The sequence below is a fragment of the Mauremys mutica genome, chromosome 22 (assembly GCF_020497125.1).
Source record: "Mauremys mutica isolate MM-2020 ecotype Southern chromosome 22, ASM2049712v1, whole genome shotgun sequence".
Classification (NCBI taxonomy): Eukaryota; Metazoa; Chordata; order Testudines; family Geoemydidae; genus Mauremys; species Mauremys mutica.
The window spans coordinates 1,725,322-1,845,314 of record NC_059093.1 but is presented as its reverse complement, the minus strand read 5'-3'; the positions used below and the strand labels follow the sequence as shown (position 1 = coordinate 1,845,314).

General features: G+C 52.7%; 4 protein-coding genes across 6 annotated transcripts; 2 read left to right on the top strand and 2 right to left on the bottom strand.

Moving 5' to 3' along the window:
• Window positions 1-18,593: 18,593 nt before the first annotated feature.
• TMPRSS13 (transmembrane serine protease 13) lies at window positions 18,594-44,458 on the bottom strand. 2 transcript variants are annotated; one of them, XM_044997214.1, is made up of 14 exons: window positions 44,356-44,458; window positions 43,372-43,456; window positions 34,768-34,945; window positions 33,513-33,623; window positions 31,274-31,396; window positions 30,286-30,415; window positions 26,476-26,568; window positions 25,428-25,471; window positions 24,246-24,405; window positions 23,018-23,190; window positions 21,163-21,261; window positions 20,331-20,473; window positions 19,913-20,065; window positions 18,594-18,987 (listed from the first exon to the last, which is right to left on the bottom strand). In XM_044997214.1, the coding sequence occupies exons 3-14, from the start codon at window positions 34,826-34,828 to the stop codon at window positions 18,973-18,975; spliced, it is 1,305 nt and encodes a 434-aa protein (XP_044853149.1). In that variant the 5' UTR covers window positions 34,829-34,945; window positions 43,372-43,456; window positions 44,356-44,458; the 3' UTR covers window positions 18,594-18,972. The 2 variants fall into 2 exon arrangements, with proteins under 2 accessions (XP_044853149.1, XP_044853148.1); XM_044997213.1 differs by lacking the exons at window positions 34,768-34,945; window positions 43,372-43,456; window positions 44,356-44,458 and having other exon boundaries at window positions 33,513-33,775.
• A 12,436-nt stretch (window positions 44,459-56,894) lies between these two features.
• Window positions 56,895-65,352, top strand: IL10RA (interleukin 10 receptor subunit alpha). Its single transcript, XM_044997342.1, has 7 exons — window positions 56,895-57,051; window positions 59,610-59,730; window positions 59,928-60,103; window positions 60,655-60,824; window positions 61,786-61,936; window positions 63,148-63,272; window positions 63,789-65,352. The coding sequence occupies exons 1-7, from the start codon at window positions 56,988-56,990 to the stop codon at window positions 64,761-64,763; spliced, it is 1,782 nt and encodes a 593-aa protein (XP_044853277.1). The 5' UTR covers window positions 56,895-56,987; the 3' UTR covers window positions 64,764-65,352.
• Window positions 65,353-67,838: 2,486 nt separating this feature from the next.
• On the bottom strand, window positions 67,839-102,565 carry SMIM35 (small integral membrane protein 35). Of its 2 annotated transcripts, none has more exons than XM_044996759.1 (5): window positions 102,207-102,565; window positions 78,787-78,903; window positions 76,530-76,563; window positions 75,641-75,778; window positions 67,839-68,223 (listed from the first exon to the last, which is right to left on the bottom strand). In XM_044996759.1, the coding sequence occupies exons 1-4, from the start codon at window positions 102,304-102,306 to the stop codon at window positions 75,673-75,675; spliced, it is 357 nt and encodes a 118-aa protein (XP_044852694.1). In that variant the 5' UTR covers window positions 102,307-102,565; the 3' UTR covers window positions 67,839-68,223; window positions 75,641-75,672. The 2 variants fall into 2 exon arrangements, with proteins under 2 accessions (XP_044852694.1, XP_044852693.1); XM_044996758.1 differs by lacking the exon at window positions 67,839-68,223 and adding an exon at window positions 72,632-73,896.
• Window positions 97,327-119,309, top strand: TMPRSS4 (transmembrane serine protease 4). The gene is made up of 12 exons (XM_044996757.1): window positions 97,327-97,442; window positions 105,529-105,562; window positions 106,959-107,111; window positions 107,321-107,450; window positions 110,113-110,214; window positions 111,811-111,851; window positions 113,231-113,390; window positions 115,023-115,189; window positions 116,440-116,535; window positions 116,646-116,788; window positions 117,269-117,418; window positions 119,064-119,309. The coding sequence occupies exons 1-12, from the start codon at window positions 97,440-97,442 to the stop codon at window positions 119,073-119,075; spliced, it is 1,191 nt and encodes a 396-aa protein (XP_044852692.1). The 5' UTR covers window positions 97,327-97,439; the 3' UTR covers window positions 119,076-119,309.
• Window positions 119,310-119,993: the final 684 nt, after the last annotated feature.

Sequence of the window (119,993 nt, the reverse complement as noted above, 5' to 3'; positions counted from 1 at the left end):
CCCCAGTTGAGGATTTCGGCAGCACTCCTGGCTTCATTCCAATAAATGGGAGTTTTGCAGTTAATTTCAATGAGGGCAGGGTTTCAGCCCTGGCCTTTGGTAGTTTTCTATTTTAGATTCCAGTAAAGGAAAGTTGAAAGGAAAGAGCCTCCGAATGTGCCCCTTGATGATGACCTGTTCTGTTCATTACCTCTGAAGCACCTGGCATTGGCCACTGTCAGAAGACAGGACAGAGGGCTAGACCGACCTTTGGTCTGATCCATTATGGCCGTTCTTATGTTCACATGGTGGCTCGGAGGCAAAAAGTTGTCAAACAAAGGAAAAGTAGGGGCTGTGGCTCAGATTTTTCCTCTCTGATTTCACGGTCTGTCTGGTAAGCGATTTTGGCCATTGTCCCACCTCACAGATGGTAGCAAGATGCAGAAGGGTGTAACCATCAGCTGATTCTGCAGCTAGCTTCATCTGTTACTAACACCAGTACAGAAGAGAGCAGACCGCTGCCCATGAGAATAGGTCAGCAGAACAAGCAGCCGAGAAATAAGTCACCGAGGGGCACAGGCAGCTGCTGCTGCAGCTGATTCCTTGTCTCTGGCTTCCTAGTTAGCAGAGTGCTAGACAGGCCTCAGAGCCATCAGTTCTACCTACTTTTAGGTTTTCTAACCTTAAAACAAAATGTTTTATTTGGCAACCAAGACTCTAAGGAGAGTCCTGGAGCAGCAGCAGGTGGTAGGTCCAGGCATAGTGCAAGCAGGCATCATATAAACACTCCAATACTCTTCAGACCTGCAGCCCTCTGCTCATCGAGCCCTGGCCCTGCACAAGCGCTTGCCACGCGATCTGCAGCACATCCCAGTTAATGCAGTCCTGGGGCCCCACACATGCTCTTCATAGCTTCCTAGCAGCATGAAGACAGAAGGGATCACTAGATTGTCTAGTCTGGCTGCCTGCATGCCACAGGGCCTTACCTTTCCCCCAGCTCCCCTGTAATGAGCCCAATAACTCATGTTTGGCCAAAGCATTTTCCAGGCTTGACGTTGGGAGATGGAGAATCCACCACTTCCCTTGGGAGTTTGTTCCAGTGGTTAACCACCCTCACTGTTAGAAATGGGGGCCTTGCTTCTAACTTCAATTTGTCTGGCTTCAGCTTCCAGCCATTGGTTCTTGTTCTGCCTTTCTCCGCTAGACTGAAGAGCCCCTTAGGACCTGGTATTCTCTCTCCATAAAGGTCCTCAGACGCTGCAATCAAGTCACTTAATCTTTTTTGATCAGCTAAACAGATGGAGCTTTTAAGGTCTCTTGCTCTCAGGCATTTTCTCCAACCATCAAATCATTTTTTGTGCCTCCTGCCTGCACCATTTCCCATTTTTCAACATACTTTAAAAAATGTGGACATCAGAACTGGATACAGGATTCCAGTATCAGTCTCACTAATACCAGATACAGATGTAAAAGCCTCTCTGCTCCTATTCACTGTCCTTAGAGCCAAGGAACACATTAGCCCTTTTAGCTACAGCTTCACACTGGGAGCAGACTCGGTCCGTCAGCGCCCCTTAATACTTCTGAATGATCATTCCTGGGACATTTTATCCAGCATGGACTCTGCTAACTGTGGCTCACCACGGTCTGGCAAGGCTGTGGCGTGATGAGATCGCTGATGATAAAAGCACCACTGCCTCTCTCTGGCAGCCAGTGAACCAGTTTAACAAAATATAACAATGATCCCAGGTTGTCAGGGATTGGCTCTGGGGCCTGTTCCAATCTCTAATATTTGCACAGTCATTGGTGAAAACAGAGGATATCTGTGGTCATCCTGCCTGTGTGAAATTTGACTCAAACTTTACAGTTCAAATACCACAGTATCTCCTCTGCGCTGTAATGCCAACCTTTTGGGCTTCAAAACCTTTAATGTCTTTGCAAAGCAGCACTTAGACACAACAAAGTCTGCTAGTTTTTCTTTAGCACAAGCAGAGCGAGGAAAGATGAATTCCTTTGAACAGGGGACTGGGAATCAAGAGTTCTAGCTTATATTCCTGGCACCGTGTGACCCAGAGCCACGTCCCTGTTTTGTGAGGTCGTTTCCCCACCTGTAAAGTGGGTATTCTTATAATCGCCAACTTTATAGGGTTGGGAGAGGACGCAAGTCCTGAATTCCGGTCTGTAAAAACATGGAGTTCTTTGAATGAAAGGTGCAAGATAAAAGTGAAGGACTCATTAAGACTAATGAACTGCACTTCTTGGAGGGACACTGGGGTTTGTGTAAGTGATCTGTAGGGAAAGCTAAGTTAGGGAAGCCCTGGTTAGTGAAAATGCACTAGAGAAGTCTAATGCCTGCATAGTGAGCATGCAAGTTCATCAGGACAGGGGCTCTTATTTGGTTTGTACAGCACCTAGCACAACAGGGCCATGCTCTTGGCTGAAACCTCAAGGTGCCATTGTAAATAAAAACAACAGACGTCATACAGAGGTGTCAGAGTTAATTCCTGGCATCTGTCTCCCTCTTGCTTACACACAACCCCACCTGTGAGTGGCACCACTGGAGCACTTCGTGCTAGCCACACCATGAGGTAGTTGGATGGTTTGTCGAAAGGTGCCACATGAGAACCTGACCAGAAATTAGAAGAGACAAAAGAATAGGGAACAGTGCCTAGAGCCACATGGTAGTTTTAAAAATCAATTAAATCTTAAATCAGACCCAACTAATTCATTCTCTGCGTCCTCGCTTATTTAGAGAGTAATGGACAAAGGAACATACTGAATTAAAACTGCTAAATGAGTGAAGCTCTTGTATGCTAACTGAGCATCGCTGCCATAGTCATAATGTAATGAGGTCAAGTTTAACAATTGCCTGGAAAACCACCAAAATCACCCATCCAAAATGAAACTTGCTGCAATCAGAGAAATGTTCTGATGGAACAACACCAGGCAAACCCATCCCAACAAACAGAAGTCTAAAGGGCTACAAAAGGGGAGTTTGGGAAAGACAGCAGGAATTAGTGGTAGCTCAGTCTGTATTGTTGTAACTTATATCCTCTTGGATGGCATTGGCCAAAGGTTTTCCAGTACGGCCGACTATAGGCCTGGCCAGACTGGGCCTGAGACCCGTGTCGTTCAGTGTCCTGTCTCTGGCATGCCCTGAGCCAGGTGCTTTGGAAGAAGGTACAAGGCAGTGTTGGAATACGCTGCCTCTGCGGGAAGTTTCTCCCTAGCGGGTCAGTCCTTCCAGATGAGGGCACGGGCCTCGTCCCTGCACATGGGACAGCAGGGCCGATGAGTAGCGCGGCTCAGAACCCTTCCATAAAATCAAGAAGTTCCAACAAAACAAACCATTTTGCAAAACTGTTTGCGATTTCCCCTCCTCCATTCCCTGACCAGCTGGAGGGGAGCTGGGACCAGCTGAAGTGCAGAAGCAGGCTGAACACTCCTGTTCCACCAGAGCCCTCCAGCGTAATAGCAAGATGGAAGCATTAAGTCACCAGAACAAACTGTTGGGCTGATCAGACCGGAGGTCAGTACCCCAGGGCTAAGGGTTTGCAGTAGTTCATAAAAATTAACCCTTTTGTGGACATCACATGCCCTGCACTGAGCCAGTGAACTTCCAAGTCACTGGGCCAAGGAAAATGAGGAGGAGGGGTTCCTTTTAATTACTGGTGTGTACAGCCCTCTCCTTTCTGCCGCCTCATGCGCTTGAATAAAGTCACCGGTGCTGCATCAGTCATCTCCATGGTAACCAATTACTGTGATTCAGGGTTGCAAGTGCAGAATGGAGATTTACATGTGCACATAAATCAGGAGAGAGCAAAGAGGGAAGTGGAGCAGAGAGAGTGCAAGGAAGGGAGATAATCTAAACTAGAAATTCTGGCAGGATGATTAACTGTACAAATAACTGGAAGGGAAGGATGTTTGTTTTTCCCCTTGGAAGCACAACCATCTCGGAGGAGAAGCAAGAACGATTAGGGGACTGGAAGTGGAAGCTGGATGCTGTTGAGCAATCAGATGGTTGTAATGAGTTGGGTAGCTACTGCACCCTTAATTCATGGGGGAGGGCATCCAGCTTCCTCAATAGTTATCTCCCCTCCAGGAAATTACACCCTTTCATTCTGAGAAACGGTGAGACCAAGACCTGAATGGTGCTAAAGCCAGGGCACCGTCCCTGGAAATGGAGCCAAGAGCAGGATCCATCTGCTTCCCAAAGGATCAGCGACATGACAAGGATTGAAATGACTGGTTCAATAGAAAGTCAATGCAGAGCTGGTTCGAGTCCCTTGAGAAAATGGGTTCCTGGAGAGGGTCATTCAGGTTTTGCATTCTGGGTTTGGGTCTCTTGCTCAGAAGAGTTGCCCTAGGGATTGTGAGAACACATTACCTGTCCCCTGTCACTTAGTAACAAGGACCATGCTGATTTGGCATTACAAATTTCCCTTGCTCTGATGTGGAAACAACACTGAGCTGTAAAATGGGGGGTTGTTTTAAATCTCGGCTGCATCTGAGAACAGCCCTTGGGCTGGGGACTGGCTGGCTCTGGAGAGCAGGATAGGGTAGGAAGCCTTTTGCATTTAGGCCACCAGTTCAAATCCAGTCTGTATCAGGAGTGACGGAAAATGCCACTGGGTGGCCTATGTGAAATGAGGTTGTTGGGTCTCAGTTTTGTTCCCAATCGACAATACTCCCTTGGCATTACGATCAACCTGCTCAGCCATTGTAGCTGAGAGACTAAGACCTGCCTAGGTTCGTCTGTGCGGGTGAGGGATGGGGCATGTTGGCAGGCTTGTGTGCATGGCACTGCTGCTTCCTGCTTTGCCCTGTGCATTAACAAAGGATTTACTTGTCCATAACTGTCCATCCAGCACACACTGAACCCTACAGAGCTTTCTCAGATTCTCATATGGCCCCTATTCGCACCATATCGGAGTACTTCACAGGTATTCAAGTATTCATCTCTAGGAGCTAGTATCCCCAGTTACAGATGGGCAACTGCGGCACTAAGGGACTTGTCCAAGGTCCCAGGGAAGCCTGTGGAGTAGCAAGAACTCGAACCTGGGTCTCCCAAGTCCTAGGCTAGTGATTCATTCATAGATCATAGAATCATAGAATATCAGAGTTGGAAGGGACCTCAGGAGGTATCTAGTCCAACCCCCTGCTCAAAGCAGGACCAAACCCAACTAAATCATCCCAGCCAGGGCTTTGTCAAGCCTGACCTTAAAAACCTCTAAGGAAGGATATTCCACCACCTCCCTAGGTAACCCATTCCAGTTCTTCACCACCCTACTAGTGAAAAAGTTTTTCCTGATGTCCAACCTAAACCTCCCCCTCTGCAACTTGAGACCATTACTCCTTGTTCTGTCATCTTCTACCACTGAGAACAGTCTAGATCCATCCTCTTTGGAACCCCCTTTCAGGTAGTTGAAATCCCCCCTCATTCTTCTCTTCTGCAGGCTAAACAATCTCAGTTCCCTCAGCCTCTCCTCATAAGTCATGTGCTCCAGCCCCCTAATCATTTTTGTTGCCCTCCGCTGGACTCTCTCCAATTTCTCCACATTCTTCTTGTAGTGTGGGGCCCAAAACTGGACACAGTACTCCAAATGAGGCCTCACCCATGCTGAATAGAGGGGAATGATCACATCCCTCGATCTGCTGGAAATGCCCCTACTTATACAACCCAAAATGCCATTAGCCTTCTTGGCAACAAGGGCACACTGTTGACTCATTCAGCTTTTCGTCCACCGTAACCCCTAGGTCCTTTTCTGCAGAAAAAGATTTGTATTCCAAGGCCAGAAGGGAGCATTGTGACCATCTAGGCTGACATTCTGTATCACACAGGCCAGAGACCGGCCCCAGGATCATTCCCAGAGCAGATCTCTTAGAACATTCACTCTTGATTTAGTAATTGTCACCGATGGAGAATCCACCACCACCCTTGGTCAATTGTTCCAAAGGTTAATTAACCTCACTGTTAAGGCATACATTTTTATTTCCAGTCCGAATTTGTCTAGCTTCAACTTCCAGCTACTGGATTGAGTTTTACCTTCCTCTGCTAGACTGAAGAGTCCACTATCAAATTTATGTTCTCCATGTATGTACCACTAGACCAATCAAATCACCCCGTAACCTTCTCTTTATTAAGTGAAATAGATGGAGCTCCTTGAGTCTATCACTATAAGGCTTGTTTTCCAATCCTTTAATTATCCTTGTGGCTCTTCTCTGAACCCTTCCAATTTACCAGTATCCTTCTTGAACAGTGGACACCAGAACTGGACACAGGATTCCAGCAGCAGTTGCACCAGTGCCAAATACAGAGGTAAAGTGTGCTCTGATCACTGAACCATCCTTTTGCTCAATAGTCCTGCACACAGCACTGCTTGGGCCATCTTTGGAACAGCTTTGGCACCACCCCTGAATAGGGCACCTGCCAGCTTTGGAAATTAAAAAGGGAAAACTTGCAGGAAAGCAAGCAATTAAGATAGAAAGCCAGCAAGTATTTTCAGGCACATCCAATGCCTAAAGATGATGAATTCCATTGCGAACCAAGAATATTTCATTGAGAGTTGAGACTATTTATTATTCCAACTGTACATTTACATTGTGTTAGTTGCACAAGTCACATGATAGTGTTTCTGTTCCCTGATTGGATGACCAACACAGCTGGACATTGACAATTAGAATCATATGCACATTTTTGAGGTTGGCAGTTGAGAAGCTTTCAAAATGAATTCTCCATTGTTATGCTTAATTAGCAAGAAAACTCAGGTCTGCCCAAGTGTTCACACAAAGGGAACAAAACTTTTCAACAGTGATAATTAACTATTGGAACGACTTGCCAGAAAAGGGACAAACACATCATCTAAAACGGTGGCTCTCAACCTTTCCAGTCTGATTTGTCTTGTGTACCCCCAAGTTTCACCTCCCTTAAAAACTATTTGCTTACAAAAATCAGACATAAAATACAAAAGTGTCACAGCCCACTAGTACTGAACCGTGGCTGACTCATTTTAACTGTATAATTATAAAATCAACTGAAATATAAATATTGTGCTTACATTTCAGTGTACAGTATATAGAGCAGTATAAACAAGTCATTGTCTGTATGAAATTTTAGTTTGTATGGACTCCGCTAGGGCTTTTTATGTAGCCTGTTGTAAAACTAGGCAAATATTCAGATGAGCTGATGTACCCCCCGGAAGACCTCTACATATCCCCAGGGATACCTCTGGTTGAGAACCACTGATCTAAAACACACACACCAGTTTATTGGGTAAAATTCTCTGGCCTGTGCTATGCAGGAGGGCAGACTAAGATGATCATGGTCCCTTCTGGCCTTAAATCTATGAAAAAGGGTTCAGAGCCACTCAAACTGAAATTTGCTTTTAGATCTGAATGTTTGCAGGAAAAGTTTTCTGGTATTCACTCCTCTCTAGTAAACTGGGGCAAGTTTATGACTAAGGCCACCATTAGGAATTTATTTCACACATGGGACCAAGTATCGCTTTCTTCACAATGCTTTTAGGAACCCATTAGCCTTTTTCTTCCAAGAGGAAATGTTATCAGTCATTTCCACTGCAATATGTGCCTGCTGTGAATCAGCTGTCACATGTGCATGTTTATCTATTTCTCTCTCTCTCCACACATCTATGCCCCCTTCCCTCCAGCACCACTTAAATTATCCTTCTAGCTTCCTGCCTAGGGTTAAAAAGAGCAACAACTTGTAACTCAAACGCTTGAGAACAGGAATGAAGCTGGTCTAGCATCTTCCCCCCTCCTCTGCTGAATGGAATTTTCCTTGGAAACGCCTAAACAGAGCATAAAAGCCAACAAAATTGTCCAGACAGCTTCAAGAGGAAATAATCACTTTTAATCTGGTTCAAAGTTTCAGATTTCAAGGGGAAACGTTACCTTCCCTTCGAGCCTGAGTGGAATGGCTGCTGGATGCAAGTTTCAGGAGAAATAAATTACATTTGTATTAGGGATCTGAAGCCATTTATCTGCTTCAGAGATGATGTTCCTGGGGCCCAGAGGAGCAATAACCTCCTGGAAGATGAAATCCCTCTTAGGTGCATAATTCCGCTGTGCACAGAAATTGTGCTGTTAGCAGGAACATTGTTTCAAGAAGATCAGCTGTTATTAGATTACAATTTTTGGCTTATTCTTTTCAAAGCTATTTGTTTTTCCAACATGTCATCTCCAAGCAATAAAATACAATGGGCCTGCTGCTCTGCTGCACACCAGGGCTTTTATGGGGAAAAGGGAAGAGGTTCAGGAAATAGCATCTGGACAAATGCACGCTCAATCCGTGATTTAATACCCACGGAATCCCTAATCTAATCAGACTAATATAAAATGGAGGTGGCCATAGGGGACCCTACTCAGAACCCATCTATTTTAGCCACTCAGACTGGCCAGAAGAGAGCTTTCCCCTCCCTGCTAAACATTTAGAAAAATCAGTTACAAAATTCAAGTGGTCAGTGCCAGAATGAAACCAAAATGTACCTAAATTCTGTGCACAGCGTATATTCTTTTGTGCGTGTGTCAATATGCTTGCTTGAGCCTGCAAGAGTACAAAGATTGCACGCTTGTGATGCAAAGAGCTATTATTCCAGTTTTAATACAAGGAACATACCAGAAGCAGCCCTTGTCAAGGACACTGGCATAGTCCATGCATGAGCCTGGTATCTTTGCATCATCCACCTACTTTTGCTGTTATGCAATATGTGTATGTTTGTGTTCTTGTGCATGCGTGAAGCCACGTACAAGCTCTCTCATGGAGCTGCAGGTGTGTTCATTCTTCCCTTATGGCAAAGTCCTATGCAATTGTAAAAAAGGCTAATATCATGCAGAGGTCTGTTAATAGGAGTGTTGTACATAAGACACAGAAAATAATTGTCCTGCTCTACTCAGCACTGCTAAGGCCTCTGCTGGAGTCCTGTGGCCAGTTCTGGGCATTCCACTTTAGGAAAGTTGGGGACAAATGGAGGAGCCCAGAGGAGAGCAACAGACATGATAAAAGGTTTAGAAAACCTGACCTATGAGGAAAGGTTTAAAAACTGGGCTTGTTTAGTCTCTTGCTAAGGCGACTGAGCTGGGACCTGGGAACAACCTTCAAATCAGCTAAGGGCTGTTACAAAGAGGAGAGTGATCAGATGTTCTCCATGTCCACTGAAGGCAGGACAAGAAGCAGTGGGCTTAAGCTGCAGCCAGGGAGATTTAGGTTAGAAATTGGGGAAAACTTTCTAACTCTAAGTTAAGCTCTGGAATAGGCTCCAAGGGAGGTTGTGGAACCCCCATCGCTGGAGATTTTTCAGAGCAGGTTGGACAAACTCCTGTCAGGGATGGTCCAGGTTCACCTGGTCCTGCCTCAGTGACGGGGGCTGAACTTGATGCCCACTCGTCCCTTCCAGTCTGACATTTCTAGGATTCTAGATAACTGGGGTTGTTAGAAACGACAGAGTCTTCTGTTTCTATTTTTAAAAGTTCTGTAGAATGTCACAGCTGGGACAGTATCCTCACCTGACTTGTATAGGGTGGTTAAAAGAACCTATAGAAACAGGACTCTTCTATTAGCCTCTATGCCGTGTTCACACAAACCTCCCACGTGTGTGTGCAAGTGCATCCGTACGCACAGGAGGAGCCCAGGCACCCGTATGTGGCTTTCCTTGTCTCCAACATCTCTGGCATGGCCCCCTGGCACCCCAAGCATCACCTCCCCACCTCCCTGTGGGACAGCAGCCATGAGCACTGCATCCCCCAGCAGCCAGCAAGGCTCAGACCATCTCCACATGGAGCACACAGCCTCACCCCTTCATCATGTGCCACCACTGTTGGGCGTGTGCGGAAGTGACGCAAACAGCAAGACTCCAAATGCAAACACTTACATGGCACTTCCCAGCCTTTAGCTACTGGATCTGCGCCATGCCCCTGCAGGGCTGGCAAACACATTGGGACAGATTCTGCTCTCATTTAAACCCCTGAATGGACCCTTGTAATTTCACTGGGCAGTGGAGTTAGGGCAGTACTGAAAACCTGGTGTCTGTTGCATCTGTCAGGCCCAGCAAGCTTTATCACTGACGCACAATATCTTAGTGACTCACAAACACACACCAAATCACTTGCAGATCTGGGATCAACACAGCGACTTTCCCACTTCCTAGCCTCATGCTCATTCTTCCTGGCTGCTGCCTTACATGGCGTCACCTCTCCAGAGAGCTCAGAGATCATACCCTAGCCCCGGGTGTGCTGTCTGCAGAGCCAGCGAACAGGTGCATGGCTGCTATTTTCCTTTGCTTGCCACCCAGTGTCTGTATCCTTCTCTGAGTCTAGCACATTAGAAGAGCAACTAGCCTGACCTATTCCAAACAGAAACTCTACCTTTGTCTAGTGACAGCCATATGTTAATTGTGCCCCTAGGATATATCAACTCCCTAGCTCAGGGATCACCAGCTTTAGTGATGATCAGATATTTCCTCTCTGATGTTTGATAGCCCAGCTCAGAGTTGTCATGCACAAGCCTCCAGAAGATAAATTTGGGGGTCTAATGGGATAAGTGGCTTAATTCACTAGTAATGAATAGTGCCTGGGTTTCACACACAAGGGATGTAACGTGAACCGTGCCGCCTCAGCCCCCCTTTCCAGCCACCCCACAAAATGCAAAGAGTCAGGGGCTGCTAAAAGCAGCTTTAACTCACAGGCACGCCTACACTGTGATTTTAAGACAGGCTTTTCCTGTTCATTGCCCCAGCTCTGGGATGTGAAAAGCATCAGGTCAGACTGAAAATGCTCAAGATTTGGTTTGCTAAGGTCAGTGGCCTGCCCAAATTCTAACCCAGATAATGACGTTCTGGGTCCTTAAATCCCCCCTTCGAGCTTCAACCTGATATTCCTGCTTCACTTTTCAGCCCAGAGCTCTGGTGCAGTATTGTGTGCACATCACCCCCCCCCCCCACACACACACACACACACATCCTGGGGGCTGTAAACCACAAGAGAGCTCCCAGACCCTTCCCCAGTTACCTGGCCTGGGTTTAAAACCAAGATTCCAGGAGCCTCCTGCCACAGCACATACGTGAACCCTGACTCATGCAGGAAAGGGCCTTTGCACAGCCCCCTTTTGAGTGCACCAGAGGCAGCATCTCCTGCTAACACACTCCCTGTAGCACAGGGGCGCTCAGCCTTTCCAGGCGACTGCACTCCTTTCCCGAGTCTGATTGTCTGCCTACCCCCAGCTTTCACTACACTTGAAAAACTCCTTGCTTACAAAATCAGACGTGAGACGACAGAAGTGTCACAGCCCACTAGTACTGAGCAGTGGCTGCCTGTCTCATTTTTGTCTTATAACTATAAAATAAATCAATCATAATATAAACCTTGTACTTACATTTCAGCGCATGGTATCTAGAGCAGTACAAACAAGTCATTGTCTGACATTTCAGTTCGTACTGACTCCACTAGGGCTTTTCCTTTAGCCTGTAATAAAACTAGGCAAACAGTTAGATGAGTTGATGTGCCCCCAGAGCTCCCCAGCATACCCTCTCCCCGAGAGAACCACTGCTCTAAAGGGCTGGAGGGCCCCAGCACAAGCCCCTGATAGTGATCTGGGGTAAATCCCTAACTCACCACAGCTGGACCAGCCCTGCCCCCTCCTGGCTTACAGCTGTGGCCTTCCCCTACTCAGGAGAGAGAGTTAACCCTCTCCCTGCCAACCCCGGCCCACTCCCGCCCCCCCCTCGCTCTGTCTCTGGGGTTGCTAACCCACCTTGTGACCAGTCAGCAAGTGCCAGAATTCCGAGGCCCTGCTCCCCGGAGCTGCGCTCGCTGGCCCTGCGTGCTCAGCGGGGTGAGGTGCTGAGCCGAATCTCCCATGCACAGCTGTGACAAGCCAGTGCAAAATGCTGTTCTGGTCTGGCTGCACTGCACTGCACTGCACCCACTTGGCCCAGGCGTAAGTGAGGACATGAGATGCCAGGCAGGGGAAAAGCAGGCCTGGCCTGTCTGCCCAGTCAGCCACCCCCTTCTGGTGAGGTGCATGAGACGTCTGACAGCCATAGTGCATGAGCTAGCTGAACGGCTGCTATTCCCAGGTGTACCTGCACACGCCTGCTTGGCTGAACAGACAGGCTGCAGGCAGCCCAGATTCCCTATCCCTGCTCCCCAGGGTCTGGCAGGTTTCCTTCTAGCTCCTGTAGCAAACACTGTCCGAGCGTGTCCCCTCTGCCCCCCCCCCATCCCTGTATGTGTCTCGCTGTCCCCACCTCCAGCGTTCCCGCACAGGCCCTCAGCATGGCTTCTGCAACCCGCTCTTCTCAGGACCTCCTGACCCCCCACCCCCTGGAGGCCAATTGAAAATATTGCTGCCAAGATTATTTTAGCCTGAGACTGGGACACTCTTTATGAGCTTCTCCACTGGCTCCCAATTTCCCCCGCGTCGAATGTCACTTCCAGCCTTTGCCTGCACATTATTTACAGTGTAGGGTAACCAGAGAGCAAGTGTGAAAAATCGGGAGAGAGGGTGGGGCGTAATAGGCACCTATGTAAGAAAAAGCCCCAAATATCTGGACTGTCCCTATAAAATCGGGACATCTGGTCACCCTATTTACAGTATGACCCCGTCCCTGCTTCTCCGCTCCGCGGCTTAACGCCACGTCGCCCATAGACATGCCGCCCAGCCCCTCGCCAGATGAATCTGGTGTCTGCAGCCCTGTCCACCTGCGAGCCAGCAAGTGGAGTCCAGCTGTTTCTCTCCCTGCTGCCTTCAGCCTCTTTCCCCAGTTCTCAGGGGTTCTGTCTGACTTAGGGTGAGCCGCCATCCCAATAGTATCGGGACCATCCTGATATTAGGGGGCTTTGTTTTATATACGAATCTTCCCCAATCCCCCTGAAAAAAAATGTTTCACACTTGCTCTCTGGTCACGTTCATCGGACTCCAGTTCTTGGCCTGGTCTGAATGGCCAGTGCGGGCTCTCAAGGGACGGCCTGTCTCTTAGGCTGTGTCGGTGCAGTGCCCAGCACAGCTGGGCCCCGCTCCAGACTGGGACCTCTGGGCAGCACTGCCATACAATGCTAATAATTAATACGCGTGTAGGTGCACCTGTATGTGTGTGTGTCTGCGCACAAGTGCGTGCGCTCCTGTGGGTGGGTGTGAGCCTTTGTGTGTATGCACATACCCACGCCCGTGTGTGTGTGTGTGTGTGTGTGTGTGCCTCTGTGCAAGTACATGTGCATCAGAGAGCTTGGCCTGGGTGTCAGTCCACCCCATGTACGTGTGCCTGCCCCGCAAGGATTCAGGTTTGTGCCACTGTGATTTGTTCTTTAATTAAACCCAAAGGCCGTGGTTCTCTGGCGCATTATAACACTGTGATGGTGAGTCACATTTGGGGCCTGACTGGGTCCCTTTAAGATTTCCGCTGTCACATCCGCACTGAGGGGCTGTGCTAGTAACACAAAGGCAGAGCACCTTCCTGCCTCGAGTGGCAGGGAGCCTGTGTTATGCAACGGGTTATTGATCCAGAGTCACTCTGCTGCAGGAACATGAGATAGCATAGAAACTGCCCCTCTGGCATCATGCTGCCACTAGCACTCCTTTCAGAAGAGGCTTCCACGACACACTGGAGGTTTCTTTAACCCACTGGCAGGGATTCAAAGTCCAGCAGGCTCAATGTTTTCAAAAAGGAAGGTAACACCTGCTTATTTCAGTGCCTGGTCACTGCAGCTGCTAAGCTCCCGAGGGCGAATATGGGGCTGTTGTCAGTACCTGGGGGACTTAGATGCTTGCGCCGCACATGGAGGCAGACTTGATCTGAACTGTCTCCCAAAATTCAAACCCAACCAAAACTTTTGCACACTTTCAGGTAACGTTTCCTACAGTGTTTTTCCAGTTCAAGGGCCTCAGAGGTCCCTCCAGCAGACAGGAATGGGTCTGGATAAGCCTAAATGGCACTAGGAAGTCTCTTACCCGCTACATTTTACAGAGCCCAGAGCTTGAGAGAGCTTACATGAGGTTTAAATAAGCAAAGCGCTTATGCAAAGTGAAACTTCTGAAGTTTGGCCGTCACAAAGTAACCACCATTAGCATTATAGCTTGCAGGGTTGCTGTAGCCATGTTGGTCCCAAGATATGAGAGAGACAAGGTAGGTGAGGTGATAGCTTTTATTGGACCAACTTTTGCTGGTGGACTGTACAAGCTTTCGAGCTCCACAGAGCGCTTCTGCAGATCTGGGGAAGGTGACCAGCGGGTCTGAGTTTAACACAAGCTGGGCAGATTGTTCAGCATAAGGGAGTCACACATGCTGCAGGAGACCCCTTAAGCCAAAGTGGGCAATTAAGAGCTAACAGACTGAAGCGTTACAAAGTGTTGCAATGAGCCATAAAATCCCGTGTCTCTATAAAGTCCGTGTTTTTTTGTGTCTGGCTGACTTCTGACTTTCAGTTCCCAGGCTCACCTTGTGAAAGTGTGGGGCAGGGTTCCTTTGCGGACGAGGACGGGGAGGGCAGATATGAAGAGACCGTGTTGTGAAGAGCGTTTGTCCCCCGGTGATAAGCTGGTTTTGTCTTTTAGCACGGGAGTAGAGCTGGTTGAAAATCAGAATTTCTGGCCCCTAGGACATTCCAATATTTCACCAGTTGTTTTCTTCCCCAATCAGGGCACAAAGCGGAACTATCATTCTGCACTGAATGGAAAGCTCCACACATTTCAATCTGGAAATGTCTGAATGTTTTGTTTTGGCTCAGTTCAGCACTGGATGGTAACTTGCTGCACTACTGCAGTCCCTCAAGGCGCCTATTACCTCTACCATGGCGCCTATTACCTCTACTGGGATAGCTCAGTGGTTTGCGCATTAGCCTGCTAAACTCAGGATTGTGAGTTCAATCCTTGAAGGGGCTAGTTAGGGATCTGGGGCAAAAATCAGTACTTGGTCCTGCTAGTGAACGCAGGGGTCTGGACTCGATGACCTTTCAAGGTCCCTTCCAGTTCTAGGATATAGGTATCTCTCCAATAAAAGAAAGAACATCTCCTATGATGCACTGCAGTCTCATGACTCCCATGAAACAGCGTGGAAACTGCGCACTGAAGAAACATTTTGATAGAAGAAATCTCATGCCTTAGCCAATGGGAAACTGCATTTCAGACCTGGGACGGGGCTCCCCCTGGCACCGATGCACTGAGCTGCTTCCAGAGTGGGCTCAACCCCTGCCCTTTGTACACGGAATAGGTGTCTAATGGCTCAAGCATTTATCTTTCACTTGCGAAAGCAGCCAACAGGCAGACTCCTGACCCGGCCCGAGCCCTGCACGGTGCTGGCTCCACAGGCTGGCAGTGCATCACAAACTCTCCCCAGCTCATTTCAGAAGCAGGCTTCCCACAGCTCTTGTGAAGGACCAAGCAGCAGCAGAGCTGCACATGCGTGGCCGGGGGATTTCCCACACATCCCTGACATGCTGCACCCCTTTTTTAGTTGCTTTAGTGGGTAGGGAGGGTCCTCACTATTGGAGGAAGAGTCATCATGCCCCAGTGAATTACAGCAAATCTCTTACTCTGCTGAGTGGGCTGGGATCCTCCAGGCATCTACAGCTCAAAGACAAGGAGACACTGGCAACTTGGAGGAGAGTGTTTCAGTCCATTACAAAGAAAGCTGTGAGTTCCTGAGTGCTCCAGGTCACCCTTTAATGTTCCCAGCAGTAAGAAGCTGGGCTACAGAAAGCCAATTACTAGCAACCTTTCCGGCTGCAGAGGAAAATTCAAGGCTAAATGCACATTTGCTGCCACTTTCCTAATGGGGCCTAATCACACAGGCAGCTAATACTTCTCAAGGAAGGGGGGTTAATGCTGGTTCCTGAAATGTACAGCTTGGATTAAGTCCTATTTGCACCCAGCATTGGGGATCCCCTCCCCGCACACAGACGCAGACAGAGAAAGAGACCTCCACTCCTTCCCTCCTCTCTGCCATTCAAATTATTTCCCCTGAAAATCTGATCAGAGACATAGGCCCAGGGCTGGTTCATTATTCACCAGGAGACATTCTCGCTGGGCACAGTGAGATGCAGGGGACCTGATTCTCCGCTCACTCACCCCACTGTAAACTGGGAGTAACCCCACTGAAGGCAAAGGGGTGACACCAGTTCCGCAGCAGTGTGAGAGGACCATCAGCCCAGGGAGGCCAGCTACTTGGGAGGGCACAGTGCGTTGGGTCAGAGCGGTACAGGAAAACCACGTAAGAATTCTTCCACTCCCAGGCCTTTGCTAGAGCTAGCGGAGCACAAACGCCTCCATCCCAGAGCACCCGACAGCCCCTGTAAGTGCTGCAGGAGCATCCCAATATCCCAGAGCATGCGGGGGCACCGGCCCAGTGCCTGAACTGGCCAGCCTGCCTCTGGGCTGAAGCGCGAACACTGTGAGCCCAGGTCTGGTTTTACCCTCTCACTCCATTAACAATGGCATGGACACTGGCATGGCTGAGGGGAGCATCAGGCTCCTCCTCTCTCAATGTCCATGAAGCCAAGCAGGCAGGGGGGGTTGGGTCACTCCCCTGCTGGGGGCAGCACACAGGGGTGTGCCAGCAAAGGGGAGCCGGGTGCCACACCCAGCAACCCGCTCTCTGCTCTCTCCCCACACCGCTGCGGCCCGTTTGCGCACTCAGCCTGAGATCGCAGAGGGCTGGGTGGTATACAAACCCTGCAACCTTTTCCATTACGTTTTCCACTCTCCGGATGTTTTGGTTTTAGTGCATGTTTGTGGTTAAGAGCAAGAGGCCAGGATAATACAGACTGCAGTTCCTCCAGTTTTCAGCCCAGCGTGTCCTGCCGGTGACCTCGAGCCTGGCCTGCGCCCCTCCTCCAGAGGACAGCGGGGTCCAGTGAGCAGGGAGGCAGCAGCAGACCGGGGCTCTCAGCTCAGCTCCTCTTTAGGCAGGTCACGCTCCTGCCCTAGCTAATGGTGCTGACCGGGCTCTGAGGTGCTACCTAAGAGCCGGGCATGTCACACTCCAGCCTCGGGAGGTATTTTGCCCTTGTGGCTCAGTGCTGCTGTTCGCCTCTTCTTGCTGGCTGGCTTGATCTAGGAGTGGGTCAGGGTGAGTCAATCCCTCCGCCGCACCAGGAAGTGACACATTTCCGGTCAGACACTAGCCAGGTAAATGCTTTGTCTCCTCCCCCTCGTCTGGCCAGACTGTGAACTCGGCAGGGACGGTCTCCGAGGTCTTGGCTTCACACCGGTGCACCATTTTCATTCGCACTTTAGATATGGACTTAAACTGGTGTAACTTGTGTTTCCAAACAAAGGCCTTGTCCTGTTTCTGTACAGAGCCTAGCACAACCGGCTCCAATCTGGGCACTTGCGGCAGGAACACATCATGGCCATGCTGTCCGGCTGAGGGTTCAGAAATCATGAGTCAGGACCCTAGCCTGCGGGATAGTAAAACGTATCGGGGGGGGGGGGCGTGTTCTGTTCACTTTGTGCTTTCTGAGTGTTTGGGGTCCCATTCGCTGCAAACAGGAGTGTGAGAGCTGGCTCTGGCCCTGGCCAATGACAGGACAGTGGGCTAGACGGGCCATTGGTCTGGCCCGGTCTGGCTGTCCTTAGGAGGACATAGAGGGAAGCTTGGAGCCTGACTCCCGGCAGGTGTAACAGTCAGATAGCCAAGGAACAGAATCCAACACTGATTATTTGTAAAAATCTCATGGTTTCTGGGGCCCGACTCATGCTTTTGGAACACTTAACATTGTTAACGCTGGGTTCTGCCACGTAGCACTCACTCACACGGCTGCTTCTGGCCAGGCAGCTGCTTGGTGTGTTTTTAAGGCAGCTCCCATTATATCTGGAATTTTCTACCTTTCCTCTGCTCCTAAACTTCCCCAGGAGTCACAGATTTCCTCCCCCGAATTCCAGCTGGTGTGTATAATCCTGTCCACCAGGACACACACTGTGTTGTATCTGGCACTGCAGCAGTCCACCTCCACATCAGCAGCGGGGTGCAGGGCAGCGGTGCTGGGACAGACACCAGCTGGATTGCCTGGGCAGGTCATTTTGAAACCATAAAAAAAAAAACCATCAGATATTTCTACATGATACAAAAAAACTCATTAACAAACCGTTCAAATCCCCTCCCCTGACAACTGCGAGAGGCTCTAATGACACAGGCCGTTAGCTGCAGAGGCAGCTGCGTGTGGACGTTGACAGGAGAGCTACACGTTACTGCCCGCAGGAATGGTGAAGGGCAGCCCTGGGGCTAAGGCATTGGGCTGACCTGGTTCTGCCACTGACCCCCAGGGACCTTGGACAAGTCACTGGCCCTCTCTGGGGAGCATTGTCCTTCCTTTCTCCCAGCCTGTGTCCATTTAGACAGGCAGCTCCTCAGGGCAGCCTCTGCCTCTGACCAGGGCTTGGTGCAGCACCTACTCCTAAGCGTGGGCCACTGTAACGCAAGGAGCACAATGCAAAGGGGCTGAACCGTGTGAGTTTCAGCCTTTTCCCTTCCAGTACCATGTCCTGCGGCACTGGCCTGCCCGTCCCCCCCCCCCGGGTTCTGACACGAAGGATTGGAGGAAACAGGCCTGACGTTTCTATGTACAAGACAACAAGAACTGTATAATTTAAAGACAGAAGGGACCCGTCAGTGCAGGACTGTGCCTTATAGGATATTTTCAAGTGCTTCGTCAAGTCCAGTTTTAAATGTCAAGTCATGGGGCTTCGGCCACTTCCCTTGGGAAAATATTTCACCAGCTCACAGTTCTCGCCACCGGGACGTTTCCCCTGATATTCTGCTTATATTTCCCATCTTGGTTGTTGGCAACATGAATTGACTTCGATGTTCTGGAGGCATCATGTTTTCAGGGCTTCAGAGCAGCACCAAGTCATAGTCCTCCGGCCAGTCCGTGCTCGAAGGGCGATCACTGGCATTTTGCCCTGTGGCAGCAGAACTGCGCAGAGGATCTCGCTGCACCTGGAGCTGGTAGCAGGAGAAGCCACAGCCCCACTAGGCGCCCGTCTTGTCCTTAGTCACTCTCACTCTGGGAAGAGAAAGGGTAGCAGAGCGCAGGTTAGACAGGAGACACCAAAGCTTCAAGCAGCACCCATGGGTGTGGGGAGCGACCTGCTCCCGAGTTGTGTTGACTTCCATGTGCCACACAGCCTAGCTCCCACTAGTGTCAGTGGAGTTGTGGTACACCACAACTGTAAGGGCAGCGGCACAGAGGCAGAGTGGTGCCGTAATCCTCTGCATCAGCAGCGGCACAGAGGCAGAGTGGTGCCGTAATCCTCTGCATCGGCAGCGGCACAGAGGCAGAGTGGTGCTGCGGGGAAGGGTCGTTTTGGTCAAAAGGCACCGAGTCAAGCCCCAGTCTTTGGGGACGTGCCAGGGGATCTGTAACACCCACAGTGAGCAGGCCGGGCCCCGGGAAAGGCGGTGCTCAATACGGCTGCCTGGGCCAGCCTGGAACCCACGGCTCTGCGGCGTTATTGCAGCCCAAACCCTGTTTTCCTGCCTAACAGCCTGTCTGCAACAACAGACAATGGGATAAATCCTGCCTTCAGGTAACTCCCCTGAGCTCGACACCATCACTCTGGAGTTCCACGGGTGGGATCAAGAGCAGACTCTGGCCCACTTAGCATTGCAGGGGATGAGGCTTTCACCCATTAACTCCCGATGAGGATCTAGTGTTCACACTTTTCCTCATTTCCCCTCTTGCTGCCTCTATTTCAGCAGGGGCTCCCAAGCCAGGGCACTACCTGGAGGTGAGGCGTGTGCTTTGCCAAGGGACCTGGGGCTGATGGCAATTGCAGCACAAGAGTCAAGCCACCAAGGTCCGTCACATTTGTTTGGGAGCCATCTGGAATTCTCAGCTCTCGCCCAGGGTGACCATGGCATTCGCCTGCACACATGGAGCAGAGGCAGGCGCTTTTCCGCACTGGAGCTCAGTCCTGAGACCAGCTCACCTCCATTTTGCTGTGAATCCAGCTGAGGAGCTCTGTAACTTGAGTGTAAACCCCAGGCTTGTTCTTCTGGCCACAGCCAGTTCCCCAGCTCGTCACTCCGGCCACATACCACCGGCTGTTATCCTCGCAGACCAGGGGGCCGCCGCTGTCGCCCTAGAGCGGGAAGGCAGAGTCAGGAGAACTCGAAGAGAGACCCCACCGTGCACTCGGTTTGCACAGAGGTCTCAGGTCACTGCACAGCCGGTGCACACTCCAGAGGTGCCACCAGGTGCAGTGCCCAGGACACAGCACGTCTCCAGGAGCAGCTCATTCACACGTCTGTTCTAAGACGGGGGTGTCTGTGGATCAACATGGTGCCCACCCCAACCCCTGCCCAGGGCTGCAGGCCCTTCCAGACTAACACCGGCAGAAGCCTCACCTGGCACGAGTCCCTCCCTCCTTGCAAGTACCCTGCACACATCATGCGGGGGGTCAGCTCGCCTTCGTACACGCTACTGCTGTTGCAGATCTTGTAGTCGATCAGGCTCACTTCCGCCTCCCGCAGCTTTGGGGAGGTGTTCTCTGGAACAGTGACAGAAAGGGGACAGGTGAAGCAGTGCCCTGGGCTCACACACCGAGAGCGAGTCCCTGGCCACCTGCTGTCACCGCTAGATCAAACGCTGCAGGCCCCCGGCACATCACAGCCGTAAGCGAAGGTGCCGCAGGGGTCGCTGTAACGTATGATTGCACTGAATGGCGAATGAGCTCTTTGCACTACAGAATCCCACAATAGGGAGGTCACTGGCTCTTAGCCGTGCCCACAGAACGGTAGTCTCTGAAATCACATGCCCCGTTTCCATAATTCAGATCACTGGGCTTCCTCTCACAGACATCTTCATGGTGGCTTCACAGATTAAAGTCACGTTAGCAAAACTGGCCACCAGTTTTAGGCAAGTTCATCGTGGGGGTCCTCAGATCAGGACCTGCTGGGCCCTGATATTACAGAGGTGCTGAGCCCCCCTGGACTTCCAGCAACAGCATCTCAGCGCCTCTGAGAATCAGGACCAGCAGGTCTCAGGTTGGGCCCCCCAGAACTGAGGCACTCAGAGTCATTGGCCCAGGCTGAAAATTCTGGCTCCCCCCATACTCCGCAGCACTATGCGTAGCTGCCTTTTCAGTGCTCCCCCACGGTGCCCCCCGGCTGGACTGAGGTCACAGCAAGGCCTGTGGCCCCTCCCCAAAGGGATGTCAGATTCAGTCCCCGCTCTCACCTTCGTCCTCACTGGTTTTGCCAAAGCCAGTGATGAAGCACGTCCTCCCAGCCCGGAACGTCTGGCCAGACATCGGGAGACAAGCGGGGCGGACCTGCCCTGGAAGACAGGAAAACACCAAACAAGGAAAGAGTGAGTCTGAGACGCACCAGGGAACAGCTGCAGTCACTGGTGTTCCAGCAGCCTCCACAGGGAGTGTTGTCCTCCGAAGGAACTAAAGTCGGGTCTTGTCCCACTAACCATCTGTCAACGGGTGATCCCCCTGGAGTGCCCTCCTGTGGCAGGCCATGGCAGAACTGGTGCATCTGCCTCAGTTTCTCCTCTCAGGTAACCCAAGGAGACTCTGCCAGGCTCTCCTGCCTTGGGCTGATTTTTTACAAAAGCAAAGGGATTGTTTACACTATATCACCCCAGGGCAAGTAGTCCTTCAAATCACACAGCTTCTCAGCCACTGACGTAACACATGCCATGTTCCGGCATCTTCCGCCACACCAGACTCTGTCAGCCCTCCTGTGTCCCGGAGCCAGAGAGCCGCCCCAGCCCTTCCGGCTGGAGTGCACCCACTCTGCCCCGCCTCTCTGTGGGGAGATCACCCGCAGCGGGGAGCACCCATCGCGCCCCCTCGCTGCTCCCCTGGCTTCAGCTCTCCAGCATGCGGATACCAGCGGGTACATTTTCCGCTGCTCCCCCGCCTTCAGCTCTCTCTGGTGTGGGAAGGTCAGCCGGAAACCCCGTCTTGCTGCTCCCCTGCCTTCCCCCATGAGAGACCTCCCGGCCCCGGCAGCCCTCACCTGCCCCTCGCTCAGGCAGCTCTGATTCACCAGCTCTTTCCCTCAGGCCTGGTCTACACTAGGCGTTTAAATCGGTTTTAGGAGCCTAAAACCGATTTAACGCCACAACCGTCCACACTAGGAGGCACCTTATATCGATTTTAATGGCTCTTTAAATCGGTTTCTGTACTCCTGCCCAACGAGAGGAGTAGCGCTAATATCGGTATTAACATATCGGAATAGGGTTAGTGTGGCCGCAATCGACGGTATTGGCCTCCGGGAGCTATCCCACAGTGCACCACTGACCGCTCTGGACAAAGGGGAGCAAGTGTTCCGGCACAAGGGAGCCAGGGCCAGCCACCCTGTGACAGCCGCACGGTGGCCAAGCCAAGCAAGAAGGCTCAGCAAGCATCCTCCTGTCTGCCCGGTGACAGCTATCAGCCCCGGTCCTGCCACCGATGTGCAGAGGGTCCCTTTGCATGCATAAAGCCCCACTGACTCTGTAGCCTGCTGCAGGTAGCCAGCACTGTGCACATGGCTGGGCCTTATACTGATTACAGTCAGAAAAGTGCCTGTGTAAATCCAGCACCTTCTTACCCACAGCCTCTGCCTCCGCCCCTGCTCTTCATGTGGCTTGGAGTCAGACTCCACTGCCCAAAGATGCCTTAGCCCCTGCCTGGCCTGTGGAACTGGTGCTGCTCTGGGAGAGGGTGCTGGAGTCTGTTCTGCCTCATGCACCAACAACAACTTAGACACCTGAGTTCTGGACACACAACCTCCCGCTTCTGGTTATGACGGGTGAGGCAGGTGGGACCAGACCAGATGGCAGTGCTGGCACGGCAGTTAGAACAATCACCGTTCAGATCTGGAATCGCTGGGAGAGGCCACGCCTGGTACTGGATTCTGACTATACTAGCTCTTTTCTCCCACTTAGTGGGACAAGGGGTTTCTTCTCCCCTGAAACGTCTGCCAGCTCCCTGTCAGTCCTTCCTCGCTCCCAGGAACAGGAGCACCTGGCGGGCCAAGTCGAGCAGATGCACCGGCCCTGCAGCTCCCAGCCTGAGGAGGTTGGGAATTAGCCTCACCTGATATCGTTAAGGGCGTGGCGAGTTTCACCAGAGCGATGTCGTAGTCGTCGTGGTCGTCGCTGTAGTTGGAGTGGATGATGATCTGGGCGGTGGGGATGCCCTTGGCAGGATGGAACAGGTCGGAGGCCCCAGCGTACACTTTCCACTCGTTGAGGATCTTCACGCTGTTCCTAGGCAGACGCAGAAAGGGGGGGGTGATGCAGTGACTGCCCTGAACAGCAAATGGCCCAATCCAGGCCAGGCGAGCGCAGGGGCAGCTCTTACACCAGGTCTGGAATCTGCCGTTGCCTAGTGCCATCGCCACACCGGGATTCTGCACAGTGCCCTTACTGCACGCCCAGCTCAGGGGCCAGCAGATTAGAACTGAACGCCGCTGTCTACAGAGATATCAACAGCAACTTCTGGCAGCGCTCAGCGAGCTTCTGGTAGCCCCCTGTTCTTCTCACATGGCTGGGTTTTCAGGCCAGCCTCCAGCCTCCCTCCAGCACTTCGTTTCAAGGACGGGAGTTAAAAACTTGGCACAAAAAGCCCTCTCCCTGTTTTGTTCAGATCAGACCCTGCTCCCTACCAACGTCTCCACCATGCTGATCGAGGGTTGGGTCGCTCGGCCTAATCCAAGCGGGACTTATGTCTGAGCCTGGTCCGGGTCCGCAGGTCAGTGCTTTAATTCCCCGTTCTCTTATCTACGGCACAGATCTCGGCTGTACAATCTGCATGGATGCTGATTTCTTATTCCAGCCATTGGCCCCGATGTGCGTGTTTGCTATTGGCTTTCTGTCTGCGCACCCCCAGCCGCGGATGCTCCCACCTTACAATAATTACATATAAGCCGGGCGCTTGTGCAAGGATCGGCTGCTGGTCTGTGCTGGAGAGCTGCAGCTGCTCCAGGAGCCGGCCTGGGCTGGAACACAGCTGTGATCCTGCCCTCTAGTGGCTGACAGCTAGTGGAAATTCTGCCTTAGCTCTTGTGGTGCAGCTGCCGGTTTCGTGTCCAAAGTCCCAGCAGGGAGAGGGATCCCGGGTGACATCAGCGTTGATCTAGAGCGACTCAAGCTCCAGCAGAATCCGTCTGCATTTCAACGCTGTGACCGAGAGTGGGACATGGCTGCCGATAATTCCCACCTCCTCCGGTTCTCCTCATCTAGGCCTTTCCCTCACCAGCCGCAGCCAAACCAACCCTTGCTGGCTGCAGCCAACACAGCCAGTTAGCAGGAGCACCACTTACATGAAGAAGCAGTGGGCAGCTGTCAGCACCCACTGGGTATCAATGACTGTCCCCCCGCAGATGTGGCTCAGCCCATACTGGAGACTAACTTGCCAGGGCCACTTACTCGCCGAAGCTTCGTTCCCCCCAATGATCCGGCCAGAAGTCCTCTGTCCACAGCCTGGAGGAAGAGAAACAAGCTGAGGAGGCAAATCTTCCCCATGGAAGCCTGAGGGGAAACTCAAAAAGGTCCATTAGCTTTGTCAGGTGCTTTGACAGGAAAATCAGGCCAAGGATCACCTAACAGATCGCACACCTGACAAAACGTGCTCACGGATAACACAGCGGACCAGATCAGTGGCCCATCGGTTCCAATATCCTGCCCCCAGCTGTGGCAGTGGCTTTCTGCTTCAGTGGAACTGCAAAGAGAACCCAGTAATACCCTAGACAGCTGTACAATGCTGGCTGTATGCCGGGGAGGAGAGTCTAAAGTCATTCAGCCTCCACTTTTACAATCCAGCTGGACAATTGGACTATCCGACCCCTGCGGGCTTTGAATTGCATGGGCCATTACTTATACCCACAGTGAAATAGGGTAGCTATTATGCTAAGTAATATATATTCCACTGAGCTGGAGGGGTAAGAAAAGGGTTTTTTTGTTTAGCTATCAGTGACAGACACCTTAAAAACCCGTGAGTTATGACAGACAGGTAGGTGGATACAGAGATGAGTAGAGTAGGATAGATGACCAGTTCTAGGGACAGGCCCCTAGTATTTACTTTTATACGTTTACAGAAAGTGAGCCCATAAATAGACAATAGCACAGACTGATATTTTCAGTCGGCCGAGAAAGAAAGAAAGAATCAAACAGTGTAAAACTTTGATAAAGAAAAATGGCAGTTTACATGATGTCACAAGAGATCAGTTGAGTTGATCAAAATTTTGTGAACTTCAGTTAAATTTTGAATTTTCAATGAAAATTTTCAATAAAAAAAATAAAACCCTGAAAAGTTTGATGAAAATTCTCTCACTTTTCCAACTAACTGCTGAGAAACTGGGATCTGGCAACATTTTCAAAACCCAGTAAAACAATTTCAAACCATTTTCACACCAGTTCTTTGAGTGGTTTCGAGACCCGCTCTAGACCCAGCTCTCCTATCACCACGTCTATGCTTTATGGCAATGGTAAATGCTCCCTCTTACTTGTGCATCGGAGGGAGACGTATTTTCCCGTGGGACACTTGGAGCTGCAGGAGAGAACAAAACAAACAAGAGACAAAGTCAAACACGGGCCCACGCTGAGACAACACAAGAGCAAGAGTCCGAGTGGATGGTCCTTCACCCTCCCGCCCGTCCTGACCTGCTCAGCCAGCATGTAAGTAACACAGATGCTCTCTTGTTGCTCAGTAAAGGGGAATGGGAGTTCTCTCTACAGGATCACATCTCCCCTTTACTCCCTAGAAAATCCCTTCAGGTTGCCTCTCTCTGTCTCGCAGCTGCAGCCCCATCCCTGGCAGGTGCACACAGTAGCAGACAGACACGGGCTGACTATTTTGGAGCCACTCCAGATTTACGCTGGTGTAAAGTGAGACCAGAGTTGTTTGTTCCAAGGTGCTTCAGCTCCCTTAAGCACCAGGCACCCGTGGGCCATTGCTAAAGCATGGGCCACTCTCCAGCAGGCTCGGACCTGCCCTGACTTTCCTTGGAGGCACGTGTTCCCGCTGCAGAACGAGCACAGGGGCTAACTGCACTTCACGGTTCTCTCAGAAATCCAGCTGACGGGAGACTGCTCAGATTGCTCCTCTGCCCATTAGCACTCCCATCCCATTAGGGGATCAAACCCCTGCAGAGCTCCGGCCACAGGCCTCCCCTCCCTTTCCTGGAACTGCTGGAAAAGCTGCCATGGTGGAGGGGCTTCGTGTGTCCCCCTCTGAGCAGGGCTTTCAGCCTGGGCCAGAGCGACAGACCGCCGTCTCCTCTCTAAAGCAAAGAGCCCCGTCTTGCCAGGCTGCTAATCATCTCTGGTGCCCATCCCTGGCTCCCGTCCTGTAGGCAAGCCAGCATCGTATTGCTCTGCTGACCACTCTGCACTGAGCAGGGTTCTCATTCCGGCGTCCACAGCGAACTCAGGCCTTTTCCCAAGTTAGTTCAGAGGGGACCATGCAGCCAGTGCCGTGGGCAGAGAGGGGCTCTAAGCGGACAAGGGGACATGGGGAGGAGCAGGGAAAAGGCAACAGATCCTCTTCATTACCTGTTGAGACTCTGCTGGATCGTGGGATGCTCCTTGGTGACAGTGAGGCTTTTGCCAGGGAAGGAGGCTGGCACGTACTCCGTGTGAGACATGCTGGGAGGAGACAGGACACGTCATGCTGCCAGGTTTCCTTAACTCTAGCTCAGCAATGGGAAAATCAGGCCAGAGAGGGGCATCTCCCCTCCGCTGCTGCCTCTCACACTGAACTGCGATGTGGCCCTGGCACTCGAACCCCACAAAGCGCTAGTTCACGAGTCCCCCAGTCTGCATTAGAACCTAGGTCTTCACCCACTGTGCGTTTATAACAACCCCCTGCTTGGGTCACCAGAGGGGCTGGAACCCAAGGCCCCCAGAGCAAACAGCAAGGGCCTCAAAGGTACGGCTACACTGGAATAAAAGATCCGTGGCATGGCCGCAGCTGGCCAGACTCAGCTGACTTGGGCTTGCGGAGCGAAGGCTGCAGGGCTAAAAATTGCTGTGACCCTCCCCCCTCGCAGGGTCCCAGAGCCCAGACTCCGGCCTGATCCCAAACATCTACCCCACAATGCAACAGCCTGAGCCCCGTGAGCCTGAGTCAGCTGACCTGGGCCAGCTGCGGGTGTTTAGGTGCAGTGAAGACAGACCCAGTAGCTGGCAGCTGTAGTAGCCTGACGTGAACCAGCCACTAGAGGGGGGCAAAGATCCTAACGTGGGTTGTACTAGACCAGTGGTTCTCAAATTTTTATACTGGTGACCCCATCACACGGCAGCCTCTGAGTGCGACCCCCTCTTATACATTAAAAACACTTTTTGTATATTTAACACCATTATAAATGCTGGAGGCAAAGCGGGATTTGGGGTGGAGGCTGACAGCTTGCGACCCCCCCCCCCCATGTAATAACCTCGCGACCCCCTGGGGGTCCCGACCCCCAGTTTGAGAACCCCTGAACTAGACCTAAGGCTGGTCTATCCCAGGGATTTTTGCATCGCTGCACTGACAGGTTAGCCACACAGATGCAAATCCTAGTACAGAGGCACTGCACTAGTGTAGAAAGTTATTTGCACCATTGCTTGTGTAAACAACCTGGGTAACCTGCACAGTACAAGTCACTTCTTGCAGGGGTGCTGTGCGTCTGCACTGGGGGCAGTTTGCAATGGGACAGCTACACGGGGGTTTCCCACTGTAAACAAGCCCCTTGATTCCCCTTCCAATAACAGCCGCGCACGGATCAGTTCCGCTCCCTGCCATTCCCAGCTCTGGTTCCCCTGGCTGCAAACCCCAGGGGTGACTTAGCAAACACCACACAGGGAAGGTGCAGAGAGAAACAGGAGGAGTCCATGCAACCCTCAGCAGCTAGCAACCACAGAGCAATGGCAAGGGAGGGGGGAGGGCCTGGTGACCGGAAGCCGTTGTGGGCATAGGCGGCAGGTAAATAAAATTTTTGGTGGGGCCCAAAATGGTGGTGTCCCCCCCCCCCCCCGCTCTCACCCTGTAAGCTGATATAAAATGAAGCTACAATGCGTCAGCACCACAAGATTACAAGGGTCAATTAAAAGTGGAAAGTCAGAAGCAGCACTTGCCTACTAATACCTAATATACGGTATTAAATTTTGTTGCACCTGTTGTGACAAAGTGGGTATGTTCTTAATGTTTTCTCTGAATACTGTGTGGGTGCCTCAGTTTCCCCTGCAAAGTGCCAACTGACGGTGTTGGGGACAAAGAGATCAGGTGGCCTCCTTGTCCGGAAGAGACACAAAGGCCAGATGAGGGAGTGTCAGTTTGGAGCTGGCTGGGGAAATCGGGAGAGGCCCAGAACTTGGGTCTGGGCTCCCCGCCCCCCAAGATGGACCTGACTGAGGGGTCCTGTTTTCTGTACCTACAAGCTCTGTTTTAGATTGTATCCCTGTCATCTAATAAACCTTCTGTTTTACTGTCTGGCTGAGAGTCACGTCTGACTGCGGAGTTGGGGTGCAGGGACCTCTGGTTGCCCCAGGACCTGCCTGGGCAGACTCGCTGCGGAAAGTGCACAGTGTGGAAGGGGATGCTGAATGCTCCGAGGTCAGACCCAGGAAGGTGTAAGCTTCTTGCCCTGGAGACAGTCTGCTCAGAGAGGAGGCTCCCCCAGAGTCCTGACTGGCTTTGTATGGAGTTGTTCCAAAGCATCCCAGCATCCCCTTCCACACCATGCGCTTCCCGGAAGTCTGCACAGGCACTGACACTCCCTCCTCTGGCCTTTGTCTCTTTTCCAAGCATTAGGAGGCCACCTGATCTCTTTGTTCTCCAACACCTTCAGTTGGCACCTTGCAGGAGAGTGGCCCAGGCCATCAGTTGCCTGGAGACAGGGTGTCAGCCATTCTCTGTGCAGACAGCATCACACTGGCCCTCTAGGGCTTTACAACAATCACACCCCCTTATCCCACCATCTAGAGCCTTAAGAAATGCATTGGGGAAACTGAGGCACACAGTATTCAGAGAAAACACCTGTATACGACCAGTTACATACTTTGAAGGGTGTAAAATAATCAAATATTGTGCTAAATACAATGATACTCCAAACTGACCACCAAATTTAAGTTGCATGTTTTTCCCCTCAGGTGAGGGTTCTGGGGTGGGGCTGGGGATAAGGGGTTCACAGTGCAGGAGCGTGCTCGGTGCTGGGGGTGCAGGCTTTGGAGTGAGGCAGGGCTGAGGATGAGGAACTTGGGGTGCAGACAGGCTGCCCCAGGGCTAGGGCCAGAGAGGACTCCCCATCACCACCACTGGCAGCAGCAAGCTCCAGGGGAGGGTCCCCTCCTGCCCCCCATGGCACACACACTCTGCACATGCTCCTAGAGCCCCTCTCAGGTCCAGAAAGCTCACTCCCCTCCCCTATGATGGGTACTGGGGGGGGGGGCACAGGTGGCCTTCCATGTTGCCCCTCACCATAACTTCACTGTGGATGGGGGATGGAGCTGCCCCTTGCCCAGCATGGGGCAGAAGTGGGGTAGGCAGGGTGGTGGCTGGCTATGGGGTGGGGGAGCAGGGTGTCATAAAATTCACCCAACCCCCAGCTGCTCAGGTCTAGGAAGCCTCCCTCTCCCATCCCTCCTGTGGCGGGTGGGTTGGTGGGTGCTGGGGGAGGGGGCATTGCCTTCACATGTGGCTTCCTGCCTCCCCTGTGCAGCCTTCTGTGCCTCACTGGGGGGCTGGGACTGGGGCTGGGGCAGGGGGGGAATCATAGGGTCAAACACTCAAACATAATAAAAAATCATAGGGTCAAACACTCATGGAAGTCCCAACTGCTGCTAAGGTGAATGATGTCTGTCTCCTGGCCCGTTTGTGTCTCCTCCAGGTAAGGGCGGGAGGGGAGGGGAGGCCCCCTCCACTCCCCTCCCCCTCCTGAGTGCTTCAGCAGCAGTTAGCACATTCCTCTTATGTTAATGCTGCAGCCCTTAGGCTACCGGCAGCAGCAGCAAAGGAGAGAGAGAGAGAGAGACATGCTGTGTGCTCTCTTTACATTCAAGCAGGGAAACTCCGGGGAGGGGGAAAAATCTAATATTTCCAAATATTGGTGGAGCAGAGCCCCTGATTATGAATATTCCTGGGGCTTTAGCTCCAAGAGCCCATATAAGTTGGCGCCCATGGTTGTGGGAGAGATTTTCAAAGGACAAAGGGCTGGTAGGGGCCCAGTGGCAGTGCCTTGGGGCTGAGCTCTTCACTCTCCCTCGTGCCTTCGGAAAGCTGCCCCTGGATGCGAGGAGCCCGGGAGCAGGTCATTTTGGGCGTGGGCTGGGTTTCTCTGGCTTCCGTCCCCCATCACTAACTAAACACGCCCGTCCCTGGGGACTTACCTTTGAAATCCCAGTTGCTGGCAGGTCTTCCTGGAGAAGGAGTCGTTCCAGGCATTGCTGCAGACAGGCAGCCACTGATTCTCGGTGCTGGAGTAGATGTGGAGCAGAGACTGATCCCACCTAAATCGCACTGCAGGCGCGAAGGAAGGAGACGGCAGAATCAGCAGGGGCTCCAGGCAGCTCTGCAGCTCCAGCTCACCCTTAGACAGGCACCCGGGCCCGGCAAAGAGCCCAGCCCCCTTGCACCAGGACTGAACTTGTGCCTTTGTGTCATGATCATGCACAAAAGCTGGCAAATGACCAGCCTGATTCCCCTCTCCTGCCCACAGGCGTAAATCAGGAGCCGCCCCACTGAGCTGACGGAGTTCGACAGGTGCCAGGCCCCGGGAGGGGGAGGGGGGGAGGAGAACCCCGATGTGCAGTGTGACAGTGAGCTCCACCCCAGCACCAGGCGACAGCAGGGGGCAGGGGCAGCGTCCTCCGGGCAGCCCTGGCCAACGTGCCTCACTGGAAGCGAGTGCAGGAAGAGCCCCGCCCAGCCTCTTTGTCCCCTCCAGCCCTGGCCTCCCTGCGGGGCTGTCGGGAGTGCCGTGCGTGTGCAATTGGTGCCAGTTCTGAATCCCCCTGGGAACTGGGAGCACCAGCTAACCCCACACAGGCCTCACCAGAGTCATCCCCTGCACTAGCCTCAGGCACTGCCCAACATGTGAGAGCAAAAATCAGGTCCGTGGCTACCCCCTGCCGGCCCAGCCGCTGCCCCCTCTCACGCCAGGGGCCCCAGCTCCTCCCAGCTCCTGAACGTCGGGGGGGTCTCAGCATTCCCGGGCCCCGGGCCCTTGTGCCATCTTTGGCATCAGTGCAAACTCCTGCCCCAGGGACCTGGTCACGTCGGGGGCTCGCTCAGAGCCCAGAGCACAAGGCCCTAAGGCAGGGCCTGGATGAAAGCAGCAGCCTGACCCCGCGGGACCCTGCGTCCCAGGTGTGTTACCACAGTCCAGCTCATCGCTCTTCCGGGAGCAGTCGATCACCCCGTCGCAGCGCACGGCTTGGTGGCTGCAGCTCTCAGCCGGCTCCTTGTACAGAAAGTCGGTGTTCGACCGCCAGAACAGGACTGCAAGCAAACACACACCGGAGAGCTGGAGACAGTCGTGGGGGGGAGGTCACCTGCACTGGGAGGGGATATTTCCTGCCAGCCAATTCCAGCCTGGGCCCGGCAGCTCCTTCACCCCAGGCACCCCAGCTGGGGCATGGTCGCACTCCCAGACCTGCGCTAGCTGCAGGGGCATTTATTTGCAGCAAGCAAAACCTGGGCTGGATTCTTTGGAGCAGTCACTGTTGTGGTTGCTCCAAAGTCCCAGTGAGGGGCATGGAGAGGATGCTCCCAAGGCGCAATCCCCCTCGCATGGTATCCTGCTCCAAGGTAATCCTGCCATTATTTGCAAGCAGTGAAGAGCAGGATCACTCGGCCCGATGCCCCTCCCTCCAGTGCCCCCACACTCAAACCAAGTGATTGTCGACTCATCCCCCTGCCCCCATATCAGTGCTACAGCCCGCCCCAACCCCTGCCCTCCATGAGGAACTGTCTGGAAAACTGGACACAGACAAAACTCGTTCTGAAACCTCCAGAACCTGAATCCACATGGTCGACACCCAGAGAAGAGTTCACAGCAGAAATGGGCCCAGCCCAAACACTGGATGCAGTGTCTGAGCCTGGATCATGGGTCACAGTTCAAACCTCAGGCTGTTCTGGGCCAAACCTGACTGGGCATTTTCTGAGCCGGGGTTCTGCCCTTGGGATTTCAAGGTCAGATCCAGAGTTCGGTTTAGGCCAATCTCTAGTTCACCTGATCCCCACCCTCGTCCCTGGCAATCCAAAACTGCTGCATTTGACTCAGCCCCATTCAAAATCCATTCTCACTTCACGCAGTTTTAATTTGCATCTGCAAAATATTCGCCCAGTAAAAATGCTCTAAATCCACTTGATACTGCAGGGGCTCAATAATGCAACTGATAAAAGGAAAACCAGCAGCTAGATTTGACAACGGAGTTTAAAAAACAACCTCTTCATTATCTGTAAAATCTTTCCTGTCTCTGCTGATTTTTCCCTTTCCATTTGGTGGGTTCTTACTAATTCCCCACTGGCTGTGTTCCTGGCACAGAAATTAACTCAGAGTAGGAGGGACTGTGCTGATAGCTGTGGCCACACTTGAAAATATTTGCAGGAAATGGAAAGTGTTGGGCTTATCTAAACATCTAACCATCTGCCTCTGATTACTTGGGTGCATGTCACATCTAAAACACTAGACAGAAGGGCCATAAAGAGAGTAGGATGTTGTTCTAATTTCCTAGTGAAATTCTTTGCTCCCAGGTGTCTAGCAGATGTCAGGAAAACTCAAGAAATAGAAGGATGGAGGCATCCCACCGCCTGGGCCCTCTTTCCAGGAATCACATCCTTAGCACTGCAGCTGCACTGCCTCCTTCTGACAGCCAGACAGTGCCATTAGGGGCGAGCCTGTAGCTCCCAGGCTGTGGCTGGAGTTGACAGGAGGAGTGGGGATCAGCTGAGCTCCTAATGAACGCCCTCCTAGTCTGTTATCAGTCTCAAATAAATGATGTTAAAGCAAGAGGTTGTATGTGACACAGAAAATACGGACCATAAATCTCTAGTCCATGTCTATTAAGCTGAGCCCAGAGTGGAACATCAGATCTGAACTGTCTTCAGTCTCGGGGGAACTTCGGACCCACGTCAGAAAATCCCAGCCCATGCTCCCCTCTATAATGGGCCAAACCTGAACAGCCTTGAACTTTAGGGGCGTGGGTGCTGACGCAAGCTTTACAGCTCAGACCTAGGTCTCGCTGCATGATGGGACAGGCCAGAGGTAGCATATGCTGGGCAGGTTAAAGAATGTGAGAATGGGGACATGGCTTTCATTTCTGGCTCCCCAAAGCCCACTGGAAGCAGTGAGAGTCTTTGTATTTATTTCAATGAGCTTTGAATCAGGCCCTTAAGTACTTGTCTTCTTTTCAGGGTGTCAGTTTCCCTCCTGTTGGCGTTTCTAGTCCCAGAACCCGGCTGGCAGGCCAGTAGCTGTGCTTGGCCTGCCCAAACCCAAACTAGGTGACATATTTCCCCCAGCAGGCCAAGCCCCTGGATGGACGCAGGAACTTGGCCTGCACCCCAGGACATGCCAGCGTTGCTGGAGGCTAACGAAGGGGAAAGGACTCACAGAGCAGGATGAGGGCAATGAGCAGGACTATCAGAAAGGAGATGCAAAGGATCAGCGCCAGCCTCTTCTGGCCCATGCACGACGAGACCTTGCACCTTGCCGCTGGGGACACTGGGGATTGGGATGACAGAAACACAGTCACTAGTGCACATGGTTGCAGAGACATTCCCATCCAAGCTCCTCCCCAACAGAGAGGAGGGATGCTCAGCCCTTTGGACATGGCAGCTGTGTTACCTAGGCCCACGGAGGCATGTCTGGGGATGTGCGATTGGCTCCTTCGCCAGCAGGCACATGTCATTTCTGACAGGTGAGGAAGCAGGTGTCCCTAGCACACACCATTCCCACTACAGCCCAGGGATCCCAGGCTAGCTGCTTCCCACTGTGACTAGAGCAGTCTGGGCAGAGGCATCCCAAGGCTTCTCCTGACAATGCGCCCAGGCTGCTGCTAGGGCTGAGAGAGGCTTCATTCTCCTAGCACCTTCATTCCTTGGTCCCTCTGCTGAGGCTGACAGCCCAGCTGCTCACCACAGCGTTTTCTGGGACCCAGAAACGCATGTCACACAGACCGCCGCACAGCAGCTCTCGGTCATGGCAGATGTGGGCTGGATTTGAACTGGCAGCCTCCAGGCTAGATTGGCCCATACCATCGTTGTCCCCATTACGGGTAATTTTAGTGTAAGCCCTGGTTCTCACAGGCAGGATGTACAGGCCATCCGCGTCACCTCCCCCTTCCTAAAAGCAGGGCGCACCCCGCCCCGGGGCCAGGTGCAGAGGTGATGCACAAGGTGCTGTGAGTACAGCTCCTGACGCTAGCTGGGGTTGCCTGCCATGGGGCTTGGCTCCCTCACACGTTGGTAGAGCCAGGCCACAGGCATCTAAGTGAGTGCAAAGAGGTAACATACACCCCTTACACATCGCTCTGCAGGAGGATAACGTGCACCTCAGCACATTCCCTCCCCTCCTACCACTGCTGCCACAGCATCCCACAGGCCGCAGGGAGCCTGCCAGCTTCCTGCTGAGGTTGTTCCTTTTAGCCAGTCGGGGTGACAGGACACAGTCGCCGGCAGCAGTCCATATGAGACTGCACCATCTAGTCCCATCTCCCAGTCAGCTCTCCCAGGGTGGCGGGAGCTAATGCATGAACCACTGGAGCTCACAATTCCAGGGCTGGCTGGAAGCACATGCCCAACCTCTCCAGGAAGCAAGGACTTCCCAGTAGCTGTAGCTGCCAAGAGACCTGCCCCACCCATCTTACTTGTGTTGTCACAAGCCGCGTATCCTGGTGGAGCCAGTCCAGACTCTGGAGCGCACGGCATGAAGTTGCTCCCACGGACCCTTTCTCGTGGACGTGCAGTCGGGGTGGCGATGGGTTGACTGGCTCACGCGGCATAAGGGTTGGGAAGGAGGCTGCTGTTTGGCAGAGCCAGTCTGATCTGTAGGTAAAGAACACACCGTCACTCACACAATCTGCTGGAGATTCCCAAAGGCCAGGCTGGGTGCCCAGGGACAACTAGAAGACTTGCCTTCATGAAGCAAGAGCCAATGTACGCAGTCAGGAAATCCCAGTAACATGGCTTCCTGACGGAGCTGGCTGGCTTTGGTAGCCGAACATCTCAGCACATGTACCTCCAGGGTACAATGGGCCAGCCTATGGAGGCAAAGAAAGCCCTAGAGCTCTTGCAGAGTTGAAAAACACTGAGCATCTTTGCAAAGAATCACACTGCATCATTCTGGTTTTTCTCCTTTTGGAGGCTGCCAAACAAATTCTCCAAGCTGATCCCCTAGCTCAGGGCATCTGATGGAACGTTTGGTACTCAGCTCAGGCGCGGGTGGCTTGGTTCCCCGAACAGTGCCTCAGTGTCCATGTGAGCACCCAGGGGAGGAATTAGGTGCCCCAATTTATGTACCCAGGTTTGGAAACTGAGTCTCTATCATTATATAAGTCCTCTGAGTCACTCATTCAGAAAATGCCAATGTAACTTCCAGTTGTTAATTAGTAACATTTCATAATTGGTGTTCCAAGCCCGAAACTTCCTGAGCCCTGGAATGCTGCTCTGCGATTATGTCACAACTGATCGGTGTGAACATGGGACCGGATATTTATCTCCTCTACTCAAATTCCTCTCTCCTGAGTGCTTTATTAATTTAATCCAGATACGTGTGCCATGTTCCCCCATTTCTCCTTGGAGAGAGCCTGAGCTTTGCATTTAGAATAAACGTTGTTTTTGCTGCTAATGTGGTTTCTGTTTTAAATCTCTGGCTAATTTTAGCAGTAAAAACATCACATGCAACAGAGAACTTGCAAAAAGAAAATGTCACTTGTGCAGTGAGAGAGCCCAGGAATGGTGCAGCAACCACCAGAACTTGCTATGAGTCAGCCCCTTCATATTGTATGTGCAAAGGGGAAGCAAGTCAGATGTTTGCGGCTCATAAACATTGAGTTTAAACATGGAGTTCATAGTTCCTTCTCCATGTGAAAAACGCAAGGGCTATATCCTTTGGTATCTGTCTCCTGAGGGGGGTCAACTCATTTTCAGTGCTTACTTATGATTTGTCCCACTGAAACTCTCTCAAAACCTTAATTCATGACATAAGCAACAGACCTGGAAAGATCTGGCTTGTCCCAAAGCAGCCGCTTCCCCAGCGAGGTGTTGAGTGAGGGAGAATACTCAGCCAGTGAAAGAAGGCAGAACTGTCCCATCATCAGGGCAGGCAGCCATTGTTTAATCAGAGATCCTGGGCACTAACCTTTTCAAAGGCGTTGGATACATCACTGCGATGGAAGTGAGCCTGAGCTGTTAGGTTTGGGCCTGAATCATGGCCGTTGGGATTTCTCTTATGCCCATCTCTACACAACATAGGAAGGGTGTATGCCATGAACAAGGGACGTGCCCCCGGAGAAGCCAGCACTTAACACAGTTCTGCCAACCCCAAACACTCAAGAATCATGTCAGGCTCCAAAAAGTAATGAGATCAGCTGAAATTCATATCTTTGGAGTTCCTTCCATTTGCCCTCTGGCTTTAGACCCTGTAGGGGTCACTTTTTCAAGCTTTTCTCCACAATCACGAACTTCCTTTTTAAAAAAAAAAATGAAAACTGAGATGCTGGTGTATTCACATGACTGCAGGAGCTTGGGCTTGAAGAAAACCACCCAACACTGTGAGACTCACGATGAAATCACAAGAGCTTGTAATGCAGTTAATATATTACCCTGATTCCAGCTGAATTTTCTTATTCAGTATTTTATTTGGCCTAGTTTTGCCCAGTTTGCTATGGATATGGCAGATTATTTCATGAGTGCATTGGAAGGCGGTCACATTTCCCTACAGACTCCGTCAATACCTTCAATGTTACAATGTAATGTTTGTTACAATGTAACAATGTAATGTAACAATGTAATGTTTAGCTTCCTTGGCTGAGGCACCACAGATATCCCTACCCCTCCTACAATCAGACTATTTTCTCTTTCCCCTCTTTGGTGGAGCACAACAATATCACGAAAGGCTCTAGGCCTGCCTACACTTACCACTTGCAGAAGGTGAATGACTGATTTGTCAGTTCTCTGCCAATTCAGAAAAATAATAAAAATAAAAATGTTTTGGGTCGACCTGAAAATCATCATAACGTTGGAAAAAAACCTCATTCTGGGCCAACCGAAGTATCTCGTTTGGGTTTTTAGCTTTTCTTAACGGTTTGACATTTTTTCGATACAACTGAAGGAAGTTTCTAACCCAGAAATCCTTGCAGATCAAAACAGCAAAACGTTTTGACTTTTTTGGCATTTATTTTGTTTGTTTCTTTTAAACAATTCAGTGAAAAACAACACAAATTCAGAAAAAGTTTCGGCCAAAACATTTTGCCCTGCTCTACTCACGCCACTCACGCAATACACTTAAAATGAGGGGGTGTCTCCTTCTTGAGCCCTGCCCTGCACATCATAGACTCATAGACTTTAAGGTCAGAAGGGACCATTATGATCATCTAGTCTGACCTCCTGCACAATGCAGGCCACAGAATCTCACCCATCCACTTCTATAACAAACCCCTAACCTATGTCTGAGTTACTGAAGTCCTCAAATTGTGGTTTGAAGACCTCAAGCTGCAGAGAATCCTCCAGCAAGTGACCCGTGCCCCACGCTGCAGAGGAAGGTGAATAACCTCCAGGGCTCTGCCAATCTGCCCTGGAGGAAAATTCCTTCCTGACCCCAAATATGGTGATCAGTTAAACCCTGAGCATGTGGGCAAGACTCACCCGCCAGCACCCAGGAAAGAATTCTCTGTAGTAACTCAGATCCCACCCCATCTAACATCCCATCACAGACCACTGGGCCTATTTACCTGCTGATAATCAAAGACCAATTGCCAAATTAATTGCCAAAATGAGGCTATCCCATCATACCATCCCCTCCATAAACTTCTCAAGCTTAGTCTTGAAGCCAGATATGTCTTTTGCCCCCAGTACGTCACCTGAGAACTAGCCTGGTCTGGCCTCTTGATCTAAATGGGAGCCTTTCCCCTTTAGCCTTGATTTCAATGGGCTTGGGATCAGGCCCCACACAGAGGTCTCTTCCAATGTTACATGGCTGAGTAAGGCCATTGACTGAAGTCCCCTTAAGTCTGGTCGTATCGTGTGATGTTTGTGGGTCTTGCTGGCCCTTTAAAAACAAGTCGAGGGGATTAAACTGAGCGACACAAAACGAAGAAGGGTCAAGTGAAAGCTGCCCACCCAGAACACAGGCAGTCTCCGTACAGCACCCAGCAGTACTGCTGGTTCACCCAGTGCCTACCCTGCCCGCGGAATTCACTGCACACCAGGGCACGGACTCAGAGATTGTGGGTGGGTTTTTAAAGCATGGCTCATGTCATGACCATTCCTATGGCCAACCCCAAGGGCTCACAGCCAGGGCGTCACTGGTGGGGACAGTGAGGCCCACAGGAGTTAGTGTCAACGCTTTTAAAAGCCGCGGCTAATTTTGAGTGCTCAGCGTGACGCACCAAAGCCAGATTGCCAGGGGTGCTGAGCACCCACGGGTCCCACAGGCTCCAGCCGGAGTTGTGAGTGCTTAGCACCTCCTTAAACTGAGCCCCCGAACTTGCCTGGTCACCCTTTAAAATGTTAGCCAGGGGGACTCGCCCCGCCCACCCAGGGGTCAGTCGCAGATCTGGGAGCAGAGCCCTCTGGGATTCCGGGCTTTCAGTCCCATCAGACCACACTGCCTCCTTCAGTAACACATACAGGCAACTGAGGCCCCAATCCACCACCCACTGAAATCACTAGAAAGACTCCTGCTGACTTCAGGAAGCGATGGGCAGGTCCTAAGCTAACAGCAATAAGAGCAGTCAAGCTTCATGCTTCAGTGCATGAGCTAAGCATCTGCATGAGGCCGGGGGGACTAACCCTGGCCCAGACAGAGCCAGCAGCACACTGGGGGTTGTTCCCTCAATAGGGAAGAGAGGCCCCGTCCTTCTCCACAGCTCTCCCTTCTGACCTCAGAGTCTCTATGTGCGACTGCTGCCGTGGTGACCTCAGCATCGCTGCTGGCCAGCTGGTCCCTAGTGGCATTCACCTGCCCGCACCATCAGCACAACCGGTGAGCTGCCAAGGACTGAGCCAGCTGTGAGTCAGGACTCCCAGCAGGGTTAGAGAGGTGGGCAATGAGTGGCTCTCTGCCCTGCCCCCCAAAACATGCAGAGGAGCAGAGATGTCACTTCCTACCTGTGCCCCTCCAGAGGCTTTCACACGCCCGGAGTGGAGGAGAACAACGGCAATTTGCCTGACTGTCATTTCCCACAGGACTTGGCACATCACGGAGTGGCCTGGGGCTGACCTATTTTTAATTTCACTGAAATAACCAGGTTTCAGAGTGGTAGCCATGCTAGTCTGTATCCGCAAAAAGAACAGGAGTCCTGTGGCACCTTAGAGACTAACACATTTATTTGAGCATAAGCTCAAAGATCTACAATCTATCCTGAAAGATGATCCCTCACTCTCACAGATCTTGGGAGACAGACCAGTCCTCGCTTACAGACAGCCCCCCAACCTGAAGCAAATACTCACCAGCAACCACACACCACACAACAAAAACACTAACCCAGGAACCTATCCTTGCAACAAAGTCCGATGCCAGCTCTGTCCACATATTTATTCAAATGACACCATCGTAGAACCTGATCACATCAGCCACACCATCAGAGGCTCGTTCACCTGCACATCTACCAACGTGATATATGCCATCATGTGCCAGCAATGCCCCTCTGCCATGTACATTGGCCAAACTGGACAGTCTCTACACAAAAGAATAAAGGGACACAAATCTGACATCAGGAATCATAACATTCAAAAACCAGTAGGAGAACACTTCAACCTCTCTGGCCACTCAGTAACAGACTTAAAGGTGGCAATTTTGCACCAGAAAAGCTTCAAAAACAGACTCCAGTGAGAAACTGCTGAGCTTGAATTAATATGCAAACTAGATACCATTAACTTGGGTTTGAATAGAGACTGGGAGGGGCTGGGTCATTACACATATTGAATCTATTTCCCCACGTTAACTATCCTCACACCTTCTTGCAACTGTCTAAAATGGGCCATCTTGATTATCACTACAAAAGGTTTTTTTCTCCTGCTGACAATAGCTCATCTTAATTAATTAGCCTCTTACAGTTGGTATGGCTACTTCCACCTTTTCATGTTCTCTGTATGTATAAATATTTCTTGCTATATGTTCCATTCTATGCATCTGATGAAGTGGGCTGGAGCCCACGAAAGCTTATGCTCCAATAGATCTGTTAGTCTCTAAGGTGCCACAAGTACTCCTGTTCTTTTCACTGAAATAACCAGCCTCCCTTCTCAGATCCTCCCCCAGAACAGTGTGGCTAACCAGGAGCAACAGGGGCCTGAATTTCAAAAAGGTCCATGCTCAGCTGCACGGTTGGAGCTCATTGCAGTCCCATGAGCAAGGCTCGGGTAGAGTTCCTGTATCATCTCATTGCGTTCATTGGAGGTGAGACTTGTGGCCAGACCAGACATCCAGAGAGAGCAAAGAATGGTCATCTCTGAGCACCAGGCAAAGGAAGGTTTAAGTGGGACTTAAGCAGCACAAGGGGCTCGTGCTGTCTTCTGTCACCCAGACAACATGGAGTGAGAGTTGCTGGCCACTGAAAACGTGTGCTGAGTAATGCACAAGTGTGTGCGTGGTTTGAGCCAAACGTGTTGCTGAGGTCACTGCTGCAGGGCCTGAATCATGCACAAAACGTTGGGATAGAAACAATAAGGAGAGAAGCTAGAAAACTAATGGGCCAGATCCTTGCTGCTGTCAATCTGCCTAGCGCCTTCGACTCAGTGGAGGATCGGGCCCAATAGGTTTGAAGTAGAGCTGGTAGAGTAATTTTCTGCTGAATTTCCTGATACTTTTCGAACCGATTTCTTGACAGTTATTGATTCTCATTATGTGTCCTGCTGATGGAGATGGGATGTGGGGGTGGGGGGAGATATGCACAGGCAGCACTTTATTAACTATTTGTCCATCTCCAGTTTTAATCTTTGAATTAAAACTGGAACACGTCAGCACCATAGATTCATAGATGTTAAGGCCAGAAGGGACCATTATGGTAAAATCCAGGCTGCCCTGTTGCTCAGCACAAGCCAGAGAACCTCACCCAATAATTCCTGCCTCAGTCCAGAACTTTTGCTTGAGCAGTAGTGAATCTTTTCAAAAGGAATCCCATCTTGACTTAAAGACTGCGAGTGAGAGACAGTCTGCCATGTCCCTAACACCGCAGAGGGACAGCATGGACCGAAGCCCAGTGTTCAGAATCCAACAATGACGGGAAGGCAGATGCAAGAGACAGTGAGAAATTGTCTGCACCTTCCCAGTGGGTGTTTAATCAAAAATGAAAGGACACCACCACAGGGTCTTACGGTACAGTGAAACAAACAGAAACTGAAAGTCACAGGAATCATTTCAGTAGCAGTCACCTGAGAGGAATGAGATCAGCGGCAGACCAAACAACACATGCGGTTTTGAACTAGTTGAAACGAGCTGCCTAAATATCTGCGCTTCTTCTTTCCTATTCCCCCGATCATCACACAACCTGCTGTTAGCCTCTGAACTCATCTGCCTTTCTCTGAGCTAGAGTGGAAAGGGGCTGGCTTTTTTGTGCGTTTGCATAGCACGGCTGGTGCCTGATGAATAGTGCATTAACATAGTAATGATGACACTACCGACTGTCTAGCAATGGGCAAAATTCCTCCCACTGCAGAGCCAGTGCAAGGTTTATGCCTCACTTGCATCTTCTGGATGGTATTAAATGGTTAGTAGGCCCTGTGCTGGCCAGAGTTTCACCCACTGTGAGTATAAACAAATGATCCCGTCTCGTGCACTATCATAGGAGGAAGTTGAGGTGAGAACAGAGACAGTCTATAATGAACCAAAACCTGTGGTGTGATGAAGCAAAACCAAGCATGCTTCATTCTGCAATGGTATCTTGGATTTCTCCTCTGATGCTGTCAAATACCCTGGGACAGGCAAGGGTCTATTTAGCACCCAGTCATTAGGATTCTGAGCAAGGCTATCAGTCACAGTGACTTTTCCCCTTTGAAAGCTGGTCAGACTCTTTAGAGACCAGATGCTTTAGAAGATGCCAGCACAAAGAAGGGAATAATGCTGACATATTAAGGGACATTCTGCAACGCTAAAACCTTAGCTCTGTGTTGGGTCAGCTGGAGCAGGTCAGAAATGGATTCCTGCAAGCCAGTGAGACAAGCCCCTCATCCATAAAGCCCTCCGTAAAGGGAATCAGCACCATTCCACCCTCGCTACAGATGGAGAAACTGAGGCACAGAGCAGGGAAGGGGCTTACCCAAGGTCCTGCAGTGAGTCAGCAGCAGAGCTGAGATCAGCCCTCAGGACTCCTGACTCCCAGGTCCATGCTTTCTCAACTAGAGGGTAAGCCAAAATTGCCAAATGTGAGTGCCTGAAGTTAGGTAATTTACTCGATATGTGGGTGCCCAAATGACTGGCCTGATTTTGCAAAGCAGCTGTTCTCCCCTCGGCTTCCAACATCACTTAGAGCTGGACTCAGTTTAGGCCAGACTGTGGGATTGATACCGGGCAGCAGGAAGCTACATCAGCCCCGGGGAGCTCTAGGAGTGGCCATCCCTCATTAGCACAGTCCTTCCCCAGCACACAGGAGGGGTGTACTTGCTGCACTGGCACTAAGGAGGGTGAGTGCGGTCAGTGAGGGGATGGTTCGCGCCCTGGGATCATAGAGTCATCGGTTATAGAGCCAGAAGGGACCACTGTGATCATCTACCTCCCGCCTAGCGCAGGCCCTCGGACTTCCCTGCATTCGTTCCTGTCTGAGCTAGAGCCGACTGTTTAGAAAACACCCAGTTTTGATTTTAAAATGGCCATGCTGGAAAACCTACCACCCCCGGGCAAGCTGCTCCAAGGGTTCATTATCCTCGCTGTTAAAACCTGCCTTTTATTTCCAGTCTGAATTCGTCAACTCCCAGCCACTGGCTCGTGTTGGGCCTTTCCCTGCTAGAGCAGAGCTCATTATTTGTTCAGCACCAGCTTGGTCCTAATGATCCAGCCACCCCACAACCTTCTCTTGGTTAAATTGAACACGTCCCCTGAGCACGGGGCTGTGTCTGTCCATGTGCAGAGAGGGGTGGGGTGGGCACAGTGATAATTGCAGCTCAGCACCTTCCCAGTCAACGTCCAGCTGCCCTTTCCTCCAAGTAAGCACGCACCGCAGCTTGGCTCAGGAGCGGCACCCGCAGAGCCGGGCCGACACCCCGGGGCTGAGGCCGGGGCACAGACAGAGAGGTTTTCACCATGACAAGGAACTTACTGTGCATCAGTCAAAGTCGATGCAGCTGTTAAACCAAACAGGCTGGTGATTTCTCCTCGGTACAGTGCACAGGAGACAGCAATCACTGTTCGCCAAACAGAAAGGGATAAATGTCAGTAAGAGGAGAGACTATGGTTGGATGTTGGTTGCTAAGAGGGTGAAAATCATAATTAGAAACGAACAGCAGGACTGCAGAGCTCCTCCCTGTGCCATAGGTCAGTAGAGTCTCAAAATCTTTGCGATAACACTACACAGCACATTACAGCATTCGCACCTCTCTGAGATATTGCCCCCATGGCACGGATGGGGAAACCGAGGCACAGAAAGGCACTAAAGTGACGTGCAAAAGGCCAGGCAGGGACAGAGCAGAGCTCAGGAGTTCGCAGCTCCCAGCCCCACGCTCAGTCTATTGGATCGCACTGCCTCTCTGTACCAAACACAGGACCACATACCCTGTGGGAGCACATTGGTGCTGCTCCGGTGACTTCGCCAGAGCAGGGTCAATTTACACTAGCAGAGCATTTGGCCTAATCCCTGGTCCTTGCACTTCCATGAGGCCCTGGTCTATTTCACCATGAAAAGTCAATGCCACCGAGTTAAAATTAAGATCCCCTTCCCTAGCACAATGCCACCATCTGCTTGGCAAACGCTTGTTAAGCCTTAAAGCACCTTCTGAGGAAGGTAACTATTATCCTGCCCCTTTTACCAATGGGGAAACTGAGGCACGGAGCAGTGATGGTCGGTGTCAGGGAATAGAACCCAGAAGTCGTGATTCCCTCTCTACCCCACTGAATTCTCCCATCTGTTACAAACATGCTGCCTGGAGAGGAACATCCTAGAGAGGGCAGAAGAACAAACCCAGGTTCCCCCCACAGAAATTACCTCTCACATGCAATGAAAGCAACTCATTAATTAAACCCCAATCTCAGGGAGCCTACTTCCCTGCATTGCTGGCTCTGCAAGGAGCTGGAGGAGCAAGCTTACCAGATAGCTGTCCCGTTCCATGGCCGCCACCAGGGCTGGAGTCCGGGGATCACAGTGCCGCCAACTCCAGGGTTTTCTGGAGAGCGTCCGATCCGAAGAGAGCAGGCAGTTCTGTGGGAATGGAGCAGGAAGTCTGTCCGTGCTCGCACCTGTGTGGTAACTGCCAGGGTAATTGACAGAGGAAAACCGGCCTGACCTGTCACTCAGCTCTGCTGGCTGTTTGTTTCCAATTAGCCCGTACGTAGTGTATAAATATCTGCCTTTTACGTACCGGCCCATCAGCCACTCCTGCCTGCTCCTGACAGCTGGGCAGGGGTGTCTTTGTACAGAGGCAACAGAAACTTGGGAGGAACCTGGCAGGTTCCTAGTTCTCACCACAGGGTCGGACGTATCTTTCTGGACACTCCTAGTGAGGAGCCAGGTGATCTGTTATGGGCAAAGTCTGTGGGACCCTCAGAGGTTTTGTTCCATTCAGAGATTGTCTGTTCGAGGCAAGGCTCACACTGAATGGCTCGCAAATGTTCTCCCTGAGCTCAGAGCCGCCCCGATCCACCCCAGTCCTTAATTGCTTTCCCCTGAGAGCTGCCCAGTTTCAAGTGAACTCCCATGGGAGTGAGGTCACACTCCTAAGGCTCCTCGCTGGAGAGTCTGACTCAGAGGACACAAAGCAGGTGCTGTCATGTCACGCCTTTTCGCCCGATTGCTTGTTGCCATCCTGGGAGAAAAGGGCCCAGCTCTTGCACAGCAGCACAGACCAAGCTGAGCTTTCCAGTTACGGGACGCAGACCTCTGGCTGCCCACAATCCACAGAGGGCCATGGGAAACAGAGCATAAATTAGAACAGCCCTGAGACTGCTCTCAGTTACGCCAGGGGACTGGGCAGGCCCTCCCTCTGCCCCAGAATATGGAAGACACAAACATGGCTCCTTCCCACACCTTTCATCCTGAGATAAACACAGGAGCAGATTGCAGAGGAGAATCAGGGCCCTTATCTCTTGGGAGATTTTGTCAATGAACCCCTCCCTGCCCTGACCCACATTTCTCTGTCACTCCCAAAGCCGCAGCTGTCACGAGCTGGGTGGTTACAAGGAGGAGAAAATGGAACCCAATGCGTAGCTGTTGCCTGTGAACCTTCCTGCTAGTTTAATCTTTCAATGACAATATTTACTAACCCTGGCTCCTGTGGAATGATGTGATGGCCCATTTCTGACAAAGGTACAAACGTGTCACCTACCAACGTCCTATGACAACAGCAGGAAGAACAGGGGTGACCAATCTCTGCTGCAACAGGACATTATGAGAGTGACTTGTGGACTCCACATGCCGACAGGGAGTTGTCCCTGCCAGGGAGTAGTGGGCTGGCCGCGTTGCAAGGAGAAGAGTCGCTCCCATGTCACTGTGTGATCTCGGCCCTCTTTTCAGGAGGTAGGGCGAATGCTGCATGGCTAGAGCAGGGAGCCAGCTAATGGCAGCACTTCAGACCCTCTCCTGACACTCAGCTGGCCAGATTCCCCCACTGCCTGCCCCTCCTGCACTTACTTACAGCAGTGCAAAGTGGGGGTAGAATGATGTAAATGATGATAATGCAGGAGCAAGGAGGTGGGGAGTCAGGGCCCCTGAGTCCCATTTTGTGATGCCATTTTCACATGGTTCCTCCCTCCCATTCACACTGCAAGTCTCTTTTCATCGGGCTCCCCACCCACCCGAAGGGCTCTCACTGGGAAGTCGGGGGTGGAGCCAGGGTCTCCCGAGTGTAGAGGAAAGCCGCAGCAGGTTTCTCCCTGCAGGGATTGGGATGAACATCCTCTTTGGTTTTGATCCCCCATATGTGGCTCATATGACTCTGCAAACTCAGTCAGCCACCCTGGTTCCCTCTAGCCTCATGACTCAGCTGTACAGGAGTGGGAATTCCAGATGATCTGAATGCCAATCCTGCAGTCATTTCAGCTACCATAGGGGCTGGCCTCTGGTTTGCTCACAGGTTATACAGAACTTCCTGGTCCATGGTGCACAGCTGGGATTGTGCTGAGTCACAAGAACTGTAGAGCAGAGTTGAGCAGGGTTTTTTGTTTTTTTGTTTTTTTCCAAAAAAAATAATAATAATAATAATGTATATACAAAATGGCTTTTGGACCAAACAATTTCATGGAAAATTTTAATTTTGTTTGAAGTTTTCTGTTTTTTCCTTGAGAAACTGGAAACCAAATATTTGTCAGTGAAAACTGTCAGTCTTCATTAAAAATTGCCAGGTTTCAGTTTTTGGAAACCAAAAATTTGATCAAAAACAGGTTTTGAAATGGAAAAATGTGAGCTGGACGTGACTTTTTAATTCCTAATTTGAAATCCCTGCCTCAAATGGCTTTTTTTTTACCCAGCTCTTAGCTGCAGTAGAGAAGCCCAGAACTTTGCCCATGACAGTCCCCCTGCATTTCTGCCACTGTCCAAAACCCCAGATGCCACTCCCTGCTAAGGGTGCTGGGGGAGGAGGGGGGGGCGTGTGACCAGCAGGCAGTTTTCCGAGCTAAGCTGCACTGTAATTAGAATGAAGCACCTTGTGTTGTCAGTTGGAAAATGGTCTCCGTGAAAGACTTGCAGCCTTAGAGATAGACAAAGCCTTCAGCTTCTCTTCAGTGTGTAACTTGCCTCACGGGCAGGTCACTGCTTCTTAGGCTGCATTGCCATAGAGAGCAGTAATTGACTATCCTCAGTCAGTTAATGTTTTCTGACTTGCAGAGGCGGCTCTACAAATTTGGCCGCCCCAAGCAGTCATGCCGGGGAGGCGCCCCCGAGCCGCGGGAGCAGCGGACCGTCCGCAGTCATGCCTGCGGGAGGTCCGCTGCTCCTGGGGCTCCGGTGGACCTCCCGCAGGCATGACTGCGGCAGGTCCGCCGGCCCAGCCTGCCACCCCCCCCGGGAAAGGGCCGCCCCAGGCGGGTGCTTGCCCCGCTGGGCTCTGGAGCCGGCCCTGCTGACTTGGCTGGAAGCCACACAACCACAGGCTGTGATCTTAATCGTTCTGTGATCATATCAGCTCTGGCAAAAACTGGCATGGACGGTCCTTGGAGGAGAGAGTACCAGGAAAGTGCAGGCTATTTGAAGAAGTGGGACTGGTGATTCGGTGTCACTCTTTCCACTGAGTCAGTGCCCAAGCAACCCCCACCAAGGAGACGTCTTTTCCCAGGACGTAGTCAATTCACTCCCATCAAACTCAGAACCAGACCTCTCGTGGTCACTGAAGGTCCCGTGGCACTTTCGGAAGAGTCGGGGGGTTAACCAAGATTCCCTGGCCAAATTCCACTAGATTACTACATCCTGCAATTGCTCAATCCCTTCTGCAGTTTCAGTTGCACCACGTTCCTGTCTTCAGCTGTTATGCAGCTCTGACCCAACAGAGCCCGTCAGAGCTAAGCTGTCCCTCACCTGCTGAGATCTGACCCAAGAGGACTTGCTTTCCAACATGTCCCCTCCATCGGTTTTTATGGTGCTGCTGCATTTGTCCCCTAAGTGCAATCATTGGCATGGCGGATTTCCTGCTCTGAGTGGTGGAGGTGAACAACAAAGGAACTAACACCTACTCTCTAAAGCCATTGTCTTTGGTTCCTGCAGCCAAAGCTTGACTGACCTTTCTAATTACTGTTTAGTACTTGTTAGTCAGCAGCACAATAACCACCAAACCCACGGAGATACATATAACATTCAAAAATCAATACAGTCATCTCCCATGTCCTTGGCTGTTGCCATTTCACAGATGTCTAGAGATGCAGCAGATAGGATGGGTTATTAGGCACACAGCAGTTTTTCAATCTGCCTAAATTCTTTCTGTGTTGTAACAAAGAAAATAAAGATGAAATTCTCTTGTGCTTGTTGACCTATGGAAGGGCTTTCCTAAATATTGACTTAAAGTGCAATAACTCCGTAAGCCATTATTATTAATAATGAGAATCAGGGCTGCTTGATGTATGTGTGGGCCCCTTGCACACCCAGCCTGTAGCTGCAAGGCACAATTTCCTAGTCTTTAATGCCAGAAGGGACCATGACCACCATTCAGCCTGACCTCTCCCACTGCACAGCTGTAGAACATCCACACACACACCCTATTATAGAATCATAGAAGATCAGGGTTGGAAAAGGCCTCAGGAGGTCATCTAGTCCAACCCACTGCTCAAAACAGGACCAACCCCAGTTAAATCATCCCAGCCAGGGCTTTGTCAAGCCGGGCCTTAAAAACCTCTAAGGAAGGAGATTCCACCACCTCCCTAGGGAACCCATTCCAGTGCTTCACCACCCTCCTAGTGAAATAGTGTTTCCTAATATCCAACCTAAACCTCCTCCACTGCAACTTGAGACCATTGCTCCTTGTTCTGTCATCTGCCACCACTGAGAACAGCTGAGCTCCATCCTCTTTGGAACCCCCCTTCAGGTAGTTGAAGGCTGCCATCAAATCCCCCCTCACTCGTCTCTTCTGCAGACTAAATAAGCCCAGTTCTCTCAGCCTCTCCTTGTAGGTCATGTGCTCCAGCCCCCTAATCATTTTCGTTGCCCTCCACTGGACTCTCTCCAATTTGTCCACATCCCTTCTGTAGTGGGGGGCCCAGAACTGGACACAATACTCCAGATGTGGCCGCACCAGTGCCGAATAGAGGGGAATAATCACTTCCCTCGATCAGCTGGCAACGCTCCTACTAATGCAGCCCAATATGCCGTTAGCCTTCTTGGCAACAAGGGAGCACTGTTGACTCATATCCAGCTTCTCATCCACTGTAATCTCCAGGTCCTTTTCTGCAGAACTGCCGCTTAGCCAGTCGGTCCCCAACCTGTAGGAGTGAATGGGATTCTTCCGTGCTAAGTGCAGAACTCTGCACTTGTCCTTGTTGAACCTCATTTGCCCAATCCTCTAATTTGTCTAGATCCCTCTGGACCCTATCCCTACCCTCCAGCGTATCTACCTCTTTCCCCAGATTAGTGTCATCTGCGAACTTGCTGAGGGTGCAGTACACGCCATCCTCCAGATCATTAATGAAGATGTTGAACAAAACCAGCTCCAGAACCAACCCTTGGGGGACTCCGCTTGATACCGGCTGCCAACTAGACATGGAGCCATTGATCACTACCCACTGAGCCCGACGATCTAGCCAGCTTTCTATCCACCTTACAGTCCATTCATCCAGCCCATACTTCTTTAACTTGCTGGCAAGAATACTGTGGGAGACGGTATCAAAAGCTTTGCTAAAGTCAAGATATATCACATCCACTGCTTTCCCCTCATCCACAGAGCCAGTTATCTCCTCATAGAAGGCAATCAGGTTAGTCAGGCATGACTTGCCCTTGGTGAATCCATGCTGACTGTTCCTGATCACCATCCTCTCCTCCAAGTGCTTCAGAATTGATTCCTTGAGGACCTGCTCCATGATTGTTCCAGGGACTGAGGTGAGGCTGACCGGCCTGTAGTTCCCTGGGTCATCCTCCTTCCCTTTTTTAAAGATGGGAACTATATTTGCCTTTTTCCAATCGTCCGGGACCTCCCCCGATCGCCACAAATTTTCAAAGATCATGGCCAATGGCTCTGCAATCACATCAGCCAGCTCCCTCAGCACCCTCGGATGCAGCGCATCCGGCCCCAGGGACTTGTGCATGTCCAGCTTTTCTAAATAGTCTTTAACCTGCTTTGGCCTTCCTGATTACACCCCCGCATGCTCGAGCAATATTTTTATACTCCTCCCTAGTCATCTGTTTGAGTTTCCACTTCTTGTAAGTTTCCTTTTTGTGTTTAAGCTCACCAAAGATTTCTGTGTTAAACCAAGCGGGTCGCCTGCCATATTTGCTATTCTTCCTGCTTCAGAAGTCTCTCAATCATCATCCTTCTCCACCCGCACATTCCCGCCCAAGCCCACACAGCTTTGCCATGTCACCCGGGTGAGGGAAGTGAGTCCTGTGGAGTGAGAGGAAACCCAGGGTCTGTGTCTGTTCTGAGAATGCATTTGTGGAGGGAGCGAGGGAAACAACAGGGCAGATTCCTGTTTGGTGGGAGGGATGGGGGAGGCCGCCCAGGTGCGCAATACAGGGGGATGCAGCTCCTCTCACTCAGGCACGCTGAAGTCAGCAGAACACAACTGGTTCTCCACACCATGTGGCACCAGACCATGCACCACTAGCATTTTACTCAGTCCCTGGTGCAGACCTGGGGCCCTGCAGCACCAGCTCCTGACCGCAGCGTATCAGCATCATAAATGGTGAAGGTGGAGGCCCAGCTAATGAACAGCTGCCTAGGTGGGAAGGAAATTAACACTAGCTCCTTCCCAGCTCTCATCTCAGAAGCTGCTTGCCGTAATGTCCTTTACTGGGGGGTTGTCACACATTCTAAAGGTCAGCATTGCACCTGCCGATCACACTGGGCTGGGTGCTGCAGGCATTCGATATGACAGATGCAAATGCAGCCCACGCACTGCAAGGGTGCTCATGCCCTTCCCCTCTCCCACGTGATTGGACTGGATGTCGTGATGATATGCAGAATGGCTGCTCTGGCTGTTCTGCATTTCAAACACTGTGTCTGACAAGGCGGATGGATGCAGAGTACATGCACCTTTGTCTTTCCTGTGCCATCGTGACTCTGGGGTTCATTTTGTTTGGCTGCCCCTACATTTGTTGTTTTCACACTCTGTTGTTTGTGCACAGCTGGAGGGGGCTTGCCAGGCCTGGTGTGTGGCTGTGCAATGCCAGTGAGTTTGCACATGCGTGAACCAGATCTGAATTTGGCCTGTCCGTGTGCCTGCCAGCACTTGGGTTCCCCGTCACCTCGCCCATTGCCTCGGAGAATGATTTACAGACTCACCTTGGGGCAACTCCAAGAATGATTTTTACAAAGCCAAATAAGGAAACAACAATTCACGCAAAACTCTTTAACCAACTTCATCCCCAGCACCTTTCCGTGCGATCGGTGGACTCCTCACCGTTTGTTCACTTGCCCCAGCTGCATTTTCACATGCTAACACGGCCGTGTAACCAACACGTTAGTAACATAAATAGCCTTGAGCAACAGCCATCCAACTCAGCAGTGAATGCTGCAGGGTCAGGCTCCCCGATGCATTCTCTGGGACCAACGGTATTTACAAAAGGACAAGAGGAAGCCTTAGCCGTTCTGGTTTGAAAGAGCTTCCCACAGCTCTATCTGCTGCTGCATTACCCTGCGAACAGCCAGCATGAAACAAAACCTCAAGCCAGAGCAGTAACTTCCCCAGCTTCCTGAGCAGGTATTATTGCAAAGCCCCTGCTATGCGATGCCCGTTCAGATCCCAACAGCGTGCACCTGGGGTCATCCTGGGCAAACTCCTCTGCTGCACGGACATTTCGTTAAAGAGACGGAGGCACCTGGTTCTGGTGAGACAAGGGGGCCCACAACAGGAAAATGAGTCGTCCCAATTAAACAAAACAGTCCCCATGGGGGGCAGAAGGCAACTCAATGGACTCCACTGAAAATGTGATCATTGGGGAATATATTTTTACATTTCTGTTTTTACAGTGCTGAGCAGCAGCACCATCCCGTAACTTGGCATTTCACTGTGAGACTCAGTCCCTGCGTGGTCCTCTTGGGACCGGTTGTTACGTTGCGTGGGGAGAGGGATGGAGTGAGGGTCACACTCAGAGGCGCTAGGGAGAGTTGCAGGTTGGTTCTCGTTGCTATTAGCTCTCTTGCTGTGGCACCCCAGGGCCCCTGTCAGGGATCGGGGCCCCAGTGCAGCAGGCTCTGGCCAGAGAGCTCACAGTACAACAGATGAATGGACAGACAAATGCGGGGACAAGTAACAGCAGAGCCTGGTGCCAGCCAACAAGAAGGCCTGCCAAGGCCTGCCACCTCCCGACAATTCTGGCTCTTCCTCATCCGTGGTGGAACCTGCTTCCTGGCCTGTCATGTCTGACCTCAGCACAGAGGGTCTCCTGGGACAGACGCAGGAGAGAGCTCAGCAGAGCACAGAGCTCACCCAGCTCCTGCTCGTGTCTGCTACAGAACAGGCGTCATTCGGGTATGCAGGTGACAGCAGTGTGGGGCTGGTCCCCACGTACCCCTGAGCTGGGCCTGCTCCCCAGGACCAGCACGTGGGTCCGCACCTCTCCCCAGCACCGGGGGGCTGATGTTTTTAGCTTTTTGATATTTTGATGGAATCTTGAGCCAAGCCAAACTTTCCCCTGGCGTCCTAGTTTTAATCTTTTAACTTGGGTGAATTTGAGCAAAGGAAAAACGTAGGGTGCGGCTCTGGGAAAATCTCCGAGTAATGAGAAGCAAAGAGCTGGGGAACAGACTCCCTGGGGGAAGCCCCGTTCCTTGGGCAGTTATAACAGGACTGGACACTGAGCCTGGCCAATGCTCTGCAGTGCCTCACTCACCCTGACAGCAGCACCTGCCCAGAGCTAGTATGAACAACGAGCTCATTAAATCTCACAAAACACCCCACAAGCAGCAAAAATTCCTCCAGTGGAACCACACGGTGGTGAAGGGATGTGCCCAAGGCCAAGAGTGAGTCAGTGGCATAACCCAGAACAGACCCTTGAATCTCAGCTCCCTGTCCCCTCTTCTAACCACCTTGGCTGCCACTTGTAGGAACTTCACCGAGTTATCGAAACTCGTGTCACTCTGCGAGGCCATTGGGTGCTTTCCAGTGTGTTGGAAATGTGGAGTTGGTGGTAAAAGCAGAGATTAGTCAATAGCTTTGAGCATGAAAGGGAAACTCAGCAGTGTTTTCATATTCTGATATGATCATGAACCTCAGACCTCACCTCCCCAGCCTGTGACCCGGTGTCCGCTCCTGAGCGGACCCCACGCCCCTCTCCAGGACGGTTAGCACGGAGCTGGGCATAGGCACAGCCACGCTGCCCTCGTTTCTTCTCACCTCCTGGTAGGCGGTGGGAGAGGGCTGGAGGAGGCTGCAAATGGAGACGTGATCCAGCCCAGCACATGGCTAACCCAGGAAGACGACTGCGGGATATGCAGAGGGCCGGGGCTGAGGAACAGCAAAGTTTATCTTGTCTGCTGCCTACACAGGGCTGGGCAGCTTAACCCGCAGGGGAGTCCAAGGTCCTCTCCTCTTTCCTTAGTCTGACACATCAGCTCCCTGTAGCATGTCCAGGGAGGTCTGGCTCGTCCTGGGCAGACAGATGGGAGGTGTAACATGTGGAACTAGAGGACTCCCAGAGTCAGTATGTGAACAGCTGCAGATACGGGGTATGTCTGCAGTGCATGGCACTTGCAAATGGCCCAGGCACATCCAAAACATACGTGCCTGCGATGCTGCCAAAGGCATGAGCCATGTCTGGAACACACGTGCTCGCCCTGCCACTGAACGGCCCCAGGCCCCCGGGACTGCAGGTGCCTTTTGTGCTGCTGAATGCACAGGACAGATCTGGAAAGAATGCACCTGCTGCTCCGCAGAACCTAATAGGCACCTCTGAATCTCAGGCCTCCCGTGTGACAGCAGTGTCTGAAACACGTGTGCTGGGAACACTGCTGAAGCTACCTGACCACTCTGGCTCTGAGCACACCTTGTGCGCAAACCCTGCCATGCTGCTGAACACAGGGTGCACCGTCTCCAGCAGAGCTCTCTTCAATTCATGGGGAAGCCAGTGTGTATGAGTGGCCATGGATGGGGGTGGGGGGCTAGGAGCAGCCCTCGATATTTCCTGCCAAACAAGTTCCGGCCCTGCAGCATCAGGCTGGGGTGTGAAACCAGCATTCTCAGAATGAGTGTGCTCCACAGCTGCGATTTCTCTTTAGTCCATTTCATTTTCTTCTAAACTGTGCACAGCCTCCCACAGGCCTCTCAACCCACTGTCCGGCTGGACATCACCGGCCATGCTCTGCTCTCCTAGTGCTTCCCCCTTCTGCATTTCTCTTCCTAAGGCTTTTTGTTTGAAGGGTTTTGCCTGAAACAGAAAGTAGCAGAGTGTGTGAAATGTTGGCATCTTCGTTTCAGGCCTTGCAGGACTCTCTAGTCAGCATTGATCAGATCTGACTCAGGGGGCAGCTGTGAATTGACAGGGGACCAGCAGCGTCCCCCTCGCCAGTCCCAGGAGAAAGCAGGGTATAGCAGGGCTGTTGTAGCAAGTGGAATTGTGCACAGCTGCTGCCTCATCCTTTGCCCTCCTGCTGCCACCACCCACAAACTCCACGGTACGCAGCCTGGGCCGTAGGACAGTGAGTGCCACTGCTCTAGAGCTGGGCTTGCAGTGTTCATTTTCCCATTCGTTTCGTTTCTTATGGGCTTGGGACCTTGCCCTGCATTTCTCAGCTCCTGGGTCCCTGCAAAAGCCCTGATGTTCCTGTAGGATTTCCAGGCTCACTTTGCAGGAGCTAGTTTCACATCAGGGCTGGGTGAGGAGCTGAATTTAAGGGGCTCATCTGCAGGGTGCCAGCAGGGGCATACCCAGGAAAATGGGGACATTCAAAAGAGAAATTTCCTGCCTTCAAGATCTCATCTAGTCAGTTCTGGAATCGCCTCCTGAGGAGGGCAGTGGAAGCCTCATTGCTTAAGACATTTACAGGTACCCAGGACAAAGCCCCAGCGGACCCAATCTGCTGCTCCAGGAATGGGACTGGTTAGCTCTTCTCCTTTGTGGAGTTCTGCAAGCCAGTGACCTGAGCTCAGCCCAGGAGCCGGCTGAGGTTACTCATCACGGGAGTACCCTGGGGCTGACATCTGCTCAGTTTCTCTGGGCCTTTTCTGTCTCATTCTGTGTATTTACAAATGAGGCACAGGTGGGAAATTCTCCTCCTCCCTGAGTTCTTCTTGAGTTTCTGAAACAGAAACTGCCTCTATCACATGAGGACTGCTGCACTGCTCATCACCCGCAGGAAAAACCCTCCAGCCAGGGGCTTGGTTTGGATTCATTTTGCAACAGAAGAACAAAGCATTCAAATAAACTCAGTGACCTTACAAAGCTTGAAGTACAAAGCCAGTGCCACCTGTCCAAATCAGTCCTAGCATGCTGGGCATGAATGAGGCACTGTGGCATGGCCAGACCCACACCCCAGTGTGCAAGAAACCCCTGTTCAGTGCCTTAGATCTATATGCTCGGAGGATCTCAGAGAGACCACTTTGGCTTGGGCTGTAGGATGCCACCCAACACTTTACCCTGAAATCCGAAGAGCCCAGTGGCCCCTGCCAAAAAACATAAATGCCAAGATATCTTCAGAAAATCCCCAAAGCCTGCTATTTAGAACAGGACATTTAAACACAACCAAGAGTTTAGGAAGAACTATCACACCTCCTGCTTCAGGGCACGATCTGACCTCTGACAACTGGAGGTCAGAAAGATTCTCTCTCTGGGGGTGGCTGATCTCATAACTTCAGGGTTTCTTGCATCTTCCTCTGAAGCAGCTGGTGCCGGCCACTGTCAGGGATGGGACACTGGATGAGATGGCCCATAGTCTGATCCAGTCTGGCCATTCCCACACCCTTATGTAAAATCATTGTTAAGAGTCACTGCATGCACTAGACAATGCTGGCCTGTCTACATGGGACCAAATTTCTCCCCCTGGCAGGGTGGATTGATTTAAATTATGATTTAATCACCAAGTGGAAAGCTGCAATTTAAATAATTGATTTTAATCAACTTTTCCATTTGTACTTCAGTTATTTTCTAAAGCAAGGTACATTCTCATTTGTTGATATAACCTTTAAAATATGTAGATTTGCTACGAAATAGAGCCTTTGCACCAAATCTGGTACATCTTTTTGCTACCAAGGAGTGGCCCTATACATATATTTATTTAAGCACAGCACATAGCTTAATATTTTCAGTTTCTTATTACTTACTTGTACATTTTACTATGTTAGAAAATGGTGGCTAAAATATTGCTTATTTATTAGATCATTTAACTGTTTGCTCATGATTTGTGTCAAGCTGCTTTAGGATGGTAACTGGAATGTAAACAAACACACATCAGGAGATCAAATTATTTTATTAAACAAAACAAGCTCTTAGTACAGTACATGACCAACTGTGCCATATTTATAAAAGCTTGCTCTCAAAAGTTGGATGTTTTTCCATTAATTCTTTCTTTATATAGAAAAGCAGCCTTTAACTCAAAGTTTTGAGACTCATGGATTCAGCACATTTAATTTTTATAATAAATTGAAGCCTAAACAGATCTTGTATTAAATTCAGATTTCACTTTAAACTAGTTTATTTTTAAAAAGACAGACATTATAATTTAAATAACAAAATAAAAACTTTTTTTTAACCATTGATTGTTCTCCACCCTGCCCGCTGGGCATGAGCTGTGCTTTTCCATTCTATTGTAATAGCAAAGGGACAGTTGTCCAAGGGGTGGGTAAACTATTTGGTGCTATTTTCTTTTTTCTCTAATTAGCAGTTTTTCATAGAAAAGGTCTGAAACAAATCATGCCAGGGACACTTGGAGGAAATACCCAATGGCTGTTGACAAATCAGCTGCAGAGGAGTGGGCGGAAACTAGAGAAATGTGGAAACAGCAGAAGAGCTGTGGTGTTACACTGACGCCCCCTCAGACGTCATACTGAGCTCAGCCACCCAGAGGAAAAACAAGGGTGCTAGCGAAACCCACAGAGATCACTGCTTTCTGCTCTCCTAGCTAGGCACCTGCGGACAATGCGGCTCCCAGGATGGCACCAGGTTTCGCAGCACTGACAGTGGGGGTGTTGGTGTCCCTCTGCCTGCAGATATATGGTAAGCCATCTTCATCCCTTAATCAGCAGCCAGGTACTTCCCTACTTCTTAAATGCTAATCTAGGGGGTCTCCTGCTCCCTTCCCTCCTCAGCGCTGTGATTCACAGCCCAGGGTTGGGGTTCGGAGCTTCGCTAGGTGGGCTGGGGGCAGGGGCAAGTGTGTGGAACCTCTGGGATTTTTAATATTTCATTCATATTTATTTGTACCCTTGCTTTCACATAAGATTTCTCTGGGTGACACGGGCAGGGCGGCCGGAGGGAAGGGGTGTAGATAGCTTGTCCCCCACTCTCTCCTCTGCTTGAACTTCACATCTTCAATGCCTGAAATCCCCATTTGTCCCTGTACATCGTCTGTCTCCATTCAAGGAATGCTAATCTGGACCCCAACTCCCTGTGAACATGGCCCCTTGTCGCTGCAATGACCCTCTGTGAAGTCAGTGTCACCAGCCCTCCTGAGCTTTGCTCACCAGTGCTGGTGCACCATGGCTTCGGGAGCAGGTGGGGGGTTCATATTTGTTATTGAACAGCGGCTGCTGCAAAGGAGGTAAACAGGAAAGCAGCGACTGCCGTTAGCTGATAATATTTTGCCATTGGACCAGGAAATGTTATAGCTCAGAAGACACAAGGTGTCTGGAGTCCAGAGGTCTTTCCCCTCCACCTAGCAGCAGGATGGCTGGATGCAAGCTGAGAAGTAAGGCATTATACCCAGGGTCCCAGAGGCAGTCTGTGACAGGGTAGGAAATTGAACCCAGGTGTCCTGAATCTCACCCTAACCACTGGACCAGCCTTCCTAAGGTTTTGTCTGAAGGGTAGAGTCATTCCCAGATGTGTTCCTCCTCTGAGTGGTCTTACTTGCCATTGTATTCGTGCTTGTATTCGCTACACCAGGGAAGATGCTGTCCCTCCACAGCCCACAAATCAAAATACCCAGGGCTTGCCCAGCTCCGTTGGATTAAACCCACAGCAGCTTCAGAAAGGAACACAGTGACCAGAAATTCTTTCCAAAAAAATTCCATGGACAGTGTTTTGTCTGGTTAGAAAATCCATTCTCCACGCCCATTCCCTAGAATGCCACTCTCACCTAGTCAAGGCTAGGAACTGGGTTTCCTCTGACTGGGATTTTTCTGAAAATCTCTCTGCATTTACCATAATCGGTCACTAGCAAGTACAGCACTTCTGTGTCATTTCAAATAACTGTCATGTGGTTCTAAGTTCATCAAACTAGTGTCAGATAACCATTCCTCAGTCAAAGAGGGGGAAGAGGATAACATCAAACAATTTAATTGTCAAGGCACAGTCAAAATATTAAATAAATATTCTTCACAACACTTCATGGTCCAGTGACTGATCAAGAGACTAGGATTTGTGGACCTGGTTCTATTCCTGGCTCTGCTACTTATTTCCTGGGTGATCTTGGGCTAGTCCCTTAACTTCCCTTGGCCTCAGTTTTCCTATCTGCAAAATAAGGATACTGTTTAGAACTGGTCAGGAATTTTTCAACAAAAAAGTTTTTACCACTGAAAAAGGTGCCGATTTGTCAAAACTGAAATTGTGGTAAAGAGCCAGTTTCAATGAATTTCCCAACTCAGAAACCTGTGAACATTTGTTTATAAATTTTCAAGATGGAACCACAAGTTGGTGCTTCTCACCTCTGTTTTTTTTTTGTTGGCATTAATAAGAAAGAAAGAAAGGTTTCACAAGTTCTTTGCTTGCAGTTTCACTCTGCGGCTTTCGTGTTAAGCGTGGACAGCACCTAATGGATATTTTAAAAGTCACTGAAGGTGGCATGAGGCTGAGCTGCTGGCCCTAGGCATTCAGAGTTTAACAGTCAGGGTGTGACCACTGAGAGTTCAGCACTCTGCTTAAAATGTTCTTTCCGTTTCCTTCGAAATGAGCGAGCCCAGGTGCAGTGATGGAGTCAAACACGCGCAGCTCACACTGAGCCCCCGGGAGGCTTGAGGACACCATATAGGGCAGCAGGAGAGACTAGGGGGTTGTGGACCATATGGCTGGCATTGCAGTCATGACTCTGTTCATGGGTTACTTATGTGGGGCTCTGAAGCTCAGGAAGGTTCTACTGGGGTGGAAGGTGGAGCAGCAGAAGACAGAACCTGATAGAAAGAGGGAGAAAGCAGAGCAGCTGATGCAGAGATGATGTAGCTGCTCCTGGGGAGGTGATATTTATGGACTATGACCCAATACTTTGCAGAAGCTCCCAGGGGGAGCAGATTTCATCCCTGTTGTTGTTTGTGGAGAGGGTCTGTGTCTTCTCCATGCTAAGTGCAGAGGAGACAGTCAGTCGGAGAAGGATGCTCTGGGCCCTGCTAGAGGATGAGTAGAATGAAAGGGTTGTTGCTTCAAATGCTGGGTTTCCAAGACAGACTGGAACTTTCCCACTTTCCTGTCCACAGTGACATCTCCCCAGACCCAGCTCTGGAGTGTGTGCTGAGGTGAGCACATCACTGCAATAAGACCACACCCCACAATGCACCTGGGCCCCTTGGCTCCTCCCCAGGACTGGCCTGTTGCAAACTCTCCCTTTTGATTCCTTCCTGCAGGCGAGAGTCTGTCCCAACCAGGCAAAGTGCGATTTGTTGCTGACATCATAAACCACGTACTGCACTGGACACCCGGAGTGAACCACTCCAGCGACATGTTGTATGAAGTGGAATATAAGCTGTAAGTACCCAGGACCATAGGGAGATGAAATCTCCTCTCAAACCCAAGTCACAAGGCATATTTCACATTTGCTTTACACTTGCTCTGATATTTAATGTGCAAATCAGTTCATAGAAATCTTGTGTTAACTTTCCAGCGGCCCTAATGCTTCACACACCCAGAAAGTATTTCATTAAGGAGTGGCATTCTCCCCACAGGTATGGTAAGTCTCCCTGGATGGCTGTTCCAGACTGCACTGGGATCTCTGGGCACTTCTGCAATCTGACCTACCAGACAATGGACCCTTCTCAACGCTACTATGCAAGAGTTAGGGCAGTATCTGGAAACCGCACCTCTGGCTGGACCAGGACGAACGCTTTTTCCCCAAAAGAAGGTACCTGGGGTTTTCCCATCATTTTCTCTTCTGGACCCTAAAATCCATAGCCATGAAACTGCATGCTGTAAACTTGACTTAGCTGTTAGCAAATAGCTTTCACGTGCTTGGTGTCAGAGCTATATTTCTGCTTAGCTGGGGAGCCTGGCCCCTGCCACATGATTACTCAGGTCAGTAAGTGCTAGTAATGACAGCTGCATTCATAAAGCACTCGCAGCCCGTGCTCTGGCCAAGGTGCTCAAGAGCGTCCGGGGGAGAATCAGGGTGGCAGAGCTCATTCTGACAAACTGTTTTGGTTTAGTTTGAACAAACCTCATGTGACAGGAGTTAGTCACGTCACTAATGCACTACTGCCAGGGGTGAGATGCTAGGATGAGGAGGGTGGGCTAAGAACTTGGATCGAATCGAATCGAATCAGAGAGCAGAACTTGAAATGCATGTGGGCCAAGTGCTCTCTGACACTGGGCTCCTGTGATTACTTTAAGAACTAACCTCTGTGAGCGGCATAAGAGAGAAACAATTCTCACAGATTCTGTATTATGTTTTTCCAGCTACTCTGCGTCTATCAGATGTGAGTCTGTCTGTGACAGACAACACCATCCACGTGAGCCTGCAGCAGCTGATCCTGAGAGTGGGGAACGAGACTGTCTCATTCAAAGACATACAAAAGTATGGTAGACAATACAGAACGTATGTCAAGCGGGCGTCAGACAATCTCCAGGTAAGACAGCCAGCACTTGTATCCCCCAGACTCCATGGGGCTGGGGGGCAGCGTCAATGGCCTTCATACTTAGAACTGGTTGGGATGTTTTGAACACGACATTTTTAAGTTGAAAAATTGCCATGATTTAAACTATTTTTTTTTTTACAAAAAAATCAACAATATTGAATTTTTTTTATAAACAATAAGTTGTGAGGTTTTCATCAACACTTGTACTGGAATAGATCCCAAATCCATCACTGGGATATTTTGTTGAGTCGGTTTTCGGTCAGTGAAAAAAATGAGAATGAGCATTTCAATTAAAAATATAAAGAATTTCACAAAAACCAAAACATTTATTGACCATGAACCGTAAAATGAAAACAACTTTGAAAGGGCAACATTTTTTAAGAGAAACATTTTAAATTTCTGACTTGCTCTAATACGGACAGAGAGTGAGACTCGGGCCAAGGGGTTCTGTGTTCAGACTTGAAGCCAATCCAGGAATCAGGTGCAAGTAATTGCAATAGCACCTAATGGCCCCACCCTAGAGCAAGGCCCCATTGCACAGACCCAGAGTAAGAGACAAACCCCATTTTACAGATGGGGCACTGAGACCCAGGGAGATAAGTGTCTTGCCTAAAGTCAAGGAGGTCAGTGACAACACTGGCAATAGAACCCAGGAGTCCTGAGCTGCTGCCCCAGGTCCCAGCCACAAGGCGATACTTGCACCCTCAGCTATCTGCACTGTTGGAAAAGTGGGAATCTCATGAGATCAGCTGCTCACGGGAATGCCTGGCTATTCCCAGGACATGCCCAAGCCAGCCGGAAAGCAGGCCCAGTTCAGACCCAGAACCACAGGGGCCAAATCAGGTGAAGAAACTCCCCAGGTTCTGGTCTGCAGCCTCAGCCCAGGCCGCTCTGTGCTGGTCACTAGTGCCCAGCCTGCCAAAGGTGACAGTCCTTCTGGTGACTATTTCAGCAGGTGCAGGTGGAGAGGAGAGAAGAGTTTGACATCCCCATGCTCCTGTGGGGCGAGCAGTACTGCGTCAGTGTAGAGCCCTGTGTCCTCTCCAGGCCAGTCCCCTCCATCCGGACCGAGGAGAAGTGTGTCACGATCCCCAAGAAGGACGGTAAATGGACATGCTGGGTCTATTGGTCTGTTGTTACCACCTGGGTGGGTCTGAGCTCCACCCATCACTCCGGCAGAGCCACTGCTGGATATTTCCCTGCCTGCTCCTCAGCTGCCATGCGGACCACCCTTGGGGACCACATGCTGCTGACGTTCGGTTCAGCAGCTTTTGGGCTGCTCTAACTCACGCCTGGGACTGGGTCCAGTGCAGAACAGCTCTCAGAATCAGAGAGCTGTAGCCATACCCTGATGCCTTCCATTCCCCAGACCCTCCTGTGCACCACGTGGAGCTTAGACACAAGGGAGACTGCCCCAGAGAGCGCCCCCAAGGAGGATGCTCTTGAGGTGGTATTGAGCCTCCCCACTCGAGGGACCCCACCAGGACACAGCAGAGCCATGTGGCCAGCTCTGGAGTCCTCACGACATTCCCAGAGCCATGTGGCTGAGATGACTCCCACGTCCTGGGAGGTCAGGGGCATCCAGCCTCAGGTCCTGCTGCTGCTGCCTGTGCATAGCATATGGCAATAGCCACTGCGCACAGGGACAGGCGGAGAGGGAGGAGGGGCTGGAGGAATTTGTGTGGGAGGGAAGAAGAGATTGTGGTGATGTGTCCCTGGAGAATAAAGCTACTGAGGAGCCCCAAAATCCTATAGCCAGGCCATATACATGCCCAGAGATCCTCCCTGTCACACATACACAACCCCCCCAAGATATTCCCCCTCACGCACACACGAGCCCCCCAGAGATCTCACGCACACACGAGCTCCACACTGATATGTTTTAAGGACATAAGCCTGTGAAATGTTACAAAGCCCTGATGGCACATTGGAGGGCCAGTCTAATCTAGGGTTCCCTCGGTGCTGGGGGTGGGGGGGAGGCTCATCCACTGAGCAAAGGACCCAGAGATGCTGTGCCACTGATTCACCAAGCACCTTTGAGTGAGTCACTGTTCCATTCTGTACCTCAGTTTCCCCACCTGTAAAAAGGGGGATAATTCCCCTATTTCACAGGAGGCTGTTTGTGAAGTCCTTGGGGCTCCTCAGATCGAAGGCTCTAGAGATGGGCACACCTTGTTTGTCAGAGCCTCAGCACGGTTCACGTCCCCTCTCTCTGAGGGCGCCATGTGCGCCAATTGCCTGATAGGCCATGGCAGTGTGACTCAAGAGCCTGTGCTACATGGCCTGCTAACTCCAGTCTGCTATTCCTTTCCAGAGAGCACGGGGATTATATCAGTCAGTGTTGGCATCGTTCTCCTCGTTTTCTCAGCCACTCTTCTCCTGGGCACTCTCCTACTCTGTGCATATATAAAGCAACCTGTGAGGACACCAGCCATACTGGTAAGCCAACCAGGCGCTAATGGCCACATGAGCATCGCTCTGACCCCGGGCGTGCCAGGGTCCCTCTGGCGTAGTGTTGCTAAGTGCAGTGGGCAGGCAGATCCCTGCCCCACACAGCATCGCCGGCCTGCGTGAGCACAGAGCTTTTCGGTTCCCAGGCTGCGGGAGCCGTGTTCTCCAGGAGGCAGGGTGCTGACCCAGGACTCAAAGGCCCCGGGTCTAGTTTCAGCTCTTGCCACCAGTCCACACTGCTCCTGCTTTCCAAAGTGCCTCTGTCTTCCTGCCCACTTTGCGGCACCCTGGGCCTAATTATCAGACATGCAGAGCCTGGGTGGCTCCAGAGGGCGTCAGCAGGAGCTGGGGCTGCTCAGATCCGCGGCTGCAATGGGTCCAGCAGCCGAGCGCTGCCCCCGTGGCGAGTGCTGGTGTGGGTGTAGATGTGGGGAGTGAGCCAAGTAGGGGATGAGGGAACAAAGCCAGATAACCCGTCTTTCTGCTTCTTTCCGCCCCGCCCAGAAATCTCTCCTAAAACCCTCTGGGTCAGAGCACGAGCACTTCCCCTTCGGGGCCAGGGACGTGGTTGTGCGCTTCGATGAGGAGTTAATCCAGCAACTCTCCGTGTGCCAAAAGGACACCGTGCAGCACCACAGCACAGACAGCGGCTCCAGCCCGGCACAACTGCCACCAGACAAGGCTTGCACGTTCCTGACCTCCCCGGATGACCACGAACACCTGCTGGAGCTGGAAGGCCTAGCAGGGGGCGACAGCAGTTGCACCAGCACTGACAGTGGCATTTGCCTACAAGACTCTTCCTCTGGCCTCAGCCAGTTCTCGGGCTCAGAGAGCCAGGACTACAAAAGACAGCTGCCAGGGAGTGACGACAGTGGCATAAGCCTGGCGAGACATTCCCTGTGCCTGACGCTCTCCTCCAGTGGCAGGGACTATACATCTGTGGATGAGGCGCAGGACCAGCGTGAAAGAGAGTGTGACTGTTCCCCGCTGGCCAGGGGACTCAGCCAGGAGGCTGTGGAGTTTCGTGGGTACCTGAAGCAGACGAAGGGTACAGTAGAGAGGCAGCAGGACAGAGCTGAGGGACAGCTGCCCACCCAAAGCCCTGGTGGGACAGACATCACGCTGGAGATGGGTTGCTCTGAGCCTGCCCTAGCCAAAGGCTATTTGAAGCAGGTGTCCCCAGGGCTCGCCTGCGGCAATGCAGACACGGTGCTCGCTAGGGAATCAGGCTCCCAGGGTTTTACAAGCAGGCTGGAGTGCAACAGCTCGAGTCTGCTGAACTATGGGGCATTGGGCATTTCTGTGCCCTCGAAATCCCTTCCCGAGCTCCCCAAGGTGCCCTTTGCATTGGGCATCTTCAACACAGACCTGCTGGGCACCCTGCCTCTCATCTCCAGCTTACATTCAAATGAGCAGCTCTGCCTGGAAATCGACTCTCTGAGCCTGCTGGGGTCTGAATGCAAGGACAGTCGCCTATAGGCCAGGCTGGGGCGAGTCTGCTCCTGGACTGAGTGACGTGTCACAAGGGGAGCTGCGAGCATAGCAGGCTTTCTTTGTAGGACTTGTTCTTAACTACCTCATGTAGCGGTGTCCCTGTGGGGGCAGCTACTGTGATAAGCTATTCCCAACACCATGAAAGTCGTGCTGACATCAGAACTGCTGAGCTGAGGCAGCTGCTGCGTGTCCCCCATGCACAAGCGCAGCCTCCATCAAACAGAGCCGCTGGCCAGGGCTTTCAGGGCAGAGATTCGCACACTCTTTCTCCCACCCATTCCCACTCAGACAGAGAACGTGTTTCTCCCCTGCTGGAAATATATAACGTGTCTGTGGGGAGAAAAGGATAGAGACAGTAAGTTGTATTACAATGGTGCAGCATTTCTGCATTGGACATTAGTCCTGGGGCCCAGAGATATCCTTTTCCTCTCCTTTCTCACGCAAGGGCTGTTAGCAGCAGCAAGACCCCTGACATATTTATGAGCGTTGTGTGTTGACTATTGGAAATGTTTTGCCTATTTCGTTCAAAGAAATGTTATTTAATTTTTAAATATATAAAAGACAAATGGTGTTATTTCTTTCAGTGTATCTACCTGTGTGTGAGTATTAAAGCCACAGTTGGGTTTTCCCTTCTAGGGAGCAGGGAACTGCAACATTGTGCAGTTACTGTGCACACGAGAAAGAGAATTTTTAGATCAGAACTGAAGGAACAGGAGCAAGATAATCAGCTCCTCTTCTGCTGTTCCACATAAGCTGGCAGCAGTGGAATGCGGTCTTCCCAAGCGAATCCTGTACATTTGGAGTATTCGGTGACAAATCACCAGCAAAAGGGAATGCACCAATTGTCGTGTTTATACCTGTGCAAACTGGGCAACTGGGACAGCACTGAGAGTCATCTTGTGTTACACCCCTTCCTCCTGCAAAAGAGACTTGCTGGTGCTTAACTGGGTGTCAGCTCCCTGACAACTCCAGTCTGTTAGCCCCCAAACCATCTCCCTTAGGTCTATCCAGGCCCTTCCTTTGCCTTGCAAGCTAACAATACATGCACCGAAGTCCCCTTGAAGCATTCCCCGGTAGACCCCTGTGTGGTGAACGCTCACAGTAATACCAGGTTTGCTGTCTCCAAGGGAACAGTGTACACAGCTTGGACAACTCAACTCTGGATCAGCTCCTATAGAACACCACAGCACTGAGATCCATTTATAGTGAAAACACTCATAAGATTAAAACTGTAGCGCCGGGGATTAAGGGTAATGGAAACAGGATGGTTACGTATAAAACAAAGCCATGACATGCTTTCTAAAGACTAAACTTAGCAGCTAACCATCTGTCTAAGGACGTTCATCTCACCCCGTTTTAGCCAAGCCTGACTGAGATCCCGGTTTCATGACTGTACATGCGCTGTCCATTTGCCTCCTCAGGTGCCAGATAAAAGGGGTCTTTCTGCCTTCCCGTTTTATTCCTCAAAGTTCATTGTCTGCCCTCAGAGACAGGGCAACTGCCTGTGGATCATTCTCCAGTGTCTTGTGTCCCTCTTGACTGCCCAGCCTCCAGGAGACGTCCCATGGAAATAGGGCGTCCATTACAAAGCTCAATTTCCATTCCAACAGACCTGCACCTCCTACCTCCTGGCTGGAAGAAACCTGTTTTTCTCTTGGTTGGTGACAGCCTTTGAAAGGTATTTTCAGCACCTATACTCAACTCCTTAAATGACATCCCTCCACACATCTCATGCTGATGATGCACATCAGCATGACATACGTCTTCTATTAGAGCCCTCACATGACATCATCGATGGACTCAGCCCATGAAAGAGGTGTGCTAGGCGGAGAGTGTTTGTCAGGCCTGGTAGGAGTGGCTGTTACCCAACAGTGAACCCTTTGACCGTTGGCAGGGAGAGATTCTTAAGGTCACAGCAACCCCTCTCCCTTCTGAATGGGAGTAATTTTACCTTCATGTCACACAGATTTAATTGATGAAACAAGCTACAAAGCAATGGCACACCCCACCCCATTTCCGCTCTTCTTATATTTAGAAATGGAAACAACAAAAGGTCAAAATGTGTTTTGTTGTGGGTTAAACTAAACTCCTACCAGGGCATTTCAGGAATTCTCCTAGAGTCACCCAAATTTCACAGAAACTTCACTGTGGGTTTTTTCAGTAAAACCGGTTACCTAAACACAAGCTGATGAGTAGGACTTTGGAGTAATACCATGAATCAGCTCTATTAGTATAGTCCTTATCGGAACAACAGGAAGTTTCCCCTTGTTACGTTCAAGTTTAATTCCTTTTTTAAACTGTGCAGCATTTGGCAGAGGGCTGGATGAAACTGTTCCTTTCAGTGACAGAGTAGAAGTTCCTCTAATGAAAGGAGGAACTGACCCAACTCAGTTCCAGAGGAAATTCCACCAGCGTTGCACATTTTCCTATGTTATCAAACAGCTAGAGCCATGGAGGATAGTTACATCTGACTTTTGCAGGAAGTTGCAACTAGCTCATGCCAGCAGCATTTCTGCCTATTTTTGCCACTTCCAGCGGGCTTACTTCATAATTTAATTCCAGCGTTGGCTAAAGAGAAATGCTAATTAGGGCTCATTTTCGCTAGCACCTTGAGTGGTCTCTTTATGGCAGGTTTCCACATATGGAAAAGACCCTCCCCTAACGGAATAACGACATAACCATATATACCCACATCTCTGGTATGTCTGTCTGTGCCTGCCCCTGAAGTGCTCTCATTTGAGGCCTCCTCTCTTTTCAGCCAATCAGGTTGCAGTATGGAAATGATTGTGCTTACTCTTCCCAACCAACAGGACTGCACATGTGCAAATTCCTTTCAACCAACAGGCTTACAGTGTGCAACTAAATGTGGATGCTTACCAACCAATAAGATTAAAGTATGTAAATATTTAAGGGGGCCTAGAAGTACAAGGAGAATCTGCGGCTCGGGATACCTTGTGTCCACTGTCCAATGTCCCAGGCCCACCATTCAGCATGAGCTGTATGTGGTGCAGCCACCAGAGCACGGAGAAGGGGGCGGGTAAGAGAAGACAGGAAAGGGAGTGGCCTCTGCTGTTACAAAGCCATCAGTCATCGCGCTAGGATAGATGGACAAATTAGGCAGACAGACGTGCGCACACAAATACAGGGGTGCAGCTCTGTGCAGGGCTGGAATCCAGCTGAGAAACCTGTGGGAGTCCTTTATCATTTAGTAACCTCCCACCCCCAGAGGCAAAGGTGGATATTAGAGCCAGCCTCATTCCCGCCTTGCAGAGAATAACACTGTCTCCCTGGGTCCTCGTACCTCGCCACCTGGCTGTATCCATCCACTGTTTCCAGTCTCATACTTCGATTGTCAGCTCCTTAGGCCAGGGACCGACTTTTGGTTTTGTGTTTGAACAGTGCCCAGCACAGTGGGGTCTTGGTCCATGACTGGGGGTCCTAGGTGCTACAATGATACAAATAATAAAGAATACCAATTTTAAGAAACACTTTTTCCGAGCCAATACCCCGAGGAGTTGGGGGGCAGGCAGGAAGGAGGCGAATTTCATCTGGCCTCACTAATCTGGTCTATAAGGGCTGAACACACTCCCTCTGGCTGGCTCCAGGCCCAGGCTGATACCAGTTTCTCAGGTGCAGGAAGTGAGCGAAAAAGCCACAGAGCCCAGCCCCCAGGTGCTGCAGCCAGTCTGTAGCTCTCCAGTCACCTCTCTTGCACTTCTCTAGTCCTACTGCGCTCACGAGTATTTACACAGCACCCCACCCCCAGAAGGGGGCCAGGAGCGAGGACAGCTTCTTCCCCCTGCTGCGACTTTTACCCCTTCTGTTTCCTGTTGATGTCCCAGCTCAATGCAGCTGCAGATCTCCTGCACTCTCAGACTTAGCACCCTTCTCGCAGACCTTCTCTTGTGGTTGTAGCTCTGCTCCCCTGCAAACCCTGCCGTGGAGCTAGTCTGTTTTGATTCCATTCTCACTCCTTCCGCTGAACTAGACCATTAGTTTTGATGTGTGTTTTTCTTTCTGACAAAACATGCCCTGTTCAAGAATCCCTTCCCTTCTGCCCTGCGCAACCTGCACGCAATCCCCCGAGGGCACCTACCTGCCTAGCAAAACCAAACTGCCACAGGGCACTTTCCTAGGGTTATTTCTGTGTTCTTGGGGCAGCCGAGTGTATGCATTTGTAGCAAGTTAAAGGTGGTCACTCTTGATGATGATGATGATGATGTTTATTGGCAGGTTTGCATTGCAGTGCAGAAGAGGAGGTGTCACAAAAACTCTGCTTATGGCATGTGCCTATACAAACCCCCTGCAGCCCAAAAGATGCAGAGAATACACAAGTGCACAGAGCAAGGAAAGCTGGTTCTGCTGCTCCCTCCCTCATGCTGGAAACACTGTCATGGCTTGCAGATTGTCCCCAGCTCTAGTTCGTGAGCCTCCTCCCTGAAAAGTCTGTAGCGAGCTGAATGCCTCTGCAAGAGAGCACAAACGCTCTGCAGCTGGGGACGCAAGGGCATGACCCACGGTTTGACATTGCTGCTGGCAATGTAGCTGACAATCACAGATAACCTATCCTAATGCCCATACATTTCCATAGCAGTCACTGCACAGAAAGCACATTCGCCCACAGTGGGGTGAAGCATGCCAAACCCACTGCCATGACAAGAAGTGTTCAGGTAGACAGAACAATGCTGTTACAGCTTGATGCCTCAGGGTCTTTAATGAATGGAGCATCCCCCTAAGGTAGGTCAGTGTTCTTCACTCAGGCATAAGGAGGGGAAATGCCATTCCTGAGGTGATGGAGGGAGCCAATGCCCAGTGCAGGGGTAACTTGGGAATCCTGCCTCCTTGGCCTTTGTTCCGGTGAATATTAAGGGACATTCACGTCCTGAACCGGGCAACCAGAAAACCATGAACAAGCATTTTGGGCTTTTCTGAAGTATTTGCTTTCGTTATTCGTGTTGTACAGCCAAATTTCCATGGTTGTTAATTTGCTTCACTAAAGAAGGAAGTTTGTCGCAGTCTCATTTTGTACAAGGCATTTTCCCCGTCTGTACAAAAATAACTATCAATTTCTGTGGCCCATCAACACATTCTGTAAACTTCTGCTTGTGAGTCTTCTACGTTCCCTGTTTATTTTGTACCATGCAAAGAGTTCAGCACAGGGCCCTGCCACCCTTCTTCACATGCACATGCTAACGATGAATGGGTCTTGCCAGGCACTAGATCCTGGCATACAAGGAGTTAATTGCCTTTGCCCCAGTGTATTTTGCATAAGTGATTAGTGGTGGAAAGCTCACAACTCCAGCTCCAAAGTGTGAAAATACAGCTCCCAGTTCCAAACAAAATAACAGCACGTCCCCTTCTCTAGCACTGCTCCAGAGAGGATCTCAAAGCGCTCTCCCGACAGCAAGGAGCTAGGCCTGGCCATACTGCCGGCGTTATTATCACCATCTCCTGAGGGTTCCACAGCAGGATTCCTGACACCCAGCCCCCTGCACTAGGCTCCACTGCGACCCTGCAGGAAACAATTCCACGGCAGAGAACAGTGAGAACAGAATCGTTTTCCTTCCAGCAGCTCCCAAGCAGTGCAGTGTGGGGTTTGGCGCTGAAGAATCTCCCCAGACTCCAGCCCTGGTGCAGACAAGGGAAGCTGAGGTGTGCACTGGTGTCGCTTATCTCCATCGCAAGCGGGAGGAAATTGAGCCGGTGCACAGGCAGGTCAGCTAGTCTACACTTGTAGCTTGCACTGGGTGGAGCTGCGTCAGTGGCTGAAATCAGGGCTCGTTCCCAATACAGACATGGCACATGTTTCCCTCCCCAGCCCAAGAAGCTGGGCACAGCAGAAGAAACTGAAGACAACGTAGCAGATGGAGAAGTTTTTTGACAAACAAAAATTGCAACACTTTCATTTCAGTGGAAATGGAGCGTCTGCTTTTTGGGCTCCTTTTCAAAGAAACCGAGAACCCAGGAATTCCCCAGCTTTTGTGACCACTCGAAACTAGGAAGAACCCCACACCAAAGCCAAGCACTGTGGAAAACGTGGGGGAGTCAGACCGGAATCAGAGTCTGTGATGGTTCCTGTTTGCACAAAGAAATTGCCCATCTTCTTTTGGGCCTGGGGCAGACCAGGTTTGACCCGTGGTCCCAGTACCTTGCTCCCTGAGTCAAGAGAAGTGGAGAAAGCTGCACCCCTTGGAAGGAGGGAATGAGACTTGCTTAGCCAATTCCGTGCCACTGGAGTCACCAGGACTGTCCCCATGGGAGCAGGTCCTACAAGACTCCAGTCTAGTCCTCCTGGCCTGACATTTGGGCGCTCGGGCAATAGGGACCGGGGGAGTGAACAGAGCAGGGTGGGATCCCCGTCACTGGGCAAATGGCAAAGCAATCCTGAAAATAAAGGGTCTGGGAACAAAATTGTCCAGGGGCCTGCTTGATTTCACACCCAAAGAACACCCTGCCATCGGCACCCCCGCGTGGGGCAGCCCTGCCTACAGCCAGCACACTGGCGGGTGTACCGGCCCAGCAGGCTCGTTAAGAGCAAGCTACTTTGGGTCACAGAGCAGTTGTATTGGGACCTGGTCATGGAGAAGGGAGAGCCAGGGCCGGCTCCAGATCCCAGCACGCGCTTGGGGCGGTTTCCCGCGGGAGGGCGGCAGGCGGCTCCGGCGGACCTCCCGCAGGCGTGCCTGTGGAGGGGCCGCTGGTCCCACGGCTCCGGTGGAGCATTCGCAGGCATGCCTGCGGGAGGTCCACCGGAGCCGCGGGACCAGCGGACCCCCAGCAGGCACGTCTGCGGGAGGTCCACTGGAGCCATGGGACTGGCGACCGCCAGAGCGCCCCCCCGCGGCGCGCCGCCCTGCTTGGGGCGGGGCAAATCCTACAGCCGCCCCTGGTGAGAGCACAGCATGGAACCAACCATAGAATCATAGAACTGGAAGGGACCTCGAGAGGTCATCTAGACCAGTCGCCTGCACTCAAGGCAGGACTAAGTATTATCTAGACCATCCCTGACAGGTGTTTGTCCAACCTGCTTTTAAAAATCCCCAATGATGGAGATTCCACAACCTTCCTAGGCAATTTGTTCCAGTGCTTAACCACCCTGACAGTTAGGAAGTTTTTCCTAATGTCCAATCTAAACCTCCCTTGCTGCAATTGCTTCTTGTCCTATCCTCACAAGTTAACAAGAACAATTTTTCTCCCTCCTCCTTGTAACAACCTTTTATGTACTTGAAAACTAGTATGTCCCCTCTCAGTCTTCTCTTCTCCAGACTAAACATGCCCAATTTTTTCAATCTTCCCTCACAGGCCATGTTTTCTAGGCCTTTAATCATTTTTGTTGCTCTTCGCTGGACTGTCTCCAATTTGTCCACATCCTTCCTGAAATGTGGCGCCTAGAACTGGACACAATTCTTCAGTTGAGGCCTAATCAGTGCAGACTAAAGCAGAAGAATTATTTCTTGTGTCTTGCTTACAACACTCCTGCTAATACATCCTAGAATGATGTTCGTTTTTGCAACAGTGTTATACTGTTGACTCATGTTTATCTTGTGATCCACTATGAGCCCCCAGATCCCTTTCCACAGTGCTCCTTCCTAAGCAGTCATTTCCCATTTTGTGTGTGTGCAACTGATTGTTCCTTCCTAAGTGGAGAACTTTCCATTTGTCCTTATTGAATTTCATCCTATTTACTTCAGACCATTTCTCCAGTTTGTCCAGATCATTGTGAATTATAATCCTATCCTCCCAAGTACTTGCAACCCCTCCCAGCTTGGTAGCATCCACAAACTTTATCAGTGTACTCTCTATGCCTTTATCTAAATCACTGATGAAGATATCGAACAGAACTGGACCTAGAACCGATCCCTGCGGGACCCCACTCGTTATGCCCTTCCAGCATGACTGTGAACCACTGATAACTACTCTGGGAACGGTTTTCCAGCCAGTTTCCAGTTCTCTGTAGATGTGGACAAGCCCCTGCTCCTGAGGCCAGGGGAGGTGCGGCTCCCACCGCTCTGCTCCGGAGGAGGAAGTGGAAGTGCTCAGCTGTTACTCTGCGGGCAGCAGCTTGGTGTTGGAAAGGAAGTCACTTCCCTCGGATGCCAGGCTGAGGCCACGGGCAGGCCTGTGAATGGGGAATTGAATCAGGAGACTGGGGAAGACCCAGGATTTCCCACCACCCAACAGGCCTCGGTCATGGCAAGGGATTTTCTGAGGGGAAATCTCAGTCCCCTGGCCAGGCCTGGGAAAGCTGGCCAGCAGCAGGACAAGAGAGAGACTGGTGGCTGCCTGGCTCCCGGGGAGCAGCCTCCTCTTCTCCAAGCACTAGGCAGCAAGGCCAGTGGGAAAGGCTAATTGGCTGGTCTGCAGCCCCACAGCTGCCTGTCCTTGTGTCCTGCTCCCAGCCAGGGACTGCAACACACCAGGGCAGCAGGGCTGAATGGAGACCAACCCATCCACTTTTCATCCCCTCTGGAGGCTCTTGCTGGGATGATCAGCTGTGCACCTCTGAGCTGGGTGTCACCCGGAGGAGTTGGCGAGGGGCCATCACTGTGCTGTTACCTTGGGCTGTCCCAGTACGTCCGTTGGGCCCAGCTGTCATTTCTCACGTGATCCTGAGACAGCAGGCTCCTCCGGGCAGGGACCGTCTCTGCCCTGCGTGTAGAGCACCTCGCAGGGGCCCGGTGTGCTACCGGGATACCAATAATGAGCAGTGAGAAGTGGGACAAGGAGATTTTTCCACTGGGGAATGGAGGGAGCTTTCCAAAAGCCACCCGCCCACCAGGCTGTAATGACTCTCAGCTGCTGAAGAGCCTGGGCCTAGCACAGGGAGGACAGGGATACTCTCTCTTCTCAGCCCTGGTGACCCAAACCAGGCTTCTGTCTGAGCACCAGGGCCAGAGCCTGGTGAGATGCTGAAGTCCAGCCTGTTACTTGCACCACATTGCTGCTCTGATTCCTTCTTAGCCGCACATGCAAGCTAAGGCGGCCGCGTCCCAGCCCAGTGAGGATGGACGGAGCGATTGTGCATGTAATGGATAGCAGTGACCCGAGCAGCAAAGACACAGGGAAAACGGATATTGCTCACACAACCGAATGCAACCACCTCTGCAGAGCCAGTGGCCTGTCATGAAAGAGGGGAAAGGTTAGGTTACCAGTCTACGTGCATTTCTGGCAGGCAGCTTCGCCCTGGGGTGCTGGTGGGAAAGGACTCTCCTTGAGAGTGCTGAATTGGGGTGAAATGGACAGGCTGTCTGGGTACAGACAGGCAGGTATGTCCAGTCACAGAGGACAAGCCTGTTTCCCAGACATGTTCCTGACACCTGTTCTCATGTGCATTTGCTGGGTGTTTTCAGCAGCAGTGGGACTGAGGAAAGAGGGACCTCCAGCTGCTTCCTCCTCCGGCCCAGTGGCTGAAGGCCCACAGATCACAAGGCCTGTCCTGTGCAGCCATTTAAGGGGACAATGGGTTGAGGGTGGGCTGTAATATTTCATGAAAAAGCAAGAGCCACCTCAGAGCTGCCCTCTCCCACCCTGACTCACCTGGCCTGGGCCAGAGAGCACGGCCCCTCATAAGAACATAAGAACGGCCATACCGGGTCAGACCAAAGGTCCATCCAGCCCAGTATCCTGTCTACCAACCATGGCCAATGCCAGGTGCCCCAGAGGGAGTGAACCTAATAGGTAATGATCAAGTGATCTCTCTCCTGCCATCCATCTCCATCCTCTGCCGAACAGAGGCTAGGGACACCATTCCTTACCCATCCTGACTAATAGCCATTAATGGACTTAACCTCCATGAATTTATCCAGTTCTCTTTTAAACCCAGTCCTAGCCTTCACAACCTCCTCAGGCGAGGAGTTCCACAGGTTGACTGTGCGCTGCGTGAAGAACTTCCTTTTATTTGTTTTAAACCTGCTGCCTATTAATTTCATTTGGTGGCCCCTAGTTCTTGTATTATGGGAATAAGTAAATAACTTTTCCTTTTTCACTTTCTCCACACCACTCATGATTTTATAGACCTCTATCATATCCCCCCTTAGTCTCCTCTTTTCCAAGTTGAAATGTCCTAGCCTCTTTAATCTCTCCTCATATGGAACCATTCCAAACCCCTAATAATTTTAGTTGCCCTTCTCTGAACCTTTTCTAATGCCACTATATCTTTTTTGAGATAAGGAGATCACATCTGTACGCAGTATTCAAGATGTGGGCATACCATGGATTTATATAAGGGCCATAAGATATTCTCTGTTTTATTCTCTATCCCTTTTTTAATGATTCCTAACATCCTGTTTGCTTTTTTGACCGCCGCTGCACACTACATGGACTTCTTCAGAGAACTATCCATGATGACTCCAAGATCTTTTTCCTGATTAGCTGTAGCTAAATTAGCCCCCATCATATTGCATGTATAGTTGGGGTTATTTTTTCCAATGTGCATTACTTTACATTTATGCACATTACATTTCATGTGCCATTTTGTTGCCCAATCACGTAGTTTTGTGAGATTTTTTTGAAGTTCTTCACAGTCTGCTTTGGTCTTAACTATCTTTAGTAATTTTGTATCGTCTGCAAACTTTGCCACCTCACTGTTTACCCCTTTCTCCAGCTCATTTATGATGCCTGTGAGCAGAGGAGAAGGCAGGAGGGGAAAGCAGACGGCAATGAAAAGAGCTGCAGGGAAAGGGGATTGCCCCGCCCAAGGTTTACAAGTTGCACACGCCTCCCCAGTTTCAAAGTGACTTTTTTATATCGCAGCTGAATCAGACGGAGATTCTTAGGAGGGTCTGAGATAAAGATGCCCATGGCTAATGATCAGCCGCCCCTGCTCCCTGCCCTGGAGGAAATGAACCGGTGCAGCCTCTCACCTCGCAGCATCAGTATCTCTGGCTTCGCAGCATCACATGTTCCTGTCATGGAACCGCATGTAGCCACTTCCCATGTTGCTCATGGAGCCGCTGACTGTGAACGGCGGGGCCAGCTCCACTTCCACAGACTTCAGGCTGCTAAAGGGAGCCAGAGAGAGGCAGATGCCTGATGGAGCCGCTCCAGGACATTAATCCACACACATGATTTATTTGTACAGGGGCTGTAGTGACAAGTCCTGAGAAGCCCAAGTGCTGCAGATAGTTATCATGGATGGAGCAGACTGGAGCCACCTTTGTTACATGCAGAAATGCCCCGACAGGCCCCAGTATCCCAACCCTGGAATCTCCATCTCAAGCTGAGGGCCCCGTGTCACCCAGAGAACCGCAGCCCAGATGCTGCCGATGTGCTAGTCCAGAGACCAGACCCCACCTAGGGTTTGGGATTTGGGTGTGAAGCTGAGTCAGCACTGGGCTTGGCTCTGGCAGCTGAAACCTGGCAAGACGTTGGCATGGGACTGCAGCCCCAAGTGCAGCTCCCACCTGTCAGCACACGGCCCTGAGGCTGGGCTGCTGCCTGACAGGCAGGCACCAGGGGGAACGGGCCCTGCACTCCCTTTGCTTCCCACTCCTGGGACTCGCAAAGTACAGGCACGAGGAGCAAGCGACCAGCACCTCTTCCAAACCGAACCCTTCCCCAGGGCGCACCGGGAGGGGACACAGGCCACTCCTCCCCCCAGATCAGAGCCAGGCTTTCCGACTAGCTGTCCTCCTCTGCCTGGCTTAGCCGATAACACTGGGGGAAACTGCTGAACTACCCCCCTCCCGCCCCCAGGAGAGGCCTGAGGCAATTCACCGCACATGCCTGCCAAAGGGCATTAAATATACTCACCGGATGTGATACAGGTTGAAAACAAAATTAGGGCCTGGGCAGGAAAAAAGGGAGAGAGGAGAGGAGACCGTTAGGGGGAAGGAGAAGCGCTGCAGCCTGCAGATTACACAATGCACCCGTAGCCATGGCATGGAGTAGCTACACGGCCCTAGGAAGCAGTAAGTGAGAAATTCCCATTCCCGGCCTGCACTGTCCTGACCTGCCTGCTTTGTGCGTCTCGCTGGATATCACAGACCCAGACAAGGGAGATGGTGTGATGTGTGGAGGGGAGCTCCCTAGGCTCAGACAGTGACTCCTCCACTCCAGAACCCTGCCTGCCCCACGCCCAATTCTAACCACCCTGCAGACCCCATTGCCCTTTAAGCCAGGGCGGTCCATGCTCCTGGGCAAGCTGAGCCATGGGAGCTCTGGCTTGGCCTCTGGGTGTCTGGCTTCATACACAGCAACTCCTTGGGGATGATCTACCCAACTGAAGCTGTGGCCACTAGGCCGCTAACTCAGACTAGAGGCCATTTGTTCCTCACTTGCCCGCACTCTCTCCCTCAGTGGCGAAAGGCACAAGGTCAGTGGGTAGCACAGTCCAGGCGTTTGTGGGCACAATGGCTCAGCCCCGCAGCCGTGTGTGCCACTGCATGCTCTGAGCAAGGCACAAGTTAACAAAGCCACCGCTGCTCTCAAGGCAGGTGTAAATTAGTGCAGCGGGCAGGACCCTTTAGCTCCCCATTTACCTGCAAAAATGCCTCTCTGGATAATGGAATGTGTAAACGCTCCATTGGTGCAAATGTCAGTGCTGATTTACACCAGCTGAGGATCTGGCCCTGCTTTCTGTCTCGGCCGGACAGTGCCACAAACATGGAATTCGGCACCCTACTAAGGAGCCCGGTGACACAGGTCTTTGGACTCCAGCCCGCAGAGACTGACCCAGAAGGTCCCTCGCTCCCGCCAGCTTGCTCCAGGATGGTCCCAGCCTCTAACTGCCAGCCGGGGCCAGGAGCTCCTGCCAGCCAGGAAAGCTGAGTGGCACGGGAGGGGGGGCCGTGCTGATTCACCACGTTCAGCCCTTCTGGCCGTCCGCAGCACCAGCCTGGCTTGCCTTTGTCTGAAAACAAGCCATGCTGTTGTCCCGGATCCTTGCTAGTTGGTGAAATTATGCATGGAGGCTCTCTGTGGGGATAGCTAAAGTCCAGGGGTTTCTCTGCTCTGAAACCTTTCAGGCACATATAACCCTGGCCCTTTTCTCTGGTTCGGGCCAGGCAGGTATGCTATTGACAGGCATTGCTCCAGCATACAGCACTGGGACCTTCCTTAACAGACTGAAAACGGTTTCCAGCTCTGAGAGCTTGGCTGCTTTCAAGGCAGGCTGGTAGGGTGCCCAGGGCCCTGGCTGGGAGCTCATGAGCGCTGTATGAATGGGGAGATAGCGGACTACAGGACTTCAGCGCCTCCCTTTGTGTGCTGGTCTGAGTCACTGGGAACAGGCACAGAGCTTCCCAAAGCGGAATGCACCCAGCGCTCCTCTTGGACCAGCTGCACTGGCCTCTCCTGACTCGCTTTGGACGGCCTAGACCCTGGGATCACACCGCAAAGCAGCCCTTCGGGAGCAAGGGTTCCACTCAAGGAGTCTTTGGGATTCGAGATCTGAAAAGCCAAGCTCCCGTCTGATCTGCATGGGCACTAAAGATCCAGCTTTGCAAGACAGCTGGGTGCCCTGGGGCCTGTCCAAAACCTCCCGCCTCCATAACATTCTGGCAGATGCTGGGTGCTGCTTGGCTGCTGCCTCCTCCCGGGGCTGGAGCAATTCCTGCCCACGGGTTGCTTGTTGTGCACACAGGAAATGGCAGGCACTGTCCGCCCTTCTGAGTGTGACCTGGGGAGGCATCAGCAGAGCATCATGCCGCAGGGGATAGACCCCGGATGCTGCGCTCCTGGCCCTAGTCTCAGTGGGCCAGACGAACACTCCCTGTCTCACTCAGCAATGCCCAGGCAGCACAGGGACTCACCAGCTGAGCCACACAGCTGGCTTGGGTCTGGACTAAAGACACAAACGTGAAATCCTTTTGCAGGGTCCCGCGGGAGCCCCTTCTCTGACCAGGGCACTGTCCCATCAGTGCTCCCATTGTCTGGGGGCAGCCCCCGCTCAGAGCCAGACACAGGAACGTACATGGAGACGTTCAGAGGGGACTGTGGTGGCGGTGTCCTCTGCTAAAGGCACAGTATGTGCCTCTGCCTAAGCCCTTCTCCACTGCCCCATACTTACGATGCCAGCCTGGTCCTCTCAGGTACCACTTAAGAATGGTGTAGCCCAGGATGCCCAGGAGCAGCAAGGCCAGGCCGATGCCCAGGATAAGCCCGAGGATGCTGATGGGCTCGGTTCCTGCAAGTCAGAAACAGGACATGCTCTGCGGAGGAACATTCCCAAGAGGCTGGGGAGGTGACCTGGAGCTCTGGTGCTACAGAGCCCTTCCCTGCCAGCTCACCGGTTGCACTGTTCTTCTTAAGGCATGGCGAGATTGTGCATGGCATTACTACTATATAGACAATACCTAACACGGCACAGTGGGGCCAACCCTCTGGGGCTTCTTGAGTCTCAGGGATCCGGGGTTGTTCTTAAAGCCCAGCTCTTGGAGTCACGGGATTGTGGGAGAATCCCAGCTTTCATTTTTAAAGAAACTCAATCCTCTCCTGTCTGACAACCCCACCCCCACTGGGTCAGTGGGTCCAAGCCAATGGTCCTTGGGCATCTGCAGCAGTGACACAGGGGATCTGGTAGGGAACAACCTTGCTCCCCGCTTGTTCCCTTTGACCCTCATGGAGGAGCAAGAGTCTCTTCCCCTCCTTTATCTGGTCTAGTTAGACTGTGAGCTCATTGGGGCAGGGACTGTCTCTCAAAGCGCCTGTGCAGCGCCTGGCACCATGGAGCTCTGGCTCAGCCATGGCCTCTCAGCACGCCCGTCATACGCACGTGCTGCTAAGGAGCGATGGGGGCTTTGGGAGACGGGAGTCGAGCACTGGCAAGCGCAAGGCGCCATGTTTGCACACGCAGACGGGTGCTCGTGCTTGCAGCTCTCCCATGTTCACCCCAAAGGCAGGAGCGGGATGGGGATATTTGCGGGTGTAACAGCCTCCGTGCGGGAAAATCGGCCCGGAAAGGGAGCGTGACGTCTCCACAGTGACTCTGGGCAGCGTAGGAGACTCTCTGCCTTCAGTCTAAACAGGAAGCTGCGCTGGCCATAAACAGAATTCCTCATTCCGCAGGAGCAGGACCCAGGAGTTGCCAATTCCCAGCTATTCCCAGCCTACGTTTACCGCCAGGAGGTGACCGGGTTTGACCTCAGCTCTGGGGACCCCGAGGGTCCCCCAGGCTCAGGCTGCTCACTCACAGCTCTGCAATTCCGTCCCGGGATGGCCAGGCCCTGCTGCACCTGACTAGGACACGGCCACGGGGAAGGGCCTGGTGCTGAGCCCAGATAAGGGGGTCCTGACTGGACGGGGGAGCAGCAGGGAGGGCAAGGATTGTGGGGCCCCCATATCAGGGGACAGAGCCTCCTTGCCCCACATGGCGCTCGTTCAGAGGGGTGAGCCAGCCCTTCCTGGGACATGCCCCTTGCCACGCCCATGGTCCGGCCGTGGGAGCAGGGCCAGGGGCATGTTTCGTTTGTATTTCAATCGACACAAGTTAGCACAATTTGTCTCTCGGCCTGAGTCTGCACGTTTCAGCCCAAACAAGTCAGCTCCAGTCCTGCCTGCGTGCCCACAGCCCAGGGCAGGAGGGGTCGCCCCTGACGGGGCAGTCACAGGTCCGCAGCCCAGAGGAAGCAGCCGGTGGTTGCCTGCTCACCTCTGCTCCCCAGCAGCCCCGTGGCCAAGGCCGCTCAGTCTCCGGTAGGTTTAGGCGAGAGCTGTGATAGCACAAACAGCACGGGGGGGAGGGGGGAGCATGGACACACTCAGACGTGCGGGGCAGAGCTGCCCAGTGGTTCGGTCACGGTGCCCACTGCGCTCTGGGGAGGCTCCCGGGCCCACCTGGGATTCAGCCCCTTTGCGCAGCTTCACTGCGCCGCCCAGGGAGCCAGCTGGGGCCCTGCGAGCATCAGCGGCTGAAGCCTGGGCCTGGCCGAGGGCCTCCCCTTCGCTGCCACTCTCAGCTCCGGCAGGGCCTAACTCCCCACACGGCTCGGTTCCTGGCGTAGGCGCTGGATCCAGTGCGTCACCCTGTAGGACAGGTCCCTCAGCCCCCAGTGCCGCCAACAGCAGCATGTCTGGGCAATACCGGGCAGCCGGCACCCCCTAGCGGCCATGCCCTGCTGTGGCACTCCGAGTTTTACCCACCCCAGGCCAGCAGAACCCCATCTCGATGCTGTCCCGTCCCATCCCTGCTGCACTAACCTCCCTCTCGCCCCGGAGTCTGAGGGCACCATCCTGCCGCGGGGCTGGGGGCACAGACCGCGGGCCAAGGAGCCATGGGCAGGGGACTGGGGGCCCCGCAGCAGCCCTTTGATAAAACACCCCCACAAAGGGACAGGGGGAGCGGGCTGATCCCTGCCGCGGAGGGGAGTCACCCCTTTCTGGGTAACCCAACGGCGACGATTCATCCCAGGGCTGGGGCAGATACTTCAGAGGCGTAAAGCTTTGCCTCTGGAAGGAGCCGATGACCCCACCTGTCTAGCATGAAAGGGCCACAGCCCCCATCCCTGCAGCGGGCTCTCTGCCCAGCACCCCATTTCCAGGGACCCTGGGGCCGCCGGGCTGAGCTGTCCATACAATCAGTGTGTATCCCAGGGTCTCCCCAGACATGGGCTCCATCCGCAGCCAAAGAGCAGCTTCCTAGTCCCCCCTCTCTGCCAGCCAGGCACCCCAGTGAGTGCTGGCCCAGCCACAGGCTTTGCGGGGCTCCCTGGGGCAAAGCCGGGCAGCACACCCCAGCTCTTAGCATGGCTGGAGCCATTTCCCTGAGCTGTGAGACACTGACAGGGGCAGCTCTAGGTATTTTGCCGCTCCAAGCACGGCAGGCAGGCTGCCTTCGGCGGCTTGCCTGCCGGAGGTCCCCGGTCCCGTGAATTCGGCAGCAGCCTGCGGGAGGTCCCCCCGCCGAAGCCGCGGGACCAGCGGACCCTCCGCAGGCAAGCCGCCCTGCCTGCCACCCTCGCGGCGACCGGCAGAGTGCCCCCCGTGGCTTGCCGCCCCAAGCACGCGCTTGGGGTGCTGGGACCTGGAGCTGCCCCTGGACACTGATGGGTCTGGTGAGCTCAGGGCAGGTGAAGGGGAACGGCTGATGGCCTCAGGTTCCAAAACACGGCCCCAGCCTGGAACAGGACTGCGGGGGGCTTCCCCAAGCCAGCTGTTACCTGCAGCCCGGGCAGCTGGGCCACACACCCAGCGCGAGGGAGGCGCCTGCCTGCTCTGCACTCTCAGCCCCCTGCTTGAGTCATTCCTCCAGCTGTGCCAGGCCCCTGCGAGGGAGAGTGGTAACCCCCTCGCTGCCGGACGCACTCACCCCTCAGGCAGGCAGCCCCCCTGCACTGGAGCGGCTCCACACAGGGCCATTGCTGGTGGAGGTGCAGCAGGGAGGGGGACGCTGCTCACAGGTGACTGTCTCTGCCCAGCCACAGTCAAAACCCCACCAAGAGCTGCCCAGAGGAAGCCGTTCGCAGGGAACAAGTGCCATCAGTCCTACAAAACCCAGGCGCTTTGTGCATATTCCTGAACCTCGTCTACTACAGGCTTCTTCTTGCTTCACTGACGCTTTATCTATACAGCTACACCGGCCTTTGTACCAGCCGTCTCCTCGGCGCTAACGCAGCTGGAGCCAGTGTTCAGACACCCAGCACAGCCGTGGCCAGTTCTCTGGCCGCCTTTTCTAAATGGGCAAAGAGTGATTTATAGCAGAGGCTGCCTCCCACTTCAGCTGGGCTCAGGGAACTCAGCATCTCCTCTGTGCCTGCCATGGCACCCTCAGCCCTACAGTCACCACCTGCTGTCCCCTTAGCACCCTGTTCAGCCAGACACCTGCAATGGCTTTGTCTGCCATTAACCCTTGAGACAGTAACGAGGTTTGTGCCCATACGCAAAGCACGGTCAAACCAGGATTGCCACGAAGCTCCTATAAATAGATGAATTGCAAATGTGGAGGATGACTATGGTATAAAAGAGTCCTTCAAAACAGTCACCTCCATGCTGTGGATCAGCTGTGGTGCACGGTTTGCCTAGCACGGCTCTCAGACAGAAAATCCCTGACTGTACCAGTCAAGAAATGGAGCAGGAAGCCTGCCAGCAACAAATGTGGTTAGACACAGCCACTGCCAGCACCATTCTGCCCCTCCGTGGGCTTTCTGCAACTCCAACACTGCAGCGTAGGCCAGTGGTTTTCAACCTGTTTTCATTTGCAGACCCCTAAAAAATTGTGAATGGAGGTGTGTACCCCGATGGAAATTCTTGGACAGTCTGCAGTCCCCCAGGGATCCGCGGACCACAGGTTTAAAACCGCTGGTGTAGGTGTTTTTCTTAAACCCCAGCTGCTGGAGTCACATGATGATGGGAGACTTTCCTGTCTCCTGTTTTTAAAAAGCAGGTTTCTAGCCCTTGTGTTTGCAGAGCAGAGCTTGGAAACGTGACCCCTAAAGGCTCAGAAACCAGAAGGCCAAGAAAACAAAACCAAAATTATTATTTATTGTTCCATTTCCTATGTATCCTTATGTTGTATATAATTGCGTCTGTCATCGGTGTAACTATTCATGATTTCACTATATGATGCATTTTATTATTATATAAATCCTATGAGTTTTCAGCCCATCTCAGGATCTGGCTGGGGTCAGCTATGCTATCATTCAGTCACACACCCCAACTAGCCAGTTTGGGCAAGCACAAATCTCTAGTCAATAATTTCCCACTGTCTGGCCAGTGAAAAGTACAGTAATGCATTGGCTGATGTGCTAATGGCACTGCTGCCCTCTAGTGACAGGAATCAGAACTGTTCTATGGTGTGTCATAGACCCCCATGCAGCGGACAGCTAAGGGGGATTCCCCTAGGGGCCTATGCTTTCAGAACAGGAGGAGCTGAGTTCTGTCCCTGTGACGTTATAAACAGCCACAATGTTCTGCACGGTGACAGCTGTGACGTCCTAGCTGGCCACAGCTTGTTACAGTGCACGAGAAAGAAGCCTGCAGGGTTTGTTAATATCATGGAGCATCCGTGCCCCCTTCCATCTCCTACTGCCATGCAGCATAGTAAAGTGGCCCTGCTGCTTTGATTTCAGAGCTCTCTCCCCATGGACTGCTCTGTGGCCTCTGAACCCACCCAGAACACTCTGGGGTAGCCTGGAACAGCTTTGTGCCTGGGTCAGATCCCCATGCCTTGGCTCAGGGGCAGCAGCACCTGCCAGCTGCAAGTTTCCATAACGAGGCAGCAGAGAGGAAGCCCTAACAAGCTAAATTTAGATAAAAATGCCCCTGGGGTGAGAATATTTCCCCAGGAGATCACAGCATTTGCACCACGTGCTAGATCTCAGATAACATGTGCAGCCCGGTGAGACCCGGCTAATGCCCTGCGGAGATGTGGCTCCTGGTGCTATTAACACCCCCGCTTTCAGAGGGCAGCGGCGGGACTTGTTGAAGCAGAGTCCAGATTTCCTGCCCACGGCTAGGCAAGGCAGGGGCATAAAATAGAGTGGCTGTGCATGGGCACTCCTCGCCCCCCCACACCACAGAACCCTGCTCCTCTGCCTCACTTGGGAACATGGACAGTGTGGTCTGGAAACTGCAGGGATCCGCTGAGCACAGCTGGAACGGGAGAGCAGCAGGCCTCCAAATGCTCAGACACTGCAGCGCTGGGGGCCAGGAGAGAGACTGAGGACCTCAGTCCCTGTTCTCAACGTGTCACCACGTCTGTTCTGATCTGGGCTTTGCATGCACAAGCGCGTGGCAGTGGGACACTGACTGCACCACCCTGCCTCACTGTGCCTGAGTTAACCTGACAGGACTCATTTCTCCGGACGGCTGGAGGAAGATGTGGAGACGTCGCCTCAAGGCACTGGCTCGCACTTGCCGCGCCCCCGGTAGGCAGTGACTAAAAGCCAGTGCTGGCCAACACAAAATGAGCTGCTGGGTTAAGCCCAGAGTTCCTCAGAGCCAGGTGTTACCTGCATCACAACCAGAGAGACCGGAAGTGTGGCAATGGGCCTGCGTGGGGACCAGCCATCGCGCGTCCCTGTTGGCCTGGGTCTGGATTGGAACCAATGAGCCAACTCTGTTACCAGCTCCCAGAACCGCCCAGTTCTCTGAATTAAACTGGCCGATAGCGCGACTGCTGCTAGAAAAGCAGCTAGGTAAAAATGGCACCTATTGACCCCACACCTACGCTCCCTGCGGGTCAGAATCAGACCTGCTCCCTGTTCCCTCCTCTGAGCTCTCTCTATGGATACAGCAGAGGGGGCTGGGTTCTGTTCTGCCTCACACATCATCAGCCGAGCAGCCAGACCAGCACCCCGGACAGAACCTTTCCTGGGGGTGTGGGGACAGGAGGAGCCCAGCAGGGGGTCGGAGCCTGGATGGAGTTTGCTGTCCCAGTGGTGAGAAAAGCCATCCTTGGACTTGCAAACTGTCCACATTCTTGCTGGGCCACTGGAGCAATAATTAATCCATGGGCCTGTGGCCTTGTGACTGCCACTGTGCATGACCAGAGAATGTTCTGTGCAGTGTGCAAACCTGCTCAGCAAACCAAGGGGGCCAGTCTACACCGAGATCCACCAGCACAGACAGGCTTCATACAGGGGCTCCAGGGTCACTCATTCATGCATCAGTTCAGCATGTTTGGAAACCTAGGCCCAAGCTCACAAGCACAAGGAGTTTGGTAGTTTCAGTGCATCTTCCGCATAGAGATCTCCCTGCATCACAAACCCCACCATGCTGCGTGGTACGGGGAGCCGTCTTCACATGCAATCTCCTGCAGCCAGAGTGTAGCACAACAAGACTGAGCAGGGCCACCCAGAGGATTCAGGGGGCCTGGGGCAGAGCGGGGGAGCTGCGGCGCTTGTACTCACCCGGCGGCGGTCCGGGTCTGCGGCGGCATTTCAGCGGCGGGGGGGGGGGGGGGGCGGGGACGGACCCCTCAGTCGCTCCACGTCTACAGCAGCACTGAAGGGCCCCCCGCTGCCGAAATGCCACCAAAGACCTGGAGCGACTGAAGGGCTCCCCCGCCGCCGAAGACCCGAACCGCCGCCAGGCCAGGGCTCGTGGGGCCCCTGGGGGGCCCAAGGACTGGGGCAAATTGCCCCACTTGCTCCCCCCTCTGGGTGGCCCTGAGACTGAGGTGCACTGGCAGAGCACGGGGGCAGGGAGCACCAGGCTGGAATAGCAAGGTGGCTGCAGGTTAGGACTGAGGAGCATCAGCAGAGATTAGCGAGGGTGCCTGGTTGCAGCCAATGCTCTAAATCTCTCACCTCCAGCAGCATCATTAAGGAGCTACCTTTAGTCTGCAGAAGAGAAGAGTGAGGGGGGATTTGATCGCTGCTTTCAACTACCTGAAGGGGGGTTCCAAAGAGGATGGAGCTCGGCTGTTCTCAGTGGTGGCAGATGACAGAACAAGGAGCAATGGTCTCAAGTTGCCGTGGGGGAGGTCTAGGTGGGATATTAGGAAACACTATTTCACTAGGAGGGTGGTGAAGCACTGGAACAGGTGACCTAGGGAGGTGGTGGAATCTCCTTCCTTGGAGGTTTTTAAGGCCCGGCTTGACAAAGCCCTGGCTGGGATGATTTAGTTGGGGGTTGGTCCTGCTTTGAGCAGGGGGTGGGACTAGAACCTCCTGAGGTCCCTTCCAACCCTGAGATTCTGTGATTCTACCTCAGCCCAACAGGGGAGAGAGAAAATGCTGTTTAATTACCTGGCTTAGGATCCATCTATTTCCTGGGTCCCTGAACCCCCGGGAACAGCTTATGCAACGCACCCAGGCGGGCAGATCATCTCCCTGAGGGTGAAAGGAAAGCTGTGCTGGCTGAGACAGGGCTGTCCTGCTCAGCCCATCCGCCTGGCTCTGCCTCAGCCTCTCCCCCGTGTTGACACAACCTGCTCTGTGTTTGCCCGACAAGGCACAGCCGCTCTTCAAACAGCCCTTCTGGTGACGGAGGAAGTTTGGCTCCCAGCCATGGCTCAGCCTCGGAGCCTCCACCTTCCTTTACCTAGGCCAAGGGTGTTCTCTCTCCTTGTGTGCCACAGCAGGGGCGCCTCAGCCCGGCAGCCGCGTCAGACTCCAGGCAGCCAGACGTGACTTCACTGCAGTCCTTACAGAACAGAGCTCCCCGGGGGTAACAGCGGGTCAAGGGCCCCTCTGCTCTGCACAACGCTTAAGGGTCCCGTGGCCCAGCAGCTGCTGCATTTCCACCCTGTCTCTAAGGGGGCAGTGGAAAGGAAGCCTGAGGATGCAGCTGATCTCCCAGCCCGCCTGGAGCAGACAAGAGGCACAGACTGGTTGACAGACCCCCTGCAAAGGCCCAGGGTGAGGAATGAAAACTTGATGGGATGCTCAGGGTGCCTGCCCCCAAAATAACTGCAACAGGAGGCTCCTTCTCCTGAGGCTTGAGCTGACCCACAGGACACTGCACCTTGTAGCATGGGGGCATCCAAATGAATGGAAGCAGGCCCCCCCTGTGCATTGGCCAGCCATGGCTGTGCAGGGAGCCGGGCTCAGCAGGACAGCCAGGTAGGTGCCACGGGCCTGAGGCTGCACCACCCAAGGGAGACATGAGACCTTTGGGGAGCGTATTCCCAGCCTTGGCCTCCTGGCCTTGTTGGGGTGGAAAGGGAGTTTAGCCAGGCCCGGGAGCCCAGGAGCATGATGCCCCTCTGCCCACTGCAAAGGGAATTGAGCACAGGGAGCCCTGGCCTCTGTGAAACTCCTGCAGGTGACTTTCCCTTGCAGTGTCATGCCTCTCCGGTGTAGCAATGCCTTGTGTTTTCCTGACAGCGCGTAAAGAGGAGAACAAACAATGAAGAAAGGGCAGCCTGGCCCCCCAGGGAGATCTCGAATAGCATGGTGCTAACGTAGATGGCAATATTATGGCATTTTCCCCACTCCCCTACAAAACCTGCTGGGACAAGAGAGAGCCTCCCAGCTGGAAACAGCTGGCTAGGCAGATCTGGAACACAGTTACCTGGGCATCTAGAGTGCTGTTTGAGAAAGCCCATCACGAGAGGTAGCAAGTCATCCTAGCTCTGCCTTCTCCAAGGGCAGGATTCACACCACATGGCTTAACAAGTGCCACAGCCACAGGCATCCCTGGTGCAAGTCCCTGGAAGTCAGAGCAGTTTGCACCAGGCATGATGCTGGCCCCATGTGTGGCTGTGTGACCCTGCAGTGCACAGCTGTGAGATTGCATGCTGGATGCTAAAGAGCACACCAGAAGGAGATGAAGGGGAGCACGCTCTCCCATGCGTGCAAGCATCAAGCCAAACGTTCATCTTCCTCCCAGGGACATCCATCCTCGCGTCTGCGAACTATAGATTATGACCCTGGAGAAGTGCTAATTGCTGCATCAATAGAGTGCCACCTACTGGCAGAGAGCGGTATCTCAGCCCCAGATTAAGCGGTCTGACTCTCCCTGCTGCTGGTATGGTGTCCCCTGTAGTTATTGCTATTATCTGTTTGTGTTACTGTCACGGCTGGCAGCTCCAGCCACGGCCCAGGTGCTGGGCACTGAACAAACACTGGACAAAGCGCTGACAGTCTAAAATCCCAGCTCTTCCAAAGGTATTGCGTCTCATGATATGTGATACTTTGCTTAAAAGCCCCGCTCCTGGAGTGACGGGATTAGGTGCGACTCTCGGGGGTCGAGGTTCCAGCCCCTGTGATTGCAGAGAAAAGCTTGAAGATCTGAATGACCTTATCACCTCCAAGACCAGAGGGGAAAGAACAAGAACCCTGGACCCATTGTTTTTTAAACCTCGTGATTTGTAAGCCAAACTCAGGATTTTCTGGGTCCTGACTCATGATTTTTTGAGCACATGGAGCTGGTAATACTGGAGTCCCTATGTTACCACTGTAGCATTTCAGTGGTTCAGTGGGCAGAACACAACCACTTCCTAGGAAAATATAGTCAGCAACAGTGGCTGGGCTTTGCAGCTGATCTAAATCATGAGGGTGCCTTGGTTTGATTCTTAGTGTCTGTATTTGTATCACAGCAACAGCTCGATCCCCAAACTGAGCCTGGGGCCTACTGTGCCGGGTGCTGCACGGACACTTAGCCCCTCCCCCGAAGAGCTGGCAGTCTAACTAGACAAGAGGGGGAGGGGAAACCGAGTCATGGAGTATCTCCAAGCTTTGCCCCATAGCCACAAAACCAACCTTTTCCCAACAAGTGATCCAGCCTGCTGGGGAGATAAAACCCTCACAAGCAGTGGCACAGGGGGTTACGCCAGCAGATATAGCCTGAGATAAGGACCCTTTTTCACTAGAGGGTGACCTAGTGCCATGCACATGCCAACATCCTGTCCTGTGGCCCAATCCCCATCTTGGCACTGCACGAACCCCCAGGCAAAGCTTCGCTGACAGTGAGAGCCCCTTGAGCGACAGCACAGCATCCAGTGGCTGGAAAATCCTAGCAAGAGATTGCATCTCACAGCAGTGGAGAGCCACAACTCCGCTGTGCTGAATGTAAACGAGGTTCTTCCTTAGCGAGGCCATTGGACAAAACAGGAGCCGAGCCTGGGGAGATTCCCGCTGTCTGTCTAGCTCACAGTCTTGCCAGCCTGGCCGATGGAATTTCTGAAGGCCAGAGAGGGAGGGGTTTATCCTGCCTGCTAATCGTACCACATCAGCTTCCCCCCCAGCGCTGCCTTGCTCCATGTGCCCCGAAACAAGAGGGAGCATTTCCGGCCGGGAACACAGGGCCTAGACATTGGTTCACTTTCCAGACCACACCTGGTTCCAGCTCAGCAGCTCCAGGGAAGTTTCTGTTTTAGCTAGAAAGAGGAACAAGCTGTTCTTGGAGTCCCCCAGGGCTGCTGCCTCCAGTCTCACAGCTGCTCTGGGGTCACTCTGTTCCACCTGAGTTCCTGCAGCACGGCCACCTCTGCTCACCCAGCGAGGGAGGGAAGGGAACAATGCACAACATTCATAGGGCGGGACAGGAGCGACAGGGTACAAGGTGGGCAATGGCAAACAGGCCTCAGCTCCGGTGCACCAGCGGCTCAGGGAACAGCATGGCTGGCGGAAGCAGGCAGCGGGAGGATTGCTGCAGGTTCCTGACCCCTTCCGCTGCCCCAAATCCAGATACTGCAGCTTGGGAAATTTGCTTCTTAAGGTGCAAGTGATACAAAGACGTACGGAGTGAGTGCAAAGCTGAGCTCTCCTAAGGCGCCCAGCATGAGCAGGTCAGCAGCACATCCACTCACGCCTGCCAGTCTGCGTCACCGGGGTCCCGAGTTACTGAATCCAATCGCAGCACCAGAGCGCGTCCCACTGCCGAGAGCTTGGCTCTGCTAGAGTTCCCCAGGCCTATGGCAATGCTCATTAGCCACGCCGCCATGCTTTGAGCTGCCCTGGCCCCGGGTTCGCCACTGCCCAATGGATCGGCTGGGGCAGCCCTTTCTAAAGGAGCCGTCCTCGGAGGTGGGTCCCAGGCTGGGGCCTGGGGTTGCCCTGTCTTGCTTTCAGTTAATGAGTCAGTTTCCGTCCAAACCCAGAGTGCCTGGGGGCGGTTCCAGTCGTGGGGTCTGTTTTCACCCTTTGTCCCGGTGTGGTGACTGCAGGTTTCCCGTCTGTCACGTCGCTGGGGGCTCCCAGCCAGTCTAACTCAGCCACGAGCCCTGGGCTTGCTGCAGGAATCCCTGGGGGAGGCCCCTGGCTCATGTTCTGCAGGGGGTCAAACTAGATGAACATCACAGTCTCTTCTGGCCTTCCCAGCTATTGTCACCAGTTATTGGGATGTTAAAAAACAAACAGCCCGTCCGTGAGAAAGGAGCAGGCAGGCCTCCCCACCTGGCCGGGAAAGGAGGGTGTGGTGTCACTCAGGTCAATATTACACAACGCACATTGTGTCCTCAGCTCCTTTGTGTTCTCCTCTGGGTTACAACAGTGCCAGTGCCAAGAGCCAGCAGCCCCGGCAGACAGGAGAGGCGCTGCACCGCTCAGCATGGGGAGAGCGCGAGACGGGGTGGCAGGGCCTTAGCCAGGGAGCGCTGAGGGTGACAGTCTCCGCCACAGACCAGTTCCCTGACTTTGTCCAGGGTGGGGGTTGAATGAACAAGCCCCCCCCCACCAACTTGCGGGCAGGCAGTGAGGCTGCCATGCACCCCTTCTGTGGCCTCTGCACCCACTAGTCCACTCTGTGGGCTGGAGTAGCAGGCACTGGTCTCCAAGCACCGGATCTGGGGGGTTCCTGGCCACTGCAACTGCTGCCTCCCGTTTTCCAAAGGCTTCTGCATCGCACCCGGCCTGGGGAGCCTTCCAGCTACAAACCCTCCCGCTGTGTTCGGCCAGGCTGGCGTGACACCACACGCGACAAGTTCGCACCTTTCGCTGCCTTTTGTTTGGCACAGGTCCATCACTAGGCTACTCAGGACCTTGTCGCTATGTAACAGGGTCTCCTGGGCCTGGGGCCTACTCCTCGTTGCCCTGCACCACGTGCTGCTGCTTACACCAGAGCCTCGTGCTGGCCAATGCACCAGAATGGCAGCCTTTCACACCCGCTTTGCACTGGGCCAGTGAATATTTAAAACACTTGCACTTTGGAGAGTCCCGGGCAGAGGGAAAGAAAGAAACAGGCTGTGGAACCTGATATGGTCACTGAGCCCAGGCCGGCGAGGGCTGAGACAATGAGATGGTGATTGCAGGTGACTAGCACAGCCAGGCAGTACAACACAATGGATCAGCGAGGCTCAAAGAATGCAGCTGGGTGGTTTGGCTGCCTCCTAACACCTTCCATCCCAGGGTGTCTAAGCACTGTGCAAACGTTAGCGGTTAGTGATTTAACGTCACAGCCTCCCCCACCCCCGCCCGTGGGACGGGTGTTAGTGCTGCTTACAGATGGGGAGACGTAAGCACAGAGATTCATACATTCCAAGGCCAGAAGGGACCATTGTGATAATCTCGTCTGACCCCTTGAATCGCACAGGCCAGAGACCGGCCCCAGAATCATTCCCAGAGCAGAGCTTGTAGAGAAACATCCAATCTGGATTTTAAAACCGTCAGTGACGGAGAATCCACCGCGAGCCTGGGTCAATTGTTCCGGCGGCTAATCACGCCATGTGCCTTACGTCTTGCCTGCCTTTGTCTAGTTTCAACTTCCAGCCACGGGATCACGTTAGACCTTTCCCTGCTAGACTGAAGGGCCCGTTATTAAATATTTGTTCTCCATGCAGGTACTTACCAACTGGTCAGTCACCCTTTAACATTCTCTCTGTTAAGCTAAATAGATTAAGTGTCTTACTATTAGGGCATGTCACACCAGTGCCAAATACGAGGGAAAATAACCTCTCTGCTGCTACTTGAGATTCCCCGGTTTGTGCATCTCAGGATCACATTAGCTCTTTGAGCCACAGTGTCACGCTGGGAGCTCGTACTCAGTTGATTATCCACCACGACCCCCAGATCTTTTCCATCACTGCTTCCCAGGCTTGAGTGCCGTCCTGTAAGCATGGCCTGTATTCTTTGTTCCTAGATGGATGCATTTAGCCGTATTAACACACACATTGCTTGCTTGGGCCCAGATTACCAAGCGATCCAGATCGCTCTGAATCAGTGGCCTGCCCTCTTCGTTGTTTACCATGCCCCCAATGTTTGTGTCACCTGCAGACTTTATCAGTGATGACTTTATGAACACACCCATTCAATGATGACTCCCATTTACAATCACATTTTGAGACCTATCAAGCAGGCATTGCAAAAGAATTGGCTCTGATACTGAGCTAGTTCCAATACTGATCATCTCATCACATTTGCCATGGATAAGCTGCATATATAATTAAGCAGTGAAGACTCTTGCCTGCTATTCTGGAAAGGTCCATTATAAAAGAAAATTCTAACTAACCAAAAATTAAAATTTACACACCCCCAGTTTCTAATGAGTTTGCAAATGCCAGAGCTTTCTAGCCGGCTCTCAGTGATATTCATGCTTAGCTCTAACTACAATCCACAGACTCACTGATCTGATTTTCCTCCCTTTTTTCACAAATTAAATCCATTAGGCAGCAGCCAGAACATACTCAGGGGGGAGGCATTTTTGCCAAATTCTCCCTCTCCAGTAGGTGCTGGGATTTCACTCCACCTCCAGCCTGGTGATATGTGGGAATTGCTCTGAAGAACACAGCCCACCTCCTTTGATTAATTCATTAATTTCCTGTTCAGCTGCTGAGACAGCAGAGTCAGGTAAGACAAACACAGCTGTGTCCATTGTCACTTCTCTGCATCCGTGTTTTCAAATGATGGTTGTGGCATTTTGGTGGTGAGCGGTTATCCGCGAGGTTATCCCAAGCCATCATCCCACTTAGCAGCCCCACAGCACAGGAAGGGCAAGAGTGAAGTTGACTTTTTCAGATGAATTATTTTTTAATTTAGTATTGCAACTGTTTGAGACAGTTTGTTAATGATCACTGCACCTCTTCCAAGCTCCAGAAAGCATCCCTAGTCGTGACAGTATTTAAACCTATGGAAGTTCCTGTGTTAGTGCTGTCCTGAACCAGGGCCCGGGAGGTTATAACGCTAGGCTAGCCTCTTCTCCAGCAGCTTCCTGCCAAGGCTCTCAAAGCACGTGACAAACACTAGTGAGTTAAACTCCACAGCCCCCGCACCAGGTCCAGCAGTGCTATTACATGTCACTACTACCCTGCTGAGGCAGAACCTAAGGCCCTGCGTTACTCATTACTGTGATATTACGGGAAAGCCATCGTAATGTCCCCAGCTAACCCCAGTGCCAGAGCTGTTAGTGCCTGTCCTGGCATGCCCAGGGTGGGGTCTGTCTGACAGAGGTGCTGAGCATCCAGACTGCAGTGGAAACCGAGGGAGGAAACTGGCTGTCTGCTTTTAGGGCTCCTGCTGCTATCACATCTCCATACACATGTAAGTCAAGCCCGGCCATTGTGCAGCCTCTGACTGCACCAGAGGCCAGCTAGCGAGCTGGTGCATGGCTGAGGAATCGGCTCTCGGGGCGCCTGTTACACCATACAGATGCTCCCTGGGTTATTCAAGACCTGACTTACGCAAATTCGCACATACGGAAAAAGTTCCATAAGCCAGAAATAGGATTTTTGAGTTGCAGAAATTTTTGCTTAACGTATGGGTGTGCGTTTCCGACTTACACAAAATTTGAGTTACGCAAGGCTTTCCAGAACGGAACGATGGCATAAGTCGGGGGGTGTCCGTTCATCACAGCTCCTTGCCAGTTCACACAGCACGGAGACCCAGCTCTCCAGAGAGCATGGCTACTCTACACACTGCTGGGAGACTCCCTAGGAAGATGGAGATATTCCAACCCACAGGTGTAACATCTCGGTGTGACACAGGGACACAGAGAGCAATTTGTGACTCACGCACTCCAGGTGACCCAAGGGAGACATTCTTTGTTGCCCGCTGAGGACGAGACATCCGCTGCCTGCTGTGCTGAGCCTTGCGGTTACAGGGCGGGTGGCATCTCCCCCAGCTGACAGCGTCCAACCCCTGGTTCAGTCCCAGAACGGTGCCAAGTGGGTCCTAGGGAGGCAGCTCTGAAAAAGGGGCTGGATTTGTGGGGGAAGGGCACAGACCTCTTTGAGTTCCCCAAAACTCTCTCCCATCGAGCTCCCCCGTGTGCTGAAATAAGCAGTGTCCTTAGGGACACAGCGATGGCCCTACATGAGCAGCCCCCTCGTGTCTGGCCCCCCGGCAGTGACCGATGCCTGATGCTGAGGAGAGAGGAGTAAGCAAGGTAAGGCTGCCAGCTGCCTCCCTCGCCCCCGGGGACTGGCTGCAATTTGTTTATCCCTTTCTTCGCACAGGCACCCTCAGGCTGAATCCCACTCACGCCTATTGTTCAACCTGGCCCCATTGTTATTCATTGGCATGGCACGGCCCATGCAGCGCCCAAGGACAGGTCTCTGCTCCAGCCAGACAACCGAGAATGGGTAGTGGGGGGAAGAGTTATGGCAGGGAAGGGTGGGGCAGCAGGCTCACTCTTACCCACGTATTGGCTCCTCTGCTTTGGGGGCTTTGAACGTTGACATGTAATTGCAGGGCGGGCTGGCGAAGGGGGACGGGGATCTGGAGGAGGAGGAGAGCTTGCACGTCCCACGGGGCAGGGCGGGTGGTGCAGATGTTGGGCACAGCATCAGAAAGGGCCTCGAGCCCTGCCAAAGGGAGGCAGAGGGAGGACCAAGCAGAGCAGAGTCAGCAGAGCGCCCAGTGCGCATGGGGGAGCCGGGGCCAAGCTAGGGACCAGCAGCTCAGCTACCCCGGTTAACTCCGCAGTGACGTCAGGGGCTTTAGTGGAGTTCCTCCGGATCTAGGCCAGGGAAATGAGGCCAGGATCTGTCCTGAGATGCAGGCAGGGTGGGGCTGTGCAAGGCGCTGGGTGTGGGGAACGATCCATTCCGTGTCCCCCCCATGTGAGGCCAGAGGGGCTGGGTGTGGGGAACGATCCATTCCATCCCCCCCCCCATGTGGGGCCAGAGGGGCTGGGTGTGAGGAACGATCCATTCCGTGTCCCCCCCATGTGAGGCCAGAGGGGCTGGGTGTGAGGAACGATCCATTCCACCCCCCCCTTGTGGGGCCAGAGGGGCTGGGTGTGGGGAACGATCCATTCCACCCCCCCCTTGTGGGGCCAGAGGGGCTGGGTGTGAGGAACGATCCATTCCACCCCCCCCTTGTGGGGCCAGAGGGGCTGGGTGTGGGGAACGATCCATTCCACACCCCCCTTGTGGGGCCAGAGGGGCTGGGTGTGAGGAACGATCCATTCCATCCCCCCCCCATGTGGGGCCAGAGGGGCTGGGTGTGGGGAACGATCCATTCCGTGTCCCCCCCCCCATGTGGGGCCAGAGGGGCTGGGTGTGGGGAACGATCCATTCCGTGTCCCCCCCCATGTGAGGCCAGAGGGGCTGGCCTGATAACAGTGGACGAGAAGCACCCAGAACAATCAGCCTATCACAGCAGATGGGTTTCAAACAGCCCTGCCAAGGCCACCGCGTTGCTTTTCCGCTGCGCTTTCCCTCTGTCCCCGAGGCCCCCCGGGGGAACGGGGCCTCAGCACAATGAAGGGCCAGGCTCCCACCCCCACCCAGACCCTCACAGTGCGGGACAATCAGGGGCGGCTCTAGGTTTTTGGCCGCCCCAAGCAGTCATGCCCGGGAGGCGCCCCCGAGCTGCGGGAGCAGCGGACCTCCCGTGGGCATGACTGCAGAGGGTCCACTGGTCGCGCGGCTCGGCTGGACCTCCCGCAGCTGCGGGCGGTTCGCTGGTCCGGTGGCTCCGGTTGAGCTGCCACAGTCATGCCTGCGGGAGGTCCACTGGAGCCGCCGGCCGAGCGTCCCCTCCGCAGTCATGCCTGCGGCAGGTCCGCTGCTCCCGGGGCTCTGGTGGACCTCCCGCAGGCATGACTGCGGCAGGTCCGCCGGCCCAGCCTGCCGCCCCCCCGGGAAAGGGCCGCCCCAGGCAGGTGCTTGCCCCGCTGGGGTCTGGAGCCGGCCCTGGGGACAATGTTCTGCAGCCACCAATGCGCAGCCTCAGGCCAAGAACCCAGCTGGCCCAGCTGCCAAAGGTGGCACTCGGACTGATGGGCCCAGCCCGACACGTGTCGCAGTGCTTGGCTGTGTAACGTGCATGCGCCAGTCGCCTGTGCCGTTTCCTACCCAGGGATTCTCATCATGAGCCACCCACCACAAGTTGGCTGTAACTCTCTTGGAGGTGACATGCTGACTAGCAACAAAAGCCATGCAAGGCGTCTCCTACAGCTGAGCAGTGAAAGCCTTGGAGGAGAACAGAGCCCCTGGGACGAAGCAGCCCAGCTCAGCGTGAGAGCTTTCGGTGAGACAGCAGCACCAGGGCAATCTTCAAAATGCGTTTTTGTAAAGTAGCTGCGCTTGGCCCCTTTCAATGCGAGGTGCTCAACGTGCTTTACACGTGCACACACAGGGTAAGCTGCAAGGGGTAAATGCATGGAGCACGGCACCCACCCCTGACACGGAGCCTCTTCTGGGGTGCAACATGACAGCTAACAGCAACACAACACACCAGCTCAGCTCAGGACAAAGAACCCTGGAGCAGCTGCGGCTGAAGAAAGGAAACTGGATGAAGAGGCGGGCGACTTGTGCTCACTGACTCACTGTAATGAAACTGGGTGACTCGCCTAGAAATATGACTAGCTGGTGACCTTAGAAGTAAGGGCATAACCGTCTGGTAACCTTCCGTGTCACATTCTCTTCCTTCCCCCTCCACCCTAGAACATTTCTGACTCAAAACCAACTTTGTCTGGCCTTCCGCATAGTTCAGACAGAGGGAGAGCAGCGTGGGTCGGGTGCCTGTTATCACGCGGAGAAAAGCCTTGCTCCATCAGTTCCCTCCCGATAGGCTAATCTGGGCAATAGCTCTGCAGGTGAGTCACTCACCAGGGCCAGATGCAGAGAAGATTATGCAGGTGATGTTGATGCTGACAGATGGGTGTCAAATTACAATCCAAATCATAATTCCTGTTTGACAACTACCATTGTGGGTTTTAAATAGCACTCCCGCTGTCCGGCCGTCAGTGCTGGGAGAGAGCACCACAGAGCAGGGGCTGCTCAGCTCCGGCAGAGTGGGGACAGCCGCAGACCATCTGAGACCCTGGACAAAGCGCCTGGGTTCTGGCCCCTTTCAGGCACCCAGCGATAGGAGGGCACGTGCTGCGTTCCAGGCAGCCCTTGGCTCTGGGAAACGGACTCTCTCCACGGGCTGAAGGATACCTTGCAGCTGGGCAGACATGGTGAGTCACCAGCATGGGAGCATAGAACAACTCTCTTTCAGCTCCCAGGGCCCCCTGGCAGATCCCACCATCCTTCCCACAGGGAGGGGAGACGCTCACCTCCCTATTCGCTGCCATTTCACTGCTCTCCCGCCGGAGTTTCAGACTCAGTCAGATAGAGAGCAGCTCCATGTTTGAACAAGGCAGATTTATTATCCCTGGGTGTGAAAGAAAACGAGGGCACTCCTGTTCCCCCTTGGCTCTGAATATCCAACAGCAGTTCTCAGCCCGGGTGTGCAACCCATCCTCTGCCTCCTTTCTTCTGCTGGTCTTTGCTTTATTGCTTGCTAATATATCATGAGACGCTACTGCCCAGAGCCCGTGGCTCCCCAACTTCTGCATGGCTTCCCCTCCTGCCTCTCCCCCTAGGAACTGCACGAATACGTCGCTGGAATTAGCTGCCCCTCAAAAGTTTGCTTGCTGGGTCCAGGGCTCTTCCTGAGGTCAAAACACATGTGTTCTTAGAAGGGTCGCTCCCTAAAAGAGTCACTGCAACAGCTGAGCAAAGCATGGGCAAGAATTGTGCCAGCTTCCCCCACGCTTCTCGGCCAGTGCACCTGGAGCTGGCCTGTGGAATGTGGGTGCCATCGTGTGCACTAACACGGCTGTGTGCACGAGGGTTTTCAGAAAATCTGCCCCATTGTCTCTCCCCCAATGGCAGCTGCAATGCGAGTGCACATGGGTGTTTCCATCACTGTGTCACCCAATGCAGGTGGAGAAAACACTAGCGCTGAGCAGCAGGATATTTCCCCAAAAGATCTTAGTGCAGACCAGGCTCAGGACAAGAGAATGACCATTGATTTCAATGGGAACAAAGCCCCAAATCTGCACCCCTTACTCGCACTGAGGAGTACACACTCCTATTGAAGTCAATAGGCTTAAAGGGGGCAGAATGTGACCATAACTCAGGCTTCTACAATGCATGTGTAGGAGGCATCCCTATGGAGGTCCCATTTCTATGTCCCAGAGATCTGACCGCCATTTTTAGAAGGTTCTAGAAACTTCCCTTTGCAAAGTCTGCACAGAGCACAGCTCACATTAGCTAGCAGGCTTCTTTGGTAGAAGGAATGGGAGACATTTTCATGCCAATGATGTAGGTTTTGACACAGTGTAATTACCCATTTAATAGTGCCCATCACAGAGCGAGCCCTCTATAGACCCTGACGAATCAGCCCAACCCCTCGCAGCGAGAGAGGGAGGTAAAGGAATACCATCCCCCATTTTCTAGATGGGAGAACTAGACAAAAAGAGGCGGTGTGATTTGCCAAAGGTCAGTGAGTTCGTACAAGCCAGGAGTTCCTCACTCCCAGTCCAGAGTGCATACCATTTACCCACTAATTAATGAGCCCTTACAGGTTGACGCTGCATGGGAAGATTTCCTTCCTCTCTTTCTTAAAAGTAAAAAGCAGTAAATGTAACCGTTCAGCACGCAGCTCTGCCCCATCACCCCCGTGTTGTCTGACCACACAGCCAGAGGAATCAGGAAAGGCAGAATGACCCCTGTAACTGGTCCCTCACACAAGCAGGGTGCAGCAAACCGAGGCTTGGGTGAACCCCCACCCCCGCAAATGTCCTGGATTCCAATGCTTATCTCCGAGTCAAACACTCATTGGTTTGCGTTTGCCAGGACACGGTTTGGGGCACCACAGAACCAGAAGCTGCATTGATGTTCTGTCAGAGACGACAGCAAGGTCATTTTAATTAGTCACAGCAGCTCCAGGTTTCCAAGGAAAGTGTTTGCTTTACATAAGCAAGCTGGCACCATTCCTGTCCGGCTTTGAATTTAGCCAGTGCAGCTACAATTACCATGGGCTCTGTTTGAAGTCAGTTAGAGAGACACTGCGCACACACTGACTGGCTGCCTCCAGAGACCAGACTGAAAGCAGAGAATTCCTTTGGATACGAGGAGATTGCACAGACCCCAGGAAAGCTAAGACCAGCTAAAGCTCAGACGTTATCCACTCTGCGCAGAAGGATTTGACATACACAAGATGTCCTTCTATTGGCCACTTCTGTCTCTAGCCACTAGTCTAGTCTCTAGGCAAGTTTTCATTCCAGCATCGCCTGTAAATTTCACCAGGGCTGAATTGTCTGCAATGAAACATGCAACAAAGACCGACCCGAGGCAGCCACAGAGAGACAGAGTTCAGCTGGTCGAAAAGGCCTTTGAAAGGCCAAACAGAACCCTGAGCTGGGCTCCAACAAGCGGGAAGCTCTGTGGGAGAAGGCGAAGGACAGGAGCTCAGCAGAGTCCCTATCAGCACCCGGGGGCCAGTGTGGGAATTTGGCCCTAAGCATTTATGTAGAGTGGGCAGCTGCCAGAGATTATTGCAGACAGGGAATCTCCTCAGTGACCTAGGCTAAGCCTAGCTACCACTTCCCCACCCTTGGCATGGTGGCACCCACCTCTTGGTTATAAAAGAGGCTCCATCTGTGAGGTGGGGCTGGAATTCAGAGGCCACTGGAGATGCGCTGACACAAGGAGGTCAGAGCCCGGAAGGACCGGTCACGTGTTTGTTCAAAGCCCTGCATGAACACCTGGAGGCCGCAGGTGGTATTTCATGGGTGAGCAGGCTGGGCTGTTGCAAGACAATCTGGCATTTATACAGACACCACACACACAAGATAGCAGCTTCCTGGAGGAAATCGAGTCAGGGACGGGCAGAGGAAAAGGCAGAAAGCTAAACTGACCCCCTAGCCCCAAAGATACAATCCTCCTGCTCCCCCCTACACTCTCACCGCCCCACACACCCACTCCCCAGACAGATTTTCTTTTTCACACCAGACTCCTGGATCTCCTTCCTGGCAAGCAGCTGGCATGTTGTGCGTTAACCCACCACCTGCTGCCCTGCCATGATTCACTGCTGAACATTGGCTTCAAGGACAGAGATCCTGACTAATCTGCCCCAGGGAGGAATAACCCAGACCGTGAACATCTCTCCCTGCACCACTGAACTCCAGGGACAAGTTTGTTAGGATTCAGCCCATTGCACGGGCTCTGGTAGAGAGGTGGAAGAGACAGGGAGGTATTACAAAACATGGCCAGACGGCCCAGAGAGCTCAGTACATCGCGGTGAAACCCCCATTCTAACTCTGCACTCCCGGGAGTTATGGACACCACGCTCACGGGTTTACAATGATGAGAATAAAAGCTTGCATTTCCACAGTAGTCAGGAGGGTTGAGCAGCGGACAGGGGATCTGCGGATCCTGGATTCGAATCCTGACCCTGACTTCAGGTTGGAATGCAGGTGAGGGAAGGCCTGACTCAGGTCTCACTCCCTACCCTGTACAGTGACCCCGAAACCAAGAGCCAGCCCGGGGCAGCACTGCGCTCCAGGCAGACAGCCCAGGGCAGGAGAAGGACGAGATACCCCGATCCAAACGCCCTTGCCACAGAGACGAATGGGGGCTGGTGCCGGGACACCGGGTACTGTGCACCGTAGTGCTCTGCTCCCCAAAGGACTCGGCCCTGTGCCAGGGAGCCGTGGTGTCCTGCCTGCTCTGCACCAAGGGAGCGTTGGCCTCGCCCACAGACAGCGCCTCGAAAGCCGGGGGTGAGGAGCAGCACCATCAATGACTAAAGAAAACAGGGATTAGGCGAAGTTAGACCCAGCCGCTGGCTGAGCGAGAGACACGGCAGCTGCTGAGCAGGTTTTGGCGTGAAGAGGAGAACAGGTCACGGTACAGGAATATTGGGGAACACAGGGAAACCCACTGACATAGCATTCTGGGGGCCTGACTCACCCTCACCCTGCCCCCTATGCCAGGGCAACCTGGGTGGAGAAGGCAACTGGGTCAAAGCAGAAGCATCTTGCACCCACTTTGCTCAGGAGGAAGTGACAGGGGCCCAGGCACTGCAGAATTGGGCCCTGCACCATTCATAAAGGCAATGCAGCCGGATTCCTTCAGCCCTGCAGCTTGTGCAGTCGTTGGCACCTGGGCAACGCAGAGCAGGGTGGGTGTGAAAATGTCCCTCTGGTGTAAGTGTGGGGCGGGAGACTCTGAGCTGGTGACATTTCATGCCCATTTTGCTCTCCCTTTGCATGGGTGTAAATAGCATCACGGGTGCAGGGCAGGGGGCCGGTGATAAGCCAGTAGCTGCAAAGTGAGCATTGACCTGTCAGTTCTTGGAGCTGGTGAGTCGCAGCCCCGCCCTGGGTGGAGATGTTCCCCGTCAGTGAAAGGCGCGACTGAGCGCCCAGGCCAGTGGGCATGTCTGCACCCTGCTAGAACCCACGGCAGCACTCTGCCACCATGGCACTGCTGATCGCCCGCGCTCTGCGCTCCCCCGTGGGGTTTTATCCCCGACCCCGCAATATCTGCTGCTTTTCTGTCCAGTGGCTACAGGAGATTCGCAGCTTTCAATAAACAAAACCTCAGCCTCTAGCCCTGGTGGCTGTGGAGAAAATACCGACAAGCTGAATGCGGCCCAGCGCCCCAGAAAATACCACCACCATTTACTATGTTTTGGAGCCCACGATTCCGGGGGCCTGACTCCTGATTTCTAAACGCTCGGGGTGGGCCACCCTGCAAATGATTAACAACAGCGAACAGCTGAGAAGTCTGACATCACTCAACAAGCAGCTCCCATCCCTGCCCCCAGGCTCCTGAATCGCAGTCCCTGTTGAATCTGTCTCCTTTGTGGGCCATTTTGTCTTAGAATTTGATCCCCCTTCTCCCTGCTCATCCTGGGCACAGCCCCAGCACAGAGCCCTGACGCTTACCTGCCATTGCAGCGTCCAGCAGCAACACTGGAGGGAATGGTCTCGCTCGCGCAGGGCGGGAAGGGACGTTAAAGTGACATGGAAATGGGCCGATTTCCATAGGCCAGGAGCTTGCTTTGCAAGTGAAAGCAGCCAGGGTCAGGGGGCAGCTGTCGGCAGCACAGTGAAGGCATCCATGCACATGTACGGCGGCCACAGGAAAGTCCAGCCCCGCTGCCCTGACTCTCTCTGTTTAGCATCAATACATCAACCCGAGAAAAGCTGGGCTGCTCCTAAGGCAAAGCCTGGGTGATGTGTTTATCAGGGCTTCTCCTTCTGTAAGCAGGTGTGGAGAGGTGGAGGGGGCTTCGTGTCTTAGTTATCACTTTCTCCTGAGACTGGCTGCTGCAAAGGCGTTTGTTTACACGTCTCCTAGCAGCTGCAATAGCTAGCCCTGCTCTCCTTTCTTCTGTTTGTCCCAACAGGCTGGGGGTGGATTCCCCGCCCCGCCCTGCAGGGACACGCACAGCACCATGGAGAAAGGCAAAAGACACGGGAACAGCCTCGGGGGGTGGGGCAGCCCAAGCCATCAGATTGGACCTGGGAGGCAATGCAAGACAGATACAGTGGAAAAGCCCCCTGCCCCTTGCTGGGGGGATGGGGGTTTGCCTTTCTCCGAAGTTCATCCCCTGCCTGGATAGTCGTCAGGCTAGTCCCACAGCACACCTGCCTGCACAGAAGGGCAGGGTCAGCAAAGTTCTTTCCAGGGCCAGAATCGCCCACACACCAATGCCCTAGTCTCCTGGAAAGGGTCCCCTCTGCTACCAACCAGTGCTTCCTGCACGCCCTCGGACACTATCGAAAGTTCCCTGCCAAGTGCCGGTTAGGGGGGCTCAGGAAACTCTCAGGCAGGCAAGAGAGGCCACTTCCGGCCAACCGAGAGAGCCCCAGAACAAACCTTGCCTCCATCACCCAGGCGCCAGGAGTGCTTTCAAATCTGCACCTCGATCTGGTTCTGAATTTTTCATCTCTATTTTTAACATGGGTTGAATTCAAACCTTTGCTCCTGCGGTGTTTGAAATCTGGTTCTCGGTCAAATGGCTGAGGCCTCGCTGTAGTTAATCCCTAGCCTAGATCTTCACGCCCCCTTGAATCAGACCCTGGGCAGCCCCTCTGCCCTGTCTGTGCCCAGACTTTGAATTCCGCACGACTTCTCAATACAGTTCAGTGATGCTGAGATGATGCAAGCTGCTCCTTGGCACTGCCAACTCAGAGACTCTACCTGGACTTTAGTAATGAGCTCCCCAGACGATTGTAGCCTTTGTTCTGTTGGAAAATGACATGGGTTTCAATGGGGTTATTTTTTTCTTTGTTGTTAGTTTTTTTTTCAATTAACTGTGGAAAAAATTGCACAGGCTGAGGCGTCAGGTCCTGATCCTACCAAGCATCCTCACACACAGAGCCACAGAAATGTGGGGCTGGAAGGGGCCTCAACAGGTCATCTGGTGCAGCCCTGCACTGTGACAGGACCAAATGAACCCAGGCCCTCCCTGACAGGTGTTTGTCATCTGTTCTTAAAAACCTCCGGTGACAGGGATTGGACAACCTGCCTTGGAGCCCGTTCCAGAGCTTAACTTCCCTGAGAGTTAGGAAGGTTTTCCTAATATCTAACCGTACTGCAGATTGAGCCCATTACTTCTTGTCCTGCCTTCAGTGAACATGGAGAACATCTGATCACTGCCCTCTTTATAACAGCCTTTACCGTAGCTAAAGACACTTCTCCGGTCCCCCCTTCAGTCTTTTTTTCTTTTTGTATGACTAAACATAGCCAGTTTTTTCAACTTCTCATAGTTGAGATTTTCTCCCATTTGTCCATATCTTTCCTAAAGTGCAGTGCCCAGCTGAGGCCTCACCACTGCCACGTAGTGTGAGAATTACCTCCCGTGTCTTACATACAACACTCCTGTTAATGATGTTAGCCTTTTTCACAACTGCATCATGTTGTTGACTTATTCAGTTTATCAACCGATAGAACCCCCAGTTCCTTTTCAGCAGTACGACCACCGAGCCCAGCGGCTCTCAAACTTTTTTTTTTTTACCGGTGACCCTTTTACATAGGAACCCTCTGAGTGTGAGCCCCCTTATAAATATATATAAAAGTGGTTTTAATTTAACACCATTATAAATGCTGGCAGCAAAGCGGGGTTTGGGGTGGAGGTTGACCGCTCGCAACCCCCCATGTAATAACCTCGCGACCCCCTGTTTGAGAACCCCTGACCTAGCCAGTTTTTCCCTGTTTTGCACTTGTCTTTATCAAATTTCAACTTGATGTCAGACTGATTCTCCCATTTGTCAAGGCCATTTTGAGTTCTAATTCTGCCCCCCAACGTGCTTGCAACCCCTCCCAGCTGGGTGCCATCCACTCTACTCCATTGTCCAAGCCACTAATGAAAATACCGAATAGTACCAGCCCCAGGACTGACCCCCGTGGAACCCCACTACACACAGTCTCCCAGTTTAACAGCGAAGCAATGAGAACTACTCTTTGAATACGGTTCGTCAGCCAGTTCTGCACCCACCTTCTACTAATTGCATCTAGACCTCATTTTCCTAGTTTGCTTATGAGGCTGTCATGTGGGACGGTGTTTAACGCCTCACTAAAGTCAAGGGGGAAGGATCACATGCTTCTCTTTAAGCAGGTGAGTAGCCTAATCAGCGGGACTATTTCCCTGCGTATGTCCTAAGAGACCTGGGAGGACACACAGGAGAATGCAACACAGCCAGGTCATTGCAGCCTGCTGAGCTGTCACCTTATAGGTGACATGGGAACATGCAGCCATTTCCCTCCATTTGGCATATCCTAGTTCATCTCATCTCCAGGGTATCTCCTCAGTATCTAAGGCCTGAATATGGTGGAATAATATCAAGGTCCAGAACAAAATGGTCAGAAATCTCTCCTTGCGATGCCCGGGAGCTGCAGGGGCACAGCCTGGGACAGCCTGGGACAGCCGAGCCATATAGGCTTTGAGGAGACAAGCATGTGGTGACAACACAGACTTCTCGGGGATATTTGGTTACGTGAGCAAATGCAGAATCGGGACCTGAGCCTTTAACAGAAAGCACCAGGGTCATTCTGTGGGGATACCAGGGCCAGATCCAGTGGAAAGACTCCCCTGACTTCAGTGGGCTTTAGATCAGTTAGGATCAAGGTCTTTGGTACCCAAGCAAGCAGCCCTGCACCATGTACACAGACTCCTGTCCCAGGATCCCTCCTTTTCCAGCACCCCCCATACTTCTAATGCACGTATTCAGTTCACTGACTGCTGTTCCCTTCCATCTGCAGGACACAGACTCTGAGCGGCCCCTGAACAGGAGAGGTAATGGCCTTAGGATCTCAGGCGTGGTTGTAAGTGTTGCTAACTGTGCTGGGCTGTGCTCCAAGACCACGTGCTCATGAGCCGCTCTCTGTGTTTCAGGTCCTTCTCCGGCACGCAAACCCCCGACTAGGACACAAAACTTAAAGCGATTTGGCATCCCGCTCATTGCCACCGTCCTGAGCATGGCCACCGTCATTGTAATTGCCTTCCTAAGTAAGGTCCCTTCTCTCCTGTCCCACTTGCACAGCAGCCACACTTCCCTCTTGCTCTACACTCCACCAGGTGCCTGGCAGTCCTGGCCAGAGCACGCCTGACAAGGCCCTGTAGTGATCGCGCCTGAGGCTACAGCCTTTCCCCGCTGCAGAAACAGGACCTCACGCCTGCTGAGGCCAGTATGATTTGGGGAGAAACAGGGCAAGATGCAAACTTCAGATCCAGATCCCAGCCCCATCCCAAAGCCTAGGGCTCTTGGGATCCAGGGTTTGGGGGGAGGGGCGACTCTATCCTCAGGGATCTCATCCTAATGCCGCCTTTGGGCCAGGTTGTGTCTGACTCTGATATTTATGCAGAAGTTGGGGGGCAAACTGCAAGGAGCCTTTGCCCTCCTATGGGGAGTGTATTGAGGACTGTTGGACTTTTGCAAGCTGTTGCTTTAAGAGTGGGGGGGTTCCCTGGTCCTGCTTGCAGGCTCTGGGGCTCTGTAGTAATGCCTGCAAGTGGAGTCAGTCTGCCAGGCTGGAAACAGACAGCTTAAAGCACAGTGGGGTATCTCATCGCCCTAGGGAACAGCCTGTTTTCTCCTTCTCTGTTTTTGAGCTCTTGTTCTCAATGCTAAGAAACAAAATTGTGTTACGTCGCAAGCTTCCAGGGAGAGATCTCATCTCTGTGTGCGTATGCCATGAACATAACTCTGTGCAGAAGCCAGGCACAATTGGGCACACGACACCTCCCTCCCTGTTACTGCCCCCAGGGCAATGGGAATGTTGCAGGGCTATGCTTAGCCCCACTGCACTGGCCAGCTGGATGGGTAGGGGGCACCTCTATGTGCTGGTGCAGAGACATGCTACCTCCCTGTGTCACAGAGGCACTGTGCATCTAAAACACACACACCCTCCTGGTATCCACCTGGCCCCTAGAGCTCTTGGGTGTGTGTCCAACATCCTAACATAGCTTGAAAAGCTCAGGGCATGGCTTATGCCAGACCTGAATCTACACTGGGAAAGCATGCATGGAAAGCTTCCCCCCACTCACAGGCCTGCAGAGTGGGTGCTGCCAAACCCCTAGCTCTCAGGAGAAGCCATTTGCAACAAAGATTTAAACCCACCCCCCAATGTTCCCTGGCAGACATGAGACAAACATCACAGACCAAGTTGGACTCTGTCCCTTTCCCCTCTAGTCAAGGCAACTCTGGAACACTACTACTTCCTCTGCAGTAAGACAGTCAAGTTCATCCCCCTGCAGCAGCAGTGTAATGGGCAGGACGATTGCTCCTGGGGAGAGGATGAGGAGAACTGTGTGCAGCAGGTCCCAGAAGGCCCACCCGTGGAAGGTGAGTTGTGGATGTTAAGCCAGTAATGTCAGGTTGTGCAGGGGGCTGAAAGCAGCATTCAGAGCCATTTGCTGCATTTAGAAATCACTGTAATCAGGGGCCAGTGGCTGTACCAGCAAGTAGCATGCACCAGATACTGCTAATGTGCCAAACTGCAGCCACCTGGAGGGGAGCCTGCAATGCAGCTGACTCTGTGTGTTTCTCCCTAGTCCGCATTTCCAAAGACAGATCCACCTTGCAGGTGCTAAACAAAGAGACTGGAGCCTGGTTCTGGGCATGTCATGATAACTTTCACATGACCCTGGCAAAAGCAGCTTGCAAGCAAATGGGCTACAGCAGGTACCTGCCTTCTATCTCCCTCCTGCTCTCTGGCCATCCCTCTCCCTCTCCCTGGTATGGAGCTCACTGCCTCTTTAATAAAAGGATTTCCTGGGGGGGGATATTTGAAATAACTATTAATGCTCCTTAGCATGCAAAGCGCTGGCCCAGTGTCCTCTCTCCACAGAGTAGGGATAGCCCAGCTGTCCCTTTCACTGCCCCTGTAGGCCTGAGAGGGAGCTCAGCCTCTGGGGCCCATTCAGTCCTTCCTCTCTGCTGAGGCTGCGCATGGCTTTGGGGATGCGGGCACCGAGACAAACTCCCAGTAGCCCTGCCTGACTGTGGCACTGGGCCTCAGCTTTCCCTCTTCTCCAGGACCTGACTCCATGTAGCCTCATGCACCCAGAGCAATCACCCGCAGGTCTCCCCTGCGAGGCTTCCATTTATCATCTTAAACAGCACAGAAGCACACCTAGCCATGTGTCCTCATAGCTATCTGCCTGCAGCCCTTCCAGGGGTTACGCAGTCACCCTCAGATCAGAGCTTCTCTGCATCTCCCTAGCCAGCTCTGCCACTAGTCTTGCTCCTGAGGTCCTCCCCTTGCACAGGGAGGATCCCCAATCCCCCAGACCTCTTAGCCATTGCCATTCTACCCAGCTCTGCAGCCAGCCCCCACCAACCCAGCACCTTCCCACTTCTCCTTTCTCTGAATGAGTGCCAGGCTCTGCCTTTTATAGCCTGCCTTGCTCACATGCTCAGTCACATGATCTCAGGGTGCTAGTCCCTCCCCCAGTATTCCCAGCTTTAAAGGATTGAGGGCACAAATGCTCTGATATTCCCACAGTCATTTCATGCAGAGCCCCAAGCTGCCATCCAGGAGTTCTGGGTGTTACTGACCACCAACCAGAGCCAGATCTGAAAGAACAAGCTAGCTGTGAAAGGCTGTCTTCCCTCTCTAGCCTGCACCAGCTCTTTTCAGTGAACAGAGCTGGGCTAATACTGCATGGCTAATTAAAGCCAGGATTTTCTAAGGAGCCTGGCCAACCCTGAGCATCCAAAAATCATGAAATTGGCTAAAAAGCATGAGTTTAAAAAAAATACATTGGGGTGTGTTGGAGGGGTTGGGTTTTTGTTTGTGTTTTCCTCCTTCTGGTGTTGGAGCCTTTAAGGTTCAAGTTTGTAAATGTTTCTCCATGATCATGGGGGCTAGAAATTTACTTCTTTAAAAAATAAAAGCGAGGCTTCTCACCTAATCCCTGACTCAGGGAGCTGGGACTTAAGCAAAATACCAACTAGGGTGAGAACTGGCAAAAGATTATAGGCAACTAACTCCCTTAGGCTCCTTTGAAAATTCCAGCCTGATTGTTTTCACACTGCATCTTCCCCAGACCCAGAGTCCTTTCCACTCCACCAGCAGCTGATGCATTTTACTAGCAGGTGAGCATGTAAAGTGCCATCAGCAGGGGAGCCTGACAAATCAATACACCCTCCAGGAATCCCACTGGGCATGAAACGTGAGCAGGCTTTCAATTCCTGACACAAATGGAAATGAAAGTAAAGGATAAAGCACACACCCTCCAGCCTCCCACGGGCTTCTTTCTGGGGTGCATTTGCTGCAGGGACCAGCAAGAAGGGCATCCATCTGCAATGCTTATTTTAACGAGAAAGGCTCCCTTTGTTCCTCAGCCATACTGGCTCCACCAGCTGGAACAGCCTCTGCCCTGCAGGAAGGGAGCTGGCACTGGCCTGCTGAGCTTGCACTTTGCAAGTGACCGGGGTGGGGCGGGGCAAGTGGGGTGGCCCGGGGCAAGTGGGGCAATTTGCCCCGGGCCCCGCAGGGGCCCCCATGAGAATATAGTATTCTATAGTATTGCAACTGTTTTTTATGGAAGGGGCCCCTGAAATGGTTTTGCCCCGGGCCCCCTGACTCCTCTGGGCGGCCCTGCAAGTGACACTCCAGGATTCTGTGGTCGTTTGGGGCGAGCAGCGGGTTTGGGGTCTCCCTTTCGCTGTGACCATTTGGGTTGTTTTTCTCTTTCCATCCCTGTTTTTCTCTGCCGCCTTCTTGCTTCTTTCTCTCCTTCGCCCTCTTTTCACTGGTCCTTTCTCCTGTGGCTCATGCTGTAAATCCACGGCGGGTGCCCTGAAGCGAGGCCGGACGTGCTCTGGCACGGTACAGAGACAGACCTGCCCTTCCCCTACCCCAAGATGATCCGAGCTGAGAGTGGTTCGGTGGGAGCAGCATCTGTCCATTGTCCGGGGCACGCTGGCCGGCAGCAGCTTTCTCCCCGGGGGGTTGTCCTTCCTGGGCAACTGGCCCAGACTCAGTCCCTCTGCCCATGAGGGACCCCTCGTGGGCTCAGTCTGTGAGCTCCTGTCTCCTCACAAACCCACTGGGACAGGATCCCCAGCTTTGCCCAACTGAGGGCAGCACTGGCACTTTGCCAGGAGCCGCAATGCAGTATGAATTGAGGCAGGTTGCCTGGCCACCCCAAACTATAACAGGGAAATGTCATGTCCCACTATGCAATGCTCCATCACTGGCCCGGCAGCAGGGAGGCCCTAGCGTCTCTGCCACTCACAGCTCGGATGGATGCAGGCACAGGCTGGCATGGGCTCTGCTGCCACTGGCTGTGCTGCTGGGATGGGGCCACTTGGATCAAACACTGTCTGTATTTTCCAGCGTCCCCACATTCAGCGCGGTGGACGTTGCAGACACACAGGGCCTGCCCATCAGGGAGGTCACACTGAACAATGGGGTCCTCCGAGGGCAAGACTCCGGCAGGTGAGTGGAAAAGCAACCAGTAGGTGATCTGCGGAATGGATTAACTTGGCTGTTTCAGTGCATCTTGTGGAGAACGGCTGCTGCGATCAGCAGGGCTCGCTCCTGGGCTGAGAGCAGAGCAGCAACGGTTCTTAGCCTTAGCGCTTAGACAGCATTTCCTCACTCATCGCACGCTATAGGCAATATTACTGCTCTGCTCCTCAGCACGGGAGGCAGCTGTGTGCCACTCTCCCCATGCTACAGTTGAGAAACTGAGGCACATGATTGTCTAAGGCCACAGAGGAGCTCAGCGTCAGAAATGAAGCCCAGGGTGCGTTCCTGGCACCCAGCCCTGTGCTCAGACCAACCCTTTCTCCATGAGGTTTATAGAGGTTTGTCAGTTGGTGCCCCTGTAATTCAACACGGCTGGCTGGCACCCATTGCTGACGGTTCCCATGACAGCCCCCAACATGACAGCTGACTGACCAGCTCCCCACAATTGCTCTGTTAGTGATGCTGACCTATAAGCAGGCCCCAGAGTGCTACTGAAATCCCTTGGAGCCGGAGACAGAGATGTTCCCTTGCTGGGAACAAGGTTTAATTGTGACCAGCTCCCAGTCTGCCATGGTGCACACTGACCTGTCAGCGATGGGTCAGTAACTGAGGGCCTCACCGCTGTGTGTGGACACCACTACGCTGGGGAGCTGCTGAACCTGGGCGGGCTCAGAGCCACACAGCCCCACACGCCGTTCCGATGGGACAGGATTTCTGTCCTTTCTGCCAGGCAGTGCCCTGTGAGGTGCTTCTGGCAGCTGGCCCTGGTTGCCCATTGACACACCCTGGTTGGGGCCCTGTTAGGAACACGGCTACACCTTGCCAAACCAGAGGAACGTATAAGCCACTTGCTTGGGGCGGCCTGGTGGGAAGCCTCTGACCCCAGCCTCTCTTCCTATCCCGAGAGCAGGGCCAGGCAGGGATTAGTGCCAGGGCCGGCGAGGGCGGGAGGGGGGAAAGCCGGTACAAATTACCGGGACCCAGCGGTCCAGAAGGGGCCTGGGGCCCGGCTTCCCCGGCCCTGTTTAGCCGGTCCGCCCTTGCTGGGGGGCCCAAACCCGCTCTCGGCGGCCCTGTTACTGCACAAGAGGACACTGCTCAGCTCTGCAGCAGCCTCACTCTGTACAGTGAACTCCCCAGGGCCCGGGCCCAGGCCCTAGCCAGCTGCTGACCCCCTAGTTATCAGCCCAGCCCCTGCAGAGTTTATCGTCTCTGTGGTGGCCACTGCAGAGTTTGTCACAAGGTGCCGGTTAAAGCGCTGCTGCTTCAGTCCATACGACCTTTCTAAACTTGGCACGGCTCAGAAACACGGCCAATCAGGAACCCAGAACAGTCAGCGGTGCCACCTCACCCCTCTGAGCAAAGCCCCTGGGTTTGAGGAGGCTCCTCACAGGCGTACTCTGAGCAGGATTCACACATTGGGGTGGGGGTTCAGTCCACAGGCTGAAGGGCTGATTTCAAGGTAACCGCGTACTAACCAATGCAATGTGCAAACCCCATAGCTCACGGGCAGAGACGTGCTGTGAGAGATGTAGCAGTTAACATGCCATTTTCCTGTTCCAGGCAGTGCCTCTCTGGATCCATCGTTTCACTCACATGTGCCAGTAAGTGTGATTCTGTTATTAACACTAATAATAGAATATCAGAGTTGGAAGGGACCTCAGGAGGTATCTAGTCCAACCCCCTGCTCAAAGCAGGACCAACCCCAACTAAATCATCCCAGCCAGGGCTTTGTCAAGCCTGACCTTAAAAACTTCTAAGGATGGAGTTTCCACCACCTCCCTAGGGAACCCATTCCAGTGCTTCACCACCCTCCTAGTGAAATAGTGTTTCCTAATATCCCACCTAAACCTCCCCCACTGCAACTTGAGACCATTGCTCCTTGTTCTGTCATTTGCCACCACTGAGAACAGCCGAGCTCCATCCTCTTTGGAACCCCCCTTCAGGTAGTTGAAAGCAGCTATCAAATCCCCCCTCACCCTTCTCTTCTGCAGACTAAATAACCCCAGTTCCCTCAGCCTCTCCTCATAAGTCACGTGCTCCAGCCCCCTAATCATTTTCGTTGCCCTCCACTGGACTCGCTCCAGTTTGTCCACTTCCCTTCTGTAGTGGGGGGACCAAAACTGGACACAATACTCCAGGTGTGGCCTCACCAGTGCCGAATAGAGGGGAATAATCACTTCCTTTGATCTGCTGGCAACGCTCCTACTAATGCAGCGAGCAGCAGCAGGTTTGACAAATCCTGGCATCATTCTTACCTAGTCTTTACTCGGGCCAACTCCAACCTGGACTCAGACTCAGGAGTGCAGGATTTGGCTCAGGGAGTTTAATGTGGACAGATGTGGTACAAGGTATGGATCCGGCACAAGCACGGAGCTGCCAGAGCTGGCAGTTATGGAGCAGTGGAAGGAAGTGCAGCTGGTCTGTGCCATTCTTATGTCATGAGGTGTGACACCGGGCACTGATTCAAATCCAGCCCAGGGCAGTAGTGACTTAGAGCTGTCATCATTTCAGTCCTTGTCTGTACTAGAAAAGTTGGCTTAAGAGCAGTGATTTAAAATCTATCCAGCTAAAGCAGTGCAAAAACTAATGTAGACGCACTTATGGCGTACACTGGGTTAGCTAGTGCAGGTGAATTATCTAATTAATTATGCTAAGCCAATTAAGGTTTACAGTGTGAAAGGGAAGGCAATACATGAATTGATTTAAGCAAGTGTGGCAAAATTCTAAAGAAAGCTACAGAGTCTGTGATATATGTGTAAGCCCTACAGTGTCAATGGAAGGCAATACACACAAACACACATATACATATATGTTCTTTACCAGCTCTCTGGCTCATAGGAATACAGTCTGCACAGACAGGTCTGGAACGTGCATTTCCCCCCCCAAAAGGCACGTTCTCCGGCAGGGGGGGGGGGGGGGAGTCACTCTCCCACCTGCTGAGGTAAGATGTTGATTTGGTATCTCTTACCCTTGGATGCAGCCTGTGGAGAAAGCGTGAGGTCTCCACGTGTGGTTGGTGGGGGCCAGGCCAGGATCCACTCTTGGCCATGGCAGGTCAGCTTACAGCACAAAACCCAGCACCTCTGTGGGGGCAGCATCATTGATCCGAGGTGGATTCTCACAGCAGCACATTGCTTCAGGTGAGTCACCCCGTGCAATCCCACTGGGAATTGTGGGTGGGGGACTCACATTAACCGCGGACACAAGCTGAGACTACAGACTGTAGATTAAGTGTATAAATACTGGGGGAGCCAGGGCTGCTTTCAGGAGCTGAGGGCTCGAGTTGCTTGGAAATAGCATTTTACACTCCGTGAAATGTTTTGATGAAAATGGAAAAAAAATCATATTCATTTTTTTAAATTGTGATGGGAGAGTGATTACTGAAAAATTGAATAAACCAAATGTTTTTGGTTTTCAGTTGTGAAAAAAACAAAACAAAAAATCAGTTTGAGATTTGTTTGTGAAAGCCCCAAAATTTCCATAATCGAGAAATTTTCTCACAAAACCTTCCAGTTAGTCAAAAAGCCATTTCACGTCAACAAGCTGTGCTGAGTGCCCGTAACTCCAGCACCAGTCGTGGGGAGTGGGAGGTGCTCGGCAGCTCAGCCAGCCTGGCTATATACACACTACGGGCTGATTTCCCCGCCCTCTGTGCTGTCATTTACCCCAGTGCAGAGCACGTGTAAAGTACAGCCAACCTTGAACTCCTGCCAGGAACTGGAATTCCCCCGTTCTTAAGCAATTTCTTTTACTATTTCAAAATTAAAAACTCTGGTTAGGCGCTTATATCTTTCAGGGTTCTCTTTGCTTCTTGTGCCTTGTCCTGTCTGTAATGCAACAATAGTTTGGAAAGAAAACATATAAAATTCCTTATAGTTCCTCTAATCTTAGTGGACCTAGTCTGTAAATTCTTTGAGTATATCTAATGCCTTTCATTTCACATTCTTCAAGGCTTACATGAGGCATTATTGTGAAGGAACAAGACAGATTGTCTATACAGAGAGTGACAGTGCCTTTGAGCCACAAAGCAAACAAATGGGCAGCTTCAGAGTTCAGATGAAAGCTAGTTTGTTTGGATTTCTTGGAGCAGCCAGAAGTTTGACCTCTGGAACATTTTGTATTCTGGGTCTCGCAGCAAGTTATTGCTTAGACAGTTCACTTGAATCCCCTCTCCTTCATCCCAATCTATCCCCAAAGTCCGGCACTTAAGCCCCTGTAGCCAGACAGTGACGTGGGAATTCTAGACACATGCACAACTTGAAAGGTTCCTGCCTAAACAATCATTTCAAGAGTTTGTTAAGCAGGGGAACTTACATTTTTGAGTGTATTTCAACCTCAGTTTATCTGAGATTCTTTAGTCAACGTCTTATGCTTTGAGTTGTGCACGTTGATCTTCCAATTGTCCTTAGTTCCTTTAGGAGGGAACTAACATCGGGAATAAGTGAAGATTGCTAAAATCCTGGCTGGAGGCAGTGTAGTTGTACCATGTGGGGCCCAGGAGATTGGAGAGACCAGGTGGGTGAGGTAATATCTTTTATTGGACCAACTTCTGTTGGTGAGAGACAAGTTTTGAGATACACAGAACAATTCTGCATGTCGTGAAGGGTGGTTCGTTGCTTCCTGACTAAGGGATAGAGAGGGAGCTATAGTTCTTATTACCAATACATATTCAAGGCGTATTTGACCTCTGTACATCTCACATGAGCACCTATCATTATGGAGAAGTCACGGAAGGAAAAGAGCCACTAACCATTCGCTGAATTTGTGCATAGGAACAACCTGGCCCTTCAGAACTGGCGAGTGAAAGCAGGATCCGAAATCCTCTCCAACTTCAACACTATCCCCGTGGAAAAGATCTTCATAACTGACAGTAATTCTATGTTCCCCAAAGATAATGACATTGCCCTGGTAAAGCTGACGTCTCCCTTAAGTATTTCAGGTGAGCGAGAGTCTACTCTCTAAAATCACTTTCAGACACTTCTTTGAAATAAGCACCCCACATAATACCTTGGCATCCATTGCCTATGGATTTGTCTAAATGCGCGATAGGGCTGGATCCTCTGCTTTGGCAAAGTGAGGAGTGCATGACATGGGACAGGCACAAGTCAAAGGCTCTGAGGGCACATGAAGGAAATTGATAAGTCCATCTGGGACTGCGTGAAACACCAGTGTGTGAACGGTGCCGTTAGTAAATCAATGTGTGTGATGTAACGACTTGCAATGGTTGTGCCTGGCTCAGCCCGTGGGTGTGCCTGACTGGCCAGACAAATGTGTGAGTGTGAATGTGCCTGATCTGCTGGGCCGGTGCAACCATTTAGGTGACCACTGGGATTTGGGGGGCGCCATTTTCTTCGGCAGTGACTGCGGCGGCCGGATCTTCGGGCGTCCCCGTCACCACCGGCATTTAGGCGGAGGGAGCTGGGGCAGTGGAGCGCGGGGAGGGCCGCCTGCAGCAAGTAAGGGGGGGCAGCACACAGGGGAACTCCCCGCCCCAGCTCACCCCTGTCCCGCCTCCTCCCCGAGCACGCCGTGGCTGCTTCACTTCTCCCGCCTCCCAGGCTTGCGGCACCTAAGCTGATTGGCGCCACAAGCCTGGGAGGCAGGAGAAGTGAAGCAGCCACGGCGTGCTCGGGGAGGAGGTGGGGAAGAGGTGAGCTGCTTCACTTCTCCCGCCTGGCGCCGCAAGCCTGGGAATCAGCTTAGGCGCCGCAAGCCTGGGAGGTGGGAGAAGTGAAGTGGCGACGGCGTGCTCGGGGTGCTCGTGCGCGGAGCAGGGGTGAGCTGGGGCGGGGAGCTGCTGCAAGGTGGGCGCCTCAGGGCGGAGGGGGGTAGCTGCCCCGGGGGGGGCACCTCAGGGGGGAGGGGGGAGCTGCCGCGGGGGAAGGCGGGGCACCTCAGGGTGCGGACGCGGGGGGGCACAAGGTGGAAGTTTCGCCTAGGGCGCGAAACATCCTTGCGCCAGCCCTGCTGACCTGCCAGAACTCGACAGAACACACTCACTTCTGCCCCTGTGCACACTGCATTAGGCCTGTCAAGCGCTGTGAAAAGCCCACTCTGATCATTCTGGCACGAGTTTAAGATGATCCATCTCTAGTGCCTGGGCAGCCAGGCGAGATCCTTTCTCCACAAGCCTAGAATTGAGACCCTCTCTCCTGATTCTGTTGCTCATATTCTCTCTCGCCCTTCCAGACACGGTGAAGCCAATCTGTCTGCCTCTTTTTGATGAGCAACTGCCCTCTAGCGCCCCGCTGTGGGTGACAGGCTGGGGCTACACACAGCAGGATGGTGAGTTCAGTAGGTTCGTTCTCTAGCACACGGAACTGAAACCTGCTCGTTAACCCTGGCGCTCAGAGAGGCAGGGCGGAAGCTCTCATTCGTGTCTCTCTTTTATCGAGGTACCTTGTCCAAGTCTCTGCAGCAAGCCCAGATCAGACTGATTGACAGCAACACCTGCAGTGCTCTCGACGCCTACCAGGGGCACGTCTCAGAGAAGATGCTATGTGCAGGCCTCATGGAAGGTGGTGTCGATACCTGCCAGGTGAGTACCTTTCTCCCCTTCGGAAATGGGTTCTTCTTGCCACTGTGTAAATCCTGCGTGCTCGTTCCTGCAGCCCCTCTGAAGAGGAGCAGGGTGGAGCCCTGACTAACATCCCCCTAAGTCCAGGCACGTTCGGGGTCCTTGCTAGCCTGTGGGACTGGGGCAGAAGGGAGGCTGGGCCAAGACTTTGAATGAGTCTGATTTTCAGAAAGCACTGAGCACCTGCCCCCTGAAAATCAGGCCCCTCTAAGGTGTTTCAGGTTTGCCCCCGCAGCTCACTGGTCACTTCTGACGCTCGGGCTCCAGGGCCCTTGGCCTTATGGTAAGGCCACACTGCGTGCATATGGGCTTGAGCCAGTCCTGAACTTTATATCTCGGGCCGAGCTCTGCTTCCTCCAGAGCCACTGATGTCTGGAGAGGAGCAGGGGATGGGGAACAGCAGGGTTCCCTGTAATGCCTGCTTGTGTGTGTCCCTCCCAGGGAGACAGCGGCGGCCCCTTGATGTACAATCCAGGGCACTGGCAGGTGGTGGGGATCGTCAGCTGGGGACACGGCTGTGGCGGACGAAGCACTCCCGGCGTCTACACCAAAGTTCAGGCCTATCTCAACTGGATCTACACCGTCCAGAGGGTCAGCGTCCTTGTCTCTGAAACCTGACACTGATCATGAGCAGATTCCTCCCTGCTCCAGGACTGGCAAGGGTCAGGGCTGGCAGCTTGTGCCACCCCTATGCTGTGAGTGCCAGAGGCCAGTTGAGCTCCTGGCATGGCCGATGGCAACCCTGTGACCTGCCCTACACTGTTACTGCCACAGCACAGAATGGCCATGCCCACCAGAACACTCACTGCCCCAGGGCCTGGTGGGGTTTGCATGCCGCACCATGACTGGGACAGAGGTAGCGAGAGTCCATGAAGCATCTGGATTGCACAGAAGCAGAACTACGTTGATGGGGGCTTGCTAGGGCTTCTCAGTGTTTAGTTCACCAGAAAAAAACATACGTTGCTCCTGGGCGCTGAGCTAATCAAAAATCCGAAGTGTTTGCTGCTCCTAGGCTTCCTCAGCATGACGAGTGCCACTAAGCAGGAGATCTGGCTTCAGGCCCTGACCCCTCAGCAGTAGGATCTGAGACGGGGTGGGCAAACTACGGCCTGTGGGCCGCTTCCAGCCCATCAGACGTTTTATCTGGTCCTCAAGCTCCAGCCGGGGAGCAGGGTCGGGGTCTTGCCCCTGCTCCATCCGCCCGGTGTTCTCCAGCCCCCGACTCACAATTCCCTTGATGGGCACCATCTTCCGGCATGCGCAAAGCCACACTGCACAGGCACGGCTTCCAGGATCGGAACCCACCCCCTACGCGGCAGCCCCCCACTGCGCAGCAGCCCCCCACTGCGCGGCAGCCCCCCCCTACTGCGCGGCAGCATGCCCAGTCCCCTCCCGTCTCCTATGGTCCCACCCTCAAGAGCCTTGAAAACACCCAGGGGCTGCCCCCGTCCCTGCTAGGTGCCTCCACCCGTGGCAGTGCCTGGTACAGCCACCTTGGTGTCATTGCTGGCAGGACCCCTAGGAGTCCCCAGTACTGCCCCTCCCACCCCCCCACCCCACACCCCATGTGTCCCTCCTCCCCACACCTCAGTAACATCCCTTATAGAGCCCACCCCATGCTATACCCCATAGAGTCCCCCTCCCCCACTGGGCATTCATGGCCCACCATACAATTTCCATACCCAGATGCAGCTCTCGGGCCAAAAAGTCCCCCCCCCCCCCCACACACACACACACACTCTGAGAGGGGCACATGGTGCTGCAGTGCCTGCTAGCTAATCAACAGGGCCATGACACTGCTTGCTGCACGCGTGAGCTCAGCTGAATGGAGCTGATGTGCATTTCTGCTCTTCCTGGCAGAGGAGACTCTCGCTAGCCAAAGCTCCCCGGCGAGGACAGGGCTGGTGAGGCAGGGGGTAGACAGGGCCTTCGGGGAGGTTCGATTCTAGTTCTAGACGAGCTTTTTGTTGCCCAGGCTCTGGGCCCTGAGGACCTGCCCAGCCGGTGGGGAACTGCCCCTACAGCAGCTAGCAGGGGCTGGAGGGAACTGGGGACTGACGGGGTGAATGGAGGCAGGTGGGCCAGGAGTATCCTGGGGCCTGTTCCACCCTCACGCCTGGCTGGGGTTTGGTTTCCTTGGGAACTGAACTGACATCTGAGGCTAGAGTTTGGTTCAAGGTTTATTCCTGCGTTTGTGTGTTGCCGGTTTTAATTTCTTGTGTCTCTCACCTTCCAGGCAGAGCTCTGAGGACTCCCGCAGCGGCAGCTTCCCGTCACGGCCCCTGCGTTAAACATCTGGCTGCCCTGCTGGGAAACTACTTCCAGCCATTGCACCTGGGACCTGCCCATCCCTGGGTTCACGTTCTGAAGGCCCTGCACCATGCCATGATTTAGCAGCGGCTCGGGGCCCCGGGGGTGGCTAAAGGGGAGCTACAAGCAGAGGCCCCCGTCACATCCAAGGAATTTGCCTGGCTCAGAGAGGATGAGGTATTGCTCTCTACAGCCACGCCGGGCCAGGAGGGGTTGCTTGGATCCAAGCTGCTGTTTGCTCAGCCCAGTCCTACCCCATCGCGGGGCTGGTGAAACAAGCAATGCCTTTCCCCTGTCGCCGGGTCTCGCTCAGGAAAAGTTTATTCTTCTTAAGAAAAGACCTTTGCAAAAGGATGTAATCCCTATTCTTTGCTAGATCCAAACCTCCGATCCCAACAGAACCAGACCTTGGGGCCCATCCAGCACCACCAGTGGCCCAGGCCCATCTCCAGCCTCTTGGGCAGAAACCACTCTTTGTGGCCTACAGAATATGGAGGTTCTCTGACTCCTCTTTAAATCTCCACAGTCTTAAACCAAGCCCCAGTGCTCAGCTGGGGAAAACGGGCTGCACTGCCACCTGCCAAACTTCTTTGTTTGAAATAAGAGCACACTATTTTGTACCCCACATTGGATGATTTTCTGTTGGCAGAACAAGTGCTGTTCTGGGCTGTGGCTGCAGATGGCTGTTTGCTGTGATTGTCACCGGAATGAGCAATTATATTTAGTTCAATATCAGCCTTAGGAGACACCAAGGCTTATGCTGAACCCTGTAATAACTACAGGTCCACAAACAATCTCATGCCTTGCACATGAGACCAGCATGTACTAGTGAACTGAGCGCAGGAACTCCTGCCTT

What these genes read in the sequence shown, in the direction of transcription:
- IL10RA (XM_044997342.1), top strand. Translation starts at nt 56,988, where the DNA reads ATGGCACCAGGTTTCGCAGCACTGACAGTGGGGGTGTTGGTGTCCCTC. An exon ending in CCTCTGCCTGCAGATATATG is followed by an intron (nt 57,052 to 59,609) that starts GTAAGCCATCTT and finishes TCCTTCCTGCAG; the next exon opens with GCGAGAGTCTGTCCCAACCA. An exon ending in CACGATCCCCAAGAAGGACG is followed by an intron (nt 61,937 to 63,147) that starts GTAAATGGACAT and finishes ATTCCTTTCCAG; the next exon opens with AGAGCACGGGGATTATATCA.
- TMPRSS13 (XM_044997213.1), bottom strand. Translation starts at nt 33,732, where the DNA reads ATGTCCAAAGGGCTGAGCATCCCTCCTCTCTGTTGGGGAGGAGCTTGG. An exon ending in CACGCCCTTAACGATATCAG is followed by an intron (nt 21,262 to 23,017) that starts GTGAGGCTAATT and finishes CCTGTCTTCCAG; the next exon opens with GGCAGGTCCGCCCCGCTTGT. An exon ending in GAGGGAGGGACTCGTGCCAG is followed by an intron (nt 20,066 to 20,330) that starts GTGAGGCTTCTG and finishes TTCCCGCTCTAG; the next exon opens with GGCGACAGCGGCGGCCCCCT.
- TMPRSS4 (XM_044996757.1), top strand. An exon ending in ACAGCAGCACATTGCTTCAG is followed by an intron (nt 113,391 to 115,022) that starts GTGAGTCACCCC and finishes ATTTGTGCATAG; the next exon opens with GAACAACCTGGCCCTTCAGA. An exon ending in GTCTCCCTTAAGTATTTCAG is followed by an intron (nt 115,190 to 116,439) that starts GTGAGCGAGAGT and finishes TCGCCCTTCCAG; the next exon opens with ACACGGTGAAGCCAATCTGT.
- SMIM35 (XM_044996759.1), bottom strand. Translation starts at nt 102,306, where the DNA reads ATGGAAATCGGCCCATTTCCATGTCACTTTAACGTCCCTTCCCGCCCT. An exon ending in GAGAGGACCAGGCTGGCATC is followed by an intron (nt 76,564 to 78,786) that starts GTAAGTATGGGG and finishes TTTCCTGCCCAG; the next exon opens with GCCCTAATTTTGTTTTCAAC. An exon ending in TTCAACCTGTATCACATCCG is followed by an intron (nt 75,779 to 76,529) that starts GTGAGTATATTT and finishes GGCTCCCTTTAG; the next exon opens with CAGCCTGAAGTCTGTGGAAG.